Source organism: Bombina bombina, chromosome 7 (genome assembly GCF_027579735.1).
Source record: "Bombina bombina isolate aBomBom1 chromosome 7, aBomBom1.pri, whole genome shotgun sequence".
In the NCBI taxonomy this organism is placed as follows: Eukaryota; Metazoa; Chordata; class Amphibia; order Anura; family Bombinatoridae; genus Bombina; species Bombina bombina.
In genome coordinates, this window is record NC_069505.1 from 286,867,117 (window position 1) to 287,011,295 (window position 144,179).

General features: G+C 49.0%; 1 protein-coding gene across 1 annotated transcript; it reads left to right on the forward strand.

Moving 5' to 3' along the window:
• Window positions 1–5,450: 5,450 nt before the first annotated feature.
• TPRA1 (transmembrane protein adipocyte associated 1) lies at window positions 5,451–62,263 on the forward strand. The gene is made up of 11 exons (XM_053720834.1): window positions 5,451–5,630; window positions 11,724–11,894; window positions 17,296–17,428; window positions 19,562–19,648; window positions 20,144–20,216; window positions 23,116–23,195; window positions 28,752–28,862; window positions 30,093–30,153; window positions 39,809–39,911; window positions 41,869–41,949; window positions 58,904–62,263. Exons 2-11 carry the CDS (start codon window positions 11,725–11,727, stop codon window positions 59,136–59,138), a joined length of 1,134 nt encoding a protein of 377 aa, XP_053576809.1. The 5' UTR covers window positions 5,451–5,630; window position 11,724; the 3' UTR covers window positions 59,139–62,263.
• The last annotated feature ends 81,916 nt before the right edge of the window (window positions 62,264–144,179 follow it).

Here is a 144,179-nt window from a genome sequence, read left to right on the forward strand (position 1 = left end):
ATTTGGGGTCAGACATTAGTATGTGCCAGTTGGATTGAAACAGGGATTTTATGTAGTTACTTTTTGGATTATAGGTTGATATGAACCTTATCTGATCATCCTTTGGTTTTACTCTTTTTTGGAGTAGTTCTTTTCGATCTGTTGTTCTCGCTCTAAATTCTGCCCTTTTAATTGCCCTTTTGCTATAACCTCTTGATAGTAAACGTTCAGTGAGTTCTTTTGCTCTCTTGTTGTAGTTAGATTCAGAAGAGCAGTTTCTCCTCATTCTTAAGAATTCACCTATAGGAAGTGCCTGTATGGTATTTGGGGCATGGGCACTAGAGCTGTGTAGAACACTGTTTGTGGCTGTTATTTTCCTGTGTACATCCATGGATAATGTTCCATCCTCTGATTTTGAAATTTCTAAATCTAAAAAGTTTACTTTCACTTGACTGGCTTCATAGGTCAATTTGACATTAAATTGGTTTGTATTTAGGTCAAGAAGGAAAGAATCTAGTTCTTCTTTTGAACCCTCCCATAGGAACAGCACGTCGTCTATATATCTTACCCAAAAGGGGATTTTCTCCAGGTACTGTGAATTAGTGTCTGAAAAGACGTGTTTTTGCTCCCACCACCCTAAAAAAAGGTTGGCATAGGTGGGAGCACATGCTGTACCCATCGCGGTACCTCTTGTTTGTAGATAGAACCCGTTATTGAAAGTGAAATAATTATGTTTTAAAACAAATTGTAATAGTGCAAGTGTGAATTCATCATGAATCGGTTCTTCTTCTGAGCCCATTTCTAGGAACCAACGTACTGCCTCGATGCCAAGCTCATGTTTAATACAAGTGTACAAAGATTCGACATCTGCTGTCACAAGCCATGTTTGTTCAGAAATATGAATATTATCCAGTTGATTTAGGACATCAGTGGTATCTTGAACATAAGAAGTAATTTGAGTGAGATAATTCCTAAGTCTGTAGTCTACATATTTACTCGCCTTTTCAGTAAGGCTATTTATTCCGGATACTATAGGACGCCCTGGAGGATGGGTTTGGTTTTTGTGTATCTTTGGAATTAGGTAAAAAGTAGCAACAGTTGGATTGGATACTTTTAGAAATTGATATTCTTTGTTGTTAATAATATTGTCATTTTTGGCTCCTTCTATTAGGTTTGAATATATTTGAAGATATTCATTTGTAGGGTTATAATTCAGTTTGGTATAACAAGAATTATCCCTTAGTTGTTTGTCTGTTTCTAGACGATACATTTTAAGTGGCCATAAAACAATATTGCCTCCTTTATCAGAATTTCTAATGATCGTGTCTTTCCACATTTGCATCTCTTTTAGTGCTTTGCGTTCCTTAGTTGTTAAGTTCCTATTAGTTTTTGTCTCTGGGATTTGTAGGATTTTCTCACATATGATATCACTGAAAACTTGCAGTTGAGAACATTGGTTGATGTTAGGCATGAATTTAGATTTATTTTTAATTTTATCACGCCATCTTGTCTCATTTGTATAGTCAGGTATTGTGCTGTCTATAGTCTCATTTTCTGCAAGTAAGTCCTCTAGATTGGTCAGAGTAGTTCTCTCTTCTGCTGAGAGTGAATTATTTTCTGAATGAGTTATTGCTTGTGATTTGTTCAGAAAGAGTCTTTTTAAGGCAATTTTGCGGATGTACAATTGTACATCTTTGACTAATTCAAATTTATCTATTTCAGGAGTTGGGCAGAAGGTCATGCCTTTAGAAAGTACTTTTTTGTGATCCTCAGTCAGTAGTTTTTGGGAAAGGTTGATTATCCTCAATGAGTCATTCTCATCTGTGAGAACGGACTTGGGGGTCTCTGATATGGTTTCCAGCCCTTTTTGTTGATTTTGTTTGGTGGCTGACTTTTGTTGTTCCTTTTTGGTCTTCCCCCTGCCTCTTCTGGTGTGTCTAAATCGGAAGAGGCACTTTGTCCTAAAAAATCCTTCCTTTTGCCCCTTGTGATTCTTATATTAGTCCCCCTTATCGAGGTTTGTGGTTCGGTATCAGATTCAGGGGTTTCTGAGTCTTCCCCTTCTGTATCCGAGACATCACTTTGTATGATAGTAACTTTCGATGGTTTAGGATTGTTCGCATTGAATCTCTTTTTCCATTTGTAGACTCTGTTATTGGCATAATCAGATTTATCTCTGCCTAGTTTGCCTTGTTTTGTAAGTTTAATTTCTGCCTCATATTTGTCTAACTCTTTCTGGTACTGTTTATATGATGATTCGAATTCTTTAAGTGTTTCATATTCTTGTAATTTTGTGTGTAGTTCTTGTACTTTAGTTTCTAATAGCTCATATTCTTCTTTGTCATGTTTAATTAAGATTCGCATTAATTTTACCGAACATTCTGAAAGTGCTGTTTCCCATTCTTGATTATGTTCTGGATTGCGAAACTCAAAAGCAGGAAAGAGCTGAATTCTCAGACCTCTAGGTATGAGTTTGAGTTCTATATATTTTTCGAAAAAGTGATGGTTCCACCACAATTTGTCCTGTTTAAACATAAGCTTGTGAATATCTTTTAGTGCTTGGTTCATGGAGTCTGGGCTAATAGATATTACTTTTAAATAATTTCAGTAATATCTATTTATTCTTAGCACTGTTTTACAATTAAAATCACAAGTAGTTATTTCAAAACACAGCACAATAGCATTTTTCACTAAACACTCATTATTTTTATTTAATATTACACAATATTGCGGTATATACCAGCATAAGTAATCAAGTCATAATATAAATAAAGCAGTCACAATGTAATATATAGCACTAGTTCACGGTGGCACCTACAGGGTTAATTCACTACGTAGTATCACATAGTTTAGGGAATTCAGTGCTTTAACTTAAGGATAAAATAAAATGAATTTGTAAATTTATGGCTGAGCATTAAGCCCTGTTATAAGGCTATGAGAACTCATTTGTCCTGATTACTCCAACATAATTCATTTGATCTTATAACTCAATTGATTTTATAACCTCAACATTATAATAAAGTTACTTTTATTATTAGCAACAAATTAAACTACTTTAAAACTCCAACCGTAATGATAGGCGGTCTCTACACTGTAGAGGATGAGGATTGGCTGTCAGAAACAATCGTCACCCAGGAGGTGTGACCATTAGGCTTTAAAAGACCAGTATGTGAGCGGCGCGCTCACCCTTTGAAAAAGCCGCGAGGCGAAACATGTTAGGGACGCTAGGGTACTGGTGATGAGCCCTTGGAGCTCATGTATTTTTAGCTAGCCTTAGGAACCTCGATAGATTAAGATAAATTTAACCGCTATATACCTTAACAGTTGTGAGTGGTTAATGGGGGCAGAACGCTGACGTTCACATAAGCTGCTGGAGAATTTAACCGTTAGCAGTACTCATACCACTTGTAGTAAATTGTGACTACACAGGGCTCAATACCGCACTAATAATGTCTCATTTTGTTATGCTAAATTGAAATCTTATATATATTTTTTACCAAATATGTCTGTAGTGTTATAACATTACGCAGGTACCGTGCAGCTTATAAAATAGCGGTCATTTTTTGTTACCACTCAGAGCAGTTGATAATTTGCCATTTACTTAAAGGCATATCTCGAACTAAGTTACTAGATCTGTCTGCTCTATATAAGAACAGGAACGCTATTTACCCAGTGTCTATCACCCTGCAATAAACATTAATATCGAAATACCTTACTACTAACGGTGATAACACCACAATAAGGGGTGATCTCCAATATCACAGATACTCTATATAACAAAGTATATACCCGCCGGACTTTGTATATCACAATAAGGGGTGATCTCCAATATCACAGATACTCTATATAACAAAGTATATACCCGCCGGACTTTGTATATCTAATATAAAAGACATTATTAAATATAAAGCATTGAGCCTTTATCTTTGTAGTGCAGGCTTGAACATAGCCTCATATACAAGATACGTATAGAAAATTAAGTGAAAGCTAAAGGGATCATATATAAAGTCCCTGACTGTACGCACAATGAATATAAGAGTATAATTACTTAAGCCTCTTAATTATATATGTACAAGTGTACTGTAACGTATTGAGCTAATCCCACAGCAAATTCACAAAATTTAACTGCAGTGAACCTAAGTATAAAACTATTCAATAAATTACCAGCAACAACATACTGATCAATCATATTTTGAGTTGCCACCTCCGGTATATATTGAATATATAGAATTGTTAGTAGCCCCCATACCTTACAAGTTATCTATTCATAGATAATTTCTTACCCACCACACCAACCAATATACGATTAACAAGTAATATTATCTTGGCTCCTAAGAGTGTTTTTAAGTGTGTGTTTTCCAATTTTAACCAAGCCTTAATAAAAGTTAATTTTTAATGGTATTTAGTTTACTCAGACAGTTTTGTCTTTGTTCTCTGCACATCTTTGCACGTCTATCTCTGTTACCACAAGTTATTTAATTAAACAATCCCCTGAGTGCTACAAATGTAGTCTATCTCAGATAGGGTGACATATCCTATCTGTCAGTTTTTTGCTTATACCCTGATAGTAACAGTATTAATGCCCAGAGTAACCCTCCCAGTGATACGCACTGAGAGTAACAGTATTAATGCCCAGAGTAACCCTCCTAGTCATACACACTGAAACAGTATTAATGCCCAGAGTAACCCTCCTAGTGATACACACTGAGAGTAACAGTATTAATGTCCAGAGTAACCCTCCTAGTGATACACACTAAGAGTAACAGTATTGATGCCCAGAGTAACCCTCCTAGTGATACACACTGAGAGTAACAGTATTAATGCCCAGAGTAGCCCTCCTAGTGATACCCTGAGAGTAACAGTATTAATGCCCAGATAGTAACCCTCCTAGTGATACACATTGAGAGTAACAGTATTAATGCCCATAGCATAGTTGCCAACAGTCCCTGATTTCCAGGGACAGTCCCTGGATTTTGTTGTATGTCCCTGGATTTTTTTTTGTCCCTGGAAATGTCCCTGAAAATCTCTTTTACACAACATTTGTTGTTTGTGTATATATATATATATATATATATATATATATATATATACACACACACACAGATACAGATAGATGATAAATAGATATAGTGTATTATTTAAATCTAATTCATTCCTAATGGAATATTATTATTATTGAATGGGTTCACGTATTATTTGTCTGCCTAATTATACTATTACTTTCAAATGGGTGTGTTTTGATTGCAGAACTGAGTGGACGGAGCAGTTGAACAGTAGGCTGTCAATACTACAATAACCCGCTTGCTTGCTCTGCTGCAAAGTGTACCTGGAATTTTTTTTTAAATGTTGGCAACTATGCCATAGTAACCCTCCTAGTGATACACACTGCGAGTAATACACTATTCATGCACAAAGTAGGGACTAATACCCAGAGAACAACACTAATAATACACAAAGAGTACCCCCTTACACCCCAGTAACACTAGTACCCCCCATCAGTAGCCCCTGCCAGGCTGTGCGATGCGCGACCCGGAAGCGGCGATCGGTCACTCTGAGCTCGGCAGGCTGTAGAGGAGCGCCGAGCTATCGATCAGAAGCCGGGAGCGAGCGCAGTGTAAGGCCTGGAGCGAGCACCGTTTGAAGCCGGGCAGGTACCACGGGGAACCTTGAAGGGGGGGCGGGTTACTGCCTGATTGGTATTTCCCAATTGTCTGTATGTCGCGCTGCTGTTTCTTTTGTCACCTGTGGATACTCTATCCCCTTGGTCTGTACAGTGTTTACTCCTATACACTGCCTGGCCCCCAGTGGCATACTCACCTATGTCTGCTGTATTACCCCCATACACTGCTCCTTCCCCTCTGTACCTGCCCTCACTTATGTGTCACCTATAGCTCCCGTATTACCCCCATTCACTGGTCATTCCACTCTCTACCTGCCCTCACTCACATATGTGTCACCTATAGCTCCCGTATTACCCCCATACACTGCTCATTCCACTCTGTACCTGCCCTCACTCACATATGTGTCACCTATAGCTCCCGTATTACCCCCATACACTGCTCATTCCACTCTCTACCTGCCCTCACTTATGTGTCACCTATAGCTTCCGTATTACCCCCATACACTGCCTCATTTCGCTCTGTACCTGTCCTCACTCACTTATACGTGTCACCTATGGTTGCTGTGTTTCCCCATACACTTTTCCTTCCCCTCTGTACCTGCCCTCACTCACTTATATGTGTCACCTATTATAGCTGCTGTATTACCCCATACACTGCTCCTTCCCCTCTGTACCTGCGCTCACTCACCTATATCTGCTGTATTACCCCATACACTTCCCCTCTGTACCTGCCCTCACTTACCTATATGTGTCACCTATAGCTGCTGTATTTCCCCATACACTGCTCCTTCCCCTCTGTACCTGCGCTCACTCACCTATATCTGCTGTATTACCCCATACACTTCCCCTCTGTACCTGCCCTCACTTACCTATATGTGTCACCTATAGCTGCTGTATTACCCCCATACACTGCTCATTCCTATCTGTATCTGCCCTCACTCACTTATGTGTCACCTATAGCTGCTGTATTACCCCCATACACTGCTCATTCCTATCTGTATCTGCCCTCACTCACTTATGTGTCACCTATAGCTGCTGTATTACCCCCATACACTGCTCATTCCTATCTGTATCTGCCCTCACTCATTTATGTGTCACCTATAGCTGCTGTATTACCCCCATACACTGCTCATTCTCATCTGTATCTGCCCTCACTCACTTATGTGTCACCTATAGCTGTGTTTTTCCCCCATACACTGCTCATTCCTATCTGTATCTGCCCTCACTCACTTATGTGTCACCTATAGCTGCTGTATTACCCCCATACACTGCTCATTCTCATCTGTATCTGCCCTCACTCACTTATGTGTCACCTATAGCTGCTGTATTACCCCCATACACTGCTCATTCTCATCTGTATCTGCCCTCACTCACTTATGTGTCACATATAGCTGCTGTATTACCCCCATACACTGCTCATTCCCATCTGTATCTGCCCTCACTCACTTATGTGTCACCTATAGCTGCTGTATTACCCCCATACACTGCTCATTCCCATCTGTTCCTGCCATCACTCACTTATGTGTCACCTATAACTTCTGTATTTCCCCCATACACTGCTCATTCTCATCTGTATCTGCCCTCACTCACTTATGTGTCACCTATAGCTGCTGTATTACCCCCATACACTGCTCATTCCCATCTGTTCCTGCCATCACTCACTTATGTGTCACCTATAGCTTCTGTATTTCCCCCATACACTGCTCATTCCCATCTGTACCTGCCATCACTCACTTATGTGTCACCTATAGCTGCTCTATTAAGCCCATACACTGCTCCCACCTTGTGTCTGTGTTCTTACCCTTCCACAAAGTTCCTGGTTTTATCTCACTGTACTGACCCCTGCTACCCTCTTGATGCCTTCCTGCTTCCCCTAGGTACCCATCTAACATATCTTTTATTACTGAGCCTCTGTTGCTCCATATATATAAATAATATCTTTTACCGACATCATATCAAGTCCTCTCTTTTTTGTGTGTATTAAGACCCTTTCCCCACTCTGCTTATCCCAGCTTGCTGTCCCTGATTATCTTAAGCAGACTGCTTCCTTGGATGAGGTATGCATAAGCCGACATTCATTTACATCAGGATCCTTTACTACAGCAAAGTGTCAGTGTAATTGTTCAGTTCCTGAAGAAATAGGAAGTCATTGTGGTGCGCGCGTTAGACTTCCCCTGGTATTTACCTTCAGTGTGTACATTTATTAACCTGGGGAGAGAGACTGTGCAATTAACTGGATTCCACAGGGCTTTGTAAAATGAGGTGTTTAGGTTCCTTCTACAGTGGGGAATTCCTGAGATAAAAGCTTTCAGTTTCAATTACCAGTTGTCTCTGGATCAGCTGCTTTATGTCAGCGTACAAAGTACACAAGGCCAGAACATATAACGTGAGCATGGCAGGTCCAGATACTTGTCATATAATAATGCATTTGTACTGAAATGCAAATAGCCTATAAAGCAGATGGCGGTATATATTGCTAACACTACCTTAGCCATACTGAACATGTGCCAGCCACGTGGCATTAAGTAGCTAGGTAAGGGCAATGTAATACTTTGTACATAAAATGTTCTGTTGTTTATAAATGCAGATTTAGCTATCCAAAGCACAAACTCATTAGATAATTTGTTAACTTGATTTATTGATAGTTTGTGAAACAAGCATTGAAAAAAATGAATATTTGCTAATTTTATTGGAGTAAACTTTAGCAAGGTGGTCGGTAAAATCAACTGTGTGGTGTGCCCATTAAATAGGATTCGGGGAGAACACTGGATAGATTTATGGTTTTACATTTACTCCTGCTTTAGGAGGCTAAGGGTGTAATGGTATAAAAAAGATTTTAACTCTTGTTTGCCAGAGAGGGCGGCAGCACATTGTATAGCCACATACTATGATTTAAAAGGATATGGTAATATAATACAAATGCTCTTCAAGGGACATAAAACACATTTTACACAGTCTTTTTATATTCACACTTTCTGGGGAACAATATCTTACTGAGCATGTGCACAAGCTCACAGGGTATACGTATACTAGTCTGTGATTGGCTGATGGCTGTCACATGATACAGGGGCTAGAAAAGGGGAGAGAAAAAAATTAATTTGTCAGAAAAAAATCTACTGCTTATTTGAAATTCAGAGTAAGTATTATTGCATTGTCTTTTTATTATGTACTTGTAAAGCGTTCTCTTGCTATCTTTATTTGAAAAAGCAGGAATCTAAGCTAAGGAGCCGGCCCATGTTTGGTTCAGCACCTGGGCTGCGCTTGCTGATTGGTGGCTAAATGTATCCACCAATAAGAAAGCAATCCAGGGTGCTAACCCAAAAATGGGCTGGCTCCTTAGCTTAGATTCCTGCTTTTTTAATAAAGATAGCAAGAGAACGAAAAAATAAATAAATAATAGGAGTAAATTAGAAAGTTGCTTAAAACTGCAAGCTCTATCTGAATCATGAAATAAAAAAAATTGGGTTTAGTATCCCTTTTTAATTAACCCCTTAACGACCAACGACGTATGGGGTACGTCCTGCAAAAAAATGCAGTTAATGACCAAGGACGTACCCCGTACGTCGTTGGTCTTTGAAAGCCCTGGAAGCGATCCTGATCGCTTCCAGCCGCTTTCATGTTATTGCAGTGATGCCTCGATATTGAGGCATCCTGCAATAACAGTTTGAGCAGTCCGATGCAGAGAGAGCCACTCTGTGGCCCTCTCTGCATCGGCCATTGATCGCAGTATTCGTTGGTGGGTGGGAGCTTACCAAGGGAGGCAGGTGGGCGGCGATCAATGGAGGAGGGGGGCAGGATCGCGTGTGGGGTGCGTGCCAGAATGCGCGCGCGTGCACGAGGGTGGGTGCGCGCGTGTGCGGGTGGGAACCCTACACTATGGAACAAATATAAGGACTCAGTGGGAGAGACTCAGTGGGATAAATAAATAAAATTAGTAATCTGGGAGAGGGTTGGGGGTTGGGGGTTGTGGGGGGGCAGCTACACTACAGAAAATAGTTTTTTTTTTTAATAAAAATAAACCAAAACGTTTTTAATTTGAAACTGGGTACTGGCAGACAGCTGCCAGTACCCAATATGGCGCTCATTAAGGCAGGGGGGGGTTAGAGAGCTGTTTGGGGGGGGGGATCAGGGAGGTTGGGGGCTAAGGGGGGATCCTACATAGCAGCATATGTAAATATGCTCTAAAAAATAAATAAAAGATAGCTTTTATTTTAGTACTGGCAGACTTTCTGCCAGTACTTAAGATGGCGGGGACAATTGTGGGTTTGGGGATGGAAGAGAGCTGTTTGGGAGGGATCAGGGGGTGTGATGTGTCAGGTGGAAGGCTGATTTCTACACTAAAGCTAAAATTAACCCTGCAAACTCCTTACAAGCTACCTAATTAACCCCTTCACTGCTAGCCATAATACTCGTGTGATGCGCAGCGGCATTTAGCGGCCTTCTAATTACCAAAAAGCAACGCCAAAGCCATATATGTCTGCTATTTCTGAACAAAGGGGATCCCAGAGAAGAATTTACAACCATTTGTGCCATAATTGCAGAAGCTGTTTGTAAATAATTTCAGTGAGAAACCAAAAGTTTGTGAAAAAATTAGTAAAAAAGTGAACAATTTTTTGTATTTAATCGCATTTGGCAGTGAAATGGTGGCATGAAATATACCAAAATGGGCCTAGATGAATACTTTGGGATGTCTACTAAAAAAAAATATATACATGTCAATGGATATTCAGAGATTCCTGAAAGATATTAGTGTTCTAATGTAACTAGCGCTAATTTTGAAAAATAATGGTTTGGAAATAGCAAAGTGCTACTTGTACTTATTGCCCTATAACTTACAAAAAAAGCAAAGAACATGTAAACATTGGGTATTTCTAAACTCAGGACAAAATTTAGAAACTATTTAGCACGGGTGTTTTTTGGTGGTTGTAGATGTGTAACAGATTTTGGGGGTCAAAGTTAGAAAAAGTGTGTTTTTTTCAATTTTTTCCTCATATTTTATAATTTTTTTTATAGTAAATTATAAGATATGATGAAAATAATGGTATCTTTAGAAAGTCCATTTAATAGCGAGAAAAACGGTATATAATATGTGTGGGTACAGTAAATGAGTAAGAGGAAAATTACAGCTAAACACAAACACCGCAGAAATGTAAAAATAGCCTTGGTCCCAAACGGACAGAAAATGGAAAAGTGCTGTGGTCATTAAGGGGTTAAAGGGACACTGAACCCAATTTTTTTTCTTTTGTAATTCAGAAAGAGCATGCAATTTTAAGCAACTTTCTAATTTACTCCTATTATCAATTTTTCTTCGTTCTCTTGCTATCATTATTTGAAAAAGAAGGCATCTAAGCTTTTTTTTTGGTTTCAGTACTCTGGACAGCACTTTTTTATTGGTGGATGAATTTATCCACCAATCAGCAAGGACAACCCAGGTTGTTCACCAAAAATGGGCAGGCATCTATGCTTACATTCTTGCATTTCAAATAAAGATACCAAGAGAATGAAGAAAATTTGATAATAGAGTAAATTAGAAAGTTGCTTAAAATTTCATGCTCAATCTGAATCACAAAATAATTTTTTTAGGTACAGTGTCCCTTTAAGGAATTCTACTGCTTTGAGTGGCCCTTTAAGCCTTGTATGTATTTTTATACACAGTACAGACTGAATTGTGCAAACACTTTAGAAATTCACATCTTCGTGAGTCTTTTGGCGAGTGTTTCATAATTGAAAACGATTCTAAGCTTGTTCTTAAACCTGTGGCTGAGAATAGGACACATTTGAAGAAATAACGTTTTGTTATTTTATAACTCATTCCTCGCACCCAGTTGTAAAATTGACACATTGTTTACAAGTGTTATTTATCAGAATTTTGCAGCTATTTATGTCAGTAAGGACAATACTGAAACAAAAATATTTTCTCTCTCCTGCTGTGTAGCTTTTGCTTTGTGACTGTAAAGTGAACGTTATCCACATACATTTTTTTAGGCCTCACATATGGACTAACACAAGGTTGTTTTTCTGTTTCCCTTGAGCAGATATAAGGAACTCCTGTTTCTCGGAAGGAAGTAGACATTTGAGTCTCACTTAACTCACGTTGCCTTTGTCTTGTGCTTATCTTTCTCAGGATGTCCGCAGACACCAACACAAGCTATGGCTTCAACATCACCTCTGCTCCTCCCACAGCGTCTTATATCTCATCTGTGCAGCCTGGCACAGCCTCTGCATTCAACAGTACCAATATCACTGTGCCACACGTCTGTCTGGTTATCTTGTATGAAGACATCAGGAGTTCTAAGTAAGCTTCTCTGTCTGACAGTATTTCATTCATAGACACAGCTATATGAATCTTATCTGCCAAGTACACTTACATTCTAACAGTTCTATTTTTTGTTGTTGTTATAAGTGAAATGATACTATTTACTTCAGTTCATTTGATGGTAATGTGTTTAAAGGGTCATGGATGCCAATAATAAACTTTTGTAATGCGGATAGATTCAGGAGTGTGCACGTGTTTTGAGCACTTTTTTTCAGTTGTGTTTTTATAATGTTTCATTTTACACACATATATATATATATATATATATATACACACACACACACGCATGCACACAACACATAGAAAACCTGGCACTCACCAGCAGGCACATACACAGTAATGTTTAAAAGCAAAAATGGGAGAGTCAGTTGGATTTGGCGCCAAAGGTTCAAGCCCAGGACCACGTCACGGTCTCATGTTATGAATATATATCTTGCAGCGCCAAGATGTCAATCATACAAGCTATACTCCTGTTGCGGAATCTCCCAACCAGATCCCAAAATGACAATAGGTTAAAAGTGCTTGGTGAGTACAGCGCTACAAAGCCCTAGAGGAAGGGTTTGTGGCTAAAGATGGTGTCCACGATTGGTTGTTATACCTATAAGTGGTGTATATGATAGTAATACAAATAGCCGATAGGTCTAAGTGCATGAATATTACAATGTATGGGAAAAGGAATTTATAATGGATCAAACGCTCCTATATGTTTTGCTAAAAACATTTATTATGTTTTGCTAATAACATTTAGTATGACATATATGGTTAAAAATCCTTGACAATGTGTATATACATAAAATACATAAATGACAATTGCAAGAAATCCTTAAAAACAAAATCTTGTAAACAGGATCTTGAAAACAAGATCTATGGTACCATTATGTGCACATAAAAAGGGGGGGTTTATAAAAACAAATTCTTAAAAATCTGAGCAATATTCATGTGATCCTATGGTATATCGACTTCTAAAATGTTCCAATGCTGGTGTGTTCAAACTTAGTGAACCACTCAAAGATATGAAAAAATATGAAAAAATAGATTAATTGCCTCCAAAAAATGAAAAACAAAATGGTAAAAAATACAACTTGTGATATCACAACTGTGTAAAAGTGAAAAATAATTGTAAAAGTTAAAATAAAAATAAAAATGAGTGGGGGGTATACCAAAAATATGCCTTAGTGAATGTCAAATATATCCTTAAAAATAGTTAGTAATATATAATATAACAAATGTTCCCAAAAAGGCTGTGATAACTCCAAATACAAATGTTCCCAAAAAGTCTGTGATAACTCAAAATATATCCAAAATATATCCAAACAGGTGTGGTAATAAGATTCCTAAGTGTGGGTCCTCTTCTTGAGGTGTGTGTTAGAACTTCAGTGGTGTCATCTTGAACCTATAAAATGGTAAGAAAAGCAAACATAGTGCAATAAAGCTACTATAAGATAAGGGTAAAGGTAATAAACTCACCGAATGAGATCCTGAGCCGTAATACCAGTTAGCCAACGCGTTTCGGTTCACAAAGAACCTTTCTCAAGACTGGTACCGGCTCTCTAGTTTGCTTGTTTGCTAGTTTGCTTCTTAACATTGTAATTATTATGTAAGGCCGTATCTCGTTTGCCGGATGTTTTCACCGGAAGTGGGGATTAACCGGAAGTGACGTCATAGCTTGTGTGCGCACTTCCGGTTGGCTCTACTTTTACCGCATGTTGTACCTCTGTCCGCAGGAACCATGTCTCTGAAACCTGAGGTGTATGTGCTTTTTACAAATGTATTATAATTGGTGGTATTAGGCTCAGGATCTGTCTAAATGTGATAAAATGGTATATATGTATATATATACTGAACGTGATCGGCATTGTATTGGTCCATTATAGAACCCAAAATTCATATAAAAATACAAAAATACAAAAATTGTATATACAACCTTTTAGATAAGTACGATAAATGCATGTTTGTTAACATTATATTGGTCTATTTCAGATCTGTTATATTATAAAGATATTTCCACATAATTTTAAAATTCTGAGACATGTAAAAACCTATAAAAACATATAAAGGAGATAGGAATTTATATTTATTATGGCATTTGGGATCGACAAAATGTAATAAAATGAAATATCTGGGTCTAAGAACCCAAAACTCCGTTGGTCATAGTGGACCCTTATTCTAATAAACAGGTTGTGTATATATGTGTGTATAGGACAGGATGTATAAATAGATAGTGTATATATAGTGTATATAAAAAAACTCTTTTAATATACGTATATAAGAACATATATAAAAAACTGTATTGGTTAAAACTGAGAATTATAGGATAAGAGCGAAAAGGGGAGAATTAAAATGTGAGAATTAAAATGTTAGAATTAAAAAGTAAAACTTAAACAGCTAGGTTAAAAAATGGATTAAAAATCTAAGAGTTCTCGGTCTCTTCTTTAAATAACGACTTTAAGAAGGATACCAGTGATTTTAAAATGCTTGAACTCTAAAACTTTAAAACTCCAAAGAACCAAACTCTCAAAAATACACAAGTTTCAAAATACATAAGATGGATGGCCCTTAGGTGTATTTCCACATTTTTTCGCCCATTACATCAACGTTATAAGGGATCAGATATGGGGTTAGTGGATATTGGATGTCAAGTAGACTTAGCTCATAATAGATGGAATATTTCCGTGCTGCTATTTAGACCTTTGGGAAAGGTGCAGTCTAACATGAAAATCCACTTGGATTCTACTTTCAAAAGTTGTCTTTCAAAATCCCCCCCTCTCCAATTTTTTATTGGTCTGCTGATGCCCATGTATTTAAAAGTTTTATTGTTACCATTATGGACTTCCTTGAAATGTTTATACGTCACGGTCTCACCCTTCCTGGGACCCTATCAAGCACCCACACAATGCATGCTTTCAAACAAACAAACAAACCAACCTGGAACTTCCCAGGGTGACACAGGTCTTTTGTAATTTTCCCATAGTACATACATAACACAGGAATGGACCACACTCTCGGACCGGACTAGGTACACATCCTAAGTCTCTGTAAACTCCACAGCCCTGAACACTAACATACAGCTGTACAGTTCCCAGGCAGTTAACCCCCGCGCTGCCTGGGTGACAGGCCATAGGGAAACTTACAAAATCTCAGGGAAACTTACAAAGGCCCTTGGAGGTTCCCAGTTGGTGTGTTTGAAAGTCTGCATTGTGTGGGTGCTGGTTAGGGTCCCAGGAAGGGAGAGACCTTGATGTGGTCTGGGGTTGAACCTTTGGTGCCAAATGCAACTGACTCTCATTTTTGCTTTTAAACATTACTGTGTGCCTGCTGGTGAGTGCCAGGTTTTCTATGTGTTGCATTGATATTTTTTGTCAGTTTACCTATGGGCCTATCACCCATGCTGCTCAGGGATTGAGGGGTTGCAGTGACCTGTACAGTGTTTGTTACACTTGCATGCTTGTGAACCTACCTCGGTATGCTGTCTTTGACAAAGGAGAATTTTTGTATGCTAAGGTTTAACAAAGGAGATTTTGTTTTTGTTTTGTTTGCGCACTCTATCTGAATTATGGAAGTTTATTTTGTTTGACTTTCATTTCCCTTTAACATAGAAACATTAAACAGACCCTGACTTTATTGTAATCAGCAGATTGCTAATACCTTATGTATCAGAATATACCTGGATACTTTGTAAATTTACCTCTAGTAATATTTATGTGTATATGTACTTTAATTTAGCTTGAAAGTAAAACTTTATGAAAAGTCATTTTTAAGTGATGTAGGTGACTATAACATGGCTTTCCCCCTGTGATGCTCTTTCAGCAATTTTATTTACAGGGACATGAAACCCAAAATGTTTATTTCATGATTCAGATAGAGCATGTAATTAAACAACATTCCAGGTTACTTCTATTATCTAATTTGCTTTTTTTTTTATATATATCCTTTGTTGAAGAAATAGCAATGTACATGGGTTAGCCAATCACTGGAGGCATCTGTGTGCAGCCTCCAATCGGCAGCTACTGAGCCTATTTAGATATGCTTTCATACAAAGGATATCAATAGAATGAAGCTGTGACGTGAGTCAACAAGATCCGAGGGCCTGTTATGGAACATTCTTTGGGCAGGAGGTACATGGGCTTAAAGGGACGTGAAACACAATTTTTTTTCTTTAATGTTTTAGAAAGAGCATGCAATTTTAAACAACTTACTAATTTACTTCTATTATCTAATCTGCTTGAATCTCTTGATATCCTTTGCTGAAAAGCATATCTAGATAGGCTCAGTAGCTGCTGATTGGTGCCTGCACATAGATGCCTTGTGTGATTGGCTCACCCATGTGCCCTACTATTTCTTCAACACAGGATATCTAAAGAATTAAGCAAATTAGATAATAGAAGAGAACTGGAATGTTGCTTAAGATTGTATTCTCTACCTGAATCATGAAATAATATTTTGGGGTTTAGTGTCCCTTTAAGGATACCCAGAGACTGCATGGAAATGTGGAATTTTATATGCTGGACACCCCATGTACTTTCATAACTCTTTCTTATATCCATGTCACCCTGTATCCATAAATACAGGATGGGTACAGGGTGTGAGTGCCCCTTGTGGGAGCAATTGTGACTCTATAAACCAAGTGGGCATAAAGGACTTAATAGATAATAAGAGCTGTTTTTATATTTTAAGATGTATCTTATTTACATTTCAAATCTGATGGTGTCTCAGGCGTCTGTCTGGGTAAACTGATTGTGTTCCTGTGTGATTATGTTAACTAGACTGCCCAAAACCAGATTGTCTGAGTAAACTTTCCTCTCCAGTTAATTAACTTGATATGTTAATCTGTTTTACCTGTGAATAGACAAATGTTAGAGGTTTGATGTATTGTTTATATGTTTGCTTTACTGTTTAACCAATTATCTCTGTAACCTGAAGCTCTGTGACTCTGGAATGGCAGGGGGTATAAATATGTGTGCTGCTTTTAAATAAAGTGTTCAATTTGTGTTCAGACAACTGAGTGCTGCCTCAGTTCTGTTCCCCTCCATAACTTTAGACTGCGGCCAAAGGGAGATACCAGGAGCTATTGCTCTGGATAAAGGGATGTCCAGGACAAGGGAAGTGTTCTGACGGAGGTACTCATTCGGGGTACCAGGCGGTCCGTCACAGAAGCAAATTAGATAATAGAAGTAAATTGGAAAGCTGTTTAAAATGGCTCTTTCTAAATCATGAAAGAAAACATTTGGGTTTCATGTCCCTTTAAATATAAAAGAGCCTCACAGTTTAGTAAATCAGCTTCCTACATCTTCATACATCTTATGAGGGGTATTAACTGACGATTTCGCAATTATAGATATAGATGTCACTAGACGCTCACACTGACTATTTCCTGTTGCAGGGTGAGGTATTGGGACCTCATGCTTATGATCCCCAACGTTCTCTTCTTTGCTTTCCTGCTCTGGAAGCTCCCGTCAGCAAGAGCGAAAATCCGAGTCACCTCTAGCCCCATCTTCACCACCTTCTACATTCTGGTGAGTGCTAGCCTTAGCTGTGTATAGCCAGGGGCCCGCGTTAGCTGTGTATAGCCAGGGGCCCGCGTTAGCTGTGTATAGCCAGGGGCCCACGTTAGCTGTGTATAGCCAGGGGCCCACGTTAGCTGTGTATAGCCAGGGGCCCACGTTAGCGGTGTATAGCCAGGGGCCCTGCGTTAGTTGTGTATAGCCAGAGGCTCTGCGTTAGCTGTGTATAGCCAGGGGCTCTGAGTTAGCTGTGTATAGCCAGGGGCTCTGAGTTAGCTGTGTATAGCCAGGGGCCCAGCGTTAGCTGTGTATAGCCAGGGGCCCCTCATTAGATGTGTAAAGCCAGGGGCCCCACATTAGCTGTGTATAGCCAGAGGCCCCACATAAGCTGTCAATAGCCAGGGGCCCGCATTAGTGGTGTATAGCCAGGGGCCCCTCATTAGCTATGTATAGCCAGGAGCCCTGCATTATCTGTGTATTGCCAGGGGCCCTTCATTAGCTGTGTATAGCCAGGGGCCCTGCATTAACTGTGTATAACCAGAGGTCCCGCATTAACTGTGTATAGCCAGAGGTCCCGCATTAACTGTGTATAGCCAGGGGCCCCTAATTAGCTGTGTATAGACAGGGGCCCCTTATTAGCTGTGTATAGCCAGGGGCCCCTCATTAGCTGTGTATACAATCCAAGGAAAGATCCAGCACCAAAAGCAAAACAGGTGTGCAAGCCAAAAGGTTACTGCATACCTTTTAGGATACAAAAGTCCAAAGAAAAGGCAGCACCACCAAAATTATCATCAAACTTATTTTATTCCTTCTGCATGGAGCAGGTACAAAACAGCAGGACAACGTTTTGGGTTGTTAACCCTTAGTCATGTCTGCAATGCAATGTAACACATCACCTTAAATACCTTAACACAGGTGTCTAACTCCTCCCACCTCATCATGACATCATTATTTAGAAAAAACATTATTAAAGGGAACTAACCCCCTGTAGATATAATGTCAAAATCACATCACATGTTAAAAATACAGATTTGTTTACCAGAATGCAACCAACATTACCTATTTCACAAAAATTGGTTTAAATCATAATCTCTATTCATCCCCTTTGGTGTAAGTGCCTCCAGTTTTTGAATCCATAACATTTCCCTCCTTTTCAAAAGAATTTCCCTATTTTGGCCCCTTCTATGTGGTGGATAGCTAGATAGCAACTCAAAAGAAGGGTTGTTTCCCTTGCTTAGGCTGCTCCAGTTGTGGTAGCCTGGTCAAGGGTGACAACTTTTACCACCCCTACACAGGCAAAAGATATGGTATAAATGGATATTTTACCCACAATGCTACATTTGTGATATATTTAATTAAATGCCTGTGTGCCAAGATTTATATTGGCGAGAGGACCCAAAGGGTACAAGACAGAATTGTGTAACACAAATCTAGCATTAGGAGGAAAAATCTTGAGGCACCAGTTGCGTGCCATTTTCTGGAGGCTGGGCATTATATTGCACAATTGAGGTTCCAAATAATAGATTGGGAACCACCGCCTAGAAGGGGCCAAATTAGGGAAACTCCTTTGAAAAGGAGGGAAATGTTATGGATTCACAAACTGGAGGCCTTTACACCAAAGTGGGTGAATAGAGATTATGATTTAAACCAATTTTTGTTGCATTCTGGTAAACAAATCTGTATTTTTAACATGTGATGTGATTTTGACATTATATCTACAGGGGGTAAGTTCCCTTTAATAATGTTTTTTTCTAAATAATGATGTCATGATGAGGTGGGAGGGGTTAGACACCTGTGTTAAGGTATTTAAGGTGATGTGTTACATTGCATCGCAGACATGACTAAGGGTTAACAACCCGAAACGTTGTCCTGCTGTTTTGTACCTGCTCCAAGTTGAAGGAATAAAAGAAGTTTGATGATAATTTTAGTGGTGCTGCCTTTTCTTTGGACTTTCATTAGCTGTGTATAGCCAGGGGCCCCGCGCTAGCTGTGTATAGCTTTGGAACAGCATGGGGGTTATTTAAAAAAAAAAAATGAAATGTGAGAGACAGTGGCAGGTTTCTGGCCCAGCGCTACTGTGTGGGACTTGCATAGTTTTGTGTAACTGGTTCACTGTAGTCTGTTAACCTATTGTTTTGTCCCTAGGTGTTTGTTGTAGCTCTCGTGGGCATCACACGGGCGATTGTGTCCATGACAGTCAGTTCATCCAGTGCTGCCACAGTCACAGACAAGGTGAGAATGGCTTCACCGTCTCTGCCAAATTTATCTTAGCGAGCAGTGAAAAGGTTTAACTTCTTCACTGCCAGACTGCGTTTTGTGCCTACATTGTTATTGTTTTTTTATATACTGTGTTACTGCACATCATATCTCTGCTCTTGTGTGATTGTATGCGCAGGTCCCCTGTAACGGCTGTAAAATTCTTTGTAGTATAATGTTCAGCCTCCTCTATTCTATTGATCATTCCTTTCAGGAAAGCATCACATTTATCATATTATTCTAAACATATCTACAACACTGCAGCCTCAGTAATCTGTCTCAGTTATAGAAGTTCCTAAAATGTTATCTATATGATTGTGATATATATATGTTTGTGTGTACTCTCTAAATACCTCCTGAAACATATGGCAGCTGAGCGTAATGTAGATCTTGTGGTCACAGTCACCAGCATGTTTTCACACTCTGTTACCTGCCTGTCTGATACTTTCACTTACTTTGTCTGCCTTTCAGGTTCTCTGGGAGATAACCCGGTTCTTCTTGCTTGCTATCGAGCTCAGCGTTATAATTCTGGGTTTGGCATTCGGTAAGTTGAGACCCTCTGTGCTTCTGTAAAGTCATAAAGTGTCATCATGTGTAAGTCACGTCTGACTGTAGGATCCGTCTGTTGTCATGTGTAGGCCGTGTCTGTCTATGGGGCTCAGCTGTCATTGTGTAAGTCATGTCTGGCTGTAGGACCCAGCTGTTGTCATGTGTAGGTCACATCTGGCTGTAGGACCCAGTTGTTGTGTGTAGGTCACATATGGCTATAGGACCTAGCTGTCACCATATGTAGGTCATCGCTGGCTGTAAGACCCAGCTATTGTCATGTGTAGGTCATCGCTGGCTGTAAGACCCAGCTATTGTCATGTGTAGGTCATGTATGGCTGTGAGACCCAGCTATTGTCATGTGTAGGTCATTTCTGTCTATGGGGCTCAGCTGTCATCGTGTAGGTCACGTCTGGCTGTAGGACCCTGCTGTTGTCATGTGTAGGTCACATCTGGCTGTAGGACCCAGCTGTTGTGTGTAGGTCACATATGGCTATAGGACCTAGCTGTTGTGTGTAGGTCACGTATGGCTATAGGACCTAGCTGTCGCCATATGTAGGTCATCGCTGGCTGTAAGACCCAGCTATTGTCATGTGTAGGTCATGTATGACTGTGAGACCCAGCTATTGTCATGTGTAGGTCATGTCTGTCTATGGGACTAAGCTGTCATCGTGTAAGTCACGTCTGGCTGTAGGACCCCGCTGTTGTCATGTGTAGGTCACATCTGGCTGTAGGACCCAGCTGTTGTGTGTAGGACACATATGGCTGTAGGACCTAGTTGTCGTCATGTGTAGGTCATCTCTGGCTGTGAGACCCAGCTATTGTCATGTGTAGGTCACGTCTGGCTATAGAACCCAGCTGTTTTCATGTGTAGGTCATGTCTGGCTGTAGAACCAAGCTATTGTCATGTGTAGGTCACGTCTGGCTATAGGACCTAGCTGTTATGTGTAGGTCACATCAAGCTGTCATCATGTGTAGGTCACACCTAGCTGTTAGACCCAGTTGACATGATGTGTAGGTCACGTCTAGCTGTTAGACCTAGCTTTCATCATGTGTAGGTCATTTATGGCTGTAGAACCCAGCTGTTGTCAGGTGTAGGTCACATCTAGCTGTGGGACCTAGATTTTTTGTGTGTAGGTCACGTCTGGCTGTGGGACCCAGCTGTGGTCATATGTAGGTCACGTCTAGCTGTGGGGCCCGGCAATATGATATGTCTGTGCAGATATGCCACAACAGGGCAGAACATGCTCCAAAGCCATTTATATAAGGACATGGAAATTACAATTTAATTTTACGATTTCATATAGAGTAAACTGTCATTTAAATGAAAACATTTTCTTCACTTTTATTGAATTGACTTCATCCTCTTGGTATCCTTTGTTGAAAGTTTCCATTAGAGCATACTTAGGTAGGCAGAGGAGAGTGCACATGTCTTCAGCACTATATGTATAACATTGCTACAAACATTGTTGCAAGCATAGATGCCATATAGTCCTCAAGACACATGTACGCTCCTCAGTCTACCCAAGTATGCTCTCATGGGAAGGAGCTAAGTATAAAAAAGGAGAGAGACAAATAGGTAAACATTATTAGTAAATTGGAAAGTATATTTCATATTAACTTTCGTGTCCCTTTAAAATGAATTTATTTCAGTTGACATTTATAACACACAGACTGCAGAAGGCGCTGTGAAGAGGCAGCTGTATAATGTGGCTTATAAACGATGTAACCGTGACATTGCACTGTGCTTGGCTGACATTTAAATGGTCTCTTATCTACATCTCATGAACCAGTTGTCACACGGTGCTCGCTGCTTACAACTGGCCAAACAGTAGCAACGAGTCACGTCTCTTATTATAAAACGATCTAACTTTGTCATTGTGCTTCTGTCACTCGTAACATATGTAGTGTCCTTTCCCCATGTCTCGCTCACATTATCTCTCTCTCTCTCTCTCTCTCTTTCCCTGACTTTCTCACACACTGCCTTTTCTCTCTCTCTCTCTCTCTCTCTCTCTCTCTCTCTCACTCTCTCTCTCACTCTCACTCTCTCTCACACACACACACACCTTGGCGTTCCTCTGCACAAGTCTGCTTCTCATTGGTTTAAGCTAGTGACACATCTTGAATTTCTTCTGCACAAGTCTGCTTCCTATTGGTTTAAGCCAGTGAGTGACACACGTTGACTTCTCTGTAGACAGGTCTGCTTCCTATTGATTTAGGCCAGTGACACGACTTGACTTTCCTCTGCACAAGTCTGCTTTCTTTTGGTTTAGACCAGTGACACGACTTGACTTTCCTCTGCACAAGTCTGCTTCCTATTGGTTTAGGTCAGTGATTTTTAACCTTTCTTTTGCCGTGGCACACTTTTTTACATTAAAAAATCCTGTGGCACACCACCATCCCAAAATTAAAAAAAAATCACACATTGTAGCCTAATACAGCATATATATATATACACACATACACACAAACACACACATACTGTATGTATTGTGCTGTTATGCCATGCCTCCTACAAACTACCCCTGCACTGGGAGTAAAAAACAAGCAAAGTTTAAAAAATATGTCATACTGTTGTCAGTCTGCCGTGGCACACCTGAGGATCTCTCACGGCACACTAGTGTGCCACGGCACACTGGTTGAAAAACACTGGTTTAGGTCAGTGACACACCTTGACTTTCCTCTGCACAAGTCTGCTTGCTATTGGTTTAGACCAGTGACACACATTGACTTTCCTCTGCACAAGTCTGCTTCCTATTGGTTTAGACCAGTGACACACCTTGGCATTCCTCTGCACAAGTCTGCTTCCTATTGGTTTAGGCCAGTTACACACCTTGATTGCATCTGATCCCTTCTCTGCACAAGTCTGGTCTTATTTCATTGTTTCTGATTTCCAGGTCACCTTGAAAGCAAGTCTAGCGTGAAGCGGGTTCTAGCGATTACTGCAGTTTCATCACTTGCTTATTCTGTCACCCAGGTGAGAATTACTCAGACAGGTATTTCCTAAATGATCACAAATCCTTAGTCTCAATGAGTTACCCATTTCAAATAATCATTTTTTATAATAAGAGTAAAAGGTGTATTTATAATTTTTTTAGGGCTGCAACTAATGATTATTTTCATAATCGATTAATCGGCTGATTATTTTTTCGATTAATCAACCAATCGGATAAAAAAAAAATCAATAATTGTTTCCTACATTTTAAATAAAACCCAGATACTAAGTGTTACAAATATGAACTTCAGACTAAAACTCTACATTAACACAACTGTCCAATTTTTAAGCAGCAGAGCACAGTTTTATAATTAAGTAGAACAAAGCCGCAAACTGTTTGAATAGAGTTAGAACTATGAACAGGTAGACTATCACTGTTAGTAACATTCTGTTATTCAATCTTTCAGAAACTTTGCATTGAAATGCAAAAATCTCAACATGTTCCTGGCTAAGGCTGGTTCTCTGTTTGCAGCTATATTTCCTGCAGCAGAGAAGAGGCACTCAGATGGTGTTGAGGTGCTTGAGAAGCATAAGTAGGGTTTTGCCAATTTCGCCAAAGTGGGATATTTATCATTGTTAGCTCTTCACCAATGCAAAATGTTTTCCACCTTGGCAAGGGGCCTCTCAATAAAGTAAGCCTGGACTTCATTCTAACATAAAAAATATCTTGAATATCTATATGCAATGGTAAATAACCAGCTATAAGGGTTAGGGGAAAATATCTAGTACACTCTAAAAATAACAGATATATACTTATAAAGGTTGAATCTGGTACATATGATCACAATTTATTAGAAGTAAAAAAAAAGGGGGGGAGAAGTCAACTCAGAAGCTGAGCGGTCGCACATCGCAGCAGCTCCAGCTAATTATCATATAAAGATCGAATTTGGCGACCGTTCAGACTTCTTACAATATCCTATTATACTATTTTTGTGACTTTGGGGGTTCAACTGTCCTGAGAGCTTGACACTTTCGGTGTTGGAACGGTCTGTGGCTGAAACTTTGATACTCTGATCTCCAGCCTGCTGATCATTGAGTTTGGGAGCAGCCATGTTTTTTTTTTCTCTCACGTGGGGACCAAAATGAAGCGAGAATCTAGCTACTTAGAACCCTTTTGGCAACAAGATCAGGCATTGCATCAAGATCTCAGCATGGATATAACAATAAATATTATTGAGGAGATTAGCAACCTCCTAGACGGATACCGGATGAGTTTTGAAAATTTGTTCGCACACGCACCACAGGCGACTAATGCCGCTAATAATACGGATGGACCGGGTGTGGAAGCCGAGCAGCCTGAGATGCTACACTTTAATACCCAGCTTGCTACGCCTAATGCAATGGCCCAAACAAATATGCATGGCGTGATGGAATCCCTAAGCCCGTCTCCTCTGGCAGTCAATCTCCAGTTAGCCACGGAGCCCTCCACCCAGAGACATCAAATAGCATCACAGAGGCCTCGGGGTAGTAAAGACCTCCAGAGCGGCATCACTCACGAGCGGAGCATTGTAGCGTCCGTGCAGGCAAATGAGGCTCAGCCCTTCAGTGTGAGCATGTTATCTCCCGGCTGGGGCTACAGCGTAAAACTGTCGGACATTCTCAATGGGGCTATGAGGCGTATCCCGCGAGTACAATCACACGCAGCCATCACTCGCTCTGGAGAGCGGTTTCTGTTGCATGGCATCGAGGTAACTGGAACCCCGCTTTGTCCGACTAGAACATTACAGCTGGCTACAGAAAAGCCCTCAGCCCTACGGTTCGGAGTGGGGTAAAAGACTTTCCTTTTAATGGTTCAGAAGACAGCAGGAGCGGGGTAAATATTTGGCTCATCTATGAGTCTAAGCTCCCTTTCAGACGATATATTTGTTACCGCGCTTGCTATCTGGACATTATTTTCCACCATGGGGACTATGTCACAAACGAACATCTAGCATACGAATATTTTAGTTCAGCTCCCAGTGCAAATACAGCAGCTGATATGGACATACAGAGAGAATATCTGGAATGCTGAGTATTTTCTTGTTTACTAGAAATAGAGGGGGCATAGTATAATATGTTTTGGTTCATTAATAGTATTACAGGTTTAGTTCTGCTATCACATATATACTGTATTATGGGGCAAGTATTGGGGATAAGATTACTGTTGATATCGCTGTTAATGTTTAGTTTGTTTTTCTATGTGCTGCAATGCAATGATTTGTCAAATCAATATACCGTATAAGCTTTAAATGATATAGACATTGTTGAGAATTCAATGGCTGCCACAATGTCAATGCTTATATTATACCCTACGAATTTGGTTTTATTTAGCTCTTTTGAGGAAAGAATACTGTTTTATGCTCTGAATAGGAGGTGCTGGTAGAAAAATTCAGGTTCATTTATTACATTTACTAGTTAAAACGTTAGATAATTGCGCTTACTACATTAGTTCCCATGGTTAAAATTTAAAAAAAAAAATTCCAACTTTTGCGCTGTGGTAGACCTCTCCTTTTTGACACACACAGTACCCTGTTGCTGGATATAGGGCCCATATCCAATCAGCAGGGCTTCATGTTTTCTTCATATTGAAATTCAATATTTCTTAAGTTATATCACTACCATAGAAGATGCATTATACCCCTACTCTACATCCTCATTGACAAAGTGTGGCTGCAATTGCTTTTTTGTCTTAAACTAGTGTTAATACTACATGTATGCAATTCAGACACCGCAATATCAAGTAATGTCTTAAGGTCTCAGAATGATTTCTATAACCTCCTGGATTCCTCATTAAGATTAATTATTTTTTCATGTTTTTTTTTTTATTATTATAATCTCCATAAGACTAACCTTCAGAGCTAAAACTCCTTGTGTTATTTAAACTTATCTTTCATTCTGCCCCACCATAATTATAACTTTGATTCCCCGAAGTCTACTGATATCCATATTTAAGTGGCATAGCCCAATCATAAATTCTCGCTAGTAGATCCCCTCTACCCCAGGCGTATAAGAATGCTTGTAATTCACTGCTTTTAGAAACCACCTGGGTAGGCACCTCAGCCTGATAGCGGAAGATTCAATTACTGTAGACATATAAATATTTTTATATCTCAGAGTGAGGAAGGATTCACTATTAAGCGTGTGGTTCCCAACTCACCCCAAGAGGAAAGCTATCCCACCTTTAGAGTTTAATAAGTTCCTTAAGGCCTAAAAGGTAATGTGTTCACATGGGAAGGTTGGGCAGCCCACACTCTCTAGTAATTTTCTGGCTCAATGTGTTTACATGATACTGATGTACTATACTAAACTTACAATTTGTTACTATGATCGCAGCCCCACTGTCTCATGCAGCTTTACCTAAAAATTTGGGATTTTTGTCTAGAGTGGGCTGGACCCACTCATTTGTTGCTTATGCCACATGTTATATTTTCTTATAACCTCCTCCCACCCACACCCCACAATGTACCTCCTAGTTTAGGAGTACTAACTATGCGGCTTCTCTAGCCTATGCCGCACTTCTATAAATCCTAATCCTGCCTACAAATAGAGTTAAAGCTTTTGAACCCAAATTTACTGTTTATTACTACGCTATATCCTACTAAATGCAACATTCCCACATAGTATATTATAACGACTATCTATAATATTTTTAACTCTATCCATAACCGATATAAAAAAAAGAAAAGAGGTTGGTTTGAGGCCCAAAGGCGGTCTCTCTTATTCTATATTAACCTTCGGTAGCCATTTTATTTTGCTTATGTTTGAGGTTCTGGAGAGGCCTCTAGAGTTCATTTGAAGGTTTACATTCAAATTGGCCAATCACAACTGTAATCTAGTGTTGTTTGTTCTTCTTTCTAGATTGTTTGTATACACTCAACATTGTAATGTACTTGACATTCTATGTAATGACTATTTGTGCATACCGTTTTTTCTTCTTTTATTGTGATTTGCTCTTCGAAACCTCAATAAAAATATATTAAAAAAAAAAAAAAGAAGAAAAAAAAAAAACAATAAAAAAAAAAAATCAAAAGCGCTAAGGACTATATATCAATAACAGGACTAAGCCATACACATTTATCTATACAGTACATATAATCAGCAGTAGCAAGCAATCCGCTAATAATTGTGCAAACAGATAATAGTGCACATCAATTCAAATAACCCCCATCAATCTAGGGCTAGGTGTAAATAATAAGCTCAGCACTATATTATGCAAAGCATAGTCGCAAATCACCTGATTTAATATACACAATCCAAATGATGACTCCTATTTTATTTCTGAGTTGTACATAAGCCAGGAGTAGTTGTAAACTTATACTGTCCTGAAAAAGTGAAAAGTAAACGTCTGTAGACGTCCTTTAGGCTAAGGGCATAACCATAAAACACAATACCATGTGTAGGAGCTCACACCACAGTGCACAGAACAACTAATTGCAAACCAACTAATCGATTATGAGATTCGTTGACAACTATTTTTATAATCGATTATTATCGATTATTATGATTAGTTGTAAGAAGCCTTTAGGTCTGAGAGCCTAAGATTTTACTAATGGTGTGTTGATTATATATTATATTATATATATATATATATATATATATATATAAACAGCAGCTATATTAAATACACACATGCAAGAACAGGGACAACCTCATATTGTTCTCATTGCTATTTCCTCCTCTCAGCTTTATAAGATATAATAACAATGGCTCTTTATTTTGCAGTAGATTTTTAAGGGTTTGTGTTTATTTCTACAAATTAAAATTCAAGAAGTCTGTCTTCTATTAGCTATAATCATTCTTCAAATGTTACTTACCGGCGTGTTATAGGATTCTAATTTTAAAACGCTAGTATATCACTACTCTGTTAATAGTGTTTTTGTGATTTTAGTGGAAAGGAATTACACATGGGAATTTCTAAGACAGAATTCTTACCCACAATGTTAGAAATCTGGTGATTAGTGCCCTTAAAAGGACAAACAGTTATATAGTAGTTATTCTGCAATTTACAGTATGTATAAAATAGGCTCATTTAGCATTTTTTTCCAACACAGAGATGGGCACCTTTTCTGTGCCCCAGATGCCATTGTCAGAGGATAAACAGCCGCTGATTGGTGTGTACAAGCTAGATTGGCATTCATGCATGGTGCATACTCATCAATGAATGTCTGTCTAGGTTCTGAGACTGGCACCAAGCTTGAGCACAAGGTTAAAAATAGAATAAAGGAGAATTAAAGTATGTTACGGTAGCTTGCTGGGTTTGTCTGGACAGTTATATCCAGCCTCATGGGGGTTTACTGTCGCTAACACACTGCACACAATTTACTGTTGTTCAGTTCCCTGACTGGTTGGATAAAGTAAATTAAATTATAAAACGAAGGCACGTAAGCAATGCTTAATAAACTGAGTTTACCGAATATTAGATCAAATCGTTTACATGAAAAAGAACACATTCTTCATATGAATGGTAGAAAATGTTTCATACCCCATAACTCATCTTGTTCATTACACCCTATAATATGTGTCTGATGAGCCCATTCATTACCTTTTGTTCAATTTCAGGGCACGCTGGAAATACTGTATCCTGATGCCCACCTCTCAGCAGAAGATTTTAACATTTATGGGCACGGTGGTAGGCATTTTTGGCTGGCAAGTTCCTGCTTTTTCTTTCTGGTAAGAGGTGTTATCACACATATTATGGCTAGTTGTCCCTGGTACTATCATATCCCTGGTACTATCATATCCATGGCACTATCATGTCCCTGGTACTATCATATCCCTGATACTATCATGTCCCTGATACTATCATGTCCCTGGTACTATCATGTCCCTGGTCCTATCATGCCCCCGGTCCTATCATGTCCCCGGTCCTATCATGTCCCCGTTGCTATCGTGTCCCCGTTGCTATCGTGTCCCCGGTCCTATCATGCCCCCGGTCCTATCATGCCCCCAGTCCTATCATGCCCCCGTTGCTATCGTGTCCCCGTTGCTATCGTGTCCCCGTTGCTATCGTGTCCCCGTTGATATCGTGTCCCCGTTGCTATTGTGTCCCCGTTGCTATCGTGTCCCCGTTGCTATCGTGTCCCCGTTGCTATCGTGTCCCCGTTGCTATCGTGTCCCCGGTCCTATTGTGTCCCCGGTACTATCGTATTCTTGGTACTATCATGTCAAGCATGAGACATAATTAAGAGCAGAAAGTACTAGAAACATCTGTGTTTGCACAAATGCTAAATGTTATTTTATGAAAGAGAACAGAATCTCTTGCTTTGATTCGTTGGGGAGTTGTATCGGTGCTGCTGTTAGCTCTCTATATCTAACAAGTAAAATGCTGGGCTCATTGTGATTTCTTACCTATAGCATCTCACAGCTTTTCCCTGGTACTAGGATAATGTCTTTAAAGGGACATGAAACCCAAAATGTTTCTTTCATGATTCAGTTAGAGCAGCAATTTTTAAACAACTTTCTGATTTATTGCTATTATCATTTTTTCTTCGTTCTCTTAGTATCTGTGCAAGTGTCTGGAGCACTATATGGCAGCAGTTTTGCAAAGATAATATCCATTTGCAAGAGCACTAGACGGCAGCACCTTTTCCTGCCATGTATTTCTCCAGATGCCTAACTCGGTGTCTCTTCATGGGAGCAAAGCAAATTTGGTAATAGATGTAAACTGGAAACTTTTTTAAAATGTTTTGTTCCGTCTGAATCGTAAAATAATTTTTTGGGGTTTATATCCCTTTAACTCCTAATGTTTGTAACTGCTTATTGGATGTGTTGGATTTGTGTTATATAGTTTAGTTTGTCCGTCCCATATTTCCCTGCAGCTATTGATTCACACTTCTAACCCCTTAGGCTCTTCTTGGTAAAAATACAGTAATTTATCTTCTAATTTATTCTCCTGCACAGGTTTACACTCTCGTCTTTGTGCTTCCGAAAACTCCCCTTAAGGATCGCATCTCTTTGCCATGTGAGTCTTCAGTAGGATCAGAAACTGCATATCTCATGCCTTAGATCACATCAGGGTTACAGGATCTCAGTGAATCAGTCTTGTGCTTTTTCATCAAACATATCCCTTAGAATATTGTATGTGTCTAGTGCACGGCCAACCTTGCTCGAGTACAACAAATGGATAATACAACTGCGCTAATTTGCACTGGCATTGCAAGTTGAAAGTTATATCTTGTGCTCAAGTGAATGCAAAAACTGCACCAGAATATTTAGCGTGACTTCAGACCTTAGGTAAACTGTAAGGGGTAAAAAAAAAGTGTGTGTGTGTGTATGTATGTATATATATATATATATATATATATATATGTATATACTGTATGTGTCTATGTCTATACATGTGTATATTTGTGTTTATGTTTAAATATGTATGTGTACATATAGGTACAGATATACCCATAAATACACATATATACATACACACACACATATATATGAATATACTTTTGAGCCCTTTTCAGTTAAATACCTTAAAACATACAATATCATTTTTAATGTGGTTTTAATGGAAATACTTTATTCATGTGTATATTGTATATTTCTTTCTAATGACATGATGAGTCCACGGATCATCATTTATTACTGTTGGGAATATCACTCCTGCCCAGCAGGAGGCGGCAAAGAGCACCACAGCAGAGCTGTTAAATATCTCCTCCCTTCCCTCCCACCCCAGTCATTCTCTTTGCCTACGTTAAGAGCAAGGAGGTGGTAAATTTAGGTGTTAGAAAAGATTCTTCAATCAAGAGTTTATTATTTTAAGTAGTACAAGATTGTGCTGCTTTGTTCTAGGGTGTAGCCGTAGTCCATATCAGTCTCTTCAGTAGAGCAGTGGTGGCTTTAGAGCAATGGGAACTTGTGGGACATAATTCTCACTGCGCCTCCCATACTGATGCTGCCCTAACTCTGAAAAATCTGAGGGATATTACTCAGTATTATCTCTTATTTCAAAGGTCCATTTGAGGGAGAGGACCTCTCAAACCTGGGAGCTGCCTTTGCTGTCGGACAGAATATGAGGTAAGTGCTCACTTTTATTTCTGGGGTTAAAGGAAAAAAAAAACAACTCAGAAAAAGTTGGACACTTTATTTCATAAGGATGGGACATATAAGGAAGCCCTTATTGGAATTGGGCACTTTATATTTATTAGACATGACTTCTCCTTTATACTCAGGAGACTATATGTGCCCCAGGCACTGGGGCAAGCAAACGATTGTGGTGGTTCACATCTCCTGGCGGTTGCATAAACAAACATGCTGACCGGGAGATGACTGTTTTGGCAACGCTCACGACGGGCGGTACTAGGGGAGGTGGCATTTGGTGTTGCGCGCCTTTTCTCCTTCTCTTCCGGAGAGTCTGAAGAGAAGTTGTACAGCTGCTTGTCCTATTACGCATCCTCTATTATAACATGCGTAATTAGTTCCGGAGACCGTCTTCTGCTGTTGTGGTTGAGTTCCGGATCTGAATAGTGTGGGAACGACTTCTGTTCAGAGGGAGTTAGTTTTATTGGTCAGGCAGGCACCTCAGCAGAGTCCTGCTGAGGTGTAGAGGTGAATTGCAGGTTTATTTAAGCTTTTCTGCCCTCTTTACACTTAAATAATAAAAAAAACGAAAAAAAGTTACCATTTTAAAATTTAAAGTGACAGTAACGTTTTTGTATATTTTGATTTTTATTAAAAAATTTTATTTTTTTTTGGTAATTGGATGCATTGTGAGTCAGAATGGACCAAGAGGCCATGCAAAGTGTCACTTGTTCTTTGTGTTTGATGCCAATGTGGAACCACCAATCCCTTTTCTGTTCCTCATGTATTGAGAGGACTTTAAACCTTAGGGATAGTCTTTTTTTCTGAGACATTTTCCAAAGAGGATGCTGTTCAGAAATCTAATGACAATGTTCAATATACGAAGTGTTCTCCTCAGGAGTCCCACATTTTACCGCCCTCACATGCAGTGCCCTGTGCTTCCTCTATAACTCATTCTGGGGTTACTTTACAAGATATCGCTCCTCTCATGTCTTCTGATGCGTTGTCTGCTTTTCCAATGTGGCAGGGAAAGCGTTAGAAGAAAAACAGACATTCAGCAAGCGAGGTTTCTGACTCAGTTGTTGCTATTTCGAATGCCCCCTCCCAGAAGCCTGTGGAGGAGGATACCTTAGTCGCATCTGAAGGTGAAATTTCAGAATCTGACAGTGGAATTCCTCTTGCTGATACTGAAGTTGTATCTTTCAGGTTTAAGCTAGAACGCCTCCGTCTATTACTCAAAGAGGTTTTAGCTACATTGGACGATAGCGACTCCACGGTCGTAGTTAATCCTAAGAAATCAAGTAAGCTAAACAAATATTTTTATGTACCTTCCTTGGTAGAGGTTTTTCCTATACCAGATCGGGCTATTGAGATCATTGCTGAGGTATGGGAGAGACCGTGTATCCCTTTTTCTCCTTCTCCTATATTTAAAAAGATGTTTCCCATAGCCGACTCGGTTAAGGAGGCTTGGCAAACAGTCCCCAAGGTGGAAGGAGCTGTTTCCACCTTAGCTAAGAGAACTACTATACCCATAGAGGATAGTTGTGCTTTCAAAAATCCTATGGATAAAGATTAGAGGGGTTACTCAAAAAGATGTATGTACACCAGGGCTTTCAGTGGCAGCCAGCTGTGTGCATTGCTACCGTCACTAGTGCGGCGACGACATATTGGTTTGATGCGTTGTATGATGCTATTAGGACAGACACTCCCCTGGATGAAATCCAGGATAGGATAAAAGCTCTTAAATTGGCTAATTCCTTTATTACAGATGCTTCCCTTCAAGTTATCAAACTGGGAGCAAAAATTTCAGGTTCCCCTGTTCTAGCTCGCAGAGCCTTATGGTTAAAACCTTGGTCTGCGGATGTATCCTCTAAGTCTAAGCTTTGAGCGATTCCTTACAAGGGGAAGACTTTTTTTGGACCGGGCTTGACGGAAATAATCTCTGATATTACGGGAGGTAAGGGTCATCTTCTCCCTCAGGATAAGAGAAACAAACAAAAATTCTTCCTCTTCCGATTCCAAGCAGGAGTAGTCTAAACCTTCATGGAGACCCAATCAGTCTTGGAATAAGGGAAAACAATCCAAGAAGCCTGCTATTTAATCAAAGACAGCATGAAGGGCCTTCCCCCGATCCGGGACCAGATCTGGTAGGGGGCAGACTTCCTTCTTCATTCAGGCTTGGATTTGAGAAGATCCCTGGGCAGTAGACATAGAGTCCCAGGGATACAAACTAGAGTTCAAAAGTTTTCCTCCCAGAGGCAGATTTCTATTTTCAAGATTATCTGTAGACCAGACAAAAAGAGAGGCATTCTTACGCTGCGTAAGAGACCTCTCCGACCTGGGATTGATAGTTCCTGTTTCGATACAGGAACAGGGTCTGGGATTTTATTCAAATCTGTTCGTGGTTCCCAAAAGAGAGGGAACCTTCAGGCCAATTTTAGATCTCAAGAGTCTAAACAAATTCCTCAGAGTACCATCCTTCAAGATGGAAACTATTCGTTCCATTCTCCCTTTGGTCTCAGAGAGCCAATTTATGACAACTGTGGACTTAAAGGACGCGTACCTACATGTTCCCATTCACAGGGATCATCACAAGTTTCTAAGGTTTGCCTTTTTAGACAAACACTTCTAATTCATAGCTCTTCCTTTCGGTCTTGCCACAGCTCCCAGAATTTTCTCAAAGATTCTGGGATCTCTGTTGGCGGTTCTTCGATTACAGGGCATTGCAGTGGCACCCTATCTGGATGACATCCTGGTCCAGACGCCATCCTTTCAACAAGCAAGGTCCCACACGGAAATGTTGTTATCCTTCCTGCGATCTCACGGATGGAAGATAGATTTGGAATAGAGCTCCTTAGTTCCAAATACAAGGGTAACTTCTTGGGAACCATAATAGATTCCCTATCAATGAAGATTTTTCTGACAGTAGTCAGATTTTCGATTCTTGCCTAGCACTTCAGTCCACTCCTCGGCCATCAGTGACTCAGTTGGAGGTAATCGGGCTGATGGTGGCGGCAATGGACATCATCCCGTTTGCTCGGTTCCACCTCAGACCTCTGCAGTTAAACATGCTCAGACAATGGAACAGAGATTATGCGGATTTGTCTCCATGAATACTACTGGAGCAGGAGACAAGGGATTTTCTTCAATGGTGGTTGTCTCAGGATCATTTCCAGGGGACCTGCTTCACAGACCCTCTTGGGTAATGTGACAACAGTTGCCAGTCTTCTAGGATGGGGAGCAGGGGAGCAGTCTGGGGCTCCCTAAAGGCTCAGGGAGTCTGTTCTGCCTATAAACATTCTGGAGCTGAGAGCTATCTTCAGTGCTCTTCTGGCCTGGCCCTAGTTAGCCTCGGCCCAATTTATCAGGTTCCAGTCGGACAACATAACTTCAGTGACTTACATCAATCATCAGGGAGGAACACGGAGTTCCCTAGCAATGACAGAGGTAGCCAAGATAATTCAATGGGTGGAGATCCACTCTTGCTGTCTGTCGACGATCCACATCCCAAAGGTGGACATCTGAGAGGCGTTTTTCGTAATTAGGCAGAGCTTTTTCCCGGTGGAGTGGGAACTCCAGCCGGAAGTGTTTTTCCAACCTCATTTTCAAAGGGGGTAAGTTGCAGTTGGATTTCTTGGCTTCTCGATCGATTGCCTAGCTTCCGAGGTAAGGGTCGAGGTCAAGGAACCCTCAGACGGTACTGATAGTCTGTCAGGGTGCCAGGAATCAGACTGAGACGAGAAGTGCAAAAATAATCACACCTTTTATTAATAGCAAAAAAATAATAAAAAGTCCACAAGTCAAATTACAAGCCAGGAGTCACAACCAGAGCTGGTAGTCAGACGAGCCGAGTCAGGAGCCAAAGTGAATAGTCAGACGAGCCGGAATCCGCAACAAGGAAAACAGCAGAGTCAGGAACAAGCCAGGGATCAGGAACCAGGACGTCAGGCAGCCAGGTAATACACAGGAACTCTCACAAACAGGTCCGAGACAACACAAAGGCAAAGCATACTGAACAGAGGCCCTTTAAATAATAAGTGATGATGACATCGCAATTCTGAGACTGCATCCTGTGTCACACGGATGATGCACACTGCACAGCAGTCTGGCCATAAAAGGAAGTACAGGAAATGAGCAGCATCCCCCACAATGCACCATAGTCAGGAAGAGAGGTGAGTAAAATGGCTGCCAGCAGCACATGGCAAACAAAACAGGGAAAAAACCCTGACATAGTCACTCTGGTGGTACCTTGGAATTTCTGTCTCGCATAATTTTCTTCTTTGAGTCTTGGCTCGAATCTAGCAGGAGAGGGTGTCGGTGATCTTCATATCACTGGTGGGGCCTCGCAGGATTTGGTATGCAGTCCTTTTGGACATGTCATTTTCCAGCTTGGAGACTTCCGTTGAGGAGGGAGCTTCTACTTCAAGGACCCTTCTTTCATCAAGATTTAATTTCTATCAAGTTGACTACTTGAAGATGAACGTTTTATTTTATCTAAGCGTGGATTTTCGAAATCGGTTGTTGAGACCATGTTTCAGGCTCGTTAGCCTCTGACTAGGAAAATTTTTAACCATAAGATATGGCGTAAATATTTATGCTGGTGTGAATCCAAGGACTACTCTTAAAATCGAATAGAGTTTGAATTCTTTGAATTAAGTCTTTTTCTCCAAGAAGGTTTGGAGAAGGGATTATCGGCTAGTTCCCTAAGGGGTCGAATTACTGCCTTGTCTATTTTGGTTACATGAACGTCGGGCGGACTTCCAGACGTTCTTCATTTGGTCAGGCCTTGGTCAGGATCAGGCCTGTGTTCAAATCCGTTACTCTTTCTTGGAGTTTTAATTTAGTTCTTAAGGTTCTTCAAGGGGCTCAGTTTGAGCCGCTGCATTCCTTAGATACTTAGTGTAATCTTGGAATGTTTTGTTTCTTGTTGCTATTTCTCTGCTCGTAGAGTGTAAAAGCTCTCGGCTTACAGTATGAGTTTCCTTACCTTATTTTTCATTCGGATAAGGTGGGGTTACGTACTAAATTAGGGTTTCATCCCTAAAGTAGTTTCGGAACATTAATTAGGAGATTGTTGTTCTTTCCTCGTGTCCTAATCCTTCTTGTCAGAACTTGGTATGTGCATTATGATTCTTTGTACAGACAACTAGGATTTTCGTTAGTCTTCTGTTTAACATAAGAAGACAGAAAGTTACAGCTACTTCTTTTACTTTGTGGGCATTCAAAATGAAGCCTTTTAGGGAACAGATTTGCAAGCCTACAACCTGGTCCTCTCTTCTATAAATTTGTCTCTTTTGCCTCGACTGAGGCCTCTTTTGGGAGAAAGGTTTCTCAAGCAGTGGTGCCTTCCGTTTAGGTTTCCTGTCTTGGACCTCCCTTATCATCTGTGTACTCTAGGTTGGGTATTGATTCCCAACAGTAATTAATGATGATCCGTGGACTCATCGTGTCATTAGAAAGAAAATAAAATTTATGCTTACCTGATAAATTTCTTTCTTTCTTGACACGATGAATCCATGGCCCGCTCTGTTATTTAGACAGTTTGCTAGTTTGTTATAAACTTCAGACACCTCTGCACCTTGTTTTTTCCTTTCTCTTCTTTACTTCGGTCGAATGACTGGAGTGGGAGGGAAGGGAGGAGATTTTTTTTTTTTTATTCGTCTTTATTGGCAGAAATTAAGCAATCACATGACAATCCAAGAGTACAGTCATCACATTTCAATGGAGGTCGGTGCGCAGACCGTCAAAGTGCACATATAATAAGCAATGAATGAATTGTACAATATGTAGAAGATAATAATATTACATTACGCCTTGAGGAAATATTACATTTGTTGGTTAGTCTATACAGACATATGACAAGAATGCAATAAACATAGCTTAGTCATGAGTGATCGCCTCCATCCCTTTTTTGTTCCTTTATTATAACAAATTATATAAACATTTATTAAACATCAACATTTAACAAATAACATCCTAACCGGGGGGGAATTTGACTCTATCTCCTCAACTTTGAGGACCACACGGGTTAGAGATTAAGAAGTGTTAGAACAGCATTTCCTCTGAGAAATCCGCTCTTGGTTGATTAATCACTGATTCATTCAGAACCTGCCACTCCCCACTCAAGGTTGCTAAAAGCATCGCCTCAAGTTGTGTGAAGGGCTTAAGAATGCGTTGCTGCAAGGCTGGTTGTAGTGTTTTTATAAAGGGCTGCCGCTTTTTTAAGAAAGGTTGAAGCCTGTGTTTTGTGTTTAATTTGACGTCATGCTGTTCTACAAAAAGTTGTTTCATTAAGCTGAGCTTAAATTGGGCTGTCGTTGGTGGTTGTTTAGAGATCCACCTATCAAGAATGCAATGTCTCGCTAACAGTGTACACAGGGTAAGTAGCCTATGGTGCTTTTTATGCATGTCTTCCCATCAAAATAGGTATATTTTACTCAAGTCCACCTCGGTTTCTATGTTGAATGTAGCCTTAATCCAGTATTGGTATTGTCCCCAAAACCGTCTAATCAACGGGCATGAGAAAAAGTAGTGTTGGAACGAAGGGGACTCCTCACTGCTGCATTTAACACCTTTGTCAGGGTGTTGTGGTTTCCACTTTGATAACCTATGAGGCGTAATATAATCTTTATGCAACATTCTAAGCTGCGCCTCTCTAAGGGGCACTGCTAACGTTGCTGATTTGATGGCTTCTAAACTGTTTGTTATATCCTGTGTAGTCAATATAGGTGAGAAGTCGTTATTTAATTTTGTTAGAATGTGTTTTTGTATTGTAATTTCTTTACGTTTCATTAGTTGCTTATAGAAATCTGACAGTGAGAAACTATTTGAAACAATGTCTGGGAGATGGCAAAGGGGGATTTGTTCCAGAACTCTGGGTTGGATTGTAAAAGGCTTGACAGATAATGTCTCACCTGAAAATAGGCATAAAAATGTTTGTTAGAAATATGATACCTAGTTTTAAGTTCTTGAAATGATCTGACCGTGTGTTGTACTGGGTCTAACACGTCGCCCACCACCCTGATTCCAAAAGTTTTCCAAATGCGGAACGGTTCACAGTCATTTCCCGATGGTAAATCTGGGTTTCCCACTAGGGGTATAAATTTAGGAGTGGGGTGGGTGAGTCCCATATATTTATTAATCAGTCGCCAAGCTCTTAAAGGGTCTCTATATAGGATATTATTGGCAATCAAGGGTGGGATATCCTTTAGTGTGGCATAAGGAAGGTATGCTAATGACATAGGCGCCAGTGTTGCTTCCTCAAGTTGCGCATCGCAAAAATGGGAGGTGCCCATTTGCCAGTCAGTTATCAGCCTAGCCAAGGTCTCCCAGTTATAAAGCTTTAAGTTTGGGAGACCCAATCCTCCACTAAGAAGGGAAGTTGTAATTTCTCTGCAGCTATGCAAGGTTTTTTCCCCCCGCGCCAAACGAAAAAAAGATATGGCTCGGGTCAGGAGTGTCAGTTCATTCTTGGTCATGAGAAAAGACAGCATGAGTAATGGATAGATTATCTTTGGCAGTACAGTCATTTTAACTTGGTTAATTCGGCCCGACAATCCCGGGGGGAGATTGATCCAACTATGTAGCTGTGACTATTACACTTTTCAGAAATATTCAACTTATACATTTTATGAGGGTCTCTATGTAGTTTAATGCCAAGATACGTAAGTGCGTTCGGCATTTCTATGAATGGAAATGTGTGTCTAGAACTAGAGTGTTTGTTTAGCCACAAGATCTCTGATTTAGATGCGTTAATTTTGTTGCCCGAAAAATTGCCAAATTCCAAGATCGTATGTAGTATGTGTGGTATGTGTAGTGAAGGTGTGTCAACAAATAGTAGCATGTCATCTGCATATAAAGCCATATGTATGGGGATACCTCCTATTGTAGTGCCCCGGAATATCTGTCTCAATTTTATTGCCAGTGGTTCTAATGCCAGGTTAAACAGAAGGGGTGATAGCTGAAAATCCGGTGAAAATAGGCCGTTAGTCAATACACGTGCCACAGGTGAGCTATATATTTTTCGTATCAGGTCTATAAAGGGGCCTTTCAAATTAAACTGTTGCATAGTATTGATCAGGTGAGACATTCCACGCGGTTGAGGGAGGAGATATTTAACAGCTCTGCTGTGGTGCTCTTTGCTGGGCAGGAGTGATATTCCCAACAGTAATTAATGATAATCCGTGGACTCATCGTGTCAAGAAAGAGAAATATATTTATCAGGTAAGCATACATTTTCTTTTATATATGTGTATGTATGTATGTATGTATGTGTGTGTGTGTGTGTGTGTATATATATATATATATATATATATATATATATATATATATATATATATATATATAAACTCTTTACTTTAAACTTGTAATACGTGTGCTAACCTGACTGTGATCAATCTTTACTTTGAGCGCAGTTAGCTCTGTGTATCGAGCCACTTGTAATCTGGGCCATAATGTCTTCTCCCTCACAATCTGCTTGCTCATCCCTTTAGGATATTGTATTGTATGTGTCTAGTGTTCCAGCTACATGAAGACATATTTTTAATGACTAATTTTTCTAAATGCTATATGCGACTTAAAAAAAAAATAATCCTTTGCAGCAAGGAAGAGTTTCTACGTGTACTCTGGTATCCTGTCTGTGCTGAACCTGGTGCAGGGGATGGGCAGTGCTCTGCTCTGTGCTGAAATCATACAAGGATTGTGGTACGTCTTCAACATGACTCTTCCTCAGATCCATGTTTGTTTGTCATTGTCATGCTACTCTTTGTCATTATCATGCTATTCTTTCTGATTTACGTGCCAATTCTTGTCATTGTCATACTACTCTTCACCATTGTCATACTACTCTTTCTGATTGTCATGCTAATTCTTGTCATTGTCATGCTACTCTTCACCATTGTCTTACTACTCTTTCTGATTGTCATGCTAATTCTTGTCATTGTCATGCTACTCTTCACCATTGTCTTACTACTCTTTCTGATTGTCATGCTAATTCTTGTCATTGTCATGCTACTCCTTATTATCATGCTATCATGCTATTCTTCGTCATTGTCATGCTACTGTGTCATTTTACTCTTTGTCATGTCATGCTACTCTTTCTCATTGTCATGCTATTTTTTGTCATTGTCATGCTACTATTGGCCATTGTCATACTACTCTTGGTCATTTTCATACTACTCTTCGTCATTGTCATGTTATTTTTCATCATTGTCATGCTACTCTCCGGCATTGTCTTGCTACTCTTCGTCATTGTCATGCTACTCTTCGTCATTGTCTTGCTACTCTTCATCATTGTCTTGCTACTCTCCGGCATTGTCTTGCTACTCTTCGTCATTGTCATGCTACTTTACGTCGTCATTGTCATGCTACTTTACGTCGTCATTGTCATGCTACTTTCCGTCGTCATTGTCATGCTACTCTCTGTCGTCATTGTCATGCTACTTTCCGTCGTCATTGTCATGCTACTTTCCGTCATCATTGTCATGCTATGCCTTGTCATTGTCATGCTACGCCTCGTCATTGTCATGCTACTCTCCAGCATTGTCATGCTACGCCTTGTCATTGTCACCCTTCTTTGTCATTGTCATGCTACTCTTCGTCATTGCCATGTTACTCTGTGTCATGTCATGCTACTCTTTCTCATTGTCAAGCTATTCTTTGTCATTGTCATGCTTCTATTTGCCATTGTCATACTACTCTTGGTCATTTTCATACTACTCTTCGTCCTTGTCATGCTACTCTCTGTCGTCATTGTCATGCTACTCTACGTTGTCATGCTACTCTCTGTCGTCATTGTCATGCTACTCTACGTTGTCATGCTACTCTCCATCTTTGTCATGCTACTCTCCATCTTTGTCATGCTACTCTCCGTCATTGTCATGCTACTCTCCGTCATTGTCATGCTACTCTCCGTCATTGTCATGCTACTCTCCGTCATTGTCATGCTACTCTCAGTCATTGTCATGCTACACCTTGTCATTGTCATGCTACGCCTTGTCATTGTCATGCTACGCCTTGTCATTGTCATGCTACGCCTCGTCATTGTCATGCTACGCCTTGTCATTGTCATGCTACGCCTCGTTATTGTCATGCTACTCTCCGGCATTGTTATGCTACTTTTCGTCATTGTCATCCTCCTTTGTCATTGTCTTGCTACTCTTCGTCATTGTCTTGCTACTCTTTTTTCATTATTATGCTACTTTTTGTCATTATTATTATTCTACTCCTCATCATTGTCATCATTGTAAGTAGGGAGAGGGCACACACATTGTGTCTATATGTAAGTGACATGTATGGAGAGGTCTTACACATTGAGTCTATATGTGACATGTATGGAGAGGTCTTACACATTGAGTCTATATGTGACATGTATGGAGAGGTCTTACACATTGAGTCTATATGTGACATGTATGGAGAGGTCTTACACATTGTGTCTATATGTAAGTGACATGTATGGAGAGGTCTTACACATTGTGTCTATATGTAAGTGACATGAAGGGAGACGTCTTACACATTGTGTCTTTATGTAAGTGATATATAGGGAGAGGGCACACACGTGTTTATATGTAAGTGACATGAATGTGTATGGTGATCTGTGTTTCTATAATAAAAATAAGGACCCTACAGCATTAACACTCCCGTTCCCTCACACCTCTTTCAGCTTTGTAGATGTCACCACGTTCCTGTACTTCAGCCTGTTTGCACCGCTCATGTATGCAGCCTTTCTGAAAGGCTTCTTTGGGTGAGTAACAGATCGGAATAAAGATCCAGCATTGTCGCAGGCAGAAGTGTAGGTCCTACAGTGCCCAGTCATATACTTACAATAAATGTGTATAAAATGTTCTCTAATGATCCATTTTATGGATAAATAATCTCTCTACTTAAACATGAAACTGTAAAGCTCACAGGGTCTTTGTCTGAGAAATATTCTGTGTAAGTAGCTATTCTGCTTTACTTATATGGGTCTGTATTCAGACAGTGTGTAGTGTTCTGCTGCCCTCTCCTGGAAAATTTAGCTAACAGTCTTTTTTATCTATTTTGATTCTCAGCAGAAATGATAGTAACAATAAAAAAGCCAACACTACAGTGATAAAAGGAAATCATTATATTATCTGTGTTTAAAACATTTGAATATTATTGCCCAGCATCCTCTGCTCCATTGAAAACACAATTAGCTGAGGTTTTCTGTGAAGTTGTTTGCACGTCTGGTGTAAAGTGATCTCTGTTGGATTTCCTAAATATAAATGTTCAATCAACAAACACAATATTTATCTACCATGTACAGTTTTTAAATCAGCTAATAATTGTTGAATCTGGTAAATGGAATTTATTCTTATATTATCTAAAAAATTCCCATGAACAGATGTAGTTTCCATTATAGCTGAAATGTTCATCACACGACATGACTGCACAAAATTTCCTTAGAGTTTAGTGGATAAAAGATCTAAATTTTTTTATAGAGGCGCAGGGACCGTGTGTTATATTGCAGGAGGCACAGGGACAGTGCTTTATATTCCAGGAGGCACAGGGGCCGTGTGTTATATTGCAGGAGGCACAGGGGCCGTGTGTTATATTGCAGGAGGCACAGGGACAATGCATTATATTGCAGGAGGCACTGGGATAGTGCGTTATATTGCAGGAGACACAGGGACAATGCGTTATATTGCGGGAGGCACAGGGACAGTGTATTATATTGCAGGAGACACAGAGACAGTGCGTTATATTGCAGTATACACAGGGACAGTGCGTTATATTGCAGGAGACACAGGGACAGTGCGTTATATTGCAGGAGACACAGGGACAGTGCATTATTTTGCAGGAGGCGCAGGGACAGTGCGTTATATTGCAGGAGACGCAAGGACAGTGCGTTATATTGCAGGAGGCGCAGGGACAGTGCGTTATATTGCAGGAGGCGCAGGGACAGTGCGTTATATTGCAGGAGGCGCAGGGACAGTGCGTTATATTGCAGGAGGCGCAGGGACAGTGCGTTATATTGCAGGAGGCGCAGGGACAGTGCGTTATATTGCAGGAGGCACAGGGACAGTGCATTATATTGCAGGAGGCACAGGGACAGTGTGTTAAATTGCAAGAGACAGTGTGTTATATTGCAAGAGACAGTGCGTTATATTGCAGGAGGCACAGGGACAGTGTGTTGTATTGCAGGAGGCAAAGGGACAGTGCTTTATATTGCAGCAGGCACAGGGACAGTGCGTTATATTGCAAGAGACAGTGCGTTATATTGCAGGACACACAGGGACAGTGTGTTGTATTGCATGAGGCACAGGGACAGTGAGTTATATTGCAGGAGGCACAGGGACAGTGAGTTATATTGCAGGAGGCACAGGGACAGTGCGTTTATTGCAAGAGACAGTGCGTTATATTGCAGGAGACGCAGGGACAGTGCGTTATATTGCAGGAGGCACAGGGACAGTGCGTTATATTGCAGGAGGCATAGGGACAGTGATTTATATTGCAGGAGGCACAGGGACAGTGAGTTATATTGCAGGAGGCACAGGGACAGTGCATTATATTGCAAGAGACAGTGCGTTATATTGCAGGAGACGCAGGGACAGTGCGTTATATTGCAGGAGGCACAGGGACAGTGCGTTATATTGCAGGAGGCACAGGGACAGTGATTTATATTGCAGGAGGCACAGGGACAGTGAGTTATATTGCAGGAGGCACAGGGACAGTGAGTTATATTGCAGGAGGCACAGGGACAGTGAGTTATATTGCAGGAGGCACAGGGACAGTGAGTTATATTGCAGGAGGCACAGGGGCAGTGTGTTATATTGCAGGAGGCACAGGGACAGTGCGTTATATTGCAGGAGGCACAGGGACAGTGTGTTATATTGCAGGAGACAGTGTATTATATTGCAGGAGGCACAGGGACAGTGCGTTATATTGCAGGAGACAGTGTGTTATATTGCAGGAGGCACAGGGACAGTGAGTTATATTGCAAGAAGACAGTATGTTATATTCTAGGAGGCACAGGGACAGTGTGTTATATTGCAGGAGGCACAGGGACAGTGAGTTATATTGCAGGAGGCACAGGGACAGTGCGTTATATTGCAGGAGTCACAGGGACAGTGCGTTATATTGCAGCAGGCACAGGGACAGTGTGTTATATTGCAGGAGGCACAGGGACAGTGTGTTATATTGCAGGAGAGAGTGTATTATATTGCAGGAGGCACAGGGACAGTGAGTTATATTGCAGGAGGCACAGGGACAGTGCGTTATATTTCAGGAGGCACAGGGACAGTGCGTTATATTGCAGGAGGCACAGGGACATTGAGTTATATTGCAGGAGGCACAGGGACAGTGAGTTATATTGCAAGAGGCACAGGGACAGTTCCTTATATTGCAGGAGGCACAGGGACAGTGCGTTATATTGCAGGAGGCACATGGACAGTGAGTTATATTGCAGGAGGCACAGGGACAGTGAGTTATATTGCATGAGGCACATGGACAGTGCATTATATTGCAAGAGACAGTGCGTTATATTGCAGGAGACCAGGGACAGTGCGTTATATTGCAGGAGGCACAGGGACAGTGATTTATATTGCAGGAGGCACAGGGACAGTGAGTTATATTGCAGGAGGCACAGGGACAGTGAGTTATATTGCAGGAGTCACAGGGGCAGTGAGCTATATTGCAGGAGGCACAGGGACAGTGATTTATATTGCAGGAGACGCAGGGACAGTGCGTTATATTGCAGGAGGCACAGGGACAGTGATTTATATTGCAGGAGGCACAGGGACAGTGATTTATATTGCAGGAGGCACAGGGACAGTGCGTTATATTGCAGGAGGCACAGGGACAGTGCGTTATATTGCAGGAGGCACAGGGACAGTGCGTTATATTGCAGGAGGCACAGGGACAGTGCGTTATATTGCAGGACGCACAGGGACAGTGCGTTGTATTGCAGGGGGTACAGGGACAATGCGTTATATTGCAGGAGGCACAGGGACAGTGAGTTATATTGCAGGAGGCACAGGGACAGTAATTTATATTGCTGGAGGCACAGGGACAATGCGTTATATTGCATGAGGCACAGGGACAGTGTGTTATATTGCAAGAGACAGTGTGTTATATTGCAGGACACACAGGGACAGTGTGTTGTATTGCATGAGGCACAGGGACAGTGAGTTATATTGCAGGAGGCACAGGGACAGTGAGTTATATTGCAGGAGGCACAGGGACAGTGCGTTATATTGCAGGAGGCACAGGGACAGTGTGTTATATTGCAGGAGGCACAGGGACAGTGTGTTATATTGCAGGAGGCACAGGGACATTGAGTTATATTGCAGGAGGCACAGGGACAGTGAGTTATATTGCAAGAGGCACAGGGACAGTTCCTTATATTGCAGGAGGCACAGGGACAGTGCGTTATATTGCAGGAGGCACATGGACAGTGCATTATATTGCAAGAGACAGTGCGTTATATTGCAGGAGACCAGGGACAGTGCGTTATATTGCAGGAGGCACAGGGACAGTGATTTATATTGCAGGAGGCACAGGGACAGTGAGTTATATTGCAGGAGGCACAGGGACAGTGAGTTATATTGCAGGAGTCACAGGGGCAGTGAGTTATATTGCAGGAGGCACAGGGACAGTGATTTATATTGCAGGAGACGCAGGGACAGTGCGTTATATTGCAGGAGGCACAGGGACAGTGATTTATATTGCAGGAGGCACAGGGACAGTGCGTTATATTGCAGGAGGCACAGGGACAGTGCGTTATATTGCAGGAGGCACAGGGACAGTGCGTTATATTGCAGGAGGCACAGGGACAGTGCGTTATATTGCAGGAGGCACAGGGACAGTGCGTTATATTGCAGGACGCACAGGGACAGTGCGTTGTATTGCAGGGGGTACAGGGACAATGCGTTATATTGCAGGAGGCACAGGGACAGTGAGTTATATTGCAGGAGGCACAGGGACAGTAATTTATATTGCTGGAGGCACAGGGACAATGCGTTATATTGCATGAGGCACAGGGACAGTGTGTTATATTGCAAGAGACAGTGTGTTATATTGCAGGAGGCACAGGGACAGTGTGTTGTATTGCGTGAGGCACAGGGACAGTGTGTTGTATTGCAGGAGTCACAGGGACAGTGAGTTATATTGCAGGAGTCACAGGGACAGTGAGTTATATTGCAGGACACACAGGGACAGTGTGTTGTATTGCATGAGGCACAGGGACAGTGAGTTATATTGCAGGAGGCACAGGGACAGTGAGTTATATTGCAGGAGGCACAGGGACAGTGCGTTATATTGCATGAGGCACAGGGACAGTGCGTTATATTGCAGGAGGCACAGGGACAGTGTGTTGTATTGCAGGAGGCACAGGGACAGTGAGTTATATTGCAGGAGGCACAGGGACAGTGAGTTATATTGCAGGAGGCACAGGGACAGTGTGTTGTATTGCAGGAGGCTCAGGGACAGTGCGTTATATTGCAGGAGGCACAGGGACAGTGAGTTATATTGCAGGAGGCACAGGGACAGTGTGTTGTATTGTAGGAGGCTCAGTGACAGTGCGTTATATTGCAGGAGGCTCAGTGACAGTGCGTTATATTGCAGGAGGCACAGGGACAGTGTGTTGTATTGCAGGAGGCACAGGGACAGTGAGTTATATTGCAGGAGGCACAGGGACAGTGAGTTATATTGCAGGACACACAGGGACAGTGTGTTGTATTGCATGAGGCACAGGGACAGTGAGTTATATTGCATGAGGCACAGGGACAGTGTGTTGTATTGCAGGAGGCACAGTGACAGTGAGTTATATTGCAGGAGGCACAGGGACAGTGCGTTATATTGCATGAGGCACAGGGACAGTGCGTTATATTGCAGGAGGCACAGGGACAGTGTGTTGTATTGCAGGAGGCACAGGGACAGTGAGTTATATTGCAGGAGGCACAGGGACAGTGAGTTATATTGCAGGAGGCACAGGGACAGTGTGTTGTATTGCAGGAGGCTCAGGGACAGTGCATTATATTGCAGGAGGCACAGGGACAGTGAGTTATATTGCAGGAGGCACAGGGACAGTGCGTTATATTGCAGGAGGCACAGGGACAGTGTGTTGTATTGCAGGAGGCACAGGGACAGTGAGTTATATTGCAGGAGGCACAGGGACAGTGAGTTATATTGCAGGACACACAGGGACAGTGTGTTGTATTGCATGAGGCTCAGGGACAGTGTGTTGTATTGTAGGAGGCTCAGTGACAGTGCGTTATATTGCAGGAGGCTCAGTGACAGTGCGTTATATTGCAGGAGGCACAGGGACAGTGAGTTATATTGCAGGAGGCACAGGGACAGTGTGTTGTATTGCGTGAGGCACAGGGACAGTGAGTTATATTGCAGGAGGCACAGGGACAGTGTGTTGTATTGCATGAGGCACAGGGACAGTGAGTTATATTGCAGGAGGCACAGGGACAGTGCGTTATATTGCAGGAGGCACAGGGACAGTGAGTTGTATTGCAGGAGGCACAGGGACAGTGTGTTGTATTGTAGGAGGCTCAGTGACAGTGCGTTATATTGCAGGAGGCTCAGTGACAGTGAGTTATATTGCAGGAGGCACAGGGACAGTGTGTTATATTGCAGGAGGCACAGGGACAGTGTGTTGTATTGCAGGAGGCACAGGGACAGTGAGTTATATTGCAGGAGGCACAGGGACAGTGAGTTATATTGCAGGAGGCACAGGGACAGTGTGTTGTATTGCATGAGGCACAGGGACAGTGTTTTGTATTGCAGGAGGCACAGGGACAGTGAGTTATATTGCAGGAGGCACAGGGACAGTGTGTTGTATTGCATGAGGCACAGGGACAGTGAGTTATATTGCAGGAGGCACAGGGACAGTGCGTTATATTGCAGGAGGCACAGGGACAGTGCGTTATATTGCAGGAGGCACAGGGGCCGTGTGTTATATTGCAGGAGGCACAGGGACAGTGAGTTATATTGCAGGAGGCACAGGGACAGTGTGTTGTATTGCAGGAGGCACAGGGACAGTGAGTTATATTGCAAGAGGCATAGGGACAGTGCATTATATTGCAAGAGACAGTGCGTTATATTGCAGGACACACAGGGACAGTGATTTATATTGCTGGAGGCTCAGGGACAATGCGTTATATTGCATGAGGCACAGGGACAGTGTGTTATATTGCAAGAGACAGTGTGTTATATTGCAGGACACACAGGGACAGTGATTTATATTGCATGAGGCACAGGGACAGTGAGTTATATTGCAGGAGGCACAGGGACAGTGAGTTATATTGCATGAGGCACAGGGATAGTGTGTTATATTGCAGTAGGGCACAGGGACAGTGCGTTATATTGCAGGAGGCACAGGGACAGTGCGTTGTATTGCAGGGGGTACAGGGACAATGCGTTATATTGCAGGAGGCACAGGGACAGTGCGTTATATTGCAGGAGGCACAGGGACAGTGTGTTGTATTGCAGGAGGCACAGGGACAGTGTGTTGTATTGCAGGAGGCACAGGGACAGTGAGTTATATTGCAGGAGGCACAGGGACAGTGAGTTATATTGCAGGAGGCACAGGGACAGTGAGTTATATTGCAGGAGGCACAGGGACAGTGTGTTGTATTGCAGGAGGCACAGGGACAGTGAGTTATATTGCAGGAGGCACAGGGACAGTGAGTTATATTGCATGAGGCACAGGGACAGTGTGTTGTATTGCAGGAGGCACAGGGACAGTGAGTTATATTGCAGGAGGCACAGGGACAGTGAGTTATATTGCAGGAGGCACAGGGACAGTGAGTTATATTGCAGGAGGCACAGGGACAGTGAGTTATATTGCAGGAGGCACAGGGACAGTGAGTTATATTGCAGGAGGCACAGGGACAGTGAGTTGTATTGCAGGAGGCACAGGGACAGTGAGTTATATTGCAGGAGGCACAGGGACAGTGAGTTATATTGCAGGAGGCACAGGGACAGTGAGTTATATTGCAGGAGGCACAGGGACAGTGAGTTATATTGCAGGAGGCACAGGGACAGTGCGTTGTATTGCAGGGGGTACAGGGACAGTGCGTTATATTGCATGAGGCACAGGGACAGTGTGTTGTATTGCAGGAGGCACAGGGACAGTGAGTTATATTGCATGAGGCACAGGGACAGTGAGTTATATTGCAGGAGGCACAGGGACAGTGAGTTATATTGCAGGAGGCACAGGGACAGTGTGTTGTATTGCAGGAGGCACAGGGACAGTGTGTTGTATTGCAGGAGGCACAGGGACAGTGTGTTGTAATGCAGGAGGCACAGGGACAGTGAGTTATATTGCAGGCGGCACAGGGACAGTGAGTTATATTGCAGGAGGCACAGGGACAGTGCGTTGTATTGCAGGGGGTACAGGGACAGTGTGTTATATTGCATGAGGCACAGGGACAGTGCGTTGTATTGCAGGGGGTACAGGGACAGTGCGTTATATTGCATGAGGCACAGGGACAGTGTGTTGTAATGCAGGAGGCACAGGGACAGTGAGTTATATTGCAGGAGGCACAGGGACAGTGAGTTATATTGCAGGAGGCACAGGGACAGTGCGTTGTATTGCAGGGGGTACAGGGACAGTGAGTTATATTGCAGGAGGCACAGGGACAGTGAGTTATATTGCATGAGGCACAGGGACAGTGAGTTATATTGCAGGAGGCACAGGGACAGTGAGTTATATTGCAGGAGGCACAGGGACAGTGAGTTATATTGCAGGAGGCACAGGGACAGTGAGTTATATTGCAGGAGGCACAGGGACAGTGTGTTGTATTGCAGGAGGCACAGGGACAGTGAGTTATATTGCAGGAGGCACAGGGACAGTGTGTTGTATTGCAGGAGGCACAGGGACAGTGTGTTGTATTGCAGGAGGCACAGGGACAGTGTGTTGTAATGCAGGAGGCACAGGGACAGTGAGTTATATTGCAGGAGGCACAGGGACAGTGAGTTATATTGCAGGAGGCACAGGGACAGTGTGTTGTATTGCAGGAGGCACAGGGACAGTGTTTTGTATTGCAGGAGGCACAGGGACAGTGAGTTATATTGCAGGAGGCACAGGGACAGTGAGTTATATTGCATGAGGCACAGGGACAGTGCATTATATTGCAAGAGACAGTGCGTTATATTGCAGGAGACGCAGGGACAGTGCGTTATATTGCAGGAGGCACAGGGACAGTGCGTTATATTGCAGGAGGCACGGGGACAGTGATTTATATTGCAGGAGGCACAGGGACAGTGCATTATATTGCAAGAGACAGTGCGTTATATTGCAGGAGACGGAGGGACAGTGCGTTATATTGCAGGAGGCACAGGGACAGTGCGTTATATTGCAGGAGGCACAGGGACAGTGATTTATATTGCAGGAGGCACAGGGACAGTGAGTTATATTGCAGGAGGCACAGGGACAGTGAGTTATATTGCAGGAGGCACAGGGACAGTGCGTTATATTGCAGGAGGCACAGGGACAGTGCGTTATATTGCAGGAGACAGTGTGTTATATTGCAGGAGGCACAGGGACAGTGTTATATTGCAAGAGACAGTGTGTTATATTGCAGGAGGCACAGGGACAGTGAGTTATATTGCAGGAGGCACAGGGACAGTGAGTTATATTGCAGGAGGCACAGGGACAGTGCGTTATATTGCAGGAGTCACAGGGACAGTGCGTTATATTGCAGGAGGCACAGGGACAGTGAGTTATATTGCAGGAGTCACAGGGACAGTGAGTTATATTGCAGGAGGCACAGGGACAATGTGTTATATTGCAGGAGAGAGTGTATTATATTGCAGGAGGCACAGGGACAGTGAGTTATATTGCAGGAGGCACAGGGACAGTGCGTTATATTTCAGGAGGCACAGGGACAGTGAGTTATATTGCAGGAGGCACAGGGACAGTGAGTTATATTGGAAGAGGCACAGGTACAGTGCCTTATATTGCAGGAGGCACAGGGACAGTGTGTTGTATTGCAGGAGGCACAGGGACAGTGAGTTATATTGCAGGAGGCACAGGGACAGTGAGTTATATTGCAGGAGGCACAGGGACAGTGAGTTATATTGCAGGAGGCACAGGGACAGCGCGTTATATTGCAGGAGACGCAGGGACAGTGCGTTATATTGCAGGAGACGCAGGGACAGTGCGTTATATTGCAGGAGGCACAGGGACAGTGATTTATATTGCATGAGGCACAGGGACAGTGAGTTATATTGCAGGAGGCACAGGGACAGCGAGTTATATTGCAGGAGGCACAGGGACAGCGCGTTATATTGCAGGAGACGCAGGGACAGTGCGTTATATTGCAGGAGGCACAGGGACAGTGAGTTATATTGCAGGAGGCACAGGGACAGTTATTTATATTGCAGGAGACGCAGGGACAGTGCGTTATATTGCAGGAGGCACAGGGACAGTGATTTATATTGCAGGAGGCACAGGGACAGTGCGTTATATTGCAGGAGGCACAGGGACAGTGCGTTATATTGCAGGAGGCACAGGGACAGTGCGTTATATTGCAGGAGTCACAGGGGCAGTGAGTTATATTGCAGGAGGCACAGGGACAGTGATTTATATTGCAGGAGACGCAGGGACAGTGCGTTATATTGCAGGAGGCACAGGGACAGTGATTTATATTGCAGGAGGCACAGGGACAGTGCGTTATATTGCAGGAGGCACAGGGACAGTGCGTTATATTGCAGGAGGCACAGGGACAGTGCGTTATATTGCAGGACGCACAGGGATAGTGCGTTGTATTGCAGGGGGTACAGGGACAATGCGTTATATTGCAGGAGGCACAGGGACAGTGAGTTATATTGCAGGAGGCACAGGGACAATGTGTTATATTGCAGGAGAGAGTGTATTATATTGCAGGAGGCACAGGGACAGTGAGTTATATTGCAGGAGGCACAGGGACAGTGCGTTATATTTCAGGAGGCACAGGGACAGTGAGTTATATTGCAGGAGGCACAGGGACAGTGAGTTATATTGGAAGAGGCACAGGGACAGTGCCTTATATTGCAGGAGGCACAGGGACAGTGCGTTATTTTGCAGGAGGCACAGGGACAGTGAGTTATATTGCAGGAGGCACAGGGACAGTGAGTTATATTGCATGAGGCACATGGACAGTGCATTATATTGCAAGAGACAGTGCGTTATATTGCAGGAGACCAGGGACAGTGCGTTATATTGCAGGAGGCACAGGGACAGTGATTTATATTGCATGAGGCACAGGGACAGTGAGTTATATTGCAGGAGGCACAGGGACAGTGCGTTATATTGCAGGAGGCACAGGGACAGTGCGTTATATTGCAGGAGGCACAGGGACAGTGCGTTATATTGCAGGAGGCACAGGGACAGTGCGTTATATTGCAGGAGTCACAGGGGCAGTGAGTTATATTGCAGGAGGCACAGGGACAGTGATTTATATTGCAGGAGACGCAGGGACAGTGCGTTATATTGCAGGAGGCACAGGGACAGTGATTTATATTGCAGGAGACGCAGAGACAGTGCGTTATATTGCAGGAGGCACAGGGACAGTGATTTATATTGCATGAGGCACAGGGACAGTGAGTTATATTGCATGAGGCACAGGGACAGTGAGTTATATTGCAGGAGGCACAGGGACAGCGAGTTATATTGCAGGAGGCACAGGGACAGCGCGTTATATTGCAGGAGACGCAGGGACAGTGCGTTATATTGCAGGAGACGCAGGGACAGTGCGTTATATTGCAGGAGGCACAGGGACAGTGCGTTATATTGCAGGAGGCACAGGGACAGTGCGTTATATTGCAGGAGGCACAGGGACAGTGCGTTATATTGCAGGAGGCACAGGGACAGTGCGTTATATTGCAGGAGGCACAGGGACAGTGCGTTATATTGCAGGAGGCACAGGGACAGTGCGTTATATTGCAGGAGTCACAGGGGCAGTGAGTTATATTGCAGGAGGCACAGGGACAGTGATTTATATTGCAGGAGACGCAGGGACAGTGCGTTATATTGCAGGAGGCACAGGGACAGTGATTTATATTGCAGGAGGCACAGGGACAGTGCGTTATATTGCAGGAGGCACAGGGACAGTGCGTTATATTGCAGGACGCACAGGGACAGTGCGTTGTATTGCAGGGGGTACAGGGACAATGCGTTATATTGCAGGAGGCACAGGGACAGTGAGTTATATTGCAGGAGGCACAGGGACAGTAATTTATATTGCTGGAGGCACAGGGACAATGCGTTATATTGCATGAGGCACAGGGACAGTGAGTTATATTGCAAGAGACAGTGTGTTATATTGCAGGACACACAGGGACAGTGTGTTGTATTGCATGAGGCACAGGGACAGTGAGTTATATTGCAGGAGGCACAGGGACAGTGAGTTATATTGCAGGAGGCACAGGGACAGTGCGTTATATTGCATGAGGCACAGGGACAGTGCGTTATATTGCAGGAGGCACAGGGACAGTGCGTTGTATTGCAGGAGGCACAGGGACAGTGAGTTATATTGCAGGAGGCACAGGGACAGTGAGTTATATTGCAGGAGGCACAGGGACAGTGTGTTGTATTGCAGGAGGCACAGGGACAGTGAGTTATATTGCAGGAGGCACAGGGACAGTGAGTTATATTGCAGGGGGTACAGGGACAGTGAGTTATATTGCAGGAGGCACAGGGACAGTGAGTTATATTGCAGGAGGCACAGGGACAGTGAGTTATATTGCAGGAGGCACAGGGACAGTGCGTTGTATTGCAGGAGGCTCAGGGACGGTGCGTTATATTGCAGGAGGCACAGGGACAGTGCGTTGTATTGCAGGAGGCACAGGGACAGTGAGTTATATTGCAGGAGGCACAGGGACAGTGAGTTATATTGCAGGAGGCACAGGGACAGTGAGTTATATTGCAGGAGGCACAGGGACAGTGAGTTATATTGCAGGAGGCACAGGGACAGTGAGTTATATTGCAGGAGGCACAGGGACAGTGAGTTGTATTGCGTGAGGCACAGGGACAGTGAGTTATATTGCAGGAGGCACAGGGACAGTGTGTTGTATTGCATGAGGCACAGGGACAGTGATTTATATTGCAGGAGGCACAGGGACAGTGAGTTATATTGCAGGAGGCACAGGGACAGTGCATTATATTGCAAGAGACAGTGCGTTATATTGCAGGAGACGCAGGGACAGTGCTTTATATTGCAGGAGACGCAGGGACAGTGCTTTATATTGCAGGAGGCACAGGGACAGTGATTTATATTGCATGAGGCACAGGGACAGCGAGTTATATTGCAGGAGGCACAGGGACAGCGCGTTATATTGCAGGAGACGCAGGGACAGTGCGTTCTATTGCAGGAGGCACAGGGACAGTGAGTTATATTGCAGGAGGAACAGGGACAGTGATTTATATTGCAGGAGACGCAGGGACAGTGCGTTATATTGCAGGAGGCACAGGGACAGTGATTTATATTGCAGGAGGCACAGGGACAGTGCGTTATATTGCAGGAGGCACAGGGACAGTGCGTTATATTGCAGGAGGCACAGGGACAGTGAGTTGTATTGCGTGAGGCACAGGGACAGTGAGTTATATTGCAGGAGTCACAGGGACAGTGAGTTATATTGCAGGAGTCACAGGGACAGTGAGTTATATTGCAGGAGTCACAGGGACAGTGAGTTATATTGCAGGAGTCACAGGGACAGTGAGTTATATTGCAGGAGTCACAGGGACAGTGAGTTATATTGCAGGAGTCACAGGGACAGTGAGTTATATTGCAGGAGTCACAGGGACAGTGAGTTATATTGCAGGAGTCACAGGGACAGTGAGTTATATTGCAGGAGTCACAGGGACAGTGAGTTATATTGCAGGAGGCACAGAGACAGTGCGTTATATTGCAGGAGGCACAGAGACAGTGCGTTATATTGCAGGAGGCACAGAGACAGTGCGTTATATTGCAGGAGGCACAGGGACAGTGCGTTATATTGCAGGAGGCACAGGGACAGTGCGTTATATTGCAGGAGGCACAGGGATAGTGCGTTGTATTGCAGGAGGAACAGGGACAGTGCGTTATATTGCAGGAGGCACAGAGACAGTGCGTTATATTGCAGGAGGCACAGAGACAGTGCGTTATATTGCAGGAGGCACAGAGACAGTGCGTTATATTGCAGGAGGCACAGGGACAGTGCGTTATATTGCAGGAGGCACAGGGACAGTGCGTTATATTGCAGGAGGCACAGGGATAGTGCGTTGTATTGCAGGAGGCACAGGGACAGTGCATTATATTGCAGGAGGCACAGGGACAGTGCGTTATATTGCAGGAGGCACAGGGATAGTGCGTTGTATTGCAGGGGGTACAGGGACAATGCGTTATATTGCAGGAGGCACAGGGACAGTGAGTTATATTGCAGGAGGCACAGGGACAGTGATTTATATTGCTGGAGGCTCAGTGACAATGCGTTATATTGCATGAGGCACAGGGACAGTGTGTTATATTGCATGAGACAGTGTGTTATATTGCAGGACACACAGGGACAGTGTGTTGTATTGCATGAGGCACAGGGACAGTGAGTTATATTGCAGGAGGCACAGGGACAGTGAGTTATATTGCATGAGGCACAGGGATAGTGTGTTGTATTGCAGGGGGTACAGGGACAATGCGTTATATTGCAGGAGGCACAGGGACAGTGCGTTATATTGCAGGAGGCACAGGGACAGTGTGTTGTATTGCAGGAGGCACAGGGACAGTGAGTTATATTGCAGGAGGCACAGGGACAGTGCGTTATATTGCAGGAGGCACAGGGACAGTGTGTTGTATTGCAGGAGGCACAGGGACAGTGAGTTATATTGCAGGAGGCACAGGGACAGTGAGTTATATTGCAGGAGGCACAGGGACAGTGAGTTATATTGCAGGAGGCACAGGGACAGTGCGTTGTATTGCAGGGGGTACAGGGACAGTGCGTTATATTGCATGAGGCACAGGGACAGTGTGTTGTATTGCAGGAGGCACAGGGACAGTGAGTTATATTGCAGGAGGCACAGGGACAGTGAGTTATATTGCATGAGGCACAGGGACAGTGTGTTGTATTGCAGGAGGCACAGGGACAGTGAGTTATATTGCAGGAGGCACAGGGACAGTGAGTTATATTGCAGGAGGCACAGGGACAGTGTGTTGTATTGCAGGAGGCACAGGGACAGTGTGTTGTATTGCAGGAGGCACAGGGACAGTGTGTTGTAATGCAGGAGGCACAGGGACAGTGAGTTATATTGCAGGAGGCACAGGGACAGTGAGTTATATTGCAGGAGGCACAGGGACAGTGTGTTGTATTGCATGAGGCACAGGGACAGTGTTTTGTATTGCAGGAGGCACAGGGACAGTGAGTTATATTGCAGGAGGCACAGGGACAGTGTGTTGTATTGCGTGAGGCACAGGGACAGTGCGTTATATTGCAGGAGGCACAGGGACAGTGTTTTGTATTGCAGGAGGCACAGGGACAGTGAGTTATATTGCAGGAGGCACAGGGACAGTGTGTTGTATTGCGTGAGGCACAGGGACAGTGAGTTATATTGCAGGAGTCACAGGGACAGTGAGTTATATTGCAGGAGTCACAGGGACAGTGAGTTATATTGCAGGAGTCACAGGGACAGTGAGTTATATTGCAGGAGTCACAGGGACAGTGAGTTATATTGCAGGAGGCACAGGGACAGTGAGTTATATTGCAGGAGGCACAGGGACAGTGAGTTATATTGCAGGAGGCACAGGGACAGTGTGTTATATTGCAGGAGCCACAGGGACAGTGAGTTATATTGCAGGAGCCACAGGGACAGTGAGTTATATTGCAGGAGTCACAGGGACAGTGCGTTATATTGCAGGAGTCACAGGGACAGTGAGTTATATTGCAGGAGTCACAGGGACAGTGAGTTATATTGCAGGAGTCACAGGGACAGTGAGTTATATTGCAGGAGTCACAGGGACAGTGAGTTATATTGCAGGAGTCACAGTGACAGTGAGTTATATTGCAGGAGTCACAGGGACAGTGTGTTATATTGCAGGAGTCACAGGGACAGTGTGTTATATTGCAGGAGTCACAGGGACAGTGAGTTATATTGCAGGAGTCACAGGGACAGTGAGTTATATTGCAGGAGTCACAGGGACAGTGAGTTATATTGCAGGAGGCACAGGGACAGTGTGTTGTATTGCAGGAGGCACAGGGACAGTGAGTTATATTGCAGGAGTCACAGGGACAGTGAGTTATATTGCAGGAGTCACAGGGACAGTGAGTTATATTGCAGGAGGCACAGGGACAGTGTGTTGTATTGCAGGAGGCACAGGGACAGTGAGTTATATTGCAGGAGGCACAGGGACAGTGTGTTGTATTGCAGGAGGCACAGGGACAGTGAGTTATATTGCATGAGGCACAGGGACAGTGTGTTGTAATGCAGGAGGCACAGGGACAGTGTGTTGTATTGCAGGAGGCACAGGGACAGTGAGTTATATTGCATGAGGCACAGGGACAGTGTGTTGTAATGCAGGAGGCACAGGGACAGTGTGTTGTATTGCGTGAGGCACAGGGACAGTGCGTTATATTGCAGGAGGCACAGGGACAGTGTTTTGTATTGCAGGAGGCACAGGGACAGTGAGTTATATTGCAGGAGGCACAGGGACAGTGTGTTGTATTGCGTGAGGCACAGGGACAGTGAGTTATATTGCAGGAGTCACAGGGACAGTGAGTTATATTGCAGGAGTCACAGGGACAGTGAGTTATATTGCAGGAGTCACAGGGACAGTGAGTTATATTGCAGGAGTCACAGGGACAGTGAGTTATATTGCAGGAGGCACAGGGACAGTGAGTTATATTGCAGGAGGCACAGGGACAGTGAGTTATATTGCAGGAGGCACAGGGACAGTGTGTTATATTGCAGGAGCCACAGGGACAGTGAGTTATATTGCAGGAGCCACAGGGACAGTGAGTTATATTGCAGGAGTCACAGGGACAGTGCGTTATATTGCAGGAGTCACAGGGACAGTGAGTTATATTGCAGGAGTCACAGGGACAGTGAGTTATATTGCAGGAGTCACAGGGACAGTGAGTTATATTGCAGGAGTCACAGGGACAGTGTGTTGTAATGCAGGAGGCACAGGGACAGTGTGTTGTATTGCAGGAGGCACAGGGACAGTGAGTTATATTGCATGAGGCACAGGGACAGTGTGTTGTAATGCAGGAGGCACAGGGACAGTGTGTTGTATTGCAGGAGGCACAGGGACAGTGAGTTATATTGCAGGAGTCACAGGGACAGTGAGTTATATTGCAGGAGTCACAGGGACAGTGAGTTATATTGCAGGAGTCACAGGGACAGTGAGTTATATTGCAGGAGTCACAGGGACAGTGAGTTATATTGCAGGAGGCACAGGGACAGTGTGTTGTATTGCAGGAGGCACAGGGACAGTGAGTTATATTGCAGGAGGCACAGGGACAGTGAGTTATATTGCAGGAGGCACAGGGACAGTGTGTTGTATTGCAGGAGGCACAGGGACAGTGTGTTGTATTGCAGGAGGCACAGGGACAGTGTGTTGTATTGCATGAGGCACAGGGACAGTGAGTTATATTGCAGGAGGCATAGGGACAGTGTAGGTGTGTTGTGGGCAGTCACTATATTTCACATGCACACATGATGTATCCACAGAGTTTTATCACCCTTTAAAAAAATTCCTTTCTGTGTTTTTTGTTTACAGGTCTGAACCAAAGATCCTCTTCTCGTACAGATCCCAAGTGGATGAGCCAGAGGATACTGACGTCCACCTGCCAAACCCTTATCCTGTAACTAGGAAAGAGGGCCTGGACTCTGGGTACTACTCGAACACACAGATAGACACTACCGCCTACCTGGATGATGTAGCATCTATGCCTCACCTTGTTGGTAGCATTAACAGCATCGACAGCGACCGATGGAAAGCTCTAAATGCCTGAGCATGAGACCAGCATGTCTGAACTAAATATTTCCTACTGGTTTTTACAAACAAAAGAGATTAATATATTTACATCCATTGCAAAAGTGTTGAGGTTTTTGGCCAAAACTCACCTCCTATAATCCAGGTAAAATGGTGAGAGAGGATGCCAAACATTTTTGTGGACAGGAAGCCAGACCTGCTGCTAAATCTCACTTTGTCTCTGCTGTTTTGTGCACATGAAGCAGCTGCAATCTCACAGGATTTCTGTGTCAGTATCATACTGCTGCTTCCGCTTATTGGTCCAGTGACGTATAACACTATACCTAGTGTGTCATACAGAAGCGACATAAAAACACTGTTATACTTAACTGGATCAAAACAGCAAAAAAATATGTACAGATGCAAATCATTAATATATTTTCTCTTATAAACTATGACTTAGCGAGAATCACTGTGGGATAGATGCATTTGGGTCGCAAATCTCATGACAAAATGTACAAGTAAGCAGCCTTCTGTTTTAGTTTTAATTAGACGTTTGTTGCTTTAAAACGCCAGTTGCACTTTGTGTGCGCTTTATTTTTCTTGCTTTCTTTTTTTTATTGTATACTTGGAACTAGCGAGTTTCATTGAGTGGAGCAGTGCAATTATTTTTTCTGAATGATTTAGTTCTTTAGAGGTTTAGGTTACGTGCGGTCGCTCTGCTTATTTTTATGTTGATGATTTAGCTGATGCAGATTTTACTCCCATAAACCAATAGGAAGCTGTAATTGCAGCAAGCTCTGTGCAGTCAAAAATGAAAGTTTAAGTTATTGGTGGTTCTGATCTGCTCTGCTGACTTGCTCTGCAAGCTATGGCCGTCTGCTGAGCTGTGACATTGTAGAAGGCTCTGCTGTGGGTTTCACTGTGCTTTGCTGTCACATCATGCGGTTGTGCGCTGTCACATCTTGCAGTGTTCTGCTGTCCTGCTGCGCTGTCACATCTTGCGGTGCTTCGCTGTCACATTATGCGGTTCTGCACTGTCACATCTTGCGGTGTTCTGCTGTCCTGCTGCGCTGTCACATCTTGCGGTGCTTCGCTGTCACATCTTGCGGTGCTCTGCTGTCCTGCTGCGCTGTCTCATCTTGCGTTGCTCTACTGACCTGCTACGCTGTCACATCTTGCGTTGCTCTGCTATGGAGGTATGCTGTGCTTTCTGTTAGGCTTCTGCAACTTTTGATTATAGACAGTTCTGCCATGCGCTACTGGTGATATTGTGTGTTGACTGGCACTGCATTATGCTGGATCTGCTGCTGCAGTGATGACTACTTACGATATTACAGCTTCCTGTTTGGTTACCCAGATACTTGGAGTTTTTATTTTTTTTGAGTGAGAAAAAAAAAAAAAGATTTATTACTTGTTTTATTTGTTGCTGTGCAGATGTACAAATGTAATTTCAATGCTGTAATGCTGTGTTTAAAGGGACAGTCCCATCGGACACACAAATTAAGTTTATAAGAGACCTCCACACATGCCATTTTGTATCCTTTTAAGAATATATGTTTGTTTATGGACGTCTCTTGTAAATGGGCACAGCATGGCAGCTTGTGATCTGATTGTGATGTGTTTAACACAGTGACAATCTATATGGCATCACCAGGGGCAAACAGTATTCTTGCAGGGGTTTTTAACAAATGACACTGTAGTATTTGGAGAAGGATTAACTATGCTACTGTAGTAAAAACCCACTGCAGATCTAACATCTTTGGCAGTGCCTGTGTTAACTTAAGAATAAGTTGCTGACGAGGTTAAAGGGACACTAAACCCAATTTATTTCTTTCATGATTCAGATTGAGCAGCAATGTTATGCAATTTTCTAATTTACTCCTATTATCGATTTTTCTTCGTTCTCTTGCTATATTTATTTGAAAAGCAAAACTGTAAGCTTAAGAGCCGGACAATTTTTGGTTCAGCACCTGGGTTGCACTTGCTTGATTGGTGGCTAAATGTAGCCACTAATCAGCAAGCGCTATCCAGGGTGCTGAATCAAAAACCGGCCGACTCCATAGCTTAGATTCCTACTTTTTCAAATAAAGATAGTAAGAGAACTAAGAAAAATTGATACTCAGGCCCCTATTTAACAAAGTCTAGCGGACCCGACAGTACGGATCAGGTCCGCCAGACCTCACTGAATACGGAGAGCAATAAGCTCTCCGTATTCAGCATTGCACAAGCATCTCACAAGAGCTGCTGGTGCAACGCCGCCCCCTGCAGACTCGCGGCCAATCGGCCACTAGCACGGGGTGTCAATCAACCCGATCATACTCAATCGGGTTGATTTGCGCCGATGTCTGTCCGCCTGCTCAGAGCAGGCGGACAGGTTATGGAGCAGCGGTCTTTGTGACCGCTGCTTCATAACTGCTGTTTCTGGCGAGCCATTCGAAGCTTGATAGATAGGCCCCTCAGAGTAAATTAGAAAGTTGCTTAAAATTACATGTATGAATCACGACACAAGAAATTTGGGTTTAGTTTCCCTTTAATGCAGCTTGTCTGATTGGAGAGCCAGCAACTTATTCTTGTTATGTGCCCCAGTGTGCACCTGTGTCTGGCTCCCGAGCCTTTTGTGTTATAAGAGATTCATTTATTGCTCATGTGAGTAACTAAAGCACTTATTTGTAGGCCAAGAAAGCAATAACTGCATTAGCTTTAAGGTATAAATACATCCCTTTCTCATCATTTCATCTCTATGGAAATGCTACTGTGAGACGTGTTCTTTAAATCATTCTTTATCCGTGCTGGCAATAGAACATGAGTCTGACTGCTGGATTAGTTACCTTGTGGCTCCTAACCGAAGTATTATATTCCTACTGCCTGTAACCGGATAGTTTACTTGTGGCACTTATCGGTGATCTGTCAGGCAAACATCAGCTTTTTATATGACTGAAAAAAATATATTAATTGCAGGATAAATACAGTGATCTGTCTGGTTTTGTCTTGTTTAATGTTATGTAAATCATTCCTGGCTCACTCAGAGATACAAGTACAGAACGAATAATTCCAGATATATTAAGGAGAAAGAGACTATATAATGTATATATAGATACTTATAAAATGTAAATAATATATTTTTATGATTGTAAAAAAATAAAGGCTGCTTTAAGAATCTGACATTGTCTTTTTATTTATAGACTCAATAGCAGGTGAGATCAAAAGAGACTAGTTAATTGTACAAAGCTTCTGACATTGCGCCACACAACCGTTATTCCTTCTAAATCACAGGTGAGATCACAAGAGACTAGTTTATTGTACGAAGCTTCTGACATTGTGCCACACAACCGTTATTCCTTCTAAATCACAGGTGAGATCACAGAGACTAGTTTATTGTACGAAGCTTCTGACATTTCGCCACACAACCGTTATTCCTTCTAAATCACAGGTGAGATCACAAGAGACTAGTTTATTGTACGAAGATTCTGACATTTCGCCACACAACCGTTATTCCTTCTAAATCACAGGTGAGATCACAAGAGACTAGTTTATTGTACGAAGCTTCTGACATTGCGCCACACAACCGTTATTCCTTCTAAATCACAGGTGAGATCACAAGAGACTATTTTATTGTACAAAGCTTCTGACATTGCGCCACACAACCGTTATTCCTTCTTAATCGCAGGTGAGCTCACAAGAGACTAGTTTATTGTACAAAGCTTCTCACATTGCGCCACACAACCGTTGTTACTTCTAAATAACAGGTGAGATCACAAGAGACTAGTTTATTGTACAAAGCTTCTCACATTGCGCCACACAACCGTTATTCCTTCTAAATCACAGGTGAGATCACAAGAGACTAGTTTATTGTACGAAGCTTCTGACATAGCGCCACACAACCGTTATTACTTCTAAATCACAGGTAAAGTCACAAGAGACTAGTTTATTGTACGAAGCAACTGACACTGTGCCACACAACCGTTATTCCTTCTAAATCGCAGGTGAGATCACAAGAGACTAGTTTACTGTAAGAAGCCTCTGACATTGCGCCACACAACCGTTATTCCTTCTAAATTACAGGTGAGCTCACAAGAGACTAGTTTATTGTACGAAGCAACTGACAATGCACCACACAACCGTTATTCCTTCTAAATAACAGGTGAGATCACAAGAGACTAGTTTATTGTACAAAGCAACTGACATTGCCCCACACAACCGTTATTCCTTCTAAATCGCAGGTTAGATCACAAGAGAGTAGTTTATTGTAAGAAGCTTCTGACATTGCGCCACACAACCGTTGTTACTTCTAAATCACAGGTGAGATCACAAGAGACTAGTTTATTGTACTAAGCAGCTGACATTGCGCCACACAACCGTTATTCCTTCTAAATCACAGGTGAGCTCACAAGAGACTAGTTTATTGTACGAAGCAACTGACAATGCACCACACAACCGTTATTCCTTCTAAATAACAGGTGAGATCACAAGAGACTAGTTTATTGTACAAAGCAACTGACATTGCCCCACACAACCGTTATTCCTTCTAAATCGCAGGTTAGATCACAAGAGAGTAGTTTATTGTAAGAAGCTTCTGACATTGCGCCACACAACCGTTGTTACTTCTAAATCACAGGTGAGATCACAAGAGACTAGTTTATTGTACGAAGCTTCTGACATTGCGCCACACAACCTTTATTCCTTCTAAATTACAGGTGAGATCACAGAGACTAGTTTATTGTACGAGGCTTCTGACATTGCACCGCACAACCGTTATTCCTTTTAAATCGCAGGTGAGATCATAGAGACTAGTTTATTGTTCAAAGCTTCTGACATTGCCCCACACAACCGTTATTCCTTCTAAATCACAGGTAAGATCACAAAAGACTAAATTATTGTACGAAGCTTCTGACATTGCGCCACACAACCGTTATTCCTTCTAAATCGCAGGTGAGCTCACAAGAGACTAGTTTATTGTACTAAGCTTCTGACATTGCCCCACACAACCGTTACTCCTTCTAAATCGCAGGCTAGATCACAAGAGAGTAGTTTATTGTACAAAGCTTCTGACATTGCGCCACACAACCGTTGTTACTTCTAAATCACAGGTGAGATCACAAGAGACTAGTTTATTGTACGAAGCTTCTGACATTGCGCCACACAACCGTTATTACTTCTAAATCAAAAATCAGCATGATTCTTTACTGGGGACCAGAGTTACAGTCCGTTGAAGTTATGGGGTTAGGGGTGTTCAAAACCCCCGTTCCCAATGGAGCTTCCCTCCGATAATTCCCCCAGCTCTTGTCCTCCCTAGGGGCTACCAATCCCCAAACAAGCGGAGCTCTGGGGCAAAGGGCTGCTGGAGCGACCAGGGGTAAAGTTAGCGGGTGTCCTGCTGTCCTGTGGCCGACCGGGACTTCCAGGATCCCGGCCAGCCTAAGAGGGGTTAGGCGGGTGTCCGTTGTGAGGCGGCCGACCAGGAGTTCCAGGAGCCCGGCCAGCCTAGGAGGATTTTCCCAGTCATAGACCAGCTCTTCTCTTAGCACAAAACAAGCAAACAAAAAGCTTCCAGAGATTGTGGTTGCTCTGAGGAGCCCAAAACCACTAAGAAACAACAGGGGTGAGGTTGTAGGGGGGGTGGGGGGTTATTACTTCTAAATCACAGGTGAGATCACAGAGAATAGTTTATTGTACGAAGCTTCTGACATTGCGCCACACAACCGTTATTCCTTCTAAATCACAGGTAAAGTCACAAGAGACTAGTTTATTGTACAAAGCTTCTGACATTGCACTGGCCAGCCTGAGAGGGGTTAGGCGTGTCTCTGTTGTGAGCCGGCCGACTGGGAGTTCCAGGAGCCCGGCTAGCCTAGGAGGGTTTTCCCGGTCATAGACCAGCTCTTCTTTTAACACAAAACAAGCAAACAAAAAGCTTCCAGAGATTGTGGTTGCTCTGAGGAGCCCAAAATCAATGAGAAACAACAGGGGTGAGGTTGTGGGGGGGGTAGCTTTAGCTGTCTGGTATCCATGACATCTCCCCCCCTCCAGTTCGGCAGACCTGGCTAGACCCTTAACGGGTCGGCCTGGGGCTGTCCGACGGTGGCCCTCCACTTCTCGGTTGCTGGGAGAGGTTATCCCATCTCTCCTGAGCTTGGGGCATCCTGGGGGGTTTCTGCTGGCATTTATACCCTGCGCACTGGGCACAGGGATAGTCACATAATGCAAAGTCCCAAACAAGTTTGCTAAGGCCGGCTCCCAAACAATTGCTGTACCACAAGTTCCAGTGTCCTTAAGTTCCATGGCCACACTGCCTCCCTCTGTGACACTCTGTTGAATATCGGCTGACCCACCCACAAACAAAGCCAGTGCCGGTTTCCTGGCTGTATCCCCACCCCAGACTGTAGGTTGAGGTTGCTCCTTGGTGGGGCAGGCAAGACTCGGGTGCCCAAACTGGTGGCACCAACTGCATGAGCAGGTACCCCCCTGGCCTGCCCCCTGTGAGAAATACTCCGGGACAAGAAAAGGGTAGGGACCCTGCCAAGCTACTGAGGGGAGAGATTGTCTGTCTCTTCTCCCGAGAAGGAGATCTACCGCTGGGGAGGGAGCTCTGCAACCTCCGCTCCATGGGAAACTGCTCTGCCGCTGGGGAGGGAGACCAACTGTCTCCTCCCCCAGCAAGGGGTTCTGCCGCTGGGGAGAGTTATCGACATCCGTCTCTCCCTGCAAGGGGAGGGAGGATGACTACCTCCACTCCCAGGGGATGGCTCTGCCGCTGGGGAGAGAGACCGACTGTCTCCTCTCCCTGTACCTGGCTCTGCCGCTGGGGAGAGAGAACAACTGTCTCCTCTCCCAGGAAGGGGTTCTGTGTAAGGGGAGGGAGGATGACTACCTCCGCTCCCAGGGGATGGCTCTTCCGCTGTGGAGAGAGACCGGTTGTCTCCTCTCCTTGTACCTGGCTTTGCTGCTGGAGAGAGAGACTAACTGTCTCCTCTCCCAGGAAGGGGTTCTGTGTAAGGGGAAGGAGGACGACTACCTTCGCTCCCAGAGGATGGTTCTGCCTCTGGTGAGAGAGACCGACTCTCCTCTCCCTGCTCCTGACTCTGCTGCTGGGGAGAGAGACCGACTGTCTCCTCTCCTTGTACTTGGCTCTGCCGCTGGGGAGAGAGACCGACTGTCTCCTCTCCTTGTACTTGGCTCTGCCGCTGGGGAGAGAGACAGACTGTCTCCTCTCCCAGGAAGGGGTTCTGTGTAAGGGGAAGGAGGACGACTACCTCCGCTCCCAGAGTATGGCTCTGCCGCTGGGGAGAGAGACCGACTCTCCCTGCTCCTGGCTCTGCTGCTGGGGAGAGAGACCGACTGTCTCCTCTCCCAGGAAGGGGTTCTGTGTAAGGGGAAGGAGGACGACTACCTCCGCTCCCAGAGTATGGCTCTGCCGCTGGGGAGAGAGACCGACTCTCCTCTCCCTGCTCCTGGCTCTGCCGCTGGGGAGAGAGACCGACTGTCTCCTCTCCTTGTACCTGGCTCTGCCGCTGGGGAGAGAGACCGACTTTCTCCTCTCCCTGCTCAACAACCGTTGTTACTTCTAAATCACAGGTGAGATCACAAGAGACTAGTTTATTCTACAAAGCTTCTGACATTGCCCCACACAACCGTTATTCCTTCTAAATTACAGGTGAGATCACAGAGACTAGTTTATTGTACGAGGCTTCTGACATTGCACCGCACAACCGTTATTCCTTTTAAATCGCAGGTGAGATCATAGAGACTAGTTTATTGTTCAAAGCTTCTGACATTGCCCCACACAACCGTTATTCCTTCTAAATCACAGGTAAGATCACAAAAGACTAGATTATTGTACGAAGCTTCTGACATTGCGCCACACAACCGTTATTCCTTCTAAATCGCAGGTGAGCTCACAAGAGACTAGTTTATTGTACTAAGCTTCTGACATTGCCCCACACAACCGTTACTCCTTCTAAATCGCAGGCTAGATCACAAGAGAGTAGTTTATTGTACGAAGCTTCTGACATTACGCCACACAACCGTTGTTACTTCTAAATCACAGGTGAGATCACAAGAGACTAGTTTATTGTACAAAGAAACTGACATTGCGCCACACAACCGTTATTCCTTCAAAATCACAGGTGAGATCACAAGAGACTAGTTTATTGTAAGAAGCTTCTGACATTGCGCCACACAACCGTTATTACTTATAAATCACAGGTAAAGTCACAAGAGACTAGTTTATTGTACGAAGCTTCTGACATTGCGCCACACAACCGTTATTACTTCTAAATCAAAAATCAGCATGATTCTTTACTGGGGACCAGAGTTACAGTCCGTTGAAGTTATGGGGTTAGGGGTGTCCAAAACCCCCGTTCCCAATGGAGCTTCCCTCTGATAATTCCCCCAGCTCTTGTCCTCCCTAGGGGCTACCAATCCCCAAACAAGCGGAGCTCTGGGGCAAAGGGCTGCTGGAGCGACCAGGGGTAAAGTTAGCGGGTGTCCTGCTGTCCTGTGGCCGACCGGGAGTTCCAGGATCCCGGCCAGCCTAAGAGGGGTTAGGCGGGTGTCCGTTGTGAGGCGGCCGACCAGGAGTTCCGGGAGCCCGGCCAGCCTAGGAGGGTTTTCCCAGTCATAGACCAGCTCTTCTCTTAGCACAAAACAAGCAAACAAAAAGCTTCCAGAGATTGTGGTTGCTCCGAGGAGCCCAAAACCACTAAAAAACAACAGGGGTGAGGTTGTAGGGGGGGTGGGGGGTTATTACTTCTAAATCACAGGTGAGATAACAGAGAATAGTTTATTGTACGAAGCTTCTGACATTGCGCCACACAACCGTTATTCCTTCTAAATCACAGGTGAGATTACAAGAGACTAGTTTTTTTTTTGTTTTTTTTTATAAATACTTTATTAGTTTTTCAAATAAAATAAACAAGTACAGCATTAGTACGACCAAAGCGTACTATTCCAGTGACAAACATAAATATTGGATACATAAGAAAACACAGTGCATACGACAAGAGATCTTATAGATGTATGTAGCCTCTATATCCAACATAGAGGGATAACAAATTGTACACATGAATCAAAAATAAGTAAAGAAGGGAGGGGGGGAGGGGGGGGAAGGGGATCATCCAAGGAGAAAAGAGGGGGGTGGGGGTGGGGGAGGAAGGGGAAGCAGGACCTAGGGTACCGGATATGGGCCTACAATGGACACTAGTTAAAACTGAGAAGGTGTGGGCTGACGTACCGACACTACTAGGCGAAGATAAAATGTCTTAAGTCTCAAAGTTAGGGAGCCATGCCGTATCAAACCTGTTCTTCCATTCTGCCCACATTACAAGAGACTAGTTTATTGCACAAAGCTTCTGACATTGCGCCACACAACCGTTATTACTTCTAAATCACAGGTAAAGTCGCAAGAGACTAGTTTATTGTACGAAGCTTCTGACATTGCACTGGCCAGCCTGAGAGGGGTTAGGCGTGTCTCTGTTGTGAGCCGGCCGACTGGGAGTTCCAGGAGCCCGGCTAGCCTAGGAGGGTTTTCCCGGTCATAGACCAGCTCTTCTTTTAACACAAAACAAGCAAACAAAAAGCTTCCAGAGATTGTGGTTGCTCTGAGGAGCCCAAAATCAATGAGAAACAACAGGGGTGAGGTTGTGGGGGGGGGGGTAGCTTTAGCTGTCTGGTATCCATGACATCTCCCCCCCTCCAGTTCGGCAGACCTGGCTAGACCCTTAATGGGTCGGCCTGGGGCTGTCCGACGGTGGCCCTCCACTTCTCGGTTGCTGGGAGAGGTTATCCCATCTCTCCTGAGCTTGGGGCATCCTGGGGGGTTTCTGCTGGCATTTATACCCTGGGCACAGGGATAGTCACATAATGCAAAGTCCCAAACAAGTTTGCTAAGGCCGGCTCCCAAACAATTGCTGTTCCACAAGTTCCAGTGTCCTTAAGTTCCATGGCCACACTGCCTCCCTCTGTGACACTCTGTTGAATATCGGCTGACCCACCCACAAACAAAGCCAGTGCCGGTTTCCCGGCTGTATCCCCACCCCAGACTGTAGGTTGAGGTTGCTCCTTGGTGGGGCAGGCAAGACTCGGGTGCCCAAACTGGTGGCACCAACTGCATGAGCGGGTACCCCCCTGGCCTGCCCCCTGTGAGAAATACTCCGGGACAAAGAAAGGGTAGGGACCCTGCCAAGCTACTGAGGGGAGAGATTGTCTGTCTCTTCTCCCGAGAAGGAGATCTACCGCTGGGGAGGGAGCTCTGCAACCTCCGCTCCATGGGAAACTGCTCTGCCGCTGGGGAGGGAGACCAACTGTCTCCTCCCCCAGCAAGGGGTTCTGCCGCTGGGGAGAGTTATCGACATTCGTCTCTCCCTGCAAGGGGAGGGAGGATGACTACCTCCACTCCCAGGGGATGGCTCTGCCGCTGGGGAGAGAGACCGACTGTCTCCTCTCCCTGTCCCTGGCTCTGCCGCTGGGGAGAGAGAACAACTGTCTCCTCTCCCAGGAAGGGGTTCTGTGTAAGGGGAGGGAGGATGACTACCTCCGCTCCCAGGGGATGGCTCTTCCGCTGTGGAGAGAGACCGGTTGTCTCCTCTCCTTGTACCTGGCTTTGCTGCTGGAGAGAGAGACTGACTGTCTCCTCTTTCAGGAAGGGGTTCTGCTTACGAGGAGGGAGGACGACTACCACCGCTACCAGGGCATGGCTCTGCCACTGGGGAGAGAGACCGACTGTCTCCTCTCCCAGGAAGGGGTTCTGTGTAAGGGGAAGGAGGATGACTACCTTCGCTCCCAGAGGATGGCTCTGCCTCTGGGGAGAGAGAACGACTCTCCTCTCCCTGCTCCTGGCTCTGCTGCTGGGGAGAGAGACCGACTGTCTCCTCTCCTTGTACTTGGCTCTGCCGCTGGGGAGAGAGACAGACTGTCTCCTCTCCCTGCTCCTGGCTCTGCTGCTGGGGAGAGAGACCGACTGTCTCCTCTCCCAGGAAGGGGTTCTGTGTAAGGGGAAGGAGGACGACTACCTCCGCTCCCAGAGGATGGCTCTGCTGCTGGGGAGAGAGACCGACTCTCCTCTCCCTGCTCCTGGCTCTGCCGCTGGGGAGAGAGACCGACTGTCTCCTCTCCTTGTACCTGGCTCTGCCGCTGGGGAGAGAGACAGACTGTCTCCTCTCCTTGTACCTGGCTCTGCCGCTGGGGAGAGAGACCGACTTTCTCCTCTCCCTGCTCCTGGCTCTGCCGCTGGGGAGAGAGACCGACTGTCTCCTCTCCCAGGAAGGGGTTCTGTGTAAGGGGGAAGGAGGACGGCTACCTCCGCTCCCAGAGGATGTCTCTGCCGCTGCGGAGAGAGACCGACTGTCTCCTCTCCTTGTACCTGGCTCTGCCGCTGGGGGAGAGACCAACTGTCTTCTCTCCCAGAAAGGGATTCTGCCACTGGGGAGAGAGACCCACTGTCTCCTCTCCCAGGAATGGGTTCTCCTTACGAGGAGGGAGGACGACTACCTCTGCTCCCAGGGGATGGCTCTGCCGCTGGGGAGAGAGACCGACTGTCTCCTCTCCCTGCTCCTGGCTCTGCCACTGGGGAGAGAGACCAACTGTCTCCTCTCCCAGAAAGGGATTCTGCCGCTGGGGAGAGAGACCTACTGTCTCCTGTCCCTGCTCCTGGCTCTGCCGCTGGGGAGAGAGACCGACTGTCTCCTCTCCCAGGAAGGGGTTCTGTGTAAGGGGAGGGAGGACAACTACCTCTGCTCCCAGGGGATGACTCTGCCGCTGAGGAGAGAGACCGACTTTCTCCTCTCCCTGCTCCTGGTTCTGCTGCTGGGGAGAGAAACCGACTGTCTCCTCTCCTAGGAAGGGGTTCTGTGTAAGGGGAGGGAGGACAACTACCTCCGCTCTCAGGGGATGGCTCTGCCGCTGGGGAGAGAGACCGACTGTCTCCTCTCCCAGGAAGGGGTTCTGTGTAAGGGGAGGGAGGACGACTACCTTCGCTTCCAGAGGATGGCTCTGCCGCTGGGGAGAGAGACCGACTGTCTCCTCTCCCTGCTCCTGGCTCTGCTGCTGGGGAGAGAGACCGACTGTCTCCTCTCCTTGTACCTGGCTCTGCCGCTGGGGGGAGAGACCAACTGTCTCCTCTCCCAGAAAGGGATTCTGCCGCTGGGGAGAGAGAACTACTTTCTCTTCTCCCTGCTCCTGGCTCTTCTGCTGGGAAAAGAGAGACCGACTGTCTCCTCTCCCAGAAAGGGGTTCTGTGTAAGGGGTGGGAGGACAACTACCTCCGCTCCCAGGGGATGGCTCTGCCGCTGGGGAGAAAGACCGACTGTCTCCTCTCCCTGCTCCTGGTTCTGCCGCTGGTGAGAGAGACCGATTGTCTCCTCTCGCAGAAAGGGGTTCTGTGTTAGGGGAGGGAGGACGACTGCCTCCGCTCCCAGGGGATGGCTCTGCCGCTATGGACAGAGACCGGTTCTCTCCTCTCCTTTTACCTGGCTTTGCCGCTGGGGAGAGAGACAGACTGTCTCCTCTCCCAGGAATGGGTTCTGCTTACGAGGAGGGAGGACGACTACCTCTGCTCCCAGGGGATGGCTCTGCCGCTGGAGAGAGAGACCGATTGTCTCCTGTCCCTGCTCCTGGCTCTGCCACTGGGGAGAGAGACCAACTGTCTCCTCTCCCAGGAAGGGGTTCTGTGTAAGGGGAGGGAGGACAACTACCTCTGCTCCCAGGGGATGGCTCTGCCGCTGGGGAGAGAGACCGACTTTCTCCTCTCCCTGCTCCTGGTTCTGCCGCTTGGGAGAGAGACCGACTTTATCCTCTCCCAGGAAAGGGTTCTGTGTAAGGGGAGGGAGACGGACTGTCTCCTCTCCTTGAACCTGGCTCTGCCGCTGGGGGGAGAGACCAACTGTCTCCTCTCCCAGAAAGGGATTCTGCCGCTGGGGAGAGAGACCTACTGTCTCCTGTCCTTACTCCTGACTCTGCCGCTGGGGAGAGAGACCGACTGTCTCCTTTCCCTGCTCCTGGCTCTTCCGCTGGGAAAAGAGAGACCGACTGTCTCCTCTCCCAGGAAGGGGTTCTGTGTAAGGGGAGGGAGGACAACTACCTCCGCTCCCAGAGTATGGCTCTGCCGCTGGGGAGAGAGACCGACTGTCTCCTCTCCCTGCTTCTGGTTCTGCCCCTGGGGAGAGAGACCGACTGTCTCCTCTCGCAGAAAGGGGTTCTGTGTAAGGGGAGGGAGGACGACTGCCTCCACTCCCAGGGGATGGCTCTGCCGCTGTGGAGAGAGACCGGTTGTCTCCTCTCCTTTTACCTGGCTTTGCCGCTGGGGAGAGAGACCCACTGTCTCCTCTCCCAGGAATGGGTTCTCCTTACGAGGAGGGAGGATGACTACCTCTGCTCCCAGGGGATGGCTCTGCCGCTGGGGAGAGAGACAGACTGTCTCCTCTCCCTGCTCCTGGCTCTGCCACTGGGGAGAGAGACCAACTGTCTCCTCTCCCAGAAAGGAATTCTGCCGCTGGGGAGAGAGACCTACTGTCTCCTGTCCCTGCTCCTGGCTCTGCTGCTGGGGAGAGAGACCGACTGTCTCCTCTCCCAGGAAGGGGTTCTGTGTAAGGGGAGGGAGGACAACTACCTCTGCTCCCAGGGGATGACTCTGCCGCTGAGGAGAGAGACCGACTTTCTCCTCTCCCTGCTCCTGGTTCTGCTGCTGGGGAGAGAGACCGACTGTCTCCTCTCCCAGGAAGGGGAGGGAGACCGACTGTCTCCGCTCCCAGAGGATGGCTCTGCTGCTGGGGAGAGAGACCGACTGTCTCCTCTCCCTGCTCCTGGCTCTGCTGCTGGGGAGAGAGACCGACTGTCTCCTCTCCTTGTACCTGGCTCTGCCGCTGGGGAGAGAGACCGGCTGTCTCCTCTCCCAGGAAAGGGTTTTGTGTAGGGGGAGGGAGGAAGACTACCTCTGCTCCCAGTGGATGGCTCTGCCGCTGGGGAGGGCAACCGACTGTCTCCTCTCCCTGCTCCTAACTCTGCCGCTAGGGAGAGAGACCAACTTTCTCCTCTCCCTGCTCCTGGTTCTGCCGCTGGGGAGAGAGACCGACTGTCTCCTCTCCCAGGAAGGGGTTCTGTGTAAGGGGAGAGAGGAAGACTACCTCCGCTCCCAGAGCATGGCTCTGCCACTGGGGAGAGCGACCGACTGTCTCCTCTCCCTACTCCTGGATCTGCTGTGGGTGAGAGAGATCGACTGTCTCCTCTCCTTGCTCCTGGCTCTGCCGCTGGGGAGAGAGACAGACTGTCTGCTCTCCCTACTCCTAGATCTGCTGCGGGTGAGAGAGATCGACTGTCTCCTCTCCTTGCTCCTGGCTCTGCCGCTGGGGAGAGAGACCGACTTTCTCCTCTCCCTGCTCCTGGTTCTGCCGCTGGGGGGAGAGACCGACTGTCTCCTCTCCTTGCTCCTGGCTCTGCCGCTGGGGAGAGAGATCGACTTTCTCCTCTCCCTGCTCCTGGTTCTGCCGCTGGGGGGAGAGACCAACTGTCTCCTCTCCCAGGAAGGGGTTCTGTGTAAGGGGAGGGAGGAAGACTACCTCCGCTCCCAGAGGATGGCTCTGCCGCTGGGGAGAGCGACCGACTGTCTCCTCTCCCTACTCCTGGATCTGCTGCGGGTGAGAGAGATCGACTGTCTCCTCTCCTTCTACCTGGCTCCGCCGCTGGGGAGAGAGACCGACTGTCTCCTCTCCCAGGAAGGGGTTCTGTGTAAGGGGAGGGAGGAAGACTACCTCCGCTCCCAGAGGATGGCTCTGCCGCTGGGGAGAGCGACCGACTGTCTCCTCTCCCTGCTCCTAACTCTGCCGCTGGGGAGAGAGACCGACTTTCTCCTCTCCCTGCTCCTGGTTCTGCCGCTGGGGAGAGAGACTGACTGTCTCCTCTCCCAGGAAGGGGTTATGTGTAAGGGGAGGGAGGAAGACTACCTCCGCTCCCAGAGGATGGCTCTGCCGCTGGGGATAGCGACCGACTGTCTCCTCTCCCTACTCCTGGATCTGCTGCGGGTGAGAGAGATCGACTGTCTCCTCTCCTTGTACCTGGCTCTGCCGCTGGGGGGAGAGACCAACTGTCTCCTCTCCCAGAAAGGGATTCTGCCGCTGGGGAGAGAGACCTACTGTCTCCTGTCCCTGCTCCTGGCTCTGCCGCTAGGGAGTGAGACCGACTGTCTCCTCTCCCAGGAAGGGGTTCTGTGTAAGGGGAGGGAGGACAACTACCTCTGCTCCCAGGGGATGGCTCTGCCGCTGAGGAGAGAGACCAACTTTCTCCTCTCCCTGCTCCTGGTTCTGCTGCTGGGTAGAGAGACCGAATGTCTCCTCTCCTTGTACCTGGCTCTGCCGCTGGGGAGAGAGACCGACTGTCTCCTCTCCCAGGAAAGGGTTTTGTGTAGGGGGAGGGAGGAAGACTACCTCCGCTCCCAGAGGATGGCTCTGCCGTGGGGGGAGCGACCGACTGTCTCCTCTCCCTGCTCCTAACTCTGCCGCTGGGGAGAGAGACCGACTTTCTCCTCTCCCTGCTCCTGGTTCTGCCGCTGGGGAGAGAGACCGACTGTCTCCTCTCCCAGGAAGGGGTTCTGTGTAAGGGGAGGGAGGAAGACTACCTCCGCTCCCAGAGGATGGCTCTGCCGCTAGGGAGAGCGACCGACTGTCTCCTCTCCCTACTCCTGGATCTGCTGCGGGTGAAAGAGATCGACTGTCTCCTCTCCTTGCTCCTGGCTCTGCCGCTGGGGAGAGAGACGGACTGTCTCCTCTCCCTACTCCTGGATCTGCTGCGGGTGAGAGAAATCGACTGTCTCCTCTCCCAGGAAGGGGTTCTGTGTAAGGGTAGGGAGGAAGACTACCTCCGCTCCCAGAGGATGGCTCTGCCGCTGGGGAGAGCGACCGACTGTCTCCTCTCCCTACTCCTGGATCTGCTGCGGGTGAGAGAGATCGACTGTATCCTCTCCTTGTACCTGGCTCTGCCGCTGGGGAGAGAGACCGACTGTCTCCTCTCCCAGGAAGGGGTTCTGTGTAATGGGAGGGAGGACAACTACCTCGGCTCCCAGGGGATGACTCTGCCGCTGAGGAGAGAGACCGACTTTCTCCTCTCCCTGCTCCTGGTTCTGCTGCTGGGGAGAGAGACCGACTGTCTCCTCTCCCAGGAAGGGGTTCTGTGTAAGGGGAGGGAGACCGACTGTCTCCGCTCCCAGAGGATGGCTCTGCTGCTGGGGAGAGAGACCGACTGTCTCCTCCCCCTGCTCCTGGATCTGCTGCGGGTGAGAGAGATCAACTGTCTCCTCTCCTTGTACCTGGCTCTGCCGCTGGGGGGAGAGACCAACTGTCTCCTCTCCCAGAAAGGGATTCTGCCGCTGGGGAGAGAGACCTACTGTCTCCTGTCCCTGCTCCTGGCTCTGCCGCTAGGGAGTGAGACCGACTGTCTCCTCTTTCAGGAAGGGGTTCTGTGTAAGGGGAGGGAGGACAACTACCTCTGCTCCCAGGAGATGGCTCTGCCGCTGAGGAGAGAGACCAACTTTCTCCTCTCCCTGCTCCTGGTTCTGCTGCTGGGGAGAGAGACCGACTGTCTCCTCTCCTTGTACCTGGCTCTGCCGCTGGGGAGAGAGACCGACTGTCTCCTCTCCCAGGAAAGGGTTTTGTGTAGGGGGAGGGAGGAAGACTACCTCTGCTCCCAGAGGATGGCTCTGCCGCTGGGGAGAGCGACCGACTGTCTCCTCTCCCTGCTCCTAACTCTGCCGCTGGGGAGAGAGACCGACTTTCTCCTCTCCCTGCTCCTGGTTCTGCTGCTGCGGAGACCGACTGTCTCCTCTCCCAGGAAGGGATTCTGTGTAAGGGGAGGGAGGAAGACTACCTCCGCTCCCAGAGGATGGCTCTGCCGCTGGGGAGAGCGACCGACTGTCTCCTCTCCCTACTCCTGGATCTGCTGCGGGTGAGAGAGATCGACTGTCTCCTCTCCTTGCTCCTGGCTCTGCCGCTGGGGAGAGAGACAGACTTTCTCCTCTCCCTACTCCTGGATCTGCTGCGGGTGAGAGAAATCGACTGTCTCCTCTCCCAGGAAGGGGTTCTGTGTAAGGGGAGGGAGGAAGACTACCTCCGCTCCCAGAGGATGGCTCTGCCGCTGGGGAGAGCGACCGACTGTCTCCTCTCCCTACTCCTGGATCTGCTGCGGGTGAGAGAGATTGACTGTCTCCTCTCCTTGCTCCTGGCTCTGCCGCTGGGGAGAGAGACCGACTTTCTCCTCTCCCTGCTCCTGGTTCTGCCGCTGGGGAGAGAGACCGACTTTCTCCTCTCCCAGGAAGGGGTTCTGTGTAAGGGGAGGGAGGAAGACTACCTCCGCTCCCAGAGGATGGCTCTGCCGCTGGGGAGAGCGACCAACTGTCTCCTCTCCCTACTCCTGGATCTGCTGCGGGTGAGAGAGATCGACTGTCTCCTCTCCTTGTACCTGGCTCTGCCGCTGGGGAGAGAGACCGACTGTCTCCTCTCCCAGGAAGGGGTTCTGTGTAAGGGGAGGGAGGAAGACTTCCTCCGCTCCCAGAGGATGGCTCTGCCGCTGGGAGAGCGACCGACTGTCTCCTCTCCCTGCTCTTAACTCTGCCGCTGGGGAGAGAGACCGACTTTCTCCTCTCCCTGCTCCTGGTTCTGCCGCTGGGGAGAGAGACCGACTGTCTCCTCTCCCAGGAAGGGGTTCTGTGTAAGGGGAGGGAGGAAGACTACCTCCGCTCCCAGAGGATGGCTCTGCCGCTGGGGAGAGCGACCGACTGTCTCCTCTCCCTACTCCTGGATCTGCTGCGGGTGAGAGAGATAGACTGTCTCCTCTCCTTGTACCTGGCTCTGCCGCTGGGGGGAGAGACCAACTGTCTCCTCTCCCAGAAAGGGATTCTGCCGCTGGGAGAGAGACCTACTGTCTCCTGTCCCTGCTCCTGGCTCTGCCACTAGGGAGATAGACCGACTGTCTCCTCTCCCAGGAAGGGGTTTTGTGTAAGGGGAGGGAGGACAACTACCTCTGCTCCCAGGGGATGGCTCTGCCGCTGAGGAGAGAGACCAACTTTCTCCTCTCCCTGCTTCTGGTTCTGCTGCTGGGGAGAGAGACCGACTGTCTCCTCTCCCAGGAAGGGGTTCTGTGTAAGGGGAGGGAGACCGGCTGTCTCCGCTCCCAGAGGATGGCTCTGCCGCTGGGGAGAGAGACCGACTGTCTCCTCTCCCTGCTCCTGGCTCTGCTGCTGGGGAGAGAGACCAACTGTCTCCTCTCCTTGTACCTTGCTCTGCCGCTGGGGAGAGAGACCGACTGTCTCCTCTCCCAGGAAGGGGTTCTGTGTAAGGGGAGGGAGGAAGACTACCTCCGCTCCCAGAGGATGGCTCTGCCGCTGGGGAGAGCGACCGACTGTCTCCTCTCCCTGCTCCTGGCTCTGCCGCTGGGGAGAGAGACCGACTTTCTCCTCTCCCTGCTCCTGGTTCTGCCGCTGGGGAGAGAGACCGACTGTCTCCTCTCCCAGGAAGGGGTTCTGTGTAAGGGGAGGGAGGAAGACTACCTCCGCTCCCAGAGGATGGCTCTGCCGCTAGGGAGAGCGACCGACTGTCTCCTCTCCCTACTCCTGGATCTGCTGCGGGTGAAAGAGATCGACTGTCTCCTCTCCTTGCTCCTGGCTCTGCCGCTGGGGAGAGAGACGGACTGTCTCCTCTCCCTACTCCTGGATCTCCTGCGGGTGAGAGAAATCGACTGTCTCCTCTCCCAGGAAGGGGTTCTGTGTAAGGGGAGGGAGGAAGACTACCTCCGCTCCCAGAGGATGGCTCTGCCGCTGGGGAGAGCGACCGACTGTCTCCTCTCCCTACTCCTGGATCTGCTGCGGGTGAGAGAGATCGACTGTTTCCTCTCCTTGTACCTGGCTCTGCCGCTGGGGAGAGAGACCGACTGTCTCCTCTCCCAGGAAGGGGTTCTGTGTAATGGGAGGGAGGACAACTACCTCGGCTCCCAGGGGATGACTCTGCCGCTGAGGAGAGAGACCGACTTTCTCCTCTCCCTGCTCCTGGTTCTGCTGCTGGGGAGAGAGACCGACTGTCTCCTCTCCCAGGAAGGGGTTCTGTGTAAGGGGAGGGAGACCGACTGTCTCCGCTCCCAGAGGATGGCTCTGCTGCTGGGGAGAGAGACCGACTGTCTCCTCCCCCTGCTCCTGGATCTGCTGCGGGTGAGAGAGATCAACTGTCTCCTCTCCTTGTACCTGGCTCTGCCGCTGGGGGGAGAGACCAACTGTCTCCTCTCCCAGAAAGGGATTCTGCCGCTGGGGAGAGAGACCTACTGTCTCCTGTCCCTGCTCCTGGCTCTGCCGCTAGGGAGTGAGACCGACTGTCTGCTCTTTCAGGAAGGGGTTCTGTGTAAGGGGAGGGAGGACAACTACCTCTGCTCCCAGGGGATGGCTCTGCCGCTGAGGAGAGAGACCAACTTTCTCCTCTCCCTGCTCCTGGTTCTGCTGCTGGGGAGAGAGACCGACTGTCTCCTCTCCTTGTACCTGGCTCTGCCGCTGGGGAGAGAGACCGACTGTCTCCTCTCCCAGGAAAGGGTTTTGTGTAGGGGGAGGGAGGAAGACTACCTCTGCTCCCAGAGGATGGCTCTGCCGCTGGGGAGAGCGACCGACTGTCTCCTCTCCCTGCTCCTAACTCTGCCGCTGGGGAGAGAGACCGACTTTCTCCTCTCCCTGCTCCTGGTTCTGCCGCTGCGGAGACCGACTGTCTCCTCTCCCAGGAAGGGATTCTGTGTAAGGGGAGGGAGGAAGACTACCTCCGCTCCCAGAGGATGGCTCTGCTGCTGGGGAGAGCGACCGACTGTCTCCTCTCCCTACTCCTGGATCTGCTGCGGGTGAGAGAGATCGACTGTCTCCTCTCCTTGCTCCTGGCTCTGCCGCTGGGGAGAGAGACAGACTTTCTCCTCTCCCTACTCCTGGATCTGCTGCGGGGTGAGAGAATCGACTGTCTCCTCTCCCAGGAAGGGGTTCTGTGTAAGGGGAGGGAGGGGAAGACTACCTCCGCTCCCAGAGGATGGCTCTGCCGCTGGGGAGAGCGACCGACTGTCTCCTCTCCCTACTCCTGGATCTGCTGCGGGTGAGAGAGATTGACTGTCTCCTCTCCTTGCTCCTGGCTCTGCCGCTGGGGAGAGAGACCGACTTTCTCCTCTCCCTGCTCCTGGTTCTGCCGCTGGGGAGAGAGACCGACTTTCTCCTCTCCCAGGAAGGGGTTCTGTGTAAGGGGAGGGAGGAAGACTACCTCCGCTCCCAGAGGATGGCTCTGCCGCTGGGGAGAGCGACCAACTGTCTCCTCTCCCTACTCCTGGATCTGCTGCGGGTGAGAGAGATCGACTGTCTCCTCTCCTTGTACCTGGCTCTGCCGCTGGGGAGAGAGACCGACTGTCTCCTCTCCCAGGAAGGGGTTCTGTGTAAGGGGAGGGAGGAAGACTTCCTCCGCTCCCAGAGGATGGCTCTGCCGCTGGGGAGAGCGACCGACTGTCTCCTCTCCCTGCTCTTAACTCTGCCGCTGGGGAGAGAGACTGACTTTCTCCTCTCCCTGCTCCTGGTTCTGCCGCTGGGGAGAGAGACCGACTGTCTCCTCTCCCAGGAAGGGGTTCTGTGTAAGGGGAGGGAGGAAGACTACCTCCGCTCGCAGAGGATGGCTCTGCCGCTGGGGAGAGCGACCGACTGTCTCCTCTCCCTACTCCTGGATCTGCTGCGGGTGAGAGAGATCGACTGTCTCCTCTCCTTGTACCTGGCTCTGCCGCTGGGGGGAGAGACCAACTGTCTCCTCTCCCAGAAAGGGATTCTGCCGCTGGGGAGAGAGACCTACTGTCTCCTGTCCCTGCTCCTGGCTCTGCCACTAGGGAGAGAGACCGACTGTCTCCTCTCCCAGGAAGGGGTTCTGTGTAAGGGGAGGGAGGACAACTACCTCTGCTCCCAGGGGATGGCTCTGCCGCTGAGGAGAGAGACCAACTTTCTCCTCTCCTGCTTCTGGTTCTGCTGCTGGGGAGAGAGACCGACTGTCTCCTCTCCCAGGAAGGGGTTCTGTGTAAGGGGAGGGAGACCGGCTGTCTCCGCTCCCAGAGGATGGCTCTGCCGCTGGGGAGAGAGACCGACTGTCTCCTCTCCCTGCTCCTGGCTCTGCTGCTGGGGAGAGAGACCAACTGTCTCCTCTCCTTGTACCTTGCTCTGCCGCTGGGGAGAGAGACCGACTGTCTCCTCTCCCAGGAAGGGGTTCTGTGTAAGGGGAGGGAGGAAGACTACCTCCGCTCCCAGAGGATGGCTCTGCCGCTGGGGAGAGCGACCGACTGTCTCCTCTCCCTGCTCCTGGCTCTGCCGCTGGGGAGAGAGACCGACTGTCTCCTCTCCCTGCTCCTGGTTCTGCCGCTGGGTAGAGAGACTGACTGTCTCCTCTCCCAGGAAGGGGTTCTGTGTAAGGGGAGGGAGGAAGACTACCTCCGCTCCCAGAGGATGGCTCTGCCGCTGGGGAGAGCGACCGACTGTCTCCTCTCCCTACTCCTGGATCTGCTGCGGGTGAGAGAGATCGACTGTCTCCTCTCCTTGCTCCTGGCTCTGCCGCTGGGGAGAGAGACCGACTGTCTCCTCTCCCTACTCCTGGATCTGCTGCGGGTGAGAGAAATCGACTGTCTCCTCTCCCAGGAAGGGTTCTGTATAAGGGGAGGGAGGAAGACTACCTCCGCTCCCAGAGGATGGCTCTGCCGCTGGGGAGAGCGACCGACTGTCTCCTCTCCCTACTCCTGGATCTGCTGCGGGTGAGAGAGATCGACTGTTTCCTCTCCTTGTACCTGGCTCTGCCGCTGGGGAGAGAGACCAACTGTCTCCTCTCCCAGGAAGGGGTTCTGTGTAATGGGAGGGAGGACAACTACCTCTGCTCCCAGGGGATGACTCTGCCGCTGAGGAGAGAGACCGACTTTCTCCTCTCCCTGCTCCTGGTTCTGCTGCTGGGGAGAGAGACCGACTGTCTCCTCTCCCAGGAAGGGGTTCTGTGTAAGGGGAGGGAGACCGACTGTCTCCGCTCCCAGAGGATGGCTCTGCTGCTGGGGAGAGAGACCGACTGTCTCCTCCCCCTGCTCCTGGATCTGCTGCGGGTGAGAGAGATCAACTGTCTCCTCTCCTTGTACCTGGCTCTGCCGCTGGGGGGAGAGACCAACTGTCTCCTCTCCCAGAAAGGGATTCTGCCGCTGGGGAGAGAGACCTACTGTCTCCTGTCCCTGCTCCTGGCTCTGCCGCTAGGGAGTGAGACCGACTGTCTCCTCTCCCAGGAAGGGGTTCTGTGTAAGGGGAGGGAGGACAACTACCTCTGCTCCCAGGGGATGGCTCTGCCGCTGAGGAGAGAGACCAACTTTCTCCTCTCCCTGCTCCTGGTTCTGCTGCTGGGGAGAGAGACCGACTGTCTCCTCTCCTTGTACCTGGCTCTGCCGCTGGGGAGAGAGACCGACTGTCTCCTCTCCCAGGAAAGGGTTTTGTGTAGGGGGAGGGAGGAAGACTACCTCTGCTCCCAGAGGATGGCTCTGCCGCTGGGGAGAGCGACCGACTTTCTCCTCTCCCTGCTCCTAACTCTGCCGCTGGGGAGAGAGACCGACTTTCTCCTCTCCCTGCTCCTGGTTCTGCCGCTGCGGAGACCGACTGTCTCCTCTCCCAGGAAGGGATTCTGTGTAAGGGGAGGGAGGAAGACAACCTCCGCTCCCAGAGGATGGCTCTGCCGCTGGGGAGAGCGACCGACTGTCTCCTCTCCCTACTCCTGGATCTGCTGCGGGTGAGAGAGATCGACTGTCTCCTCTCCTTGCTCCTGGCTCTGCCGCTGGGGAGAGAGACAGACTTTCTCCTCTCCCTACTCCTGGATCTGCTGCGGGTGAGAGAAATCGACTGTCTCCTCTCCCAGGAAGGGGTTCTGTGTAAGGGGAGGGAGGAAGACTACCTCCGCTCCCAGAGGATGGCTCTGCCGCTGGGGAGAGCGACCGACTGTCTCCTCTCCCTACTCCTGGATCTGCTGCGGGTGAGAGAGATTGACTGTCTCCTCTCCTTGCTCCTGGCTCTGCCGCTGGGGAGAGAGACCGACTTTCTCCTCTCCCTGCTCCTGGTTCTGCCGCTGGGGAGAGAGACCGACTTTCTCCTCTCCCAGGAAGGGGTTCTGTGTAAGGGAGGGAGGAAGACTACCTCCGCTCCCAGAGGATGGCTCTGCCGCTGGGGAGAGAGACCAACTGTCTCCTCTCCCTACTCCTGGATCTGCTGCGGGTGAGAGAGATCGACTGTCTCCTCTCCTTGTACCTGGCTCTGCCGCTGGGGAGAGAGACCGACTGTCTCCTCTCCCAGGAAGGGGTTCTGTGTAAGGGGAGGGAGGAAGACTTCCTCCGCTCCTAGAGGATGGCTCTGCCCGCTGGGGAGAGCGACCGACTGTCTCCTCTCCCTGCTCTTAACTCTGCCGCTGGGGAGAGAGACCGACTTTCTCCTCTCCCTGCTCCTGGTTCTGCCGCTGGGGAGAGAGACCGACTGTCTCCTCTCCCAGGAAGGGGTTCTGTGTAAGGGGAGGGAGGAAGACTACCTCCGCTCCCAGAGGATGGCTCTGCCGCTGGGGAGAGCGACCGACTGTCTCCTCTCCCTACTCCTGGATCTGCTGCGGGTGAGAGAGATAGACTGTCTCCTCTCCTTGTACCTGGCTCTGCCGCTGGGGGGAGAGACCAACTGTCTCCTCTCCCAGAAAGGGATTCTGCCGCTGGGGAGAGAGACCTACTGTCTCCTGTCCCTGCTCCTGGCTCTGCCACTAGGGAGATAGACCGACTGTCTCCTCTCCCAGGAAGGGGTTTTGTGTAAGGGGAGGGAGGACAACTACCTCTGCTCCCAGGGGATGGCTCTGCCGCTGAGGAGAGAGACCAACTTTCTCCTCTCCCTGCTTCTGGTTCTGCTGCTGGGGAGAGAGACCGACTGTCTCCTCTCCCAGGAAGGGGTTCTGTGTAAGGGGAGGGAGACCGGCTGTCTCCGCTCCCAGAGGATGGCTCTGCCGCTGGGGAGAGAGACCGACTGTCTCCTCTACCTGCTCCTGGCTCTGCTGCTGGGGAGAGAGACCAACTGTCTCCTCTCCTTGTACCTTGCTCTGCCGCTGGGGAGAGAGACCGACTGTCTCCTCTCCCAGGAAGGGGTTCTGTGTAAGGGGAGGGAGGAAGACTACCTCCGCTCCCAGAGGATGGCTCTGCCGCTGGGGAGAGCGACCGACTGTCTCCTCTCCCTGCTCCTGGCTCTGCCGCTGGGGAGAGAGACCGACTTTCTCCTCTCCCTGCTCCTGGTTCTGCCGCTGGGGAGAGAGACCGACTGTCTCCTCTCCCAGGAAGGGGTTCTGTGTAAGGGGAGGGAGGAAGACTACCTCCGCTCCCAGAGGATGGCTCTGCCGCTAGGGAGAGCGACCGCCTGTCTCCTCTCCCTACTCCTGGATCTGCTGCGGGTGAAAGAGATCGACTGTCTCCTCTCCTTGCTCCTGGCTCTGCCGCTGGGGAGAGAGACGGACTGTCTCCTCTCCCTACTCCTGGATCTCCTGCGGGTGAGAGAAATCGACTGTCTCCTCTCCCAGGAAGGGGTTCTGTGTAAGGGGAGGGAGGAAGACTACCTCCGCTCCCAGAGGATGGCTCTGCCGCTGGGGGAGAGCGACCGACTGTCTCCTCTCCCTACTCCTGGATCTGCTGCGGGTGAGAGAGATCGACTGTTTCCTCTCCTTGTACCTGGCTCTGCCGCTGGGGAGAGAGACCGACTGTCTCCTCTCCCAGGAAGGGGTTCTGTGTAATGGGAGGGAGGACAACTACCTCGGCTCCCAGGGGATGACTCTGCCGCTGAGGAGAGAGACCGACTTTCTCCTCTCCCTGCTCCTGGTTCTGCTGCTGGGGAGAGAGACCGACTGTCTCCTCTCCCAGGAAGGGGTTCTGTGTAAGGGGAGGGAGACCGACTGTCTCCGCTCCCAGAGGATGGCTCTGCTGCTGGGGAGAGAGACCGACTGTCTCCTCCCCCTGCTCCTGGATCTGCTGCGGGTGAGAGAGATCAACTGTCTCCTCTCCTTGTACCTGGCTCTGCCGCTGGGGGGAGAGACCAACTGTCTCCTCTCCCAGAAAGGGATTCTGCCGCTGGGGAGAGAGACCTACTGTCTCCTGTCCCTGCTCCTGGCTCTGCCGCTAGGGAGTGAGACCGACTGTCTCCTCTTTCAGGAAGGGGTTCTGTGTAAGGGGAGGGAGGACAACTACCTCTGCTCCCAGGGGATGGCTCTGCCGCTGAGGAGAGAGACCAACTTTCTCCTCTCCCTGCTCCTGGTTCTGCTGCTGGGAGAGAGACCGACTGTCTCCTCTCCTTGTACCTGGCTCTGCCGCTGGGGAGAGAGACCGACTGTCTCCTCTCCCAGGAAAGGGTTTTGTGTAGGGGGAGGGAGGAAGACTACCTCTGCTCCCAGAGGATGGCTCTGCCGCTGGGGAGAGCGACCGACTGTCTCCTCTCCCTGCTCCTAACTCTGCCGCTGGGGAGAGAGACCGACTTTCTCCTCTCCCTGCTCCTGGTTCTGCCGCTGCGGAGACCGACTGTCTCCTCTCCCAGGAAGGGATTCTGTGTAAGGGGAGGGAGGAAGACTACCTCCGCTCCCAGAGGATGGCTCTGCTGCTGGGGAGAGCGACCGGACTGTCTCCTCTCCCTACTCCTGGATCTGCTGCGGGTGAGAGAGATCGACTGTCTCCTCTCCTTGCTCCTGGCTCTGCCGCTGGGGAGAGAGACAGACTTTCTCCTCTCCCTACTCCTGGATCTGCTGCGGGTGAGAGAAATCGACTGTCTCCTCTCCCAGGAAGGGGTTCTGTGTAAGGGGAGGGAGGAAGACTACCTCCGCTCCCAGAGGATGGCTCTGCCGCTGGGGAGAGCGACCGACTGTCTCCTCTCCCTACTCCTGGATCTGCTGCGGGTGAGAGAGATCGACTGTCTCCTCTCCTTGCTCCTGGCTCTGCCGCTGGGGAGAGAGACCGACTTTCTCCTCTCCCTGCTCCTGGTTCTGCCGCTGGGGAGAGAGACCGACTTTCTCCTCTCCCAGGAAGGGGTTCTGTGTAAGGGGAGGGAGGAAGACTACCTCCGCTCCCAGAGGATGGCTCTGCCGCTGGGGAGAGCGACCAACTGTCTCCTCTCCCTACTCCTGGATCGGCTGCGGGTGAGAGAGATCGACTGTCTCCTCTCCTTGTACCTGGCTCTGCCGCTGGGGAGAGAGACCGACTGTCTCCTCTCCCAGGAAGGGGTTCTGTGTAAGGGGAGGGAGGAAGACTTCCTCCGCTCCCAGAGGATGGCTCTGCCGCTGGGGAGAGCGACCGACTGTCTCTCTCCCTGCTCTTAACTCTGCCGCTGGGGAGAGAGACTGACTTTCTCCTCTCCCTGCTCCTGATTCTGCCGCTGGGGAGAGAGACCGACTGTCTCCTCTCCCAGGAAGGGGTTCTGTGTAAGGGGAGGGAGGAAGACTACCTCCGCTCCCAGAGGATGGCTCTGCCGCTGGGGAGAGCGACCGACTGTCTCCTCTCCCTACTCCTGGATCTGCTGCGGGTGAGAGAGATCGACTGTCTCCTCTCCTTGTACCTGGCTCTGCCGCTGGGGGGAGAGACCAACTGTCTCCTCTCCCAGAAAGGGATTCTGCCGCTGGGGAGAGAGACCTACTGTCTCCTGTCCCTGCTCCTGGCTCTGCCACTAGGGAGAGAGACCGACTGTCTCCTCTCCCAGGAAGGGGTTCTGTGTAAGGGGAGGGAGGACAACTACCTCTGCTCCCAGGGGATGGCTCTGCCGCTGAGGAGAGAGACCAACTTTCTCCTCTCCCTGCTTCTGGTTCTGCTGCTGGGGAGAGAGGACCGACTGTCTCCTCTCCCAGGAAGGGGTTCTGTGTAAGGGGAGGGAGACCGGCTGTCTCCGCTCCCAGAGGATGGCTCTGCCGCTGGGGAGAGAGACCGACTGTCTCCTCTCCCTGCTCCTGGCTCTGCTGCTGGGGAGAGAGACCAACTGTCTCCTCTCCTTGTACCTTGCTCTGCCGCTGGGGAGAGAGACCGACTGTCTCCTCTCCCAGGAAGGGGTTCTGTGTAAGGGGAGGGAGGAAGACTACCTCCGCTCCCAGAGGATGGCTCTGCCGCTGGGGAGAGCGACCGACTGTCTCCTCTCCCTGCTCCTGGCTCTGCCGCTGGGGAGAGAGACCGACTTTCTCCTCTCCCTGCTCCTGGTTCTGGCCGCTGGGTAGAGAGACTGACTGTCTCCTCTCCCAGGAAGGGGTTCTGTGTAAGGGGAGGGAGGAAGACTACCTCCGCTCCCAGAGGATGGCTCTGCCGCTGGGGAGAGCGACCGACTGTCTCCTCTCCCTGCTCCTGGATCTGCTGCGGGTGAGAGAGATCGACTGTCTCCTCTCCTTGCTCCTGGCTCTGCCGCTGGGGAGAGAGACCGACTGTCTCCTCTCCCTACTCCTGGATCTGCTGCGGGTGAGAGAAATCGACTGTCTCCTCTCCCAGGAAGGGTTCTGTGTAAGGGGAGGGAGGAAGACTACCTCCGCTCCCAGAGGATGGCTCTGCCGCTGGGGAGAGCGACCGACTGTCTCCTCTCCCTACTCCTGGATCTGCTGCGGGTGAGAGAGATCGACTGTTTCCTCTCCTTGTACCTGGCTCTGCCGCTGGGGAGAGAGACCGACTGTCTCCTCTCCCAGGAAGGGGTTCTGTGTAATGGGAGGGAGGACAACTACCTCTGCTCCCAGGGGATGACTCTGCCGCTGAGGAGAGAGACCGACTTTCTCCTCTCCCTGCTCCTGGTTCTGCTGCTGGGGAGAGAGACCGACTGTCTCCTCTCCCAGGAAGGGGTTCTGTGTAAGGGGAGGGAGTCCGACTGTCTCCGCTCCCAGAGGATGGCTCTGCTGCTGGGGAGAGAGACCGACTGTCTCCTCCCCCTGCTCCTGGATCTGCTGCGGGTGAGAGAGATCAACTGTCTCCTCTCCTTGTACCTGGCTCTGCCGCTGGGGGGAGAGACCAACTGTCTCCTCTCCCAGAAAGGGATTCTGCCGCTGGGGAGAGAGACCTACTGTCTCCTGTCCCTGCTCCTGGCTCTGCCGCTAGGGAGTGAGACCGACTGTCTCCTCTCCCAGGAAGGGGTTCTGTGTAAGGGGAGGGAGGACAACTACCTCTGCTCCCAGGGGATGGCTCTGCCGCTGAGGAGAGAGACCAACTTTCTCCTCTCCCTGCTCCTGGTTCTGCTGCTGGGGAGAGAGACCGACTGTCTCCTCTCCTTGTACCTGGCTCTGCCGCTGGGGAGAGAGACCGACTGTCTCCTCTCCCAGGAAAGGGTTTTGTGTAGGGGGAGGGAGGAAGACTACCTCTGCTCCCAGAGGATGGCTCTGCCGCTGGGGAGAGCGACCGACTGTCTCCTCTCCCTGCTCCTAACTCTGCCGCTGGGGGGAGAGACCGACTTTCTCCTCTCCCTGCTCCTGGTTCTGCCGCTGCGGAGACCGACTGTCTCCTCTCCCAGGAAGGGATTCTGTGTAAGGGGAGGGAGGAAGACTACCTCCGCTCCCAGAGGATGGCTCTGCCGCTGGGGAGAGCGACCGACTGTCTCCTCTCCCTACTCCTGGATCTGCTGCGGGTGAGAGAGATCGACTGTCTCCTCTCCTTGCTCCTGGCTCTGCCGCTGGGGAGAGAGACAGACTTTCTCCTCTCCCTACTCCTGGATCTGCTGCGGGTGAGAGAAATCGACTGTCTCCTCTCCCAGGAAGGGGTTCTGTGTAAGGGGAGGGAGGAAGACTACCTCCGCTCCCAGAGGATGGCTCTGCCGCTGGGGAGAGCGACCGACTGTCTCCTCTCCCTACTCCTGGATCTGCTGCGGGTGAGAGAGATTGACTGTCTCCTCTCCTTGCTCCTGGCTCTGCCGCTGGGGAGAGAGACCGACTTTCTCCTCTCCCTGCTCCTGGTTCTGCTGCTGGGGAGAGAGACCGACTTTCTCCTCTCCCAGGAAGGGGTTCTGTGTAAGGGGAGGGAGGAAGACTACCTCCGCTCCCAGAGGATGGCTCTGCCGCTGGGGAGAGCGACCGACTGTCTCCTCTCCCTACTCCTGGATCTGCTGCGGGTTAGAGAGATAGACTATCTCCTCTCCTTGTACCTGGCTCTGCCGCTGGGGAGAGAGACCGACTGTCTCCTCTCCCAGGAAGGGGTTATGTGTAAGGGGAGGGAGGAAGACTACCTCCGCTCCCAGAGGATGGCTCTGCCGCTGGGGAGAGCGACCGACTGTCTCCTCTCCCTGCTCTTAACTCTGCCGCTGGGGAGAGAGACCGACTTTCTCCTCTCCCTGCTCCTGGTTCTGCCGCTGGGGAGAGAGACCGACTGTCTCCTCTCCCAGGAAGGGGTTCTGTGTAAGGGGAGGGAGGAAGACTACCTCCGCTCCCAGAGGATGGCTCTGCCGCTGGGGAGAGCGACCGACTGTCTCCTCTCCCTACTCCTGGATCTGCTGCGGGTGAGAGAGATCGACTGTCTCCTCTCCTTGTACCTGGCTCTGCCGCTGGGGGGAGAGACCAACTGTCTCCTCTCCCAGAAAGGGATTCTGCCGCTGGGGAGAGAGACCTACTGTCTCCTGTCCCTGCTCCTGGCTCTGCCACTAGGGAGAGAGACCAACTGTCTCCTCTCCCAGGAAGGGATTCTGTGTAAGGCGGAGGGTGGACAACTACCTCTGCTCCCAGGGGATGGCTCTGCCGCTGAGGAGAGAGACCAACTTTCTCCTCTCCCTGCTTCTGGTTCTGCTGCTGGGGAGAGAGACCGATTGTCTCCTCTCCCAGGAAGGGGTTCTGTGTAAGGGGAGGGAGACCGGCTGTCTCCGCTCCCAGAGGATGGCTCTGCCGCTGGGGAGAGAGACCGATTGTCTCCTCTCCCTGCTCCTGGCTCTGCTGCTGGGGAGAGAGACCAACTGTCTCCTCTCCTTGTACCTTGCTCTGCCGCTGGGGAGAGAGACCGACTGTCTCCTCTCCCAGGAAGGGGTTCTGTGTAAGGGGAGGGAGGAAGACTACCTCCGCTCCCAGAGGATGGCTCTGCCGCTGGGGAGAGCGACCGACTGTCTCCTCTCCCTACTCCTGGATCTGCTGCGGGTGAGAGAGATCGACTGTCTCCTCTCCTTGCTCCTGGCTCTGCCGCTGGGGAGAGAGACCGACTGTCTCCTCTCCCTACTCCTGGATCTGCTGCGGGTGAGAGAGATCGACTGTCTCCTCTCCCTGCTCCTGACTCTGCCGCTGGGGAGAGAGACCGACTTTCTCCTCTCCCTGCTCCTGGTTCTGCCTCTGGGGAGAGAGACCGACTGTCTCCTCTCCCAGGAAGGGGTTCTGTGTAAGGGGAGGGAGGAAGACTACCTCCGCTCCCAGAGGATGGCTCTGCCGCTATGGAGAGCGACCGACTGTCTCCTCTCCCTACTCCCGGATCTGCTGCGGGTGAGAGAGATCGACTGTTTCCTCTCCCTGCTCCTGACTCTGCCGCTGGGGAGAGAGACCGACTTTCTCCTCTCCCTGCTCCTGGTTCTGCTGCTGGGGAGAGAGACTGACTGTCTCCTCTCCCAGGAAGGAGTTCTGTGTAAGGGGAAGGAGGAAGACTACCTCCGCTCCCAGAGGATGGCTCTGCTGCTGGGGAGAGCGACCGACTGTCTCCTCTCCCTACTCCTGGATCTGCTGCGGGTGAGAGAGATCGACTGTTTCCTCTCCCTGCTCCTGACTCTGCCGCTGGGGAGAGAGACCGACTTTCTCCTCACCCTGCTCCTGGTTCTGCCGCTGGGGAGAGAGACTGACTGTCTCCTCTCCCAGGAAGGGGTTCTGTGTAAGGGGAGGGAGGAAGACTACCTCCGCTCCCAGAGGATGGCTCTGCCGCTGGGGAGAGCGACCGACTGTCTCCTCTCCCTGCTTCTGGTTCTGCTGCTGGGGAGAGAGACCGACTGTCTCCTCTCCCAGGAAGGGGTTCTGTGTAAGGGGAGGGAGACCGGCTGTCTCCGCTCCCAGAGGATGGCTCTGCCGCTGGGGAGAGAGACCGACTGTCTCCTCTCCCTGCTCCTGGCTCTGCTGCTGGGGAGAGAGACCAACTGTCTCCTCTCCTTGTACCTTGCTCTGCCGCTGGGGAGAGAGACCGACTGTCTCCTCTCCCAGGAAGGGGTTCTGTGTAAGGGGAGGGAGGAAGACTACCTCCGCTCCCAGAGGATGGCTCTGCCGCTGGGGAGAGCGACCGACTGTCTCCTCTCCCTGCTCCTGGCTCTGCCGCTGGGGAGAGAGACCGACTGTCTCCTCTCCCTGCTCCTGGCTCTGCCGCTGGGGAGAGAGACCGACTTTCTCCTCTCCCTGCTCCTGGTTCTGCCGCTGGGTAGAGAGACTGACTGTCTCCTCTCCCAGGAAGGGGTTCTGTGTAAGGGGAGGGAGGAAGACTACCTCCACTCCCAGAGGATGGCTCTGCCGCTGGGGAGAGCGACCGACTGTCTCCTCTCCCTACTCCTGGATCTGCTGCGGGTGAGAGAGATCGACTGTCTCCTCTCCTTGCTCCTGGCTCTGCCGCTGGGGAGAGAGACCGACTGTCTCCTCTCCCTACTCCTGGATCTGCTGCGGGTGAGAGAAATCGACTGTCTCCTCTCCCAGGAAGGGGTTCTGTGTAAGGGGAGGGAGGAAGACTACCTCCGCTCCCAGAGGATGGCTCTGCCGCTGGGGAGAGCGACCGACTGTCTCCTCTCCCTACTCCTGGATCTGCTGCGGGTGAGAGAGATCGACTGTTTCCTCTCCTTGTACCTGGCTCTGCCGCTGGGGAGAGAGACCGACTGTCTCCTCTCCCAGGAAGGGGTTCTGTGTAATGGGAGGGAGGACAACTACCTCTGCTCCCAGGGGATGACTCTGCCGCTGAGGAGAGAGACCGACTTTCTCCTCTCCCTGCTCCTGGTTCTGCTGCTGGGGAGAGAGACCGACTGTCTCCTCTCCTTGTACCTGGCTCTGCCGCTGGGGAGAGAGACCGACTGTCTCCTCTCCCAGGAAAGGGTTTTGTGTAGGGGGAGGGAGGAAGACTACCTCTGCTCCCAGAGGATGGCTCTGCCGCTGGGGAGAGCGACCGACTGTCTCCTCTCCCTGCTCCTAACTCTGCCGCTGGGGAGAGAGACCGACTGTCTCCTCTCCCTGCTCCTGGTTCTGCCGCTGCGGAGACCGACTGTCTCCTCTCCCAGGAAGGGATTCTGTGTAAGGGGAGGGAGGAAGACTACCTCCGCTCCCAGAGGATGGCTCTGCCGCTGGGGAGAGCGACCGACTGTCTCCTCTCCCTACTCCTGGATCTGCTGCGGGTGAGAGAGATTGACTGTCTCCTCTCCTTGCTCCTGGCTCTGCCGCTGGGGAGAGAGACCGACTTTCTCCTCTCCCTGCTCCTGGCTCTGCCGCTGGGGAGAGAGACCGACTTTCTCCTCTCCCAGGAAGGGGTTCTGTGTAAGGGGAGGGAGGAAGACTAACTCCGCTCCCAGAGGATGGCTCTGCCGCTGGGGAGAGCGACCGACTGTCTCCTCTCCCTGCTCCTGGATCTGCTGCGGGTGAGAGAGATCGACTGTCTCCTCTCCTTGTACCTGGCTCTGCCGCTGGGGAGAGAGACCGACTGTCTCCTCTCCCAGGAAGGGGTTCTGTGTAAGGGGGGGGAGGACAACTACCTCTGCTCCCAGGGGATGGCTCTGCCGCTGAGGAGAGAGACCAACTTTCTCCTCTCCCTGCTCCTGGTTCTGCTGCTGGGGAGAGAGACCGACTGTCTCCTCTCCTTGTACCTGGCTCTGCCGCTGGGGAGAGAGACCGACTGTCTCCTCTCCCAGGAAAGGGTTTTGTGTAGGGGGAGGGAGGAAGACTACCTCTGCTCCCAGAGGATGGCTCTGCCGCTGGGGAGAGCGACCGACTGTCTCCTCTCCCTGCTCCTAACTCTGCCGCTGGGGAGAGAGACCGACTTTCTCCTCTCCCTGCTCCTGGTTCTGCCGCTGCGGAGACCGACTGTCTCCTCTCCCAGGAAGGGATTCTGTGTAAGGGGAGGGAGGAAGACTACCTCCGCTCCCAGAGGATGGCTCTGCCGCTGGGGAGAGCGACCGACTGTCTCCTCTCCCTACTCCTGGATCTGCCGCTGGGGAGAGAGACCGACTTTCTCCTCTCCCTGCTCCTGGTTCTGCCGCTGGGGAGAGAGACCGACTGTCTCCTCTCCTTGTACCTGGCTCTGCCGCTGGGGAGAGAGACCGACTGTCTCCTCTCCCAGGAAGGGGTTCTCTGTAAGGGGAGGGAGGAAGACTACCTCCGCTCCCAGAGGATGGCTCTGCCGCTGGGGAGAGCGACCGACTGTCTCCTCTCCCTGCTCTTAACTGTGCCGCTGGGGAGAGAGACCGACTTTCTCCTCTCCCTGCTCCTGGTTCTGCCGCTGGGGAGAGAGACCGACTGTCTCCTCTCCCAGGAAGGGGTTCTGTGTAAGGGGAGGGAGGAAGACTACCTCCGCTCCCAGAGGATGGCTCTGCCGCTGGGGAGAGCGACCGACTGTCTCCTCTCCCTACTCCTGGATCTGCTGCGGGTGAGAGAGATCGACTGTCTCCTCTCCTTGTACCTGGCTCTGCCGCTGGGGGGAGAGACCAACTGTCTCCTCTCCCAGAAAGGGATTCTGCCGCTGGGGAGAGAGACCTACTGTCTCCTGTCCCTGCTCCTGGCTCTGCCACTAGGGAGAGAGACCGACTGTCTCCTCTCCCAGGAAGGGGTTCTGTGTAAGGGGAGGGAGGACAACTACCTCTGCTCCCAGGGGATGGCTCTGCCGCTGAGGAGAGAGACCAACTTTCTCCTCTCCCTGCTTCTGGTTCTGCTGCTGGGGAGAGAGACCGACTGTCTCCTCTCCCAGGAAGGGGTTCTGTGTAAGGGGAGGGAGACCGGCTGTCTCCGCTCCCAGAGGATGGCTCTGCTGGGGAGAGAGACCGACTGTCTCCTCTCCCTGCTCCTGGCTCTGCTGCTGGGGAGAGAGACCAACTGTCTCCTCTCCTTGTACCTTGCTCTGCCGCTGGGGAGAGAGACCGACTGTCTCCTCTCCCAGGAAGGGGTTCTGTGTAAGGGGAGGGAGGAAGACTACCTCCGCTCCCAGAGGATGGCTCTGCCGCTGGGGAGAGCGACCGACTGTCTCCTCTCCCTGCTCCTGGCTCTGCCGCTGGGGAGAGCGACCGACTGTCTCCTCTCCCTGCTCCTGGCTCTGCCGCTGGGGAGAGAGACCGACTTTCTCCTCTCCCTGCTCCTGGTTCTGCCGCTGGGTAGAGAGACTGACTGTCTCCTCTCCCAGGAAGGGGTTCTGTGTAAGGGGAGGGAGGAAGACTACCTCCGCTCCCAGAGGATGGCTCTGCCGCTGGGGAGAGCGACCGACTGTCTCCTCTCCCTACTCCTGGATCTGCTGCGGGTGAGAGAGATCGACTGTCTCCTCTCCTTGCTCCTGGCTCTGCCGCTGGGGAGAGAGACCGACTGTCTCCTCTCCCTACTCCTGGATCTGCTGCGGGTGAGAGAAATCGACTGTCTCCTCTCCCAGGAAGGGGTTCTGTGTAAGGGGAGGGAGGAAGACTACCTCCGCTCCCAGAGGATGGCTCTGCCGCTGGGGAGAGCGACCGACTGTCTCCTCTCCCTACTCCTGGATCTGCTGCGGGTGAGAGAGATCGACTGTTTCCTCTCCTTGTACCTGGCTCTGCCGCTGGGGAGAGAGACCGACTGTCTCCTCTCCCAGGAAGGGGTTCTGTGTAATGGGAGGGAGGACAACTACCTCTGCTCCCAGGGGATGACTCTGCCGCTGAGGAGAGAGACCGACTTTCTCCTCTCCCTGCTCCTGGTTCTGCTGCTGGGGAGAGAGACCGACTGTCTCCTCTCCCAGGAAGGGGTTCTGTGTAAGGGGAGGGAGACCGACTGTCTCCGCTCCCAGAGGATGGCTCTGCTGCTGGGGAGAGAGACCGACTGTCTCCTCCCCCTGCTCCTGGATCTGCTGCGGGTGAGAGAGATCAACTGTCTCCTCTCCTTGTACCTGGCTCTGCCGCTGGGGGGAGAGACCAACTGTCTCCTCTCCCAGAAAGGGATTCTGCCGCTGGGGAGAGAGACCGACTTTCTCCTCTCCCTGCTCCTGGTTCTGCCGCTGGGGAGAGAGACCGACTGTCTCCTCTCCCAGGAAGGGGTTCTGTGTAAGGGGAGGGAGGAAGACTACCTCCGCTCCCAGAGGATGGCTCTGCCGCTGGGGAGAGCGACCGACTGTCTCCTCTCCCTGCTTCTGGTTCTGCTGCTGGGGAGAGAGACCGACTGTCTCCTCTCCCAGGAAGGGGTTCTGTGTAAGGGGAGGGAGACCGGCTGTCTCCGCTCCCAGAGGATGGCTCTGCCGCTGGGGAGAGAGACCGACTGTCTCCTCTCCCTGCTCCTGGCTCTGCTGCTGGGGAGAGAGACCAACTGTCTCCTCTCCTTGTACCTTGCTCTGCCGCTGGGGAGAGAGACCGACTGTCTCCTCTCCCAGGAAGGGGTTCTGTGTAAGGGGAGGGAGGAAGACTACCTCCGCTCCCAGAGGATGGTGTGACAGACCCTTCTGTCAGGACTGAAGGAGTTAATTGTGTTTAGCTAAGAAACTAATTTCTAAAGACAGAGTTGCTGGCTCCAGCTATAATCTAATTAGTGCTAAGCATTCTATTGTTTGATCACCTCCAGAGAGAAAACGCCTAAGTGATAAGAAGGGCCAAGAGTGTCTTGTGGTTGAAGTGTTTAAGTAATATAATTCTATTGTATCATGTCAAAGGGCTTGTTCCCTCCATGTAATGTACAACAGTCTTTCAACCCCCATCTGGGGGGAGGTGTCAAACCTGTATAAATACTAGGCATCTAGCCTTTAATAAATGTCATTCTGTTTTAAACCTGAAAACTGGCTTGGTTGTGAATTGCTGATTCCCTATGCAGGACGTTGTTCCCTGGTATTAACCCTTGGTACACTGTTGGTACCGTAACAATTGGTGGCAGCGACGGAATGAACCTTATCGCCCAGAAGAGCAACTACACAAGCCAGTAACCTCAGGAAGAGGGGGATTATTACAATACTGACTAAGATGGAAAAGAGAAAAGTAAATTTTGCAGTTTTTAAAAACTTCCTGGAAACAGAAGGAGAGATTGATGGTGTTACGGTTACCCTTAGTCTCGCTGAGAGATGGACCGCTTAGTAGCCTGGATCCCTATTGCTAAAGAGGGGAGAAGCTGCTTTCCATAGTATTCTATATGAGTCTCGCAAATATAGAATAATCTCCCTTAGCTGTAGTACAGCTAGGATACCCTTCTGCCCACAAAAACGAGTCAACGCTGCGATTGAGGGTCAAACAAGAACTCAGCACTGGGATGCCCAGCCTGCTTTTTATTAAGGTTACATGCACACAGGGCACTCCCAGGGGGAGAGGGGGGGGAAGCACAAAATCCCCCATCACACATTTAGATAGAGAGCACTGTCCTTTGACAGGCCACAATAGGATTACAGTACTTAAGATAACAAGTTTACAAGTTCATCTTATCAATTAGCAGTCTGGCTCCAGAGGTGATTAGACAATGGGATTGGTTATCCCTAAACTTAGAGCTGAGGCCAGCAAAAATGTGTATTTAGGCAATAGTTTCTAAAAGCTGAAAAAAAAGAGTTAACTCTTTATGAAATGATACTTGTTACGGTTTTCTTGGAGCCCTTCTTAGGCGCTGGCTTGCTGGTTCAGGCATTGCTGCTGGGAAATAAGCTCTTCACAACAAAATAACTAATGCTTCTGTAACAGTGCTCCCTTTCTGTGGAACACTCTGGCAGACACGGTCTGACCCCTTTTCGGGGCAGACTAAGGCTGTCCAGACCGCTGGTTATGCAGGGCTGAGGTCTGTTTGTCTGGACAACCCGTCGGCGTTGCCATTCTGTTTCCCAGGTCTGTAAGTAATGGTGAAATTGAAGGGTTGCAACGATAAGCTCCAACGTAATAGCCTGCCGTTATCTCCAGAGACCCGGTTCAGCCACACCAACGGGTTATGGTCGGTGACCAGAGTGAACTCCTGACCATATAAATAGGGAGTCAATTTCTTTAATGCCCACACCAAAGCCAAACACTCCTTTTCGACCGCTGCATAGCTGACTTCGCGGGGCAGGAGCTTCCGGCTGATGTAGGCAACTGGATGCTCCCCTCCATCTTCGCCTACTTGGCTGAGGACAGCTCCCAGCCCGAACATGGAAGCGTCTGTATGGACGATAAAACGTTTGTTAAGGGCTGGGGCCGCCAAGACAGGAGCGTTAATTAGAGCATTTTTGAGAGCCTGGAAAGCCGTTTCACAGTGGGGAGACCACAGGACCTGTCGAGGTAAGTTCTTCTTGGTCAAGTCAGTCAGGGGTTTGGCAAGTGTGCTGTAGTCTGGTACGAACCGTCTATAGTACCCTGCCGTGCCCAGGAAGGCTAGGACCTGAGTCTTAGTGATGGGGGTGGGCCAATTGGCGACAGCTTCTATTTTGGCCGGCTCTGGTCGCTGCTTTCCACACCCCACCCGGTGACCCAGGTACTGTACCTCGGCCATCCCAAAGTGGCATTTTTCTGGCTTCAGAGTCAGGCCAGCAGCCCGGATCTGATCCAGAACCATTCCCACATGAGCTAAGTGGTCCTCCCAGGACTCACTGTGGATCGCTATGTCGTCCAGGTAGGCGCAAGCAAAACTCTGGAAGCCATCCAGGAGCCTATCCACCAAGCGCTGGAATGTAGCTGGGGCATTCTTCATCCCAAACGGCATTACCCTAAACTGATATAAGCCGAATGGGGTGACGAATGCCGACTTGGGGATAGCCTCCGGGGCCAGGGGAATCTGCCAGTAACCTTTGCAGAGGTCAATAGTGGTCAGGTAATTTCCCCTGGCTATACGATCGAGTAGCTCGTCTACCCTGGGCATAGGGTAAGCGTCCGTCACGGTATTTTCATTGAGCCTCCGATAGTCTACACAGAACCGGGTGGTCCCATCTTTCTTGGGCACCAAGACAACTGGGGAGGCCCATGGACTATCGGAGGGCTCAATTACCCTGAGCTGGAGCATCTCATCGATCTCCTTCTTCATTCCTGTCCTAACTGCTTCGGGGATTCGGTACGGAGCCTGGCGCAAGGGAGCTTGTCCCGGAGTATCTACCTGGTGGGTGGTTAAAGTAGTGTACCCTGGCTTCGGGGAGAAGGTGAGGTGTTTGGACTGGAGGAGTTGGTTGAGCTGCTCCCTTTCAGTGGGGCTAAGTCGGTCCCCTATCTGAACCTGCGCCACTATACCTGTGGGGAGACTCTTTTCTAATAGGTCTGGAATGGGTAAACTGTCGGGGTCTTCCTGAGGGGAACAACATACGGCCGTCACGTTCTCTGGTCGCTCAAAATATTCCTTGAGCATGTTTACATGGAATGTCTTTCTAAGATTGTTGTCATGGCAGCTAGCTATCACATAAGTGGTGTCTCCCCTTTTCTCTACGATCTGGTAGGGACCCTGCCAGGACGCCTGCAATTTGTCTGTCTTCACCGGCTTAAGTACTAACACCTTTTGTCCTATGGTGAAGATTCTCTTTCGGGCCCCCCGATCGTACCATACTTTCTGTCTTCTCTGGGCCAACTGGAGATTAGCCCGCACGGATTTGGCTAATTGCTCCATTCGGTCCCTGAGTTCCAGCACGTATGGCACAATGGGGACACCGTCAGCCTCCATCTCTCCCTCCCAGTGCTCCCGGATCAGGTTTAGGGGTCCCCGTACCTTTCTTCCGTAGAGCAACTCGAAGGGAGAGAACCCTGTCGTTTCCTGGGGCACCTCCCGATAAGCAAATAGGAGGTGCGGCAGGAAGCGTTCCCAGTCTCGGTATTCCTGAGTGAACGTCTTGAGCATTTGCTTGAGGGTCCCATTGAACCTCTCACACAGCCCGTTCGTCTGGGGGTGGTATGGGGAGCTCAGGAGGGACTTAATTTTGCAAACCTGCCAGAGTTGTTGGGTTAATTCAGCCGTAAATTGGGTGCCTCGGTCGGATAGGATTTCTTTTGGAAATCCTACCCGGGAGAACACCTGTACTAGTGCATTCGCTACCGTATCCGCTTGTATGTTGGATAGGGCGACAGCCTCTGGGTACCTGGTAGCGTAGTCCACTACGGTAAGAATGTAGCGCTTACCGGAGGGACTAGGGGTAGCCAGTGGTCCCACTAGGTCAATAGCAACCCGGCTGAAGGGTTCCTCTACAATGGGCATATTTACTAGCTGGGCTTTAGGGTGATCGCCTCGCCTTCCTACTCGTTGACACACATCGCAGGTGTTACAGTAAGTTCTAACGTCAGCGTGCACCCCTGGCCAAAAGAACGTGTGAGTAATGCGGTGTAGGGTACGGGTAACGGCTAGGTGGCCTGCTAAGGGGATGTCGTGGCCTATTTTGAGGATTTCTTGACGGTATTTGTGGGGCACTACCAGCTGTCGCCTACGCTGTCCCCTTTTCTCTGTCCAGCGGTATAGTTTCCCTTTTTCCCATAAGAATGTTTCGTTATCTGCCCCGCCCCCTCCGGTCTCTGCTCGTTCCCGGTACTTTTGTAAGGTCGGGTCAGTCTTAGACTCTGCCTCGAAAGCATCTGGGGTGTCCCAGGGTATGGGGCCTAACCTGTCAGGCAAGGTCGGGGTAGGTCTTACCTGTGTCTCCCGCACTGGTGAGAGCTCTCGCTCCGTCCGGGGCTTGGGCCCGTGTAGTCACTGGGTCCGCCTCGTTGTTGCATACTGGAGCATAGGCAGAAGTCATGGGGCCCAAATCGTTGCCCAGTAGTACTTCGGCAGGTAAATTATCCATTAGGCCCACGTTCACAGCCCCCTTTCCCGCTCCCCAATCAAGATGCACTTTAGCTGTTGGAATTTTGTACACATCCCCCCCCCGCCACTCTAACGGCCACAGTCTGTCCGGATCGCTTGTGCTCTGGCACCAAATGACTCTGTACCAGCGTGATAGTAGCCCCTGTGTCTCGCAATCCCTCGGTAGATCGCCCCTCGAGCCATACCCTCTGCCGATGGTGCTGGCGGTTATCTGAGGCAGCATATACAGGGTCTGCCTCGTGAAGCGGCCCCACATATCCCTCCATAGGGGCCTCTTGGTTAACACAGAGGGCCCGGGCCGGACGATAGGACCCAGAGGGGTAATTGTAATTCCTGGGTGTCTGGTGCGTATTAAGGGGGCAGCTAGCCATGAAATGCCCTGGTTGCTTGCATCGGTGGCAAGTCGGTCTGTGATGCTCAGAGCTGTTATTGGGTGGTCCTGAGTGTCGGACGGGCCCTGTGGGCACCGGGGCTCGGAATTCAGCATGAGGGGGTGCACGGTAAACCTCTCTGGGTTCGACCCGTGCTGGAGCTCGGTAGTTCATGGGTTCGTGAAGACGGGAGTCATAATGTTCATCGGCCAATTTGGCTGCTTCTTCTAAGGTAGAAGGCCGCCTGTCTCGCAGCCATTCCTTCCCTTGCTGTTCCATGCCATTATAAAAATGTTCTAAGAGAAACAATTGTAAAATTTCCTCCCCAGTCACCGCTTTACTTCCGCTCAGCCAGTGATTTGCCGCTCTCCGCATTCGGTGCGCCCATTCCATATGGGTATCGTTAGGCTTCTTTTCCGTGCCCCGAAACTGTCGGCGATACGTGTCCGGAGTTACAGCGTACCGTCGCAACAGTGTCTCCTTAACTAGCTCATACTGTGTCACTTCCTTAGCACCCAGAGTACAAAAGGCTTCCAGGGCTCGCCCGGATAGTTTCCCAGACAATATCGTGGGCCACTCTCTGTTGGGAATCTGGTGCAGGGCACATTGCCTTTCGAAGTCCGCCAAATATTCATCAATCCCTGTCTCGCTCTCTAGAAAGGGTCGAAATGCTGTATAGGGTATCTTGGGCCTCCCAGCATTTTCGACAGGGATGATTACCTGCGGGGCTACAGCATTGCGGTGTGCGTTCGCTAGGTTGAGTTCGTGGGCTCGAGTCTCTCGTATATCCTCGTCCGCCTCCGCCATCAACTGCTGTACCAATTCCATGGAGGGGTTCGGCCCGTATAATGAGAGCCTTTCCCGAACAATCCTGGTTTTTTCGTCACTAATCGTGGTCGGTGTTTCCACCATTGTGAAGCTCTGATCCAGTTCGTTCAATTCTGCGATCAGCTCTCTCCTCGGCCGGTTTAGGGTTGTACGCTTCAATTTTTCGTAAGCGCTCTCCATCCGTTCTGTACCTCTCCTAGGAAATCCAGGAAAATCCCGCCGCTGCCGCCAAATGTTACGGTTACCCTTAGTCTCGCTGAGAGATGGACCGCTTAGTAGCCTGGATCCCTATTGCTAAAGAGGGGAGAAGCTGCTTTCCATAGTATTCTATATGAGTCTCGCAAATATAGAATAATCTCCCTTAGCTGTAGTACAGCTAGGATACCCTTCTGCCCACAAAAACGAGTCAACGCTGCGATTGAGGGTCAAACAAGAACTCAGCACTGGGATGCCCAGCCTGCTTTTTATTAAGGTTACATGCACACAGGGCACTCCCAGGGGGAGAGGGGGGGGAAGCACAAAATCCCCCATCACACATTTAGATAGAGAGCACTGTCCTTTGACAGGCCACAATAGGATTACAGTACTTAAGATAACAAGTTTACAAGTTCATCTTATCAATTAGCAGTCTGGCTCCAGAGGTGATTAGACAATGGGATTGGTTATCCCTAAACTTAGAGCTGAGGCCAGCAAAAATGTGTATTTAGGCAATAGTTTCTAAAAGCTGAAAAAAAAGAGTTAACTCTTTATGAAATGATACTTGTTACGGTTTTCTTGGAGCCCTTCTTAGGCGCTGGCTTGCTGGTTCAGGCATTGCTGCTGGGAAATAAGCTCTTCACAACAAAATAACTAATGCTTCTGTAACAGATGGGTACCTTGCGGATTTTGAGAGGCAATGTGCACTACACAAGGTACCCGCAGAGGACTGGGTCACGATATTATCTGGAAAATTATCCGGCCGGGCCAGAGAGGCTTTTCGGGCCATTCCAGATGAGGAAGTCAGGGATTATAATACGGTAAAAGAGGCTCTGCTCTCCAGGTATGCGGTTACACCGGAGGCATACCGGAGGCGGTTCAGAGACACTGTTAAATTAGCTGGAGATTCCTACCTTGAGTGGGCATGTAAGGTGCACCGCACAGCAGCTCACTGGATAGCGGGGTGCCAAGCCATATCTGGGGAAGAGGTGCTGCAGCTATTCCTGTTGGAACATTGCTTCGACAAGTTACCCGCAGGAGTTCGAGAGTGGGTTCGGGACCGTAAACCCTCCACCCTGCAGGAAGCGGCTCGCTTGGCAGATGAGTATACGGATGCCCGCAAACTGGACACTGCTACAACTAAGCCCCCTGCTAGAGTGGAGTACAGACCCCCAGTCACCCCAGCAGCTGCCAGTTACCAAACCCCGGCGCACCGCTATACCACACGGCCTCCGGCCACGAACTACCCTCAGAGAGCCCTGTTCAATTTGCGGGGCTACTCACAACCGATTCGATGCTTTGGATGTAAGCAACTAGGGCACAAAAGACCAGAGTGTCCCCTAAACGCAGCGAACCAAGCGCAGTCCTGGAGAAGACCTGCCGGCGGAATCCCACGTAATCCTCAGCCTGCGGCCTGCTACGTAGAGGCGCAAGAATGCTGGAGCATCCTACATGAGGCAGACCTTGTGCAAGCTGCCCACCGGAATAACCGGCAACTGGTTAAAGTGAATGGGAAGAAGGTCAGTGGTCTACGGGATACTGGTGCTACCATGACCTTGCTTCAAAAGAACTTGGTGTCTGAGAAACAGTACACTGGAGACACTGTGGCTGTGAGGGTAGCAAGGGGCGATGTGTTCAGCCTACCTGTTGCCAGGGTACATTTGGATTGGGGAGTGGGCGCTAGACCTGTGAATGTGGGGGTCAAGAAGGACTTACCTGCTGATGTTCTTCTTGGAAATGACTTGGCCTCCCTTGTTTCTGCCTACGCTCCTATGGGTCCCGCTGATGTTAACTCTGTGACTACCCGTGCCCAGATCCGTGCAGCAGAGACTGACCCACCTGCTGCTAAGCCCCAGGACGCTGAGCTCAGTAAATCTCTATCCGCTATTGATATGTGGAGGTCCCGTTACAATGCGCTGATGAAGGAGAAGAGGAGCGCAGAGGAAAAAGCACGTTTAGAACGTGAATCTCTGCTAGACAAGTTGCACCGACAGACTGCAGAAAACACCAGCTTGAGAGTGGGACATGAAACCTTAAAGACAAACTTAGCGACACTTGAGGAGAAGCTGACGCTGGCTCATAGTGAGGTGCAGCAACTCAAGGGCACCCTATGTCAGTATGAAGGGATTGTGGATACCTATAAAGAGCAGGTACAGAAAACTCGTAAAGAAGCTGATGGGATTTTGAAGGACTGTTTAGCCCTAGTCTGGGCACTGAGGAAGTTGAACCCTTCTTTGTATGGACAGGAATTCTCTCTCATAACGGGAATACAGATGGATTGTCCTGGCAAACTGACATGCCTACCACCTCCTAGTCCGGTCATCCCCAGGTTGACCCGCCAAAGGGTCAAGCCGGGTCTGCCGGAGTGTTCCACAACGGGGGAGATATGTGACAGACCCTTCTGTCAGGACTGAAGGAGTTAATTGTGTTTAGCTAAGAAACTAATTTCTAAAGACAGAGTTGCTGGCTCCAGCTATAATCTAATTAGTGCTAAGCATTCTATTGTTTGATCACCTCCAGAGAGAAAACGCCTAAGTGATAAGAAGGGCCAAGAGTGTCTTGTGGTTGAAGTGTTTAAGTAATATAATTCTATTGTATCATGTCAAAGGGCTTGTTCCCTCCATGTAATGTACAACAGTCTTTCAACCCCCATCTGGGGGGAGGTGTCAAACCTGTATAAATACTAGGCATCTAGCCTTTAATAAATGTCATTCTGTTTTAAACCTGAAAACTGGCTTGGTTGTGAATTGCTGATTCCCTATGCAGGACGTTGTTCCCTGGTATTAACCCTTGGTACACTGTTGGTACCGTAACAGATGGCTCTGCCGCTGGGGAGAGCGACCGACTGTCTCCTCTCCCTGCTCCTGGCTCTGCCGCTGGGGAGAGAGACCGACTGTCTCCTCTCCCTGCTCCTGGCTCTGCCGCTGGGGAGAGAGACCGACTTTCTCCTCTCCCTGCTCCTGGTTCTGCCGCTGGGTAGAGAGACTGACTGTCTCCTCTCCCAGGAAGGGGTTCTGTGTAAGGGGAGGGAGGAAGACTACCTCCGCTCCCAGAGGATGGCTCTGCCGCTGGGGAGAGCGACCGACTGTCTCCTCTCCCTACTCCTGGATCTGCTGCGGGTGAGAGAGATCGACTGTCTCCTCTCCTTGCTCCTGGCTCTGCCGCTGGGGAGAGAGACCGACTGTCTCCTCTCCCTACTCTTGGATCTGCTGCGGGTGAGAGAAATCGACTGTCTCCTCTCCCAGGAAGGGGTTCTGTGTAAGGGGAGGGAGGAAGACTACCTCCGCTCCCAGAGGATGGCTCTGCCGCTGGGGAGAGCGACCGACTGTCTCCTCTCCCTACTCCTGGATCTGCTGCGGGTGAGAGAGATCGACTGTTTCCTCTCCTTGTACCTGGCTCTGCCGCTGGGGAGAGAGACCGACTGTCTCCTCTCCCAGGAAGGGGTTCTGTGTAATGGGAGGGAGGACAACTACCTCTGCTCCCAGGGGATGACTCTGCCGCTGAGGAGAGAGACCGACTTTCTCCTCTCCCTGCTCCTGGTTCTGCTGCTGGGGAGAGAGACCGACTGTCTCCTCTCCTTGTACCTGGCTCTGCTGCTGGGGAGAGAGACCGACTGTCTCCTCTCCCAGGAAAGGGTTTTGTGTAGGGGGAGGGAGGAAGACTACCTCTGCTCCCAGAGGATGGCTCTGCCGCTGGGGAGAGCGACCGACTGTCTCCTCTCCCTGCTCCTAACTCTGCCGCTGGGGAGAGAGACCGACTTTCTCCTCTCCCTGCTCCTGGTTCTGCCGCTGCGGAGACCGACTGTCTCCTCTCCCAGGAAGGGATTCTGTGTAAGGGGAGGGAGGAAGACTACCTCCGCTCCCAGAGGATGGCTCTGCCGCTGGGGAGAGCGACCGACTGTCTCCTCTCCCTACTCCTGGATCTGCTGCGGGTGAGAGAGATCGACTGTCTCCTCTCCTTGCTCCTGGCTCTGCCGCTGGGGAGAGAGACAGACTTTCTCCTCTCCCTACTCCTGGATCTGCTGCGGGTGAGAGAAATCGACTGTCTCCTCTCCCAGGAAGGGGTTCTGTGTAAGGGGAGGGAGGAAGACTACCTCCGCTCCCAGAGGATGGCTCTGCCGCTGGGGAGAGCGACCGACTGTCTCCTCTCCCTACTCCTGGATCTGCTGCGGGTGAGAGAGATTGACTGTCTCCTCTCCTTGCTCCTGGCTCTGCCGCTGGGGAGAGAGACCGACTTTCTCCTCTCCCTGCTCCTGGTTCTGCCGCTGGGGAGAGAGACCGACTTTCTCCTCTCCCAGGAAGGGGTTCTGTGTAAGGGGAGGGAGGAAGACTAACTCCGCTCCCAGAGGATGGCTCTGCCGCTGGGGAGAGCGACCGACTGTCTCCTCTCCCTACTCCTGGATCTGCTGCGGGTGAGAGAGATCGACTGTCTCCTCTCCTTGTACCTGGCTCTGCCGCTGGGGAGAGAGACCGACTGTCTCCTCTCCCAGGAAGGGGTTCTGTGTAAGGGGGGGGAGGACAACTACCTCTGCTCCCAGGGGATGGCTCTGCCGCTGAGGAGAGAGACCAACTTTCTCCTCTCCCTGCTCCTGGTTCTGCTGCTGGGGAGAGAGACCGACTGTCTCCTCTCCTTGTACCTGGCTCTGCCGCTGGGGAGAGAGACCGACTGTCTCCTCTCCCAGGAAAGGGTTTTGTGTAGGGGGAGGGAGGAAGACTACCTCTGCTCCCAGAGGATGGCTCTGCCGCTGGGGAGAGCGACCGACTGTCTCCTCTCCCTGCTCCTAACTCTGCCGCTGGGGAGAGAGACCGACTTTCTCCTCTCCCTGCTCCTGGTTCTGCCGCTGCGGAGACTGACTGTCTCCTCTCCCAGGAAGGGATTCTGTGTAAGGGGAGGGAGGAAGACTACCTCCGCTCCCAGAGGATGGCTCTGCCGCTGGGGAGAGCGACCGACTGTCTCCTCTCCCTACTCCTGGATCTGCTGCGGGTGAGAGAGATCGACTGTCTCCTGTCCTTGCTCCTGGCTCTGCCGCTGGGGAGAGAGACAGACTTTCTCCTCTCCCTACTCCTGGATCTGCTGCGGGTGAGAGAAATCGACTGTCTCCTCTCCCAGGAAGGGGTTCTGTGTAAGGGGAGGGAGGAAGACTACCTCCGCTCCCAGAGGATGGCTCTGCCGCTGGGGAGAGCGACCGACTGTCTCCTCTCCCTACTCCTGGATCTGCTGCGGGTGAGAGAGATTGACTGTCTCCTCTCCTTGCTCCTGGCTCTGCCGCTGGGGAGAGAGACCGACTTTCTCCTCTCCCTGCTCCTGGTTCTGCCGCTGGGGAGAGAGACCGACTGTCTCCTCTCCTTGTACCTGGCTCTGCCGCTGGGGAGAGAGACCGACTGTCTCCTCTCCCAGGAAGGGGTTCTCTGTAAGGGGAGGGAGGAAGACTACCTCCGCTCCCAGAGGATGGCTCTGCCGCTGGGGAGAGCGACCGACTGTCTCCTCTCCCTGCTCTTAACTGTGCCGCTGGGGAGAGAGACCGACTTTCTCCTCTCCCTGCTCCTGGCTCTGCCGCTGGGGAGAGAGACCGACTGTCTCCTCTCCCAGGAAGGGGTTCTGTGTAAGGGGAGGGAGGAAGACTACCTCCGCTCCCAGAGGATGGCTCTGCCGCTGGGGAGAGCGACCGACTGTCTCCTCTCCCTACTCCTGGATCTGCTGCGGGTGAGAGAGATTGACTGTCTCCTCTCCTTGTTCCTGGCTCTGCCGCTGGGGGGAGAGACCAACTGTCTCCTCTCCCAGAAAGGGATTCTGCCGCTGGGGAGAGAGACCTACTGTCTCCTGTCCCTGCTCCTGGCTCTGCCACTAGGGAGAGAGACCGACTGTCTCCTCTCCCAGGAAGGGGTTCTGTGTAAGGGGAGGGAGGACAACTACCTCTGCTCCCAGGGGATGGCTCTGCCGCTGAGGAGAGAGACCAACTTTCTCCTCTCCCTGCTTCTGGTTCTGCTGCTGGGGAGAGAGACCGACTGTCTCCTCTCCCAGGAAGGGGTTCTGTGTAAGGGGAGGGAGACCGGCTGTCTCCGCTCCCAGAGGATGGCTCTGCTGGGGAGAGAGACCGACTGTCTCCTCTCCCTGCTCCTGGCTCTGCTGCTGGGGAGAGAGACCAACTGTCTCCTCTCCTTGTACCTTGCTCTGCCGCTGGGGAGAGAGACCGACTGTCTCCTCTCCCAGGAAGGGGTTCTGTGTAAGGGGAGGGAGGAAGACTACCTCCGCTCCCAGAGGATGGCTCTGCCGCTGGGGAGAGCGACCGACTGTCTCCTCTCCCTGCTCCTGGCTCTGCCGCTGGGGAGAGCGACCGACTGTCTCCTCTCCCTGCTCCTGGCTCTGCCGCTGGGGAGAGAGACCGACTTTCTCCTCTCCCTGCTCCTGGTTCTGCCGCTGGGTAGAGAGACTGACTGTCTCCTCTCCCAGGAAGGGGTTCTGTGTAAGGGGAGGGAGGAAGACTACCTCCGCTCCCAGAGGATGGCTCTGCCGCTGGGGAGAGCGACCGACTGTCTCCTCTCCCTACTCCTGGATCTGCTGCGGGTGAGAGAGATCGACTGTCTCCTCTCCTTGCTCCTGACTCTGCCGCTGGGGAGAGAGACCGACTGTCTCCTCTCCCTACTCCTGGATCTGCTGCGGGTGAGAGAGACCGACTGTCTCCTCTCCCAGGAAGGGGTTCTGTGTAAGGGGAGGGAGGAAGACTACCTCCGCTCCCAGAGGATGGCTCTGCCGCTGGGGAGAGCGACCGACTGTCTCCTCTCCCTACTCCTGGATCTGCTGCGGGTGAGAGAGATCGACTGTTTCCTCTCCCTGCTCCTGACTCTGCCGCTGGGGAGAGAGACCGACTTTCTCCTCTCCCTGCTCCTGGTTCTGCTGCTGGGGAGAGAGACTGACTGTCTCCTCTCCCAGGAAGGAGTTCTGTGTAAGGGGAGGGAGGAAGACTACCTCCGCTCCCAGAGGATGGCTCTGCTGCTTGGGAGAGCGACCGACTGTCTCCTCTCCCTACTCCTGGATCTGCTGCGGGTGAGAGAGATCGACTGTCTCCTCTCCTTGTGCCTGGCTCTGCCGCAGGGGGGAGAGACTAACTGTCTCCTCTCCCAGAAACGGATTCTGCCGCTGGGAAGAGAGACCAACTGTCTCCTGTCCCTGCTCCTGGCTCTGCCGCTGGGGAGAGAGACCGACTGTCTCCTCTCCTAGGAAGGCGTTCTGTGTAAGGGGAGGGAGGACAACTACCTCTGCTCCCAGGGGATGGCTCTGCCACTGGGGAGAGAGACCGACTTTCTCCTCTCCCTGCTCTTGGCTCTGCCACTGGGGAGAGAGACCAACTGTCTCCTCTCCCAGGAAGGGGTTCTGTGTAAGGGGAGAGAGACCGACTGTCTCCTCTCCTTGAACCTGGCTCTGCTGCTGGGGGGAGAGACCAACTGTCTCCTCTCCCAAGAATGGGTTCTGCTTACAAGGAGGGAGGACGACTACCTCTGCTCCCAGGGGATGGCTCTGCCGCTGGGGAGAGAGACCTACTGTCTCCTGTCCCTGCTCCTGGCTCTGCCGCTGGGGAGAGAGAACAACTGTCTCCTCTCCCAGGAAGGGGTTCTGTGTAAGGGGAGGGAGGACAACTACCTCTGCTCCCAGGGGATGGCTCTCCCAGGAAGGGGTTCTGTGTAAGGGGAGGGAGGAAGACTACCTCCGCTCCCAGAGGATGGCTCTGCCGCTGGGGAGAGCGACCGACTGTCTCCTCTCCCTGCTCCTGGCTCTGCTGCTGGGGAGAGAGACCGACTGTCTCCTCTCCTTGAACCTGGCTCTGCCGCTGGGGGGAGAGACCAACTGTCTCCTCTCCCAGAAAGGGATTCTGCCGCTGGGGAGAGAGACCTACTGTCTCCTGTCCCTGCTCCTGGCTCTGCCGCTGGGGAGAGAGACCTACTGTCTCCTGTCCCTGCTCCTGGCTCTGCCACTAGGGAGAGAGACCGACTGTCTCCTCTCCCAGGAAGGGGTTCTGTGTAAGGGGAGGGAGGACAACTACCTCTGCTCCCAGGGGATGGCTCTGCCGCTGAGGAGAGAGACCAACTTTCTCCTCTCCCTGCTTCTGGTTCTGCTGCTGGGGAGAGAGACCGACTGTCTCCTCTCCCAGGAAGGGGTTCTGTGTAAGGGGAGGGAGACCGGCTGTCTCCGCTCCCAGAGGATGGCTCTGCTGGGGAGAGAGACCGACTGTCTCCTCTCCCTGCTCCTGGCTCTGCTGCTGGGGAGAGAGACCAACTGTCTCCTCTCCTTGTACCTTGCTCTGCCGCTGGGGAGAGAGACCGACTGTCTCCTCTCCCAGGAAGGGGTTCTGTGTAAGGGGAGGGAGGAAAACTACCTCCGCTCCCAGAGGATGGCTCTGCCGCTGGGGAGAGCGACCGACTGTCTCCTCTCCCTGCTCCTGGCTCTGCCGCTGGGGAGAGCGACCGACTGTCTCCTCTCCCTGCTCCTGGCTCTGCCGCTGGGGAGAGAGACCGACTTTCTCCTCTCCCTGCTCCTGGTTCTGCCGCTGGGTAGAGAGACTGACTGTCTCCTCTCCCAGGAAGGGGTTCTGTGTAAGGGGAGGGAGGAAGACTACCTCCGCTCCCAGAGGATGGCTCTGCCGCTGGGGAGAGCGACCGACTGTCTCCTCTCCCTACTCCTGGATCTGCTGCGGGTGAGAGAGATCGACTGTCTCCTCTCCTTGCTCCTGGCTCTGCCGCTGGGGAGAGAGACCGACTGTCTCCTCTCCCTACTCCTGGATCTGCTGCGGGTGAGAGAGACCGACTGTCTCCTCTCCCAGGAAGGGGTTCTGTGTAAGGGGAGGGAGGAAGACTACCTCCGCTCCCAGAGGATGGCTCTGCCACTGGGGAGAGCGACCGACTGTCTCCTCTCCCTACTCCTGGATCTGCTGCGGGTGAGAGAGATCGACTGTTTCCTCTCCCTGCTCCTGACTCTGCCGCTGGGGAGAGAGACCGACTTTCTCCTCTCCCTGCTCCTGGTTCTGCTGCTGGGGAGAGAGACTGACTGTCTCCTCTCCCAGGAAGGAGTTCTGTGTAAGGGGAGGGAGGAAGACTACCTCCGCTCCCAGAGGATGGCTCTGCTGCTTGGGAGAGCGACCGACTGTCTCCTCTCCCTACTCCTGGATCTGCTGCGGGTGAGAGAGATCGACTGTCTCCTCTCCTTGTGCCTGGCTCTGCCGCAGGGGGGAGAGACTAACTGTCTCCTCTCCCAGAAACGGATTCTGCCGCTGGGAAGAGAGACCAACTGTCTCCTGTCCCTGCTCCTGGCTCTGCCGCTGGGGAGAGAGACCGACTGTCTCCTCTCCTAGGAAGGCGTTCTGTGTAAGGGGAGGGAGGACAACTACCTCTGCTCCCAGGGGATGGCTCTGCCGCTGGGGAGAGAGACCGACTTTCTCCTCTCCCTGCTCTTGGCTCTGCCACTGGGGAGAGAGACCAACTGTCTCCTCTCCCAGGAAGGGGTTCTGTGTAAGGGGAGAGAGACCGACTGTCTCCTCTCCTTGAACCTGGCTCTGCTGCTGGGGGGAGAGACCAACTGTCTCCTCTCCCAAGAATGGGTTCTGCTTACAAGGAGGGAGGACGACTACCTCTGCTCCCAGGGGATGGCTCTGCCGCTGGGGAGAGAGACCTACTGTCTCCTGTCCCTGCTCCTGGCTCTGCCGCTGGGGAGAGAGAACAACTGTCTCCTCTCCCAGGAAGGGGTTCTGTGTAAGGGGAGGGAGGACAACTACCTCTGCTCCCAGGGGATGGCTCTCCCAGGAAGGGGTTCTGTGTAAGGGGAGGGAGGAAGACTACCTCCGCTCCCAGAGGATGGCTCTGCCGCTGGGGAGAGCGACCGACTGTCTCCTCTCCCTGCTCCTGGCTCTGCTGCTGGGGAGAGAGACCGACTGTCTCCTCTCCTTGAACCTGGCTCTGCCGCTGGGGGGAGAGACCAACTGTCTCTTCTCCCACAAAGGGATTCTGCCGCTGGGGAGAGAGACCTACTGTCTCCTGTCCCTGCTCCTGGCTCTGCCGCTGGGGAGAGAGACCGACTGTCTCCTCTCCCAGGAAGGGGTTCTGTGTAAGGGGAGGGAGACCAACTGTCTCCTCTCCCAGAAAGGGATTCTGCCGCTGGGGAGAGAGACCTACTGTCTCCTGTCCCTGCTCCTGGCTCTGCCGCAGGGGAGAGAGACAGACTGTCTCCTCTCCCAGGAAGGGGTTCTGTGTAAGGGGAGGGAGGACAACTACCTCTGCTCCCAGGGGATGGCTCTGCCGCTGAGGAGAGAGACCGACTTTCTCCTCTCCCTGCTCCTGGTTCTGCTGCTGGGGAGAGAGACCGACTGTCTCCTCTCCCAGGAAGGGGTTCTGTGTAAGGGGAGGGAGACTGACTGTCTCCGCTCCCAGAGGATGGCTCTGCCGCTGGGGAGAGCGAACGACTGTCTCCTCTCCCTGCTCCTGGCATTGCCGCTGGGGAGAGAGACCGACTTTCTCCTCTCCCTGCTCCTGGTTCTGCCGCTGGGGAGAGAGACCGACTGTCTCCTCTCCCAGGAAGGGGTTCTGTGTAAGGGGAGGGAGGAAGACTACCTCCGCTCCCAGAGGATGGCGGCTCTGCCGCTGGGGAGAGCGACCGACTGTCTCCTCTCCCTACTCCTGGATCTGCTGCGGGTGAGAGAGATCGACTGTCTCCTCTCCTTTCTCCTGGCTCTGCCGCTGTGGAGAGAGACCGACTTTCTCCTCTCCCTGCTCCTGATTCTGCCGCTGGGGAGAGAGACAGACTGTCTCCTCTCCCTACTCCTGGATCTGCTGCAGGTGAGAGAGATCGACTGTCTCCTCTCCTTGTACCTGGCTCTGCCGCTGGGGGGAGAGACTAACTGTCTCCTCTCCCAGAAAGGGATTCTGCCGCTGGGAAGAGAGACCGACTGTCTCCTGTCCCTGCTCCTGGCTCTGCCGCTGGGGAGAGAGACCGACTGTCTCCTCTCCCAGGATGGGGTTCTGTGTAAGGGGAGGGAGGACAACTACCTCTGCTCCCAGGGGATGGCTCTGCCGCTGAGGAGAGAGACCGACTTTCTCCTCTCCCTGCTCCTGGTTCTGCTGCTGGGGAGAGAGACCGACTGTCTCCTCTCCCAGGAAGGAGTTCTGTGTATGGGAGGGAGACCGACTGTCTCATCTCCTTTAACCTGGCTCTGCTGCTGGGGGGAGAGACCAACTGTCTGCTCTCCCAGAAAGGGATTCTGCCGCTGGGGAGAGAGACCTACTGTCTCCCGTCCTTGCTCCTGACTCTGCCGCTGGGGAGAGAGACCGACTGTCTCCTCTCCCAGGAAGGGGTTCTGTGTAAGGGGAGGGAGACCGACTGTCTCCGCTCCCAGAGGATGGCTCTGCTGCTGGGGAGAGAGACCGACTGTCTCCTCCCCCTGCTCCTGGATCTGCTGCGGGTGAGAGAGATCAACTGTCTCCTCTCCTTGTACCTGGCTCTGCCGCTGGGGGGAGAGACCAACTGTCTCCTCTCCCAGAAAGGGATTATGCCGCTGGGGAGAGAGACCTACTGTCTCCTGTCCCTGCTCCTGGCTCTGCCGCTAGGGAGTGAGACCGACTGTCTCCTCTGTCAGGAAGGGGTTCTGTGTAAGGGGAGGGAGGACAACTACCTCTGCTCCCAGGGGATGGCTCTGCCGCTGAGGAGAGAGACCAACTTTCTCCTCTCCCTGCTCCTGGTTCTGCTGCTGGGGAGAGAGACCGACTGTCTCCTCTCCTTGTACCTGGCTCTGCCGCTGGGGAGAGAGACCGACTGTCTCCTCTCCCAGGAAAGGGTTTTGTGTAGGGGGAGGGAGGAAGACTACCTCTGCTCCCAGAGGATGGCTCTGCCGCTGGGGAGAGCGACCGACTGTCTCCTCTCCCTGCTCCTAACTCTGCCGCTGGGGAGAGAGACCGACTTTCTCCTCTCCCTGCTCCTGGTTCTGCCGCTGCGGAGACCGACTGTCTCCTCTCCCAGGAAGGGATTCTGTGTAAGGGGAGGGAGGAAGACTACCTCCGCTCCCAGAGGATGGCTCTGCCGCTGGGGAGAGCGACCGACTGTCTCCTCTCCCTACTCCTGGATCTGCTGCGGGTGAGAGAGATCGACTGTCTCCTCTCCTTGCTCCTGGCTCTGCCGCTGGGGAGAGAGACAGACTTTCTCCTCTCCCTACTCCTGGATCTGCTGCGGGTGAGAGAAATCGACTGTCTCCTCTCCCAGGAAGGGGTTCTGTGTAAGGGGAGGGAGGAAGACTACCTCCGCTCCCAGAGGATGGCTCTGCCGCTGGGGAGAGCGACCGACTGTCTCCTCTCCCTACTCCTGGATCTGCTGCGGGTGAGAGAGATTGACTGTCTCCTCTCCTTGCTCCTGGCTCTGCCGCTGGGGAGAGAGACCGACTTTCTCCTCTCCTTGCTCCTGGTTCTGCCGCTGGGGAGAGAGACCGACTGTCTCCTCTCCTTGTACCTGGCTCTGCCGCTGGGGAGAGAGACCGACTGTCTCCTCTCCCAGGAAGGGGTTCTCTGTAAGGGGAGGGAGGAAGACTACCTCCGCTCCCAGAGGATGGCTCTGCCGCTGGGGAGAGCGACCGACTGTCTCCTCTCCCTGCTCTTAACTGTGCCGCTGGGGAGAGAGACCGACTTTCTCCTCTCCCTGCTCCTGGTTCTGCCGCTGGGGAGAGAGACCGACTGTCTCCTCTCCCAGGAAGGGGTTCTGTGTAAGGGGAGGGAGGAAGACTACCTCCGCTCCCAGAGGATGGCTCTGCCGCTGGGGAGAGCGACCGACTGTCTCCTCTCCCTACTCCTGGATCTGCTGCGGGTGAGAGAGATCGACTGTCTCCTCTCCTTGTACCTGGCTCTGCCGCTGGGGGGAGAGACCAACTGTCTCCTCTCCCAGAAAGGGATTCTGCCGCTGGGGAGAGAGACCTACTGTCTCCTGTCCCTGCTCCTGGCTCTGCCACTAGGGAGAGAGACCGACTGTCTCCTCTCCCAGGAAGGGGTTCTGTGTAAGGGGAGGGAGGACAACTACCTCTGCTCCCAGGGGATGGCTCTGCCGCTGAGGAGAGAGACCAACTTTCTCCTCTCCCTGCTTCTGGTTCTGCTGCTGGGGAGAGAGACCGACTGTCTCCTCTCCCAGGAAGGGGTTCTGTGTAAGGGGAGGGAGACCGGCTGTCTCCGCTCCCAGAGGATGGCTCTGCTGGGGAGAGAGACCGACTGTCTCCTCTCCCTGCTCCTGGCTCTGCTGCTGGGGAGAGAGACCAACTGTCTCCTCTCCTTGTACCTTGCTCTGCCGCTGGGGAGAGAGACCGACTGTCTCCTCTCCCAGGACGGGGTTCTGTGTAAGGGGAGGGAGGACGACTACCTCCGCTCCCAGAGGATGGCTCTGCCGCTGGGGAGAGCGACCGACTGTCTCCTCTCCCTGCTCCTGGCTCTGCCGCTGGGGAGAGCGACCGACTGTCTCCTCTCCCTGCTCCTGGCTCTGCCGCTGGTGAGAGAGACCGACTTTCTCCTCTCCCTGCTCCTGGTTCTGCCGCTGGGTAGAGAGACTGACTGTCTCCTCTCCCAGGAAGGGGTTCTGTGTAAGGGGAGGGAGGAAGACTACCTCCGCTCCCAGAGGATGGCTCTGCCGCTGGGGAGAGCGACCGACTGTCTCCTCTCCCTACTCCTGGATCTGCTGCGGGTGAGAGAGATCGACTGTCTCCTCTCCTTGCTCCTGGCTCTGCCGCTGGGGAGAGAGACCGACTGTCTCCTCTCCCTACTCCTGGATCTGCTGCGGGTGAGAGAGACCGACTGTCTCCTCTCCCAGAAAGGGGTTCTGTGTAAGGGGAGGGAGGAAGACTACCTCCGCTCCCAGAGGATGGCTCTGCCGCTGGGGAGAGCGACCGACTGTCTCCTCTCCCTACTCCTGGATCTGCTGCGGGTGAGAGAGATCGACTGTTTCCTCTCCCTGCTCCTGACTCTGCCGCTGGGGAGAGAGACCGACTTTCTCCTCTCCCTGCTCCTGGTTCTGCTGCTGGGGAGAGAGACTGACTGTCTCCTCTCCCAGGAAGGAGTTCTGTGTAAGGGGAGGGAGGAAGACTACCTCCGCTCCCAGAGGATGGCTCTGCTGCTTGGGAGAGCGACCGACTGTCTCCTCTCCCTACTCCTGGATCTGCTGCGGGTGAGAGAGATCGACTGTCTCCTCTCCTTGTGCCTGGCTCTGCCGCAGGGGGGAGAGACTAACTGTCTCCTCTCCCAGAAACGGATTCTGCCGCTGGGAAGAGAGACCAACTGTCTCCTGTCCCTGCTCCTGGCTCTGCCGCTGGGGAGAGAGACCGACTGTCTCCTCTCCTAGGAAGGCGTTCTGTGTAAGGGGAGGGAGGACAACTACCTCTGCTCCCAGGGGATGGCTCTGCCGCTGGGGAGAGAGACCGACTTTCTCCTCTCCCTGCTCTTGGCTCTGCCACTGGGGAGAGAGACCAACTGTCTCCTCTCCCAGGAAGGGGTTCTGTGTAAGGGGAGAGAGACCGACTGTCTCCTCTCCTTGAACCTGGCTCTGCTGCTGGGGGGAGAGACCAACTGTCTCCTCTCCCAAGAATGGGTTCTGCTTACAAGGAGGGAGGACGACTACCTCTGCTCCCAGGGGATGGCTCTGCCGCTGGGGAGAGAGACCTACTGTCTCCTGTCCCTGCTCCTGGCTCTGCCGCTGGGGAGAGAGAACAACTGTCTCCTCTCCCAGGAAGGGGTTCTGTGTAAGGGGAGGGAGGACAACTACCTCTGCTCCCAGGGGATGGCTCTCCCAGGAAGGGGTTCTGTGTAAGGGGAGGGAGGAAGACTACCTCCGCTCCTAGAGGATGGCTCTGCCGCTGGGGAGAGCGACCGACTGTCTCCTCTCCCTGCTCCTTGCTCTGCTGCTGGGGAGAGAGACCGACTGTCTCCTCTCCTTGAACCTGGCTCTGCCGCTGGGGGGAGAGACCAACTGTCTCCTCTCCCAGAAAGGGATTCTGCCGCTGGGGAGAGAGACCTACTGTCTCCTGTCCCTGCTCCTGGCTCTGCCACTAGGGAGAGAGACCGACTGTCTCCTCTCCCAGGAATGGGTTCTGTGTAAGGGGAGGGAGGACGACTACCTCTGCTCCCAGGGGATGGCTCTGCCGCTGAGGAGAGAGACCAACTTTCTCCTCTCCCTGCTTCTGGTTCTGCTGCTGGGGAGAGAGACCGACTGTCTCCTCTCCCAGGAAGGGGTTCTGTGTAAGGGGAGGGAGACCGGCTGTCTCCGCTCCCAGAGGATGGCTCTGCTGGGGAGAGAGACCGACTGTCTCCTCTCCCTGCTCCTGGCTCTGCTGCTGGGGAGAGAGACCAACTGTCTCCTCTCCTTGTACCTTGCTCTGCCGCTGGGGAGAGAGACCGACTGTCTCCTCTCCCAGGAAGGGGTTCTGTGTAAGGGGAGGGAGGAAGACTACCTCCGCTCCCAGAGGATGGCTCTGCCGCTGGGGAGAGCGACCGACTGTCTCCTCTCCCTGCTCCTGGCTCTGCCGCTGGGGAGAGCGACCGACTGTCTCCTCTCCCTGCTCCTGGCTCTGCCGCTGGGGAGAGAGACCGACTTTCTCCTCTCCCTGCTCCTGGTTCTGCCGCTGGGTAGAGAGACTGACTGTCTCCTCTCCCAGGAAGGGGTTCTGTGTAAGGGGAGGGAGGAAGACTACCTCCGCTCCCAGAGGATGGCTCTGCCGCTGGGGAGAGCGACCGACTGTCTCCTCTCCCTACTCCTGGATCTGCTGCGGGTGAGAGAGATCGACTGTCTCCTCTCCCTGCTCCTGGCTCTGCCGCTGGGGAGAGAGACCGACTGTCTCCTCTCCCTACTCCTGGATCTGCTGCGGGTGAGAGAGACCGACTGTCTCCTCTCCCAGGAAGGGGTTCTGTGTAAGGGGAGGGAGGAAGACTACCTCCGCTCCCAGAGGATGGCTCTGCCACTGGGGAGAGCGACCGACTGTCTCCTCTCCCTACTCCTGGATCTGCTGCGGGTGAGAGAGATCGACTGTTTCCTCTCCCTGCTCCTGACTCTGCCGCTGGGGAGAGAGACCGACTTTCTCCTCTCCCTGCTCCTGGTTCTGCTGCTGGGGAGAGAGACTGACTGTCTCCTCTCCCAGGAAGGAGTTCTGTGTAAGGGGAGGGAGGAAGACTACCTCCGCTCCCAGAGGATGGCTCTGCTGCTTGGGAGAGCGACCGACTGTCTCCTCTCCCTACTCCTGGATCTGCTGCGGGTGAGAGAGATCGACTGTCTCCTCTCCTTGTGCCTGGCTCTGCCGCAGGGGGAGAGACTAACTGTCTCCTCTCCCAGAAACGGATTCTGCCGCTGGGAAGAGAGACCAACTGTCTCCTGTCCCTGCTCCTGGCTCTGCCGCTGGGGAGAGAGACCGACTGTCTCCTCTCCTAGGAAGGCGTTCTGTGTAAGGGGAGGGAGGACAACTACCTCTGCTCCCAGGGGATGGCTCTGCCGCTGGGGAGAGAGACCGACTTTCTCCTCTCCCTGCTCTTGGCTCGGCCACTGGGGAGAGAGACCAACTGTCTCCTCTCCCAGGAAGGGGTTCTGTGTAAGGGGAGAGAGACCGACTGTCTCCTCTCCTTGAACCTGGCTCTGCTGCTGGGGGGAGAGACCAACTGTCTCCTCTCCCAAGAATGGGTTCTGCTTACAAGGAGGGAGGACGACTACCTCTGCTCCCAGGGGATGGCTCTGCCGCTGGGGAGAGAGACCTACTGTCTCCTGTCCCTGCTCCTGGCTCTGCCGCTGGGGAGAGAGACCGACTGTCTCCTCTCCCAGGAAGGGGTTCTGTGTAAGGGGAGGGAGGACAACTACCTCTGCTCCCAGGGGATGGCTCTCCCAGGAAGGGGTTCTGTGTAAGGGGAGGGAGGAAGACTACCTCCGCTCCCAGAGGATGGCTCTGCCGCTGGGGAGAGCGACCGACTGTCTCCTCTCCCTGCTCCTGGCTCTGCTGCTGGGGAGAGAGACCGACTGTCTCCTCTCCTTGAACCTGGCTCTGCCGCTGGGGGGAGAGACCAACTGTCTCCTCTCCCAGAAAGGGATTCTGCCGCTGGGGAGAGAGACCTACTGTCTCCTGTCCCTGCTCCTGGCTCTGCCGCTGGGGAGAGAGACCGACTGTCTCCTCTCCCAGGAAGGGGTTCTGTGTAAGGGGAGGGAGACCAACTGTCTCCTCTCCCAGAAAGGGATTCTGCCGCTGGGGAGAGAGACCTACTGTCTCCTGTCCCTGCTCCTGGCTCTGCCGCAGGGGAGAGAGACAGACTGTCTCCTCTCCCAGGAAGGGGTTCTGTGTAAGGGGAGGGAGGACAACTACCTCTGCTCCCAGGGGATGGCTCTGCCGCTGAGGAGAGAGACCGACTTTCTCCTCTCCCTGCTCCTGGTTCTGCTGCTGGGGAGAGAGACCGACTGTCTCCTCTCCCAGGAAGGGGTTCTGTGTAAGGGGAGGGAGACTGACTGTCTCCGCTCCCAGAGGATGGCTCTGCCGCTGGGGAGAGCGAACGACTGTCTCCTCTCCCTGCTCCTGGCATTGCCGCTGGGGAGAGAGACCGACTTTCTCCTCTCCCTGCTCCTGGTTCTGCCGCTGGGGAGAGAGACCGACTGTCTCCTCTCCCAGGAAGGGGTTCTGTGTAAGGGGAGGGAGGAAGACTACCTCCGCTCCCAGAGGATGGCGGCTCTGCCGCTGGGGAGAGCGACCGACTGTCTCCTCTCCCTACTCCTGGATCTGCTGCGGGTGAGAGAGATCGACTGTCTCCTCTCCTTTCTCCTGGCTCTGCCGCTGTGGAGAGAGACCGACTTTCTCCTCTCCCTGCTCCTGGTTCTGCCGCTGGGGAGAGAGACAGACTGTCTCCTCTCCCTACTCCTGGATCTGCTGCAGGTGAGAGAGATCGACTGTCTCCTCTCCTTGTACCTGGCTCTGCCGCTGGGGGGGAGAGACTAACTGTCTCCTCTCCAAGAAAGGGATTCTGCCGCTGGGAAGAGAGACCGACTGTCTCCTGTCCCTGCTCCTGGCTCTGCCGCTGGGGAGAGAGACCGACTGTCTCCTCTCCCAGGATGGGGTTCTGTGTAAGGGGAGGGAGGACAACTACCTCTGCTCCCAGGGGATGGCTCTGCCGCTGAGGAGAGAGACCGACTTTCTCCTCTCCCTGCTCCTGGTTCTGCTGCTGGGGAGAGAGACCGACTGTCTCCTCTCCCAGGAAGGAGTTCTGTGTATGGGAGGGAGACCGACTGTCTCATCTCCTTTAACCTGGCTCTGCTGCTGGGGGGAGAGACCAACTGTCTGCTCTCCCAGAAAGGGATTCTGCCGCTGGGGAGAGAGACCTACTGTCTCCCGTCCTTGCTCCTGACTCTGCCGCTGGGGAGAGAGACCGACTGTCTCCTCTCCTAGGAAGGGGTTCTGTGTAAGGGGAGGGAGGACAACTACCTCTGCTCCCAGGGGATGGCTCTGCCGCTGGGGAGAGAGACCGACTTTCTCCTCTCCCTGCTCCTGGTTCTGCCGCTGGGGAGAGAGACTGACTGTCTCCTCTCCCAGGAAGGGGTTCTGTGTAAGGGGAGGGAGGACAACTACCTCTGCTCCCAGGGGATGGCTCTGCCGCTGAGGAGAGAGACCGACTTTCTCCTCTCCCTGCTCCTGGTTCTGCCGCTGGGGAGAGAGACCGACTGTCTCCTCTCCCAGGATAGGGTTCTGTGTAAGGGGAGGGAGGACAACTACCTCTGCTCCCAGGGGATGGCTCTGCCGCTGAGGAGAGAGACCGACTTTCTCCTCTCCCTGCTCCTGGTTCTGCTGCTGGGGAGAGAGACCGACTGTCTCCTCTCCCAGGAAGGAGTTCTGTGTATGGGGAGGGAGACCATCTGTCTCATCTCCTTTAACCTGGCTCTGCTTCTGGGGGGAGAGACCAACTGTCTGCTCTCCCAGAAAGGGATTCTGCCGCTGGGGAGAGAGACCTACTGTCTCCCGTCCTTGCTCCTGACTCTGCCGCTGGGGAGAGAGACCGACTGTCTCCTCTCCCAGGAAGGGGTTCTGTGTAAGGGGAGGGAGGAAGACTACCTCCGCTCCCAGAGGATGGCGGCTCTGCCGCTGGGGAGAGCGACCGACTGTCTCCTCTCCCTACTCCTGGATCTGCTGCGGGTGAGAGAGATCGACTGTCTCCTCTCCCTGCTCCTGGCTATGCCGCTGGGGAGAGAGACCGACTTTCTCCTCTCCCTGCTCCTGGTTCTGCCGCTGGGGAGAGAGACCGACTGTCTCCTCTCCCAGGAAGGGGTTCTGTGTAAGGGGAGGGAGGAAGACTACCTCCGCTCCCAGAGGATGGCTCTGCCGCTGGGGAGAGCGACCGACTGTCTCCTCTCCCTACTCCTGGATCTGCTGCGGGTGAGAGAGATCGACTGTCTCCTCTCCTTGCTCCTGGCTCTGCCGCTGTGGAGAGAGACCGACTTTCTCCTCTCCCTGCTCCTGGTTCTGCCGCTGGGGAGAGAGACAGACTGTCTCCTCTCCCTACTCCTGGATCTGCTGCAGGTGAGAGAGATCGACTGTCTCCTCTCCTTGTACCTGGCTCTGCCGCTGGGGGGAGAGACTAACTGTCTCCTCTCCCAGAAAGGGATTCTGCCGCTGGGAAGAGAGACCGACTGTCTCCTGTCCCTGCTCCTGGCTCTGCCGCTGGGGAGAGAGACCGACTGTCTCCTCTCCCAGGATGGGGTTCTGTGTAAGGGGAGGGAGGACAACTACCTCTGCTCCCAGGGGATGGCTCTGCCGCTGAGGAGAGAGACCGACTTTCTCCTCTCCCTGCTCCTGGTTCTGCTGCTGGGGAGAGAGACCGACTGTCTCCTCTCCCAGGAAGGAGTTCTGTGTATGGGGAGGGAGACCGACTGTCTCATCTCCTTTAACCTGGCTCTGCTGCTGGGGGGAGAGACCAACTGTCTGCTCTCCCAGAAAGGGATTCTGCCGCTGGGGAGAGAGACCTACTGTCTCCCGTCCTTGCTCCTGACTCTGCCGCTGGGGAGAGAGACCGACTGTCTCCTCTCCTAGGAAGGGGTTCTGTGTAAGGGGAGGGAGGACAACTACCTCTGCTCCCAGGGGATGGCTCTGCCGCTGGGGAGAGAGACCGACTTTCTCCTCTCCCTGCTCCTGGTTCTGCCGCTGGGGAGAGAGACTGACTGTCTCCTCTCCCAGGAAGGGGTTCTGTGTAAGGGGAGGGAGGAAGACTACCTCCGCTCCCAGAGGATGGCTCTGCCGCTGGGGAGAGAGACCGACTGTCTCCTCTCCCTGCTCCTGTCTCTACTGCTGGGGAGAGAGACCGACTGTCTCCTCTCCTTGTACCTGGCTCTGCCGCTGGGGGGAGAGACTAACTGTCTCCTCTCCCAGAAAGAGAATCTGCCGCTGGGAAGAGAGACCGACTGTCTCTTCTTCCTGCTCCTGGATCTGCTGCGGGTGAGAGAGATCGACTGTCTCCTCTCCCTGCTCCTGGCTCTGCCGCTGGGGAGAGAGACCGACTTTCTCCTCTCCCTGCTCCTGGTTCTGCCGCTGGGGAGAGAGACCGACTGTCTCCTCTCCCAGGAAGGGGTTCTGTGTAAGGGGAGGGAGGAAGACTACCTCCGCTCCCAGAGGATGGCTCTGCCGCTGGGGAGAGCGACCGACTGTCTCCTCTCCCTACTCCTGGATCTGCTGCGGGTGAGAGAGATCGACTGTCTCCTCTCCTTGCTCCTGGCTCTGCCGCTGTGGAGAGAGACCGACTTTCTCCTCTCCCTGCTCCTGGTTCTGCCGCTGGGGAGAGAGACAGACTGTCTCCTCTCCCTACTCCTGGATCTGCTGCAGGTGAGAGAGATCGACTGTCTCCTCTCCTTGTACCTGGCTCTGCCGCTGGGGGGAGAGACTAACTGTCTCCTCTCCCAGAAAGGGATTCTGCCGCTGGGAAGAGAGACCGACTGTCTCCTGTCCCTGCTCCTGGCTCTGCCGCTGGGGAGAGAGACCGACTGTCTCCTCTCCCAGGATGGGGTTCTGTGTAAGGGGAGGGAGGACAACTACCTCTGCTCCCGGGGGATGGCTCTGCCGCTGAGGAGAGAGACCGACTTTCTCCTCTCCCTGCTCCTGGTTCTGCTGCTGGGGAGAGAGACCGACTGTCTCCTCTCCCAGGAAGGAGTTCTGTGTATGGGGAGGGAGACCGACTGTCTCATCTCCTTTAACCTGGCTCTGCTGCTGGGGGGAGAGACCAACTGTCTGCTCTCCCAGAAAGGGATTCTGCCGCTGGGGAGAGAGACCTACTGTCTCCCGTCCTTGCTCCTGACTCTGCCGCTGGGGAGAGAGACCGACTGTCTCCTCTCCTAGGAAGGGGTTCTGTGTAAGGGAAGGGAGGACAACTACCTCTGCTCCCAGGGGATGGCTCTGCCGCTGGGGAGAGAGACCGACTTTCTCCTCTCCCTGCTCCTGGTTCTGCCGCTGGGGAGAGAGACTGACTGTCTCCTCTCCCAGGAAGGGGTTCTGTGTAAGGGGAGGGAGGAAGACTACCTCCGCTCCCAGAGGATGGCTCTGCCGCTGGGGAGAGAGACCGACTGTCTCCTCTCCCTGCTCCTGGCTCTACTGCTGGGGAGAGAGACCGACTGTCTCCTCTCCTTGTACCTGGCTCTGCCGCTGGGGGGACTAACTGTCTCCTCTCCCAGAAAGAGAATCTGCCGCTGGGAAGAGAGACCGACTGTCTCCTCTTCCTGCTCCTGGCTCTGCCGCTGGGGAGAGAGACCAAATGTCTCCTCTCCCAGCAAGGGGTTCTGTCTAAGGGGAGGGAGGACAACTACCTCCGCTCCCAGGTGACGGCTCTGCCGCTGTGGAGAGAGACCGACTGTCTCCTCTCCCTGTACCTGGCTCTGCCACTGGGGAGAGAGACTGACTGTCTCCTCTCCCGGGAAGGGGTTCTGTGTAAGGGGAGGGATGACGCCAACCTCCTCTCCCTGGTTTCCTGGAGCTGTTATAGGTGCTGGGCAGAGGCCGGAGGCTCTCTGCCCTGTTGCCAGTGCTTCTGCTGGGTTGGCTCCCTTGTCCAAGTCTATAAGCTCGGGGCCAGGCTGCTGATCTGTATCTAGCAGCTTTTCGTCGCTTATGCTCAGTTGCCACTTATCTGAGGCTAACCTTCATGATTCCCAGAGTGCTGCACCACAGCTCCGTGCAGACTCCGTGGCATGCTGCTGAACTCTGTCTAGCAGTCTCTTGTATGCCTTTTGCAGTTCCCATTCTTGGAAAATAAGCGATACCATATCGGATACCAGCCAGGGTACCCCCTGAGAGATCCAACAGCTGCTCTCGGGAGAGGCAAATGTTCTTTACTCTCAGTTTCACCCAGCTCCCAAATTCTGGGTCTTCTGTCAACCTTTCCAATAGTAATCCAGGGCCTCCAAAGCCCTCTGTGGGGGAGCAATCCTCCAGCCATGGCCGTGCTTGCATAGCGAGCCATCGGAGGGCCCGGTAGCGGTTCTCCACCCACATCTCTGCCTGGACCAGTCCATCTAGTTCTGATAGCCATTCCTTCATGGGCTGCTCTCCCAGGAAAGGCACTCACAATTCCCACCAGACCCAGTACCTCTCATCATCTGTGGGGAGGACCTTTCCATCACAATCCTTTTCTTGTTGAAGCCTCTTCCTCCATAGTTTCCGGTGGACAATGCTCCTCCAGCTCAGCTGGTCCAGTTCAGAACCAGGACCGTCCAGCTGGGTCAGTGCCTCCTGTACTCTCCTTAGAAACTCGGCTTCCATAGTTACCAGCTACTGTGGCCCTTCTCCTCTGTCAGCAGGAATCGTGTGGAGGTAGCAGATCCCACCGCTGCCAACCAATGTGACGGATACCCCGGCTACCCCGACTGGGTAACAAATGGTCCTGCTTCCTCCCTGCCGACTGCAGCTATGTAGCTGGCAAGTGACCACAGCCTGTAACCACACCTGATGCCCGACAGCACCAGTACTCAGGGTCCCACCCTGTGGCAGTCTCCAGCTACCCAGACTAGGTAGCTCTGGCAGAGTGTCCTTCCTCTGCCTGAAACAGGCTGCTATGTAGCCCAGGAAAGTGATTTTAGCAGGAGCCCACCCAAATAACTAGACAGACTAGCATTCAGGTGAAACAAGAACTGATTTTATTGAAAACACACACTCCTTTTATACACACAGCTCATTTTGATAAGACCCTGGACAATCCCACTATTTTCCCACCATTCCTGCCCCTCCAGACAGGCCGGCACCTCCATAGGAGCCACAGTCCCACATAATTCCAGTACCTAGGGGTGGCAGTTTCAGGGTGATCCCGGTGGAGCGACGGCACTTCCAGGGTGTCATTTTAAAGCTCTCGGTCCCCAGATGCCACAGTCCAGGGACCGGACCGGAGTTACAGTCCGTTGAAGTTATGGGTGTCAGTATATTTATGAAAATCTTAGCAGTATTCTCCAAACAATGTGTGAGTATATGGCAGGGAATATATTTAACAATCTTTCTTTAGACTGAACCCACAATCAATATACTTCTACTAAGACAACAAAATTAATATAAATATCTGAATTCTTTTATTTAGTTAATATCCATGAACATTTTTGAAATATATTTGCAATACCAGAATATGACACAATATTATATGCGCTTGAAAACTATTTAAATATGCTATGCAAAGTTCATACACGTTTACCTTTAAAACCAACCTTATTTATAAATAGCCTTTAACATCCAAGCAACAGTGTTTATAATCAATAGGGTAATATATATATTCTGCTATTTAACTGCAATTTATCCTAATACAAAATTAACTTACAATATCAGAACTTGCACAGATGAGTTACTTAACAAATCAGATACAGATTTAAACAATATATAGGCTGTGAAATGCTAACTTAAAATCCAAACTATTTCTTTAACTCTGCTACATACAGTAATAGTAAATGCTTACTTTAAATGCTTGCATACAAATAGGCAGGCTAAGAACTATCTTAAACAATGACACACAGTTTAAAAGTACAATCTGCTCTTTAAATCTATTAACTGTAATGGCTATGCATATAACTTATCTTACAATAAAACTTTGTATACATCACCAAATAAACAGCAATCCAGTTTCCAATGTTTCTTAACAGATCCAATTTCACCTCAGAAATTCAAAATTTGGGGATAATGCATATGGAGTCCAATAGTAGGTGTGTGCTTTAATAATAACCTCAGTAGTTATTTCCTTCAGGATCAGCCAACAACCCTCTGATCAGTCTCTATGCTGGGGTTTAAATCATCTGATTTCACCCCTCCCCATTTTTGATTATTGTCAGTCATTGGTGAGTATTGGAAACGCCCACGGAGCCTTGTCCCTTGTCATTGGATAATTGGAATATCTTATTTTTAACAGCCAAAAGGCTTTCTGGCTGTAGTTCTCTCATGGCAACACCGGGTGGCAGCGGACATACAACACAGCAATACACGCACAACATTTCTGAACATTTTTAAACAACTTAATTATTTTTATAAAATGATCATTTAATCAGACCATAACTCTCTACAGCAACCACTCATAACATTTGTTTTAGATAGGGTAGGGTTTTATGAATTTTCTGATCATTTCTAGATCAAACTCCATTATATTATATTACCAATTTATAATGCTAACAGTTACAGATTAGTATGATTTATACATCTAATATGGTATTCATGCATATACAGCATGTTTCATATTTCTGTGCATTTCTTCCTGGATATCTGAATCTTGTCTGAATAGATCTGAAATAAAAATGTGTCATTAATTATTTCTTTCCAGGTCCACAAATATTTATTTATATTCTTAAAAAACACAGAGGTTAAGATATTCATGCTTTCAAAATATACATATATATATATACAGGGAGTGCAGAATTATTAGGCAAATGAGTATTTTGACCACATCATCCTCTTTATGCATGTTGTCTTACTCCAATCTGTATAGGCTCGAAAGCCTACTGCCAATTAAGCATATTAGGTGATGTGCATCTCTGTAATGAGAAGGGGTGTGGTCTAATGACATCAACACCCTATATCAGGTGTGCATAATTATTAGGCAACTTCCTTTCCTTTGGCAAAATGGGTCAAAAGAAGGACTTGACAGGCTCAGAAAAGTAAAAAATAGTGAGATATCTTGCAGAGGGATGCAGCACTCTTAAAATTGCAAAGCTTCTGAAGCGTGATCATCGAACAATCAAGCGTTTCATTCAAAATAGTCAACAGGGTCGCAAGAAGCGTGTGGAAAAACCAAGGCGCAAAATAACTGCCCATGAACTGAGAAAAGTCAAGCGTGCAGCTGCCAAGATGCCACTTGCCACCAGTTTGGCCATATGTCAGAGCTGCAACATCACTGGAGTGCCCAAAAGCACAAGGTGTGCATACTCAGAGACATGGCCAATGTAAGAAAGGCTGAAAGACGACCACCACTGAACAAGACACACAAGCTGAAACGTCAAGACTGGGCCAAGAAATATCTCAAGACTGATTTTTCTAAGGTTTTATGGACTGATGAAATGAGAGTGAGTCTTGATGGGCCAGATGGATGGGCCCGTGGCTGGATTGGTAAAGGGCAGAGAGCTCCAGTCCGACTCAGATGCCAGCAAGGTGGAGGTGGAGTACTGGTTTGGGCTGGTATCATCAAAGATGAGCTTGTGGGGCCTTTTCGGGTTGAGGATGGAATCAAGCTCAACTCCTAGTCCTACTGCCAGTTTCTGGAAGACACCTTCTTCAAGCAGTGGTACAGGAAGAAGTCTGCATCCTTCAAGAAAAATATGATTTTCATGCAGGACAATGCTCCATCACACGCGTCCAAGTACTCCACAGCGTGGCTGGCAAGAAAGGGTATAAAAGAAGAAAATCTAGGGGGCGGAGCGAGCAGCCGAGCATAATGGCCGCACTTCACTGAGGCTCTGAATGAGGGCCGGGTATAAATGCTTTTAATCACGACTTAATGCTCAAATAATAAGCCCACAACAACTACAAGATATCCCTACCACCTGTGAACCTGATCGGGGACTCGATGGTCCTGCTCCTCTACGTGGACGCTGTCGCAGCGACTCCTTAGGCTTGCGGCCTTCACCGCAACAAGTGCTACTGTTAAACCACGGACCTAACAGTACATAGACCGGAACATCCAGGATCAAGATCAACACTTGCTGCTTACATCGGAAACCTCTCTCGCAGCTCATACCAATACGCATCTCTAACGCTGCAACTTGTGATATCTCCCTCAGACCGGACTTCGCTATACAACGCCCGGTAAGACCTGCACGCCATATTTTGCCTTAACCGCAAATCATTTCAGGGGGGACACACTCCCAACTCACCTAATCGGAAGCCACTTTAACACGCTGACTGTGACACTTATATGGGGAACGCAACTGCTATAATCCTCTAACTGCTGCATTACTCTGAACATTAACGTACAGAAACTTCACCTATATATAAGCAATCTTTTCCAGAAGGCCCCCTCTCCAACCTTAAAGCGACGTGGAACAACGTTAAATACCCCAAACTAGGAGACACATCAATATAACTATTAACGTTGTGCTTAACGCTACATGTGCAGCTCTTGGTGCAACAGATGGGAGAAAGTTACCCTGCACGCCACCATACTTCCACAGACTCTGCTTTACTGACACGCACAGCCACAGCCTAACACAAGTTTCTATATATCTCTCAATAAAAGGACAACCTTTTCAAGAACATGGCCGGGGCCCAATCTAACTTTCTGGATATTAAGCATCAGAGCCTCTGACCATTGACAGATGCCACCCTTTCCTCAGTATTAATGATGTACACAGACTGTATGAATCTCATAGCTGCAGGCAAATAATTTAAGCACGTATACCCCTGACTCTGGGTCCCTGATCATTGGGCACCTCACACACGTACCCCCGCTCCCTTTCCCGCCACACCACAGTGTGACGGGTCATACCCCAGCTGCCCTTCACCGTGATCGCCCTGTGAGGGCAAAACCCCTAGGGGGTACAGTATGTGACAACACTTTCAGTTAACTCAAGTGCCATAACACCACTTCCAGACACTATGTCACAAAGAAAGAACACTCGTCAAGATAAACCCCAAAAGCTGCAACAATCTACCCAGCCAGCAGTTCATGCTTTCTTCAAGCAGGCAGACCAGCCGTCCATGACTAAAACAACAGAGTCCATTTCGGACACTATAGAAGAAGAGCAAGTCAATAGTCCACCTACAAACATTGAAGCGGCACCCACAACTATGGCCCTAGAGGAGGACACACCGATAACATATAAAGCTATTGTAACTCTAATTGAGCAGGTTAAGGCATGCATCAAAGAGGAATGCGCTGATCTGAAGAAAGAGATCGGTGACCTGAGCCACAGGGTTGACAACCTAGAAGAGCATGAGTTTGTGGTAGCACAAAAACTTGCACATCTCTCTACGAGTCAAACTCAACAAGACCGTCATATCTCAGAACTCGAAGATAAAATTGACCATTTGGAAAATCGCACCAGAAGGGGGAACCTTCGCTTCAGGGGGATATCAGAGTCTGTATCGAACAATGATATCCGAGACTTTCTCCAGGCTCTCTTTGCAGACATACTTAGAGAAAACTCTCCTGAAAACCTAGACATTCCACTAGACAGAGCTCACAGAGCATTACGTCCGAAGCCCCCAGATGACTCCCCTCCAAGAGACATTGTAGTACATTTCCAAAATTACTGTCAAAAAGAAGAAATATATAATACCGCCAGGAAAAAACAAAATATACATTTCCAAGGTCATCGAATTCAAATCTACCAGGACCTATCACTCAGAACATTGCAGAAGAGGCGGGACTTTCAACCCCTAACAGCACATCTCCGTTCACTTCACATTCCATACAGATGGGGATTTCCTACCTCAGTAATAGTGATGAAAAACGGGAAGAAGACGGAATGCTCTTCTCCCTCTGACATTCACAGATTCTGCAACATTTTAAAAATTTCATCACCTGACACAACAAATCACCAATCGTCTCAAAGACCTCAAGATGGTTCAACAGGCATTAAATCCCAGCGGAGACCGGATCTAGACACTGACTCTAATCAGAACAAGAGAAGACAAATATCTTCCACCAACTCAGGCACCTCAGACTCAGAATCCATCAGATGAGTAAATGCAATGCAATGTATTGTCCACTTGTATATGCCTCATTTTTTTTTCTTTTTCCTCTTTTACTAGGCCTTGATTTCCAGGCATGGGATGCCCACCACATATAGACTATGGTATTTTAACCACCTAAGAGCAGTATAATCTGCTGGTTTAGAACCATGTTCCAAATGAAGATAAGTTCCACTTTGTTATGTTATGCTATCCACAAAGTTTAATATGTTATAAATGTTCTGATGTTTTTTATTTCCCTATAAATGTTGACATACTACTACTGAACCCTAAACCTGTCACTAGACATTATCTCTCCTCTACCACACACCTGACCATCCCATTAGACCCAACTACCCCCCTTCCTAAGTTCTCAGCACAGATCATATACATATGACTCTCATAGAGAGGCGCCGTCACAAACTTATCCACACTCCATTACACAATCAGGGCCCTTGCCGAGGTTAAGCGATGACACAATACATTGACTACCTAAGTGTCTGTGACTTCCCGACTTTAGACTCAGCCACAATAACTCAGACAGCTTGTGTACTTCTCACTAACTCTGAAAAATGAACACATCTCAACAACACAAAAACTCCACACAACTCCCTTAACCAACCCTCACAACCCACCAGACAGAACACAGTGACACTGAACAGACCTTCTGAACCAAAGAGACACCATGGACCCAGGGGTGCAGAGCTGTGTTTGTACTACATCATGTCTCATATTAAGATACATTTTGTTGTATTATGTTATGGAATTCATTGAGTTTGATATGTTATACCTGCACTGACATTTTATATTCCCCTACAAATGTTACCACATCGCTTCTAAACTCTTGACGTGTCACAAGACATTATCCCACCCCAACTACGTATTTAACCCCACTAATAGACTCACCCATCCCCCTCTTTAGGACCCCGAAACTGAACATATACTTCAGACCCTCTAAGAGGAATTCCTTCTTAGAATCTATAAAATATCCTGTGCAAATCCTGAGACTTTACTGAGTTATTACGACACTACGACACACTGACCATTTAAATGTCCGTGACTCCACATCATCTGACCTAATTCTAGTAACATGGACAGCACACATACACTTCAACATCTTTGAACATTGACTACACTTCAATCAACAGCATAGGGACCCCACACGACACCCTCTACTAATCCACACACTCCTCTAGACAGGACACAATAAAACCAACCGGGCCTCTCTGAATTAAGGCAATGTAGAGAAGCTATGAGCCCCTACATGCTAGAACAATGCCACCTAGAATTAGTCGACTACCACATTACCTTGCTCTACTCAATTACCCGGCCTGTAATGAAAGCCCCCGAGATCAAAGATCAAAGTTACAGGTTAAGAGCTGAGATTCTATTGCATAATTTTCGTACCTTCTCTTCTCAGCGCAACACTTGTACTTCACATTTTACATTACTGTTGATTGAATTAATACTGTTATAAATATTGTTATTTACTCTAATACTGTTTTTAAAAGTCATAACTTCTCTTTCCTCCTTTCCCATCTCTACTGACTCCTACTGACCAACCTTCCTTTTGATACTCCTCTTCTCCAACACTAACAGTAGGCACCCTTTTCCTCTCCTACTTAGTGTCCCGTCTGGTCCCTACATACCGAAGAGCGGGTTAGTGCTAGACACCCGACATTACGATGTCTCCTACAGTACGCCATAAAGCAGAAACATTACACATAGCCACCCAGAATGTCAAGGGCTTCCTCTCAGCCGAAAAACGCTCTATAGCGTTCCATGACTTTTACAAACGAAAAATTGACGTTATTATGGTTCAGGAAACACACTTTAAGAAAAATCATGAACCCACTTTATCCAAAAGATATTTTGACCAACACTACTATAGCTCTGGTACAAATAGGAAAAATGGGGTCAGCATTTCATTTAGACGCGGCTTCCCATTCGAACTACTACAGAAATACACAGACACTGAGGGTAGGATCCTAATTCTTGTTGGCCTATGTTATGGCACCCCGGTCACATTGGTTAACATCTACGCACCAAACAGACCCACCCCCAATTTCTTCAAAACCCTGGTTAACAAAATACTAGACCTAGCTAAGGGACCCATCATTGCAGGTGGAGATTTTAATTTCCCCATGAACCCAATACTAGACACCTCTAGTGGAAAATCCTATCTGCGCAATAATACTCTCAACTCTAATTGCGCAGCCTTACAATCTATTAACCTATTTGACACCTGGCGAGTAGTACACACCAACAGAAAAGATTACACATTTTTTCTCACATCCACAACACACGTACTCCAGGTTGGATTACATACTATGTGATCAGGCTCTGCTTTCTGCCCTTGTACATTCTAGAATCACACACACCTCTTGGTCTGACCACAGTATGGTATATACAGAATTCAAATGGACTAGCAAACCACATACTACATTCAACTGGAGACTCAATGACCATATATTGACTAACCAAGCAACAGTTGATGACATTAAAAAACACTCGGTCGAATTCTTCGCCCTCAACAAACCCGAGGACACGACACCCGCGAACAATTGGGAGGCATATAAATGTTTTATCAGGGGGGTAATAATAAAACACACCGCCACACAACGCAAGATTCATAATGCCCAGTTCACTTCACTATCTGACGAACTAACTACCTGTGAAACCACTCTTAGGGCAGATCCATCCTCCGCGACCAAGCTCTCCAAATTAAATGACGCTAGAGAAGCCCTAAATAAATTTCTAATTCAAAAAGCTCACATGAGGGCGTTAACTACTAAATCTAAGTTTTTCATAGAGAGTAACAAATCAGGTCGCCTACTGGCCAGGTCCCTTAAAAAACAAAGGCTCTCCAATTTCATTAAGACAATTCGCCACCCATCTGGTGAGACAACCCACAAAAATGAAGAAATTGTCAACTCATTTGCTTCTTACTATAAGCAACTATATAATCTAGCAGACTCCACACCACAAGATAAAAAAGAGAAAATAGAAACATACTTGAACACTGTCCTTACAACCTCTATCACAGAAGTCGACAAACAATTCTTAGACTCTCCCATCACCCTAAGAGACATCAATTTAGTTATTAAGTCCTTGCCGAATGGCAAATCCCCAGGCCCGGACGGCCTCACATCTAAATTTTACCAGCTCCTACAAGAACACATAAACCCCCAGCTCCTGACACTCTTTAACGATATAGACCAAGGTGCCGTTTTGCCTAGTTCCCTCCTAGAAGCAGTAATCACGGTGATTCCTAAACCGGGCAAACCCAATGATGTAGTCAGTAATTATAGACCAATTTCCCTCATAAATATTGATATGAAAATATATGCCAAAATTTTAGCCAACCGCATGAATGAAATATTGCCTAACATAGTCCACCCTGATCAGGTGGGCTTCATTAGGGGGAGAGAGGCGAAGGATAACACCACTAGACTACTTCACTCACTCCAACAAGCCCACTTTTCCCACACGCCCCTAACCTTGCTTTCGACGGATGCTGAGAAGGCATTTGACAGGGTGGACTGGCAATTTATGTGGTCCACCCTGTCAAAGTTCGGCTTCCCCGAGCTCTTCATTTCCAGAATAAAGGCCCTTTATAACAACCCGAGCGCAAAAATTAAAGTCAACAATAATATATCCCAACCTTTCCCCATTTCCAATGGCACGCGTCAAGGGTGCCCGCTCTCACCCCTATTATTCGCTGTTACAGTTGAAATACTGGCACTACAAATTAGACACTGTCATCATATACAAGGCCTAAAATTCGGAGACACTACCCAAAAATGCCTCCTGTTCGCGGACGACGTGATTTTCACTTTACAATCCCCAACCACCTCCCTTCCCGCTCTCATACAAATCCTAGACGCATACAAGCAGGTTTCCAACTTCTCCATCAACATGGAGAAGTCGGGTCTATTGCCGATAAATCTAACCCCTCAAGAAATGCTATACATTACGCGGCAAACAAAGTTCACACTATCAGATAGACTTAAATATCTAGGCTTGATAATCTCCAAAGACCCACACACACTCTTTCCAGATAACTTTATCAACCTCCAATCGAACGTTAAATCCTCGCTAGAAAACTGGCACAGACAGGGACATTTATCATGGCTAGGGCGAATCAACACGGTGAAGATGATGATAGTCCCCAGATACCTATATTTGTTCCAGGCCCTCCCTCTGCCCTTACCGAAGCCCTTTCTCTTAACACAACAAAAAATGATTAACTCCTTTATATGGTCATATAAACGCCCAAGGATAGCTCAGCACACCATGTACTTGAGTAAAGAAGATGGAGGCCTTGGTGTCCCCAATCTATCTAACTACTATAAAGCCGCACATTTAGCCAGAGTTATAGCTTGGAATCATGCCAGCCCCTCGAAGCTTTGGATACAGATGGAGGGCCATCTAGCTCAGACTGACCCCATGAGAGACCTCCCCTGGATTCCTAAAGAATCCAGACCTCGCATTATACAAGACAATGACTATATCAAGGCTACCTTAGATGTGTGGGATGATGTACTCACTCACACAAAGGGAATCTCTACTGAACTTTCCCCCCTGACTCCCCTCCTACGATATCACCTCTTTCTCAAGCACGACCTATACCCTCATAACCCAACTAATAGACTTCATAGGTCCCTACCAGTTTACTTAGTGTCCGACTCCTCGGGAGTCAAAGACAGACTTACCCTTAATGAAGAACTAGGCCCACCTTTCCACCATTGGTACTCCTATCTACAGATCAGACACGCGATCATCCACTGCCCGCACAAAGAAATGATACTTAGACCCCTGACCACTTTTGAACAGCTATGTATCAATCCAAATATAAATAGAGCACACATCTCTCTAGCGTACAGAATGCTCAGGGGCTCTTTCCCAGAAAAACGACCCACATATCTCACTAAGTGGGCAGTTGAACTCCAAAATGACCTAGACACTGAGACCTGGAGACAATGCTTTCGACACACACATTCTGCCTCTCTATCCTTGACCATATCTGAATTAAACTACAAAATACTAGCTCGGTGGTACTTAACCCCTCAGCGCCTGAGGATCATATACCCTACTGCCTCCTCCAGCTGTTGGAGAAGATGCGGTGAGGAGGGTACCCTTACCCACATATGGTGGTCGTGCCCTCTCCTACACACCTTCTGGAACCAAGTAGAAAGACACATAGCTAATACTCTGGGTGTACCAATCACACTTTCCCCATCAATTATAATTCTTAATCTCATCCCTAAAATCGCTTGCGTTTATCGCAGGAAACTACTTCTCTTAATGCTCTCCTGTGCTAAACGCTTAATCCCTAGGAAATGGAAGACATGCGAGATACCGACTGTTGCCCAATGGAAATCTGAAGTAGCTCATGTCCTCACGCTAGAAAGGATGCATTACTGTTATGTAGGCAAACAAGACACGATTTGCAATATTCAATTCATATGGGATCAAGGTTCTTATGATGACCACACTTAAACAGTTCACCCAACATTGTATACCCAGACTTTAGAGAAGATAGACCAGACGGGACACTATCTCCCCCTCTATTCCCCCTCTTAACCCCTATCTCCCTAACCCCCACTTACTTTCACCCTCTACATTCTTTTATATCTCCCAATGATATGTTATGACTCACTTCTCCCTCCAAAAATTTCAAAAATTCCTATGTAAATTGGATTAATCATTCATAATGATTGTCTTTGCAGTGAACTGCTATGATGCTATTGTTATGTAACTGAAATTATATATCTTGTTCATTTTCAATGTACCAATTTTCAATAAAAATCATTTAAACACAAAAAAAAGAAGAAAATCTAATGACATGGCCTCCTTGTTCACCTGATCTGAACCCCATTGAGAACCTGTGGGCCATCATCAAATGTGAGATTTACAAGGAGGGAAAACAGTACACCTCTCTGAACAGTGTCTGGGAGGCTGTGGTTGCTGCTGCACGCAATGTTGATGGTGAACAGATCAAAACACTGACAGAATCCATGGATGGCAGGCTTTTGAGTGTCCTTGCAAAGAAAGGTGGCTATATTGGTCACTGATTTGTTTTTGTTTTGTTTTTGAATGTCAGAAATGTATATTTGTGAATGTTGAGATGTTATATTGGTTTCACTGGTAAAAATAAATAATTGAAATGGGTATATGTTTGCTTTTTGTTAAGTTGCCTAATAATTATGCACAGTAATAGTCACCTGCACACACAGATATCCCCCTAAAATAGCTATAACTAAAAACAAACTAAAAACTACTTCCAAAACTATTCAGCTTTGATATTAATGAGTTTTTTGGGTTCATTGAGAACATGGTTGTTGTTCAATAATAAAATTAATCCTCAAAAATAGAACTTGCCTAATAATTCTGCACTCCCTGTATATATATATATATATCTATATCTCACATCCATTAAAATATATACAGTTGTTTTGAAATCATAATGTAAGCCACGTGCCTTCACTGTATGCTGTCCTCCCCTAGACACAATGTCTCTTATTCACCACATCTTGTATATTCCAGGGTTAGTAACCACACAACATGAGTCACTTAACAGGCAGCTGTCAATTTTCAGCTCCTTTGTTGGCAGGAAGTCCATATATGAGTGTGTATCCAGGCTTTTCGTCTCTTACTCACCACATGGGGTACAGAGTGCTATGAAATTTGCACTTCCTAATTAAGAAGCAAATGTTTTCCTCTTGTCTCTTAGGATCTGTAGTCTGTAGCTCAGCCTGGAGATGTATATTCAATTTGTGAAGGTTTCTGAGTCAAATCCTGACATCAGAATTTAAACCTTATTCCAGTAATATCTGATACAAATATGGTTTCATACATAAACATATTTCCCTGTCCTATTGACATACATATATATATATATATATAAATATGTATTTACCTGTGCCCTGACATAATTCCCCCTTTCAAATTCAAATATATGTAGGACACATGTATTTGAATTGGATCAAAGTCAGTGGTACTCAGTGAGGATATTGGCCGTATACATCATAGGCAGTCCTTTAAGTAGAAAGTCCGTTATTTTGAGCCTTCATGTTTATCAGTTGGGCATCTTTAAACTACAGTATGTCTTTAGTTCATTTGGGGATATGACACTTCATTCTCCCTCTATGACTTGTAGTTGGGATCTTGGATGATATGCTTGCAATTGATTGATATGGACCCATTTATCTATGAAACTTTCATTTTTGGGGATCCGTATTTTATAGGCCACTGGAGATATTTTGTCAGTAATGACAAAAGGACCTTTCCATGAGGGAAGAAATTTCTTCTCCCTAACCTGATCTCTTCCAAAGTTATAAAGATAAACTTTATCATTTATTTCATATTCCTTTTTGGATTTTTTGAGATCATAAATTCCTTTGAGCAAATGCAAAGGCATATTGCAGGTGCTTTCTTAGGTTCTCCACATATTGATGTGTATTGGCAGCGTTTATCAAGTTTTGGTCTGATGTACGGTACAGCAGATGCTGAGGTAGAACCATTCTTCTACCAGTCATCAGTTCAAAAGGTGACATCTTGGTAGCACTACTTGGAGTTGCTCTTAATGCCATTAAGACTAGAGGTAGTTTTACATCCCAGTCTTTACCCGTTTCACTCACAAACTTTTTGAGGATTTTAACAATGGACTGGTTGTAACGCTCTACACCACCACTTGAGGCAGCTCTATAAGCAATATGGAGCTTTCTTTTAACCCCTAGTATTTTCCACATTTTGGTCATCACTTCGCTAGTGAAGTGGGTCCCCCGATCTGACTCGATTCTTTGGGGCAAACCAAATCTGGAAAATACATGGTTGATGAGCAATGCTGCACATGTTTCAGCACTATTGTTAGGTGCACTAATGCACTCTACCCATTTAGTGAACAGGCATGTCACTGTTAACATGTACTTGTTACCTCTTGATGACCTTGTTACCGGACCAATAAAATCAATTTGTATATCTGACCATGGCATTACCATCCCCCTTTTCTGCAATGGCGCTCTATGCGTTGGTGCAGTGGGTTGAAACTGTGGACAGATTAAACACCCTTGACAGTAGGTTTGAACATCTTTCAACATGTGTGGCCAAAAAGCGTAATCACGCAATATTTCATACGTGAGTTTGGCACCGCGATGACCAGATGTGGGAGCATCATGGGCATGTTGAAGCATTAGACCTCTGAACTTGGTGGGTACTACCCACTGCTGGATGCCAGTTTTGGAGGTTCTAATTAATAAACCATCCTGTAACTTGAATTGTGATCTAGATTTTATTAAGATTCTAAGATCTTCTTTGCCAATAGAATCATCTTTTGAGATGGGGTTGCTTTCAGGATCTTCTATGTGTTTATAGAAGATGCCTACAATGGGGTCTTCTTTTTGACTAGTGATCAGGTCCTCACTAGGAGAATCCTGACTCCATTGTACCAAGTTAGGCTCACTCTGTTGTTTTGCCTGGTTTCTGGTAATGGCTTCTACCTGAATTGTACCCATTAAGTGGTCAATATTAAGGAGTTCTCCAGTTATGGCTCCTTGTTTGGCTAATGAATCCGCAAGATCATTGCCTTCCTTATCAGGACCTAGAACTCTTGAATGACCCTTGGTCTTTTTCCAGTGTATGGTTAAATCATTGGATACCACCAGATTATCAATCTCGCAGAACAACTTGCCATGCTTGACTGGTTTGTTATTGCTTTTCTGCATGCCATTTCTTTTCCAAGTTGGCAGGTATTCAACAAAACTGTCACGCACATAATTTGAGTCAGTTCTGATCACAAATTCATGAATATCATGTTCAATAGCCATTTCAATGGTTTTGAAAACAGCAGTTAGTTCTGCAACTTGACTGGATCTTGGTCCAATGTCGAAACCTATAGATATATTTGGGAATCCATTTGCTCCAGTTATACCAATACCAGCGACTAATCTGCGCTCATTATCAATAGTGGCATGGTATGAACAACCATCAACATACACCCAAGGTAATGTTTGACAATGGTCCTCATTGTACATTTTATATGGGGAAAGCAATTGTTCCTCCAGGAAATCATCTTCTGATAATTCTTCCCCTGGATCTCTGGCAGTACAGTCGTGGAGCTCAGCAAGCCCCTGTGCGACTGGATTCTTTTTATTCTGCTTGTAGCGAATTTCTAAGGGCCAGCCTTGTAAGGAAAGAGTCCACACTGTTATGCGGCTATTAGACAATTTCCCATCTCTTATTCTCTCACTTTGCAAATATAGCAAAGGCTGGTGGGCCGTTTCTACAATAATTTTCTCGCCCTGTATATAGCTGCGGAAATTTTGTAGAGCCCATACAGTAGATAAGAGGGCTTTTTCGCAATCGTTAAACTTTATTTCTACTGGGGATAGATTTTTGCTCGCATAAGCAATGGCTTTGTTCAAGTTATCATGCTTTTGGTATAAAACAGCACTCATGCCTATATCCACAACACACGTACTCCAGGTTGGATTACATACTATGTGATCAGGCTCTGCTTTCTGCCCTTGTACATTCTAGAATCACACACACCTCTTGGTCTGACCACAGTATGGTATATACAGAATTCAAATGGACTAGCAAACCACATACTACATTCAACTGGAGACTCAATGACCATATATTGACTAACCAAGCAACAGTTGATGACATTAAAAAACACTCGGTCGAATTCTTCGCCCTCAACAAACCCGAGGACACGACACCCGCGAACAATTGGGAGGCATATAAATGTTTTATCAGGGGGGTAATAATAAAACACACCGCCACACAACGCAAGATTCATAATGCCCAGTTCACTTCACTATCTGACGAACTAACTACCTGTGAAACCACTCTTAGGGCAGATCCATCCTCCGCGACCAAGCTCTCCAAATTAAATGACGCTAGAGAAGCCCTAAATAAATTTCTAATTCAAAAAGCTCACATGAGGGCGTTAACTACTAAATCTAAGTTTTTCATAGAGAGTAACAAATCAGGTCGCCTACTGGCCAGGTCCCTTAAAAAACAAAGGCTCTCCAATTTCATTAAGACAATTCGCCACCCATCTGGTGAGACAACCCACAAAAATGAAGAAATTGTCAACTCATTTGCTTCTTACTATAAGCAACTATATAATCTAGCAGACTCCACACCACAAGATAAAAAAGAGAAAATAGAAACATACTTGAACACTGTCCTTACAACCTCTATCACAGAAGTCGACAAACAATTCTTAGACTCTCCCATCACCCTAAGAGACATCAATTTAGTTATTAAGTCCTTGCCGAATGGCAAATCCCCAGGCCCGGACGGCCTCACATCTAAATTTTACCAGCTCCTACAAGAACACATAAACCCCCAGCTCCTGACACTCTTTAACGATATAGACCAAGGTGCCGTTTTGCCTAGTTCCCTCCTAGAAGCAGTAATCACGGTGATTCCTAAACCGGGCAAACCCAATGATGTAGTCAGTAATTATAGACCAATTTCCCTCATAAATATTGATATGAAAATATATGCCAAAATTTTAGCCAACCGCATGAATGAAATATTGCCTAACATAGTCCACCCTGATCAGGTGGGCTTCATTAGGGGGAGAGAGGCGAAGGATAACACCACTAGACTACTTCACTCACTCCAACAAGCCCACTTTTCCCACACGCCCCTAACCTTGCTTTCGACGGATGCTGAGAAGGCATTTGACAGGGTGGACTGGCAATTTATGTGGTCCACCCTGTCAAAGTTCGGCTTCCCCGAGCTCTTCATTTCCAGAATAAAGGCCCTTTATAACAACCCGAGCGCAAAAATTAAAGTCAACAATAATATATCCCAACCTTTCCCCATTTCCAATGGCACGCGTCAAGGGTGCCCGCTCTCACCCCTATTATTCGCTGTTACAGTTGAAATACTGGCACTACAAATTAGACACTGTCATCATATACAAGGCCTAAAATTCGGAGACACTACCCAAAAATGCCTCCTGTTCGCGGACGACGTGATTTTCACTTTACAATCCCCAACCACCTCCCTTCCCGCTCTCATACAAATCCTAGACGCATACAAGCAGGTTTCCAACTTCTCCATCAACATGGAGAAGTCGGGTCTATTGCCGATAAATCTAACCCCTCAAGAAATGCTATACATTACGCGGCAAACAAAGTTCACACTATCAGATAGACTTAAATATCTAGGCTTGATAATCTCCAAAGACCCACACACACTCTTTCCAGATAACTTTATCAACCTCCAATCGAACGTTAAATCCTCGCTAGAAAACTGGCACAGACAGGGACATTTATCATGGCTAGGGCGAATCAACACGGTGAAGATGATGATAGTCCCCAGATACCTATATTTGTTCCAGGCCCTCCCTCTGCCCTTACCGAAGCCCTTTCTCTTAACACAACAAAAAATGATTAACTCCTTTATATGGTCATATAAACGCCCAAGGATAGCTCAGCACACCATGTACTTGAGTAAAGAAGATGGAGGCCTTGGTGTCCCCAATCTATCTAACTACTATAAAGCCGCACATTTAGCCAGAGTTATAGCTTGGAATCATGCCAGCCCCTCGAAGCTTTGGATACAGATGGAGGGCCATCTAGCTCAGACTGACCCCATGAGAGACCTCCCCTGGATTCCTAAAGAATCCAGACCTCGCATTATACAAGACAATGACTATATCAAGGCTACCTTAGATGTGTGGGATGATGTACTCACTCACACAAAGGGAATCTCTACTGAACTTTCCCCCCTGACTCCCCTCCTACGATATCACCTCTTTCTCAAGCACGACCTATACCCTCATAACCCAACTAATAGACTTCATAGGTCCCTACCAGTTTACTTAGTGTCCGACTCCTCGGGAGTCAAAGACAGACTTACCCTTAATGAAGAACTAGGCCCACCTTTCCACCATTGGTACTCCTATCTACAGATCAGACACGCGATCATCCACTGCCCGCACAAAGAAATGATACTTAGACCCCTGACCACTTTTGAACAGCTATGTATCAATCCAAATATAAATAGAGCACACATCTCTCTAGCGTACAGAATGCTCAGGGGCTCTTTCCCAGAAAAACGACCCACATATCTCACTAAGTGGGCAGTTGAACTCCAAAATGACCTAGACACTGAGACCTGGAGACAATGCTTTCGACACACACATTCTGCCTCTCTATCCTTGACCATATCTGAATTAAACTACAAAATACTAGCTCGGTGGTACTTAACCCCTCAGCGCCTGAGGATCATATACCCTACTGCCTCCTCCAGCTGTTGGAGAAGATGCGGTGAGGAGGGTACCCTTACCCACATATGGTGGTCGTGCCCTCTCCTACACACCTTCTGGAACCAAGTAGAAAGACACATAGCTAATACTCTGGGTGTACCAATCACACTTTCCCCATCAATTATAATTCTTAATCTCATCCCTAAAATCGCTTGCGTTTATCGCAGGAAACTACTTCTCTTAATGCTCTCCTGTGCTAAACGCTTAATCCCTAGGAAATGGAAGACATGCGAGATACCGACTGTTGCCCAATGGAAATCTGAAGTAGCTCATGTCCTCACGCTAGAAAGGATGCATTACTGTTATGTAGGCAAACAAGACACGATTTGCAATATTCAATTCATATGGGATCAAGGTTCTTATGATGACCACACTTAAACAGTTCACCCAACATTGTATACCCAGACTTTAGAGAAGATAGACCAGACGGGACACTATCTCCCCCTCTATTCCCCCTCTTAACCCCTATCTCCCTAACCCCCACTTACTTTCACCCTCTACATTCTTTTATATCTCCCAATGATATGTTATGACTCACTTCTCCCTCCAAAAATTTCAAAAATTCCTATGTAAATTGGATTAATCATTCATAATGATTGTCTTTGCAGTGAACTGCTATGATGCTATTGTTATGTAACTGAAATTATATATCTTGTTCATTTTCAATGTACCAATTTTCAATAAAAATCATTTAAACACAAAAAAAAGAAGAAAATCTAATGACATGGCCTCCTTGTTCACCTGATCTGAACCCCATTGAGAACCTGTGGGCCATCATCAAATGTGAGATTTACAAGGAGGGAAAACAGTACACCTCTCTGAACAGTGTCTGGGAGGCTGTGGTTGCTGCTGCACGCAATGTTGATGGTGAACAGATCAAAACACTGACAGAATCCATGGATGGCAGGCTTTTGAGTGTCCTTGCAAAGAAAGGTGGCTATATTGGTCACTGATTTGTTTTTGTTTTGTTTTTGAATGTCAGAAATGTATATTTGTGAATGTTGAGATGTTATATTGGTTTCACTGGTAAAAATAAATAATTGAAATGGGTATATGTTTGCTTTTTGTTAAGTTGCCTAATAATTATGCACAGTAATAGTCACCTGCACACACAGATATCCCCCTAAAATAGCTATAACTAAAAACAAACTAAAAACTACTTCCAAAACTATTCAGCTTTGATATTAATGAGTTTTTTGGGTTCATTGAGAACATGGTTGTTGTTCAATAATAAAATTAATCCTCAAAAATAGAACTTGCCTAATAATTCTGCACTCCCTGTATATATATATATATATCTATATCTCACATCCATTAAAATATATACAGTTGTTTTGAAATCATAATGTAAGCCACGTGCCTTCACTGTATGCTGTCCTCCCCTAGACACAATGTCTCTTATTCACCACATCTTGTATATTCCAGGGTTAGTAACCACACAACATGAGTCACTTAACAGGCAGCTGTCAATTTTCAGCTCCTTTGTTGGCAGGAAGTCCATATATGAGTGTGTATCCAGGCTTTTCGTCTCTTACTCACCACATGGGGTACAGAGTGCTATGAAATTTGCACTTCCTAATTAAGAAGCAAATGTTTTCCTCTTGTCTCTTAGGATCTGTAGTCTGTAGCTCAGCCTGGAGATGTATATTCAATTTGTGAAGGTTTCTGAGTCAAATCCTGACATCAGAATTTAAACCTTATTCCAGTAATATCTGATACAAATATGGTTTCATACATAAACATATTTCCCTGTCCTATTGACATACATATATATATATATATATAAATATGTATTTACCTGTGCCCTGACATAATTCCCCCTTTCAAATTCAAATATATGTAGGACACATGTATTTGAATTGGATCAAAGTCAGTGGTACTCAGTGAGGATATTGGCCGTATACATCATAGGCAGTCCTTTAAGTAGAAAGTCCGTTATTTTGAGCCTTCATGTTTATCAGTTGGGCATCTTTAAACTACAGTATGTCTTTAGTTCATTTGGGGATATGACACTTCATTCTCCCTCTATGACTTGTAGTTGGGATCTTGGATGATATGCTTGCAATTGATTGATATGGACCCATTTATCTATGAAACTTTCATTTTTGGGGATCCGTATTTTATAGGCCACTGGAGATATTTTGTCAGTAATGACAAAAGGACCTTTCCATGAGGGAAGAAATTTCTTCTCCCTAACCTGATCTCTTCCAAAGTTATAAAGATAAACTTTATCATTTATTTCATATTCCTTTTTGGATTTTTTGAGATCATAAATTCCTTTGAGCAAATGCAAAGGCATATTGCAGGTGCTTTCTTAGGTTCTCCACATATTGATGTGTATTGGCAGCGTTTATCAAGTTTTGGTCTGATGTACGGTACAGCAGATGCTGAGGTAGAACCATTCTTCTACCAGTCATCAGTTCAAAAGGTGACATCTTGGTAGCACTACTTGGAGTTGCTCTTAATGCCATTAAGACTAGAGGTAGTTTTACATCCCAGTCTTTACCCGTTTCACTCACAAACTTTTTGAGGATTTTAACAATGGACTGGTTGTAACGCTCTACACCACCACTTGAGGCAGCTCTATAAGCAATATGGAGCTTTCTTTTAACCCCTAGTATTTTCCACATTTTGGTCATCACTTCGCTAGTGAAGTGGGTCCCCCGATCTGACTCGATTCTTTGGGGCAAACCAAATCTGGAAAATACATGGTTGATGAGCAATGCTGCACATGTTTCAGCACTATTGTTAGGTGCACTAATGCACTCTACCCATTTAGTGAACAGGCATGTCACTGTTAACATGTACTTGTTACCTCTTGATGACCTTGTTACCGGACCAATAAAATCAATTTGTATATCTGACCATGGCATTACCATCCCCCTTTTCTGCAATGGCGCTCTATGCGTTGGTGCAGTGGGTTGAAACTGTGGACAGATTAAACACCCTTGACAGTAGGTTTGAACATCTTTCAACATGTGTGGCCAAAAAGCGTAATCACGCAATATTTCATACGTGAGTTTGGCACCGCGATGACCAGATGTGGGAGCATCATGGGCATGTTGAAGCATTAGACCTCTGAACTTGGTGGGTACTACCCACTGCTGGATGCCAGTTTTGGAGGTTCTAATTAATAAACCATCCTGTAACTTGAATTGTGATCTAGATTTTATTAAGATTCTAAGATCTTCTTTGCCAATAGAATCATCTTTTGAGATGGGGTTGCTTTCAGGATCTTCTATGTGTTTATAGAAGATGCCTACAATGGGGTCTTCTTTTTGACTAGTGATCAGGTCCTCACTAGGAGAATCCTGACTCCATTGTACCAAGTTAGGCTCACTCTGTTGTTTTGCCTGGTTTCTGGTAATGGCTTCTACCTGAATTGTACCCATTAAGTGGTCAATATTAAGGAGTTCTCCAG

Bases quoted from the DNA above. Each gene is read 5' to 3' on its own strand.
- TPRA1 (XM_053720834.1), top strand. From the start codon at position 11,725: ATGTCCGCAGACACCAACACAAGCTATGGCTTCAACATCACCTCTGCT. The intron at 19,649-20,143 runs GTGAGAATGGCT...TCTGCCTTTCAG, and splicing joins CTGCCACAGTCACAGACAAG to GTTCTCTGGGAGATAACCCG. The intron at 23,196-28,751 runs GTGAGAATTACT...GTTCAATTTCAG, and splicing joins TTGCTTATTCTGTCACCCAG to GGCACGCTGGAAATACTGTA.